Here is a 131506-nt window from a genome sequence, read left to right as displayed (position 1 = left end):
GAATCAGCTGGTAACATCGCAGGATCGTGAGAAGTGGGGCGATTGCCTTGGGAGGCCTTCATACAGCAGTGGATTGACCATGGCTGATGATGGAACTACATTCACGCTCACTGCAGTATAGACTACACTCGCTACAGTACGTATTGCTTCATAGAGTACGCTTACTACAGTATAGCACTTACTACAATATAGAGTACACTCCCTGCAGGAGTCGACTTTTAACAGTATAGTTTACACTCACTGCAGTTAGACTCACTAGAATAGAGAGCACACTACAAACAAGTGCGGTCCCGTACTGTGAATAAGGGCCATTGCCCGAAACGCCGCCAATTATATATAAACAAATCGGTGTAAGGCCATACAAAAAAACAAAGATCCCCCGTACAGCCTGAACAGACTGTGTGGGCAATTTCTGTTAGCGAGCACCTATGAAGGCTGGCACAGCACACGATTAGGCGGGTGGCCAACACCACACCCGGCCGCCTTTGTATCCCCAGTGGCGATGTTTACACACCACACCAGGTACTCATTTGAGGCCGAGTCGACCTAGCGGAGGCCCAAGGACCGCTTCAGATAATCGTCACTGGTTGTTTCCCGTGAGCGAGAATCGAACTCGGGTAGCCGGGTTCATAGCGCAGCGCGCTAACCGCTACACTACCGCTCCCCTCCAAACACACACACACAGAGACACACACACAGACACACACACAGAAACACACACACAGAGACGCACACACAGACACACAGAAACACACAGAGACACACAGATACACACACACACAGACAGACACAGAGACACACACAGAGACACACACACAGAGACGCACACAGAGAGACACACACACAGACACACACACAGACACACACACAGAGACACACACACACAAAGACACACAGAGAGACACACAGAGAGACACACACAGATACACACACAGAGACACACAGAGACACACACACAGACGCACACAGAGACACACACACAGAGACACACACACAGACATACACAGAGACACGCAGACACACGCACACACAGAGACAAAACAAAGACACACACACACAGAGACACACAGAAAGGCGTTACAGCAGACACCGGCGGAGCGTGTTAAGAGGCTGTCGCGTGCTTGTGCGCCAGGTAGGGGGAGGCTGCTGAGTTTGCTCTGCCCAATAAGAGAGAAGTGGCGTGGCCTCGTGGAGGAGGATGGAGGAGGAGTTACTGTGACTCCCAGGCTGTCGCAGTCAGAGGTTTTGTGTGTGTGTGGAGGTGTGATTGTGTGTGCGGTGGGGGGACCAAGAGTGTAGGAACTTAGCGCTACGGACACAGACGACCCGAGTTCGACTCCCGCTCGCTCACGGCCACCGCGACCACCAGTGACGATTTATCTGAAGCGGTGCCGGGATTCTCCTAGGTCGACTCAGCCCTCAAATGAGTACCCGGCGCGGTGTGTAAACATCGCCACTGCGGATACGAAGACAGCCCGGACGTGCCGCTGGCCACCCCAACCCTTTGTGTGCCGTGCTGGGTTTTTATTTTTGTACAGGTGCTCGCCAACAGCACTTGCCACGAAAGTCTGTCAAGGCTATCCGGGGGACCTTTATCGGTTGTGTGTGCGCTGAGCTGGTGGGGGGGGGGCGTCAAGTGGAGGCGGCGGTGGCGGCGGCTGTCGATTTGGAGTTCTCGAAACTTTGATCGTCAACTTCCGAACTCCTGCCACGCGTGGTCTCTCTCTCTCTGCCTCATCATCATCCTGGCCACGGCCACCGACCTCGACGAGGATTGTGCTACGGAGCACGAAAGCTCCTAATTCGGCAGTAACGACTAAGAGGGACTTTGTAGTAACAAGACGAATGTGCGTGTGTGTGCTTAGGGAGGTAGTGCAGTGTGGCTCGAGTTGACGGTGTGAGTGTATTTGTTTTAACAGGGTGGGGGGGGGGTATTTATACTGACGGGAAAACCCGTGTCTTTTTATTTATATATATCGTGTGCTGTGCATAGAACCTGGGCCAGAGATTTAAATCAGGGCTCTCAGTTGACACGCATACACACACAGCGCACCATGATCATCATCATCGCATAGGTACATACAGCACAGCTCACAGGCAAAGCGCACCCGGGTAGCCTACGTAGTGCTGTCGGGGCAAAGTGCTGTTAGCGAGCACCTATCACAACACACGGGAGACGTCACAACACACGGGAGACGTCACAACACACGGGAGACGTCACAACACACAGGGGACGTCACACACACACGCTCCCGCGAGAGGCTCTATCCAAGAGTGGGAGACCCATCTCTAAAGAAGACAGCACCAGTCACCATCCTCAACCATGAAGAAGAGGAAATTCAGATTCCAGGTGACATTCGACTTGGACGAGTTGACGTGCGTGCCCTTCGTGAACGGAGTCCTCTTCTGCAAGCTCCGTCTCTCCGACGGAGGCAGTTTCACGGCGCAGTCCAGCAGGTGAGCCGGTGTCTGTGTGTGGTGGTGGTTGTGGTCGGGGGAGTGGTGGTGGTGGTTGTGGTCGGGGGAGTGATGGTGGTTGTGGTCGGGGGAGTGGTGGTGGTTGTGGTCGGGGGAGTGGTGGTTGTGGTCGGGGGAGTGATGGTGGTGGTTGTGGTCGGGGGAGTGATGGTGGTTGTGGTCGGGGAAGTGGTGGTGGTGGTTGTGGTCGGGGGAGTGGTGGTGGTGGTGGTTGTGGTCGGGGGAGTGGTGGTGGTTGTGGTCGGGGGAGTGGTGGTGGTTGTGGTCGGGGGAGTGGTGGTGGTGGTTGTGGTCGGGGGAGTGGTGGTGGTTGTGGTTGGGGGAGCGGTGGCGTAGCTGCGCTACCAACCTGGCGACCCGAGTTCGATCCCCGCTCACGGCCAACGCTGGTGACGATTATCTGAACCGGTCGTGGGCCTCCCCTAGGTCGACTCAGCCTCAAATTAGTGGCTGGTGGAATGTGTAGACATCACCACGAGGGAGACAAAGGCGGCCGGGCGTGGTGTTGGCCACCCACCCCGTCGTGTGCCGTGCCGGCCTTCATAGGTGCTCGCTTACAGCACCTGCCCCAACAGTATGTTAAGGCTACATGGGGAATCTTTGTCTTGTGGAGGGGTGGCGCAGCGGTTAGCGCACTTCGCTACGAACCCGGCTACCCGAGTTCGACTCTTGCGCATGGTCACAAACTTGTCCCGGGCCTCCGTCAAAGTCGCCTCGACCTCACGCGGGTGCCTGGGACCTCACGCGGGTGCCTGGGACCTCACGCGGGTGCCTGGGACCTCACGCGGGTCCCTGGGACCTCACGCGGGTCCCTGGGACCTCACGCGGGTGCCTGGGACCTCACGCGGGTGCCTGGGACCTCACGCGGGTGCCTGGGACCTCACGCGGGTGCCTGGGACCTCACGCGGGTGCCTGGGACCTCACGCGGGTGCCTGGGACCTCACGCGGGTGCCTGGGACCTCACGCGGGTGCCTGGGACCTCACGCGGGTGCCTGGGACCTCACGTGGGTGCCTGGGGCGGTGTGTAAACATAACAACCGGCGAGTCAAAGGCGGCCAGGCGTGGTGTTGGCCACCCGTGTCCAGTTCCGGCCTTCATAGTAAGCGGCACCCAGGTATGCATTGCCGCCACCCATCCTAGGGCTGTCCAGGCTGAACTCGGCTTAGCTCACCAGCTGTGTCGAGACAGGGCGCAGTGCTGTGCGAATGTAGAGGGACTGCAAATGGATTTCACGAGGCATTATTATATCCAGCGCTGTATATAATAGGCGACTTTTCGGGCAGTCACCCTTCTGCATAGGACACACTTCATGTATTTATGAAGGAAGGGCCATTGCCCGAAACGTCGCCTATTGTATGTTTTTTTCTACATCGAGCTTGCAACTGTGATTCGCAACTACGATTTAATAATCGTGCATGGGCAATCGTCTAATTTGCAACTGCGATTTTTTTTAAACTGTCGCTGTTATTTTTTGTTGTTCTCCAAAACAATTGGATGAGTTTGTTGCGCCGTGGAGTTCACGCGCGAGCGAGTTAACAACATGTGGTCGAGGTCACGAATTGAGTGTTTCATGGGTCGACCCGTGTCATTTCCTCTCAACATTTCCACCGTCGAGGCCCCCCCCCCCCCAGCTTTGGGCTGGAGAGTCACGCACCAGATATTGGGTTCATCCACCGCCTCGTATCGCGTGCCCCCATCTAACCCCTTACCCGTGTCGCTTCTCTTATCGCTGTCTCTCCACCGTGCGCACGGGTTCAGTTGACTCATGCGAATGTGGGATTCGCAAGGCTGATGTTATCGGCCCATCCATTTCGATGTCACAACCGTGACAATCATGAAACATCACACAAACTCATCACCACCACCACCAGTGCTGCCAACAACATCTCAACTTCATCCCTTTGATGATGCGCGAGAGTTAGCTGAGCATGTCCCGTGACTTTCGGGAAACACGCCACGACCCGCAACCCCCTCGTGTTTCCCACGGTACAACTCTTCGCATCGATCCCTGCCGGTCGTGGTCCGCTAAAACAGGTGACGTTTCGGGCAAGGGGCCTTCGTCAAAGTACCCAATTATAGAGGCCAGGGCGACGGTGTTACAAGAGTTGGATACTTCATTTTACACCACGGGGTCTCATATACAAATTACGGGTTTCCTTTCGATTTAAAGCTTTCGTGACTGCAGGGATTCATCTTCTCGGTTCTTTCGGTAAAGTCACGTAGAATGGGGATAAAATAATAAAAATAAAAAATAAAAATTCTCACGACGTTTCGGAGGCAACACAAGCTTCCGTCTTCAGGTGGGACAGTCACAGCAAGGTCTCTGATCAAGTGTTACAGGTTTCCCTCGCTTTATTCGTTTCGCGGCTATGCGGATAACCCATTTCTACCCAACATCACTTGCGGTTTGAATTCACTCAGATGCGGCTATGCGGTCGGACGTGGGACATTGCTTGCGTACTGTGTGTACTGTGTGTGTACTGTGTGTGTACTGTATGTACTGTGTATTTACTGTGTATGTACTGTGTGTGTACTGTTTGTACTGTGTGTGTACTGTGTGTGTACTGTATGTACTGTGTATGTACTGTGTATGTGCTGTGTATGTACTGTGTGTGCACTGTGTGTACTGTGTGTGTACTGTGTATGTACTGTGTGTGTATTGTGTGTGTACTGTGTATGTACTGTGTGTGTACTGTGTGTGTACTGTGTGTACTGTGTGTGTACTGTATGTACTGTGTATGTACTGTGTGTGTACTGTGTGTGTACTGTGTGTACTGTGTATGTACTGTGTGTACTGTGTATGTACTGTGTGTAGTGTGTGTACTGTGTGTTTACTGTGTGTGTACTGCGTATGTACTGTGTGTACTGTGTGTGTACTGTGTGTGTAGTGTGTGTACTGTGTGTGTACTGTGTGTGTACTGTGTATGTACTGTGTGTGTACTGTGTATGTACTGTGTGTACTGTATATTTACTGTGTGTGTACTGTGTGTGTACTGTGTGTGTACTGTATGTGTACTGTGTGTACTGTGTGTGTACTGTGTGTACTGTGTGTACTGTGTGTGTACTGTGCGTACCGTGTTTACTGTGTGTGTACTGTGTATGTACTGTGTGTGTACTGTGTGTGTACTGTCTGTGTACTGTATGTGTACTGTGCGTACCGTGTGTGTACTGTGTATGTACCGTGTGTGTACTGTGTATGTACTGTGTGTGTACTGTGTGGGTACTGTGTGGGTACTGTGTATGTATTGAGTGTGTACTGTGTGTGTACTGTGTGTGTACTGTGTATTTACTGTGTGTGTACTGTGTGTGTACTGTGTATGTACTGTGTGTGTACTGTGTATGTACTGTGTGTGTACTGTGTGTACTGTGTGTGTCCTGTGCGTACCGTGTGTGTACTGTGTGTGTATTGTGTATGTACTGTGTGTGTACTGTGTGTACTCTGTGTGTGTACTGTATGTGTACTGTGTGTACTGTGTGTGTACTGTGTATGTACTGTGTCTACTGTGTGTGTACTGTGTATGTACTGTGTCTGTACTGTGTGTACTCTGTGTGTACTGTATGTGTACTGTGTATGTACTGTGTGTACTCTGTGTGTACTGTATGTGTACTGTGTGTACTGTGTGTGTACTGTGTATGTACTGTGTGTACTGTGTGTGTACTGTGTATGTACTGTGTGTGTACTGTGTGTACTCTGTGTGTACTGTATGTGTACTGTGCATACCGTGTGTGTACTGTGTATGTACTGTGTGTGTACTGTGTATGTACTGTGCGTACCGTGTGTGTACTGTGTGGGTACTGTGTGTACTGTGTATGTACTGTGTGTGTTCTGTGTGTGTACTGTGCGTACCGTGTGTGTACCGTGTGTGTACTGTGTGCGTACTGTGTGTGTACTGTGTGTGTACTGTGCGCAACGTGTGTGTAGTGTGTGTACTGTGCGCAACGTGTGTGTACTGTGCGTACCATGTGTATACTGTGTGTGTACTGTGCGTACCGTGTGTGTACTGTGTGTACTCTGTATGTACTGCGTGTGTACTGGTTGCGTACTGTGCGTACCGTGTGTGTACTGTGCGTACCGTGTGTGTACTGTGCGTACTGTGTGTGTACTGTGTGCGTTTTCTGTATGTAGTATGTGTACTGTCTGCGTACTGTGTGTGTACTGTGTGCGTACTGTGCATACCGTGTGTGTACTGTGTGTGTACTGTGTGTACTGTGTCTTTACTGTGTATGTATTGTGTGTGTACTGTGTATGTACTGGGTGTGTACTGTGTATTTACTGTGTGTGTATTGTGTGTACTGTGTATGTACTGTCTGTGTACTGTGTGTGTACTGTGTGTACTGTGTGTGTACTGTGTATGTACTGTGTGTGTACTGTGTGTACTCTGTGTGTACTGTATGTGTACTGTGCATACCGTGTGTGTACTGTGTATGTACTGTGTGTGTACTGTGTATGTACTGTGCGTACCGTGTGTGTACTGTGTGGGTACTGTGTGTACTGTGTATGTACTGTGTGTGTTCTGTGTGTGTACTGTGCGTACCGTGTGTGTACCGTGTGTGTACTGTGTGCGTACTGTGTGTGTACTGTGTGTGTACTGTGCGCAACGTGTGTGTAGTGTGTGTACTGTGCGCAACGTGTGTGTACTGTGCGTACCATGTGTATACTGTGTGTGTACTGTGCGTACCGTGTGTGTACTGTGTGTACTCTGTATGTACTGCGTGTGTACTGGTTGCGTACTGTGCGTACCGTGTGTGTACTGTGCGTACCGTGTGTGTACTGTGCGTACTGTGTGTGTACTGTGTGCGTTTTCTGTATGTAGTATGTGTACTGTCTGCGTACTGTGTGTGTACTGTGTGCGTACTGTGCATACCGTGTGTGTACTGTGTGTGTACTGTGTGTACTGTGTCTTTACTGTGTATGTATTGTGTGTGTACTGTGTATGTACTGGGTGTGTACTGTGTATTTACTGTGTGTGTATTGTGTGTACTGTGTATGTACTGTCTGTGTACTGTGTGTGTACTGTGTGTACTGTGTATGTACTGTGTGTGTACTGTGTGTGTATTGTCTGTGTACTGTGTGTGTACTGTGTATGTACTGTGTGTGTACTGTGTGTGTATTGTTTGTGTACGGTGTATGTACTGTGTGTGTACTGTGTATGTATTGTGTGTACTGTGTGTACTGTGTATGTACTGTGTATGTACTGTGTGTGTACTGTACATACCGTGTGTGTACTGTGTATGTACTGTGTGTGTACTGTGTATGTACTGTGCGTACCGTGTGTGTACTGTGTGTGTACTGTGTGGGTACTGTGTGTACTGTGTATGTACTGTGTGTGTTCTGTGTGTGTACTGTGCGTACCGTGTGTGTACTGTGTGTACTGTGTGCGTACTGTGTGTGTACTGTGTGTGTACTGTGCGTAACGTGTGTGTACTGTGTGTGTACTGTGTGCAACGTGTGTGTACTGTGCGTACCATGTGTATACTGTGTATGTACTGTGCGTACCGTGTGTGTACTGTGTGTAATCTGTATGTACTGCGTGTGTACTGGTTGCGTACTGTGCGTACCGTGTGTGTACTGTGCGTGTACTGTGTGCGTACTCTGTATGTAGTGTGTGTACTGTCTGCGTACTGTGTGTGTACTGTGTGCGTACTGTGCATATCGTGTGTGTACTGTGTGTGTACTGTGTGTACTGTGTATTTACTGTGTATGTATTGTGTGTGTACTGTGTATGTACTGGGTGTGTACTGTGTATGTACTGTGTGTGTATTGTGTGTACTGTGTGTGTACTGTGTGTACTGTGTATGTACTGTGTGTGTACTGTGTGTGTATTGTGTGTCTACTGTGTATGTACTGTGTGTATTGTTTGTGTACGGTGTATGTACTGTGTGTGTACTGTGTATGTATTGTGTGTACTGTGTATGTACTGTGTATGTACTGTGTGTGTACTGTGTATGTACTGTGTGTGTACTGTGTATGTACTGTGTGTGTACTGTGTGTGTACGGTGTATGTACTGTGTGTGTACTGTGTATGTACTGTGTGTGTACTGTGTGTGTATTGTGTATGTACTGTGTGTGTACTGTGTGTGTACTGTGTATGTACTGTGTGTGTACTGTGTATGTACTGTGTGTTTACTGTGTATGTACTGTGTATGTACTTTGTGTGTACTGTGTGTGTACTGTGTATTTACTGTGTATGTATTGTGTGTACTGTGTATGTACTGGGTGTGTACTGTGTATTTACTGTGTGTGTACTGTGTGTGTACTGTGTATGTACTGTGTGTGTATTGTGTGTACTGTGTATGGACTGTGTGTGTACTTTGTGTGTACTGTGTGTACTGTGTATGTACTGTGTGTGTACTGTGTGTATTGTGTGTGTACTGTGTGTGTACTGTGTATGTACTGTGTGTGTATTGTGTGTGTATTGTTTGTGTACGGTGTATGTACTGTGTGTGTACTGTGTGTGTACTGTGTATGTATTGTGTGTACTGTGTGTGTACTGTGTATGTACTGTGTATGTACTGTGTGTGTACTGTGTATGTACTGTATGTGTACTGTGTGTGTACTTTGTGTGTACTGTGTATGTACTGTGTATCTACTGTGTTTGTGTACTGTGTATGTACTGTGTGTGTACGGTGTATGTACTGTGTGCACTGTGTGTGTACTGTGTGCGTACTGTGCATATCGTGTGTGTACTGTGTGTGTACTGTGTGTACTGTGTATTTACTGTGTATGTATTGTGTGTGTACTGTGTATGTACTGGGTGTGTACTGTGTATGTACTGTGTGTGTATTGTGTGTACTGTGTGTGTACTGTGTGTACTGTGTATGTACTGTGTGTGTACTGTGTGTGTATTGTGTGTCTACTGTGTATGTACTGTGTGTATTGTTTGTGTACGGTGTATGTACTGTGTGTGTACTGTGTATGTATTGTGTGTACTGTGTATGTACTGTGTATGTACTGTGTGTGTACTGTGTATGTACTGTGTGTGTACTGTGTATGTACTGTGTGTGTACTGTGTGTGTACGGTGTATGTACTGTGTGTGTACTGTGTATGTACTGTGTGTGTACTGTGTGTGTATTGTGTATGTACTGTGTGTGTACTGTGTGTGTACTGTGTATGTACTGTGTGTGTACTGTGTATGTACTGTGTGTTTACTGTGTATGTACTGTGTATGTACTTTGTGTGTACTGTGTGTGTACTGTGTATTTACTGTGTATGTATTGTGTGTACTGTGTATGTACTGGGTGTGTACTGTGTATTTACTGTGTGTGTACTGTGTGTGTACTGTGTATGTACTGTGTGTGTATTGTGTGTACTGTGTATGGACTGTGTGTGTACTTTGTGTGTACTGTGTGTACTGTGTATGTACTGTGTGTGTACTGTGTGTATTGTGTGTGTACTGTGTGTGTACTGTGTATGTACTGTGTGTGTATTGTGTGTGTATTGTTTGTGTACGGTGTATGTACTGTGTGTGTACTGTGTGTGTACTGTGTATGTATTGTGTGTACTGTGTGTGTACTGTGTATGTACTGTGTATGTACTGTGTGTGTACTGTGTATGTACTGTATGTGTACTGTGTGTGTACTTTGTGTGTACTGTGTATGTACTGTGTATCTACTGTGTTTGTGTACTGTGTATGTACTGTGTGTGTACGGTGTATGTACTGTGTGCACTGTGTGTGTACTGTGTGTGTACTGTGTGTACTGTGTATGTATTGTGTGTGTACTGTGTGTGTACTGTGTATGTATTGTGTGTACTGTGTGTGTACTGTGTATGTACTGTGTGTGTACTGTGTGTGTACTGTGTGTGTATTGTGTGTACTGTGTGTGTATTGTATGTACTGTGTGTGTACTGTGTATGTACTGTGTGTGTACTGTGTGTACTGTGTGTGTACTGTGTGTGTGTGTACTGTGTGTGTGTGTACTGTGTGTGTACTGTGCGTGTACTGTGTGCGTACTCTGTATGTAGTGTGTGTACTGTCTGCGTACTGTGTGTGTACTGTGTGCGTACTGTGCATACCGTGTGTGTACTGTGTGCGTACTGTGTGTACTGTGTATTTACTGTGTATGTATTGTGTGTGTACTGTGTATGTACTGGGTGTGTACTGTGTATTTACTGTGTTTGTACTGTGTGTGTACTGTGTATGTACTGTGTGTATTGTGTGTACCGTGTGTACTGTGTATGTACTGTGTGTGTACTGTGTGTGTATTGTGTGTGTACTGTGTGTGTACTGTGTATGTACTGTGTGTGTATTGTTTGTGTACGGTGTATGTACTGTGTGTGTACTGTGTATGTATTGTGTGTACTGTGTATGTACTGTGTATGTACTGTGTGTGTACTGTGTATGTACTGTGTGTGTACTGTGTATGTACTGTGTGTGTACTGTGTATGTACTGTATGTACTGTGTGTACTGTGTGTGTACTGTGTGTGTACGGTGTATGTACTGTGTGTGTACTGTGTATGTACTGTGTGTGTACTGTGTGTGTATTGTGTATGTACTGTGTGTGTACTGTGTATGTACTGTGTGTGTACTGTGTGTGTACTGTGTATGTACTGTGTGTACTGTGTATGTATTGTGTGTGTACTGTGTGTGTACTGTGTGTACTGTGTATTTACTGTGTATGTATTGTGCGTACTGTGTATGTACTGGGTGTGTACTGTGTATTTACTGTGTATGTACTGTGTGTGTACTGTGTATGTACTGTGTGTGTATTGTGTGTACTGTGTATGGACTGTGTGTGTACTGTGTGTGTACTGTGTGTACTGTGTATGTACTGTGTGTGTACTGTGTGTATTGTGTGTGTACTGTGTATGTACTGTGTGTGTATTGTTTGTGTACGGTGTATGTACTGTGTGTGTACTGTGTATGTATTGTGTGTACTGTGTGTGTACTGTGTATGTACTGTGTGTGTACTGTGTGTGTACTGTGTTTGTACTGTGTGTGTACTGTGGGTGTACTGTGTATGTACTGTGTATGTACTGTGTTTGTGTACGGTGTATGTACTGTGTGTACTGTGTGTGTACTGTGTGTGTACTGTGTGTACTGTGTATGTATTGTGTGTGTACTGTGTGTGTACTGTGTATGTATTGTGTGTACTGTGTGTGTACTGTGTATGTACTGTGTGTGTACTGTGTATGTACTGTATGTGTACTGTGTGTGTACTTTGTGTGTACTGTGTATGTACTGTGTATCTACTGTGTTTGTGTACTGTGTATGTACTGTGTGTGTACGGTGTATGTACTGTGTGCACTGTGTGTGTACTGTGTGTGTACTGTGTGTACTGTGTATGTATTGTGTGTGTACTGTGTGTGTACTGTGTATGTATTGTGTGTACTGTGTGTGTACTGTGTATGTACTGTGTGTGTACTGTGTGTGTATTGTGTGTACTGTGTGTGTATTGTGTGTACTGTGTATGTACTGTGTGTGTACTGTGTGTACTGTATGTGTACTGTGTGTACTGTGTGTGTACTGTGTGTGTGTACTGTGTGTGTGTGTACTGTGTGTGTACTGTGCGTGTACTGTGTGCGTACTCTGTATGTAGTGTGTGTACTGTCTGCGTACTGTGTGTGTACTGTGTGCGTACTGTGCATACCGTGTGTGTACTGTGTGCGTACTGTGTGTACTGTGTATTTACTGTGTATGTATTGTGTGTGTACTGTGTATGTACTGGGTGTGTACTGTGTATTTACTGTGTTTGTACTGTGTGTGTACTGTGTGTGTACTGTGTATGTACTGTGTGTGTATTGTGTGTACCGTGTGTACTGTGTATGTACTGTGTGTGTACTGTGTGTGTATTGTGTGTGTACTGTGTGTGTACTGTGTATGTACTGTGTGTGTATTGTTTGTGTACGGTGTATGTACTGTGTGTGTACTGTGTATGTATTGTGTGTACTGTGTATGTACTGTGTATGTACTGTGTGTGTACTGTGTATGTACTGTGTGTGTACTGTGTATGTACTGTGTGTGTACTGTGTATGTACTGTATGTACTGTGTGTGTGTACTGTGTGTGTACTGTGTGTGTACGGTGTATGTACTGTGTGTGTACTGTGTGTGTACTGTGTATGTACTGTGTGTGTACTGTGTGTGTATTGTGTATGTACTGTGTGTGTACTGTGTATGTACTGTGTGTGTACTGTGTGTGTACTGTGTATGTACTGTGTGTACTGTGTATGTATTGTGTGTGTACTGTGTGTGTACTGTGTGTACTGTGTATTTACTGTGTATGTATTGTGCGTACTGTGTATGTACTGGGTGTGTACTGTGTATTTACTGTGTGTGTACTGTGTGTGTACTGTGTATGTACTGTGTGTGTATTGTGTGTACTGTGTATGGACTGTGTGTGTACTGTGTGTGTACTGTGTGTACTGTGTATGTACTGTGTGTGTACTGTGTGTATTGTGTGTGTACTGTGTGTGTACTGTGTATGTACTGTGTGTGTATTGTTTGTGTACGGTGTATGTACTGTGTGTGTACTGTGTATGTATTGTGTGTACTGTGTGTGTACTGTGTATGTACTGTGTGTGTACTGTGTGTGTACTGTGTATGTACTGTGTGTGTACTGTGGGTGTACTGTGTATGTACTGTGTATGTACTGTGTTTGTGTACGGTGTATGTACTGTGTGTACTGTGTGTGTACTGTGTGTGTACTGTGTGTACTGTGTATGTATTGTGTGTGTACTGTGTGTGTACTGTGTATGTATTGTGTGTACTGTGTGTGTACTGTGTATGTACTGTGTGTGTACTGTGTGTGTACTGTGTGTACTGTGTGTGTATTGTGTGTACTGTGTGTGTACTGTGTATGTACTGTGTGTGTACTGTGTGTACTGTGTGTGTACTGTGTGTACTGTGTGTGTACTGTGTGTGTGTACTGTGTGTGTGTACTGTGTGTGTACTGTGTGTGTACGGTGTGTGTACTGTGTGTGTACTGTGTGTGTGTGTGTACTGTGTGTGTCCTGTGTGTGCTACTCGCCAGGCAGCTGTATCCGTATCCTCACGCTGTAATCAGGACGCACGGGCCATTGCTGGAGACGTCTTTGAAACGTCAAGTACCTGCTGCAGTTTCTACACCTTGCCGCTGTGGCAATGCTTAACAAAGGCGGCCGGTGCTGGCTACCCAGCCCATCGTGTACCGTTCCAGCCTTGGTGCTAGCTAAGAGCACTTGCTCCGAGTCTGTTAAAGCTATACGGGTATTGACAAGTGTCTATGCAGTATATTATATACCTATTTGGTGTTTTGACATCTTAGCGGACCTATTGTATTGCCAGAAAGGTTAAAACCTATTCTTATTTTTCATACTTTGATACTGGCAAAAAGGTCCCATCTAATGTTATTATTACATATTTGACATTGCCAAAATAGCATCGCAACGATGGGAATGCCTTCATCCAACAGTGGATTGACCATGACTGCGGCTGCGGCTGCTGCTTAGCTTTAAACACTTCCTAGGTGGGGGCACGGTGAGCAGAAAGGAAGGGGGGGGGAGCCTTGAGTGGCCTCATTGTGAACGAGCGAGGAGCCTTGCGGTGCCAAGAAACCCGAGCCCGAGTTGCGGGTCCCCGTTCCGCAGGCGCAGGGGGAGGAGGCCGCTCGCTGCGCTCCCACCAACAGCAGCGGCCAGACACCAAGATGTTGGCATCGGTAGACTTCTGGGGCAAGCGCTGTTTACCGAGCACCTATGAAGGCCGACAGGGCGCGCGAGGGAGATGGGTGGCCAGCACTACGCGCCTATACAATGCGAAATAAGTTAAACATACACACATGCCCGGCCGCCTTTGTCTCCCCAGTGCTGATGTTTACACATTGCACCAGGTACTCATTTGAGGCTGAGTAGACACACCGCACCACAAAGGCAAGGGTCCCCCGTGTAGCCTTAACAGATTTTTGGGGCAAGTGCTGTTAGCGTAGCTACGGCACACAAGGGGGGGGGGGGGGGGGTGACCAGCACCACGCCATTGCACGAGGTCCAGGACTCATTTCAGGCTGAGTCGACCTAGGGAAGGCACGGGACCGATTTCAGATAATCGTCGATGGGTGTTGTTGGTGGCCGCGAGCGGGAGTCGAACTCGGGTCGCCGGGTTTGTAGCACAGCGCTCCCTACTGCTCCTCGCCGTCATCGCCATCGCACGTGGATCTCACGTGGCGACGTTCACAGAGCACCGAGAGCACCGAGAGCGATGGGGGGCACTGCCCTGAAGCGGGGGGTGAGGCGAAGAAGGTGGGGGGGGGTCACTGCCCTGGAAGCGGGGGGGGGGCGAGGAGGAAGGTGGGGGGGGTCACTGCCCTGGAAGCGGGGGGGGGGGCGAGGAGGAAGGTGGGGGGGGGTCACTGCCCTGGAAGCGGGGGCGGGGGGCGAGGAAGGTGGGGGGGGGGTCACTGCCCTGAAGCGGGGGGTGAGGCGAGGAGGAAGGTGGGGGGGGGGTCACTGCCCTGGAAGCGGGGGGGGGGCGAGGAAGGTGGGGGGGGGGTCACTGCCCTGAAGCGGGGGGGGGGGCGAGGAGGAAGGTGGGGGGGTCACTGCCCTGAAGCGGGGGGGGGGGCGAGGAGGAAGGTGGGGGGGGGGGTCACTGCCCTGAAGCGGGGGGGGGGCGAGGAGGAAGGTGGGGGGGGGTCACTGCCCTGGAAGCGGGGGGGGGGCGAGGAAGGTGGAGGGGGTCACTGCCCTGGACGCGGGGGGGGGGGGTCGAGGAGGAAGGTGGGGGGGGTCACTGCCCTGGAAGCGGGGGGGGGGGGGTCACTGCCCTGGAAGCGGGGGGGGGCTCTGTCGAGTGAGAGGTCACGTGGGCAACGCATTCCTCACGGCCGGCTGCGGGGGGTGATGGCCGAGCGGGAGCAAGGGGCGAGAGAGAGATTCGCTCGCTGCAGGTGAACCATTAATGGACAGCGGCAAGAGCCCCGCTTCTCACTCTCACTTCTTGTTGGGATGTCCGCTGCCGCGGTTATAAATAAATAAATAATGGACCCCAAAGTGCTGAGCGGCCAGCAACAATCAGCGCCGTTGAAGGTGTTACTGATCGGGGTGGAACGCGTCTCTCAAATCGAGCGAGGCCTATTGCTGTAAGAGCTTCTTAGGAGGCGAAGAGACTGCGATGGTGATGATAATGGGATGAAGGATGTACAGAGTGGCTGCACAGTGCGAGGGAAGGAGCAGAATGAGAAGTGTTGTGACCTGCAGTGTGGTGAGTGGCTGGGTGAATGTGTGGGTCAATGGGTGAGGTTCAGTGTGTGAGTAGGTGAGTGATGGGTGTGGGTGTCTGTGTGTGTGAGTGAATGGGCGGGTGAATGGTTGAGTGGGTGAGTCAATATGAGAGTGTGTGGGTAGGTGAGTCAGTGAGTGGGTGGCTGAATGGTTCAGTGAGTGTGAGTGAATGGGTTAATGGGTGAGTGAGTGGGTGTTTGTGAGTGGATGAACGAGTGGGTGGGTTAGTAGTTGGGTGTGTGAGTGAGTGGGTGTATGGGTGGGTGGGTGTGTGAGTAGGGGGAGCGGTAGTGTAGCGGTTAGCGCGCTTCGCTACAAACTTTGCGAGCCGAATCGATTTACGCTCACGACCAACACCAGTGAAGATTATCTGAACTGGTCCTGGGCCTCCCCTAGGTCGACTTAACCTCAAATGAGTACCTGGTGCGGTGTATAAACATCATCACTAGAGACGGCCGGGCGTGGTGCCAGCTACCCACCATCTATTGTTACGTGCCGGCCTTCAAAGGTGCTCACTAACAGCACTTTCCCCAACAGCCTGTTAAGGCTATACTGTAAACTTTGTTGGGTGGGTGAGTGTGTTGTTCTGGGAACACGGTGTTGAGGAGACGAGATGGTGGGTGGGTGTGTGAGTGGGTGTGTGAGTGGGTGAGTGGATGAGTGGGTGAGTGAGTGGGTGAGTGGATGAGTGGGTGAGTGAGTGGGTGGGTGAGTGTGTTGTTGTGGGAACACGGTGTGGAGGAGACGAGATGGTGGGTGGGTGTGTGAGTGGGTGTGTGAGTGGGTGAGTGGATGAGTGGGTGAGTGAGTGAGTGAGTGGATGAGTGGGTGAGTGAGTGGGTGGATGAGTGTGTTGTTGTGGGAACACGGTGTGGAGGAGACGAGATGGTGGGTGGGTGTGTGAGTGGGTGAGTGAGTGGGTGAGTGGATGAGTGGGTGAGTGAGTGCGTGGGTGAGTGTGTTGTTGTGGGAACACGGTGTGGAGGATACGAGATGGTGAGTGTGTGAGTGGGTGAGTGGGTGGGTGGGTGAGTGTGTTGTGGGAACACGGTGTGGAGGAGACGAGATGGTGGGTGGGTGAGTGTGTGAGTGGGTGAGTGGGTGGGTGGGTGAGTGTGTTGTTGTTGCAACAGGGTGTGGAGGAGACGAGATGGTGGGTGGGTGAGTGTGTGAGTGGGTGAGTGGGTGGGTGGGTGGGTGAGTGTGTGAGTGGGTGGGTGGGTGAGTGTGTGAGTGGGTGAGTGGGTGGGTGGGTGAGTGTGTTGTGGGAACACGGTGTGGAGGAGACGAGATGGTGGGTGGGTGAGTGTGTGAGTGGGTGAGTGGGTGGGTGGGTGAGTGTGTTGTGGGAACACGGTGTGGAGGAGACGAGATGGTGGGTGGGTGAGTGTGTGAGTGGGTGAGTGGGTGGGTGGGTGAGTGTGTGAGTGGGTGGGTGGGTGGGTGAGTGTGTTGTTGTGGCAACACGGTGTGGAGGAGACGAGATGGTGGGTGGGTGAGTGTGTGAGTGTGTGAGTGGGTGGGTGGGTGAGTGTGTTGTGGGAACACGGTGTGGAGGAGACGAGATGGTGGGTGGGTGAGTGTGTGAGTGTGTGAGTGGGTGGGTGGGTGAGTTGTGGGAACACGGTGTGGAGGAGACGAGATGGTGGGTGGGTGAGTGTGTGAGTGGGTGGGTGGGTGAGTGTGTGAGTGTGTGAGTGGGTGGGTGGGTGAGTGTGTTGTGGGAACACGGTGTGGAGGAGACGAGATGGTGGGTGGGTGAGTGTGTGAGTGTGTGAGTGGGTGGGTGGGTGGGTGAGTTGTGGGAACACGGTGTGGAGGAGACGAGATGGTGGGTGGGTGAGTGTGTTGTGGGTGAGTGGGTGGGTGGGTGAGTGTGTTGTGGGAACACGGTGTGGACGAGGCGAGCGAGTCAACCGGGTCGACCGTCGCGTGTCATCGGCTGCTGCTTGGCGTGGCTCTGGGCGGGCTGCAAAAAAAACACACCTGGCACAGCACTGTGAAGGCCACACACCTTGGACCTAGGCATTGAGGCACCTTGGCGTGACCGTACAACTGATGGCAGTGGGCAGGGCCGCTTCCCAACCCAGAGCCAAAACCATCAATCGCCATGCCGGCCATGCGTGGGCATTGTTGTTGTAGCAGCCAAGGTAAAGCGCTGGCGTTGCCGAGTCTCGGAAGTCGAAGCCAACAATCGTGGTAACTTCAAACGCGCCGCGCGACTTCCTGCTGCTCAGATGATCACTGAGGCATTGCTGCTCATCTCCCGCTTACAGCCCTGGACCAGTGCGGAGGGGGACGATGAATTCCACATTTCGATGACGGGGGGGAGTCTATCCGCAGGGTAATCCGCTGTTTATTTTTCCACAAAGTGGTACTAATTTTAGTGACCCCCGTCGGAGGGAGAGATGATGAGCTAGGTCAACGCTCACGTCCGGGCCACGTGGCCGGTACTTCCTGAGCACGCACTGTCGTCTCGTTTCAGATGTAAGTGCACACGCACAGCCCGTTTGTAAATCCACTGCTGGATGAGGGCCTCCTCCCAGTGCCGTGCGGGTCGTGGATGGGGGTGTTATGTGACCATACTTCACCACACTGGTGGTCAGTGCGGTTGGGGGAGGGGGGTTGTTAAGCCCAAACCCGGTTCAGATATCACTCGCCACTGATGTTAGCCGTGGTCAGGAATTTTAATTTAAATGTTGAATAATATTAAAAATGCATGATGTATGGGCGTATTTAGTTCCACCCTTGCATAACAGGTGTGAACAGGTGAGCCGAGGCGCGCTGCCAGTCTGTGTTATACATGATGACGATGCCATCATCATCATCAATCACCACGTGTGACCACCACCATCGCTACCGTCATCACCAGTGCCGCCACTGTATCGATATTCTTACCAGTGATGGACATGGATGATAATGGCGGTGGTGATAATGGTGATGATGATTCAGGCCTAAGGAATGAAAAGGTTCCATGTATACATATACTTCATGCCTTTATGTGCGCCTCACAAAGACAAAGATCCTCAGTGTGGCATTAGTAGACTTTTGGGGTGAGTGCTGTTTACCGAGCACCTATGAAGGCCGACACGGCGCACGAGGGAGTGGGTGGCCGGCACCACGCACCTCCGATTAGCACGGTTGGCAACGTATAATGCGAAAGAAGTTCAACATACATACATTTTCGGCCGCCTTTGTCTCCCAAGTGCTGATGTTTACACATTGGAGCAGGTATTTATTTGAGGCCGAGTGGACACACTGCACCACAAAGACTAGTGTGCCCCGTATGGGGCAAGTTAGCGAGCAGCACCTATGAAGGCTGGTACGGCACAAGAGGGTGTGGGTTGCCAACACCACGCCCGACCGCCTTTGTCTTCCCAGTGACGATGTTTACACACCGCACCAGGTACTCATTTGAGGCTGAGTCGACCGAGCGGTGGCCCAAGGACCGGTCCAGATAATCGTCATCGGTGTTTGCCGTGAGCCAGAATCGAACCCGGGTCGCCAGGTCCGTAGCGCAGCGTGCGTAACTGCTACACTACCGCACCATACAACACACACACATACACGCGCGTAGCGACACGCTGACGAAACACGGGGGACACAGAGCATGCGTTGCCAAAGGGGAATTCTTCCCCGCGTCGCTCCGCGCTCAGAGACGAGCTCCCCTGGGGCCCGGCTCGCATTGGAATCTGTGCCGTCCTGTTCGTGAGGAGCAGTCTCTCCGAGGCCCACATTCCTACGGGGCACCCTCCCAGATCCGCGCGTTCGCTCCATGAGTGCCACGAGCAGGGATCACGATCGTAGATAGTAGTAGTAGTAATAATTATTATTTTAAGTTTCAAGGCGCATTTCATCCGGAGATCCCAGCGCGCCGTGTATGGGCGGCAGGAAATAAAAGTGAACCAGGGCAAACGGCCAGAATGCCGGGGGGGGGGGGGGGGGGGTAAAGGTCAGTTTGAAGAGGTGAGTTTTCAAGACAGAATCTACATTATACCTCTCGTGACCGATTGCCCCATCAGCGAGGGTAGAGCGTTCTTGCACCGTCCTGGAGCTGGGCTGGCAACAGCGTGACCTGCCCGGTGACAGAGCCTCGACCTCGACGGTCCTTCGAGTAGAAGGAGATCCGAGGATCTAGCGGACCCTCGGTTGGATGAGCGATACAAACACGGATCAGTTCCTGCAGCCATAGTGGGCCGAACCCATGGAGATCTTTGCAGCTCAGCAGCAGCAGCAGCAGCAGGAGGATCTCAGAGTCCACTCGAAGCTCGCCTGGGAGCCAGCGGTGTGAGGTCCACTCGTGGAACGGTGGCGCGCTCGAGCAGCAGCTGGGTGCTCGACGAGCACCTCGCTCGTAATCCCAAACAGGAATGCGTTGCAGGAATCGAGAGGGAAGAACTCAAAAGCGTGCGCCAGGTCTCTCTCCATCTCTCTCTCTAAGTCAGTAGGTGACAGGAAACAGCGCTGCCTGGCAATGTTTCTATGGTGGAAGAGCGAAGTTGTAATCACCCTGGGAGTTGAGATGACTGCAGAGGGGGCGTCAATGAGCATGGTCTCGGCGTTGTTGGCGTTCGGTCAAAATAAAATGTCACTGCAACCCAGGGTTTCACGAATGTTGATGATGTAAAGGAGAGGCCACGGCAGCAGCTTCCCTGCAGGATCTTAGACGAGTAAGGGAGGTTGGAGATTGCACGTGAGTTGTTGGGAAGCTGAGGAATCGAGACCCGACTTTTTCAAACGTGATGTCGAAGTTGTTCGGGACAGTGGAAGAAGTGCACATTTATTCCTTGCTCAGAAGACGACTGGCGGTAGAGAACGAGGTCCGGGAATAATTCTTCATCGCAACACAGGAGGAGGACTTTGCCGGTGAGATGTCGGTGGAGTGGGCACGGAGTTGCAATTCTCTGTGAGGCTTGCGCATCCCTGGCACTGCTCACTCACCGCACTGCTGGTGGAAGGGGCCTCTTCACCCAGAGGGAGCTCTAGAACAGGGGTCCCCAACCTCCGGGCCGCGGACTGGTACCTGTCCGTGGCCTGTTAGGAACCGGGCCGCACAGCAGCAGGTGAGCGGTGAGTCCGTGCGTGGCCCGCCCCCATTATTTTATTTTTTACCACTTCCGTCCGCGCCTCTTTCTCGCACTGCGCACTTGTCTCAGTCACAGTGTTGGTAAGCCCACAAGCTCTAACCCCCTAGTAGCCACAATGAGTACAAAACAAACGTCGCCGGAGAGCTTCTTTGAAAAGGAGGAAATACCCAATGATGAACCCCCCCCGGTCTGTGAAAAAAATTGTCTTCTACGAAACCGGTCCCTGGTGCCACAAAGGTTGGGGACCGCTGCTCTAGAGGGCCCGTCTTAGAGGGTGTTTGGCCTCCCCTTCCACCGCCGCTGGCCGGGACGTCATGAAAGAGGTTGGAGTGGAGATTTTACCTTTGGGGGAGATAAAGGCGCAGCCCTGCAATGGCTTGTTCACGCCATTGCTGGTGGAAGGGAGGCTCTAGAGAGCTCAACTAGAGGGTACTTTGGTCTACTCTTCCACACTGGCCAGTACGTCCTGGAAGAAGTGGGAATATCCCCACTTCAACCCACTACACGCGACCAGCCCGATCATAGACTGTGGTGCTCGAAATCAGTCTGACGGGTGGAGAGAGGCGGTTGGGGTGATTTAAGATTCAGAGAGAAGCGAAGTATATACACGTATGCCTCGTACATATATGCATACTGTACGTCAATCTCACGTTTGTTTGGCAAGCGCTGGAGTGGCATGTTGCACACTTAAACAGGTGTGTTGTCAGTTCCCAGCAAAGCAAAGGTTGCATTGTTTAATACAAACACAAAAAAAACACTCACGCCGCCTTGCCCTGGAGTGTGATATCTGAAATAAAATCCGGTGTGAGCACAACTCCAGTCCCGTGTGTCCACATGTAACTAAAACGTGTTTTCGTCCGTCAGCCGAGAGACGTCTGGCCAGCGTGGAAGAGTAGACCAAGTACTCCACAGCTCCTTCTAGCGGGGAGGCCCTTCCTCTGCCAGCGGTGGCTTGGGACAGCTGCACGATGTCGCGTTGCGTGTGGGCCTCGATTCCCGCTCACGGCCCCCAACACCAGTGACGATTATCTGAATCGGTTCCTGGGCCTCCCCTAGGTGGCTGTAGCCCAGAGACGACGCTGTAGGCTGACCACCGTTGCCCCGGCGAGGGTTTGCCGTGCGTCCGCCAGGGGCCGGCTCGCCGAGTCGTCATCACCGAGTCGTCGTCATCACCGAGTCGTCGTCGTTGTCGCTCCGCGCCACAGAACTCGCGCCGTGGGCCGTGCCCCGTCCAGCGAGGGATGCGTCACGCCGAGTGGAGTGCCGGGGTTCAGCCGCCCCGCCTCGACTCTCGTGCCTCCAGCCACTTTCGTTCTGTGCGCGTGAAAGACCGGGGCCCGTTGCTTTCGTTGAAGGGAAAAGCGAGATTGATTATTATTATTTTTTATAAATAGATTCAAACTAGGGAGGGGCGTTCGGAGTGATTCAGCTGAGCTGGGAGCCTCGGGTGCTTTTAGATGCTGGGGCATCTAAGCCAAGTGCTGCTGTGGGGGAGGTGGTGGGGGGGGGGGGTCCCTGCAGGTGAGGAGATCCCTGCAGGTGAGGAGATCCCTGCAGGTGAGGAGATCCCTGCAGGTCAGGAGATCCTTGCAGGTCAGGAGATCCCTGCAGGTGAGGAGATCCCTGCAGGTGAGGAGATCCCTGCAGGTGAGAAGATCCCTGCAGGTGAGGAGATCCCTGCAGGTGAGTAGATCCCTGTAGGTCAGGAGATCCCTGCAGGTGAGGAGATCCCTGCAGGTCAGGAGATCCCTGAAGGTGAAGAGATCCCTGCGGGTCAGGAGATCCCTGCAGGTCAGGAGATCCCTGCAGGTGAGGAGATCCCTGCAGGTCAGGAGATCCCTGCAGGTGAAGAGATCCCTGCAGGTCAGGAGATCCCTGCAGGTGAGGAGATCCCTGCAGGTGAGGAGATCCCTGGAGGTCAGGAGATCCCTGCAGGTGAGGAGATCCCTGCAGGTGAGGAGATCCCTGGAGGTGAGGAGATCCCTGCAGGTGAGGAGATCCCTGGAGGTGAGGAGATCCCTGCAGGTGAGGAGATCCCTGCAGGCCAGGAGATCCCTGCAGGTGAGAAGATCCCTGCAGGTGAGGAGATCCCTGCAGGTGAGGAGATCCCAGCGACAGCTCGTTCGCTGCTCGTTGTGGAGATTCACAGTTCAAATCCGGCGGCCACCCCGGTTAATACTGCGGTGTGTATTAACTGCAATGCTAATATGTGCCGTCTGTATCACTCACAACAGACGTTAAAGATCCCCGTGGCATCATTCGGCAGGAGTTGGGCCATTGTGTGGCATTGGCGTCCGCGTCGAAATGAGTACAAATTCGAAAATGTACACCGCAAATGACTCAATTGGCATCACACACAGCAGCAGCACCAACCATGGCCCCACTGCTGGCAGGAGACACATGCCCCAGATCACAAATGAGACTCATCCTGGCCTCTTGAGTTCTCACCTGGTTCAATGAAATCAACTTGACACTTCTCGATGGACACGGAAGGGCTGGCGGGGCTGGTGCGTGCACGGTTAACGACGCCACACAGCGTGCCGATAACTGCGATGCAGAGCATATAGAGTCATATATCGCAATATACAACTATACATAATACGAATGATGGGGGGCGGGAGGCGGGGGGGGGTGAGATATATTTATCTTTGCATGTGTACAGATAAAAATAAAACGCAAAACCCTACAGATGTGGCTGTGAGAGATGGCATCGAGTTCAAGATGTCAGAGAGTGACGTGGCAGCTCGCCTGGCCTTGACGACACTGAGACTAAATAGGGGCCTGGAAGTGGCCGATGTTTACCCTCCAACTCCTGTGCCACCACCCTTCGCCCGCACCGCACGGCCTTGAGAAGGCGTGCCACGTGTCTCCGTTGACGAATCTCTCACGGAATGTACAGGGTGGCGGCCCAAAAGTCAGGACACACAGGGTTATTTCATTAATGTCAACACTGAGATGAAGAAAAAAACCCATCTTAATTTATGTTTATTCGTTAATTAATATTTAATCTATTGTCGTTATTCATTTATCTCCTTCTGTGGGGGGGGGGGGGGTCGCCTCAAATTCGTCGTTTACAAAACTCGACCAAGAATCCGGAGTGAATTGAGACGGCGACACGTCATCGACAGACGTTCAAAGATGACACCTGTAGCCTTTAATTTGGAAATGAGAACGAATGAGAACGCAGTGGATGAATGTGAATGGAAGTCCGTTTGAACGTTTGTTAAAATAAATGAAATCACCCGATGTGATTTGTTGCTATATCCTCAGACGTGACGTGAGCCCTTCGGCCCACCAATACAATCAGAGATGTATGGACTCTACGTTGAACTTCTTTCGCACCGTACGTAGCAAAAACCGCGCGAATCATCTAGAGTCCAGGGATGGGTAACCTTTTGTCTGCCAAGGGCCATTTGGATATTTATAACATCATTCGCGGGCCATACAAAATTATCAACTTAAAAATTAGCCTGTTATATTTGGTCAAACATTTAATGAACTCATCCCTAATGTGATGGCTGGAACTGCTTCTCTTTGGTGAGGCATGTGATGATGTTAGCTGGTATTGACGATGTTGCTACTCGCAACTGCTTTTCCAGGTTTGCTCCTAGATTTATTGAATTTCGAGTCCCGCCTGCGGTTGCCTTGGCAGGGCCACACCAAATGATTTCGCGGGGCCTCGTACGGCCCGCGGGCCGGACGTTCTCCACCCCTGCTCTAGACTCTAGAGTGGCGAAGCGCCCTTTGGTCTAACGCGCCCTAAGCAGAGCGCCTGGTGGCGGCAGCGTTGGGCAGCCACGAACGCGCTCTGGCAGAGACGGCCTCGGGAGAGGTTCAGAGAACCCACGGGTTCGATTACCGGTCGCGGTGTCGAAATCTTCGGCGCTGTGGAGGCAACGGCGGACGGGGCGTGGTGCTGGCCACATCACCTCCTCGACACGACTATCGCAACTCCCCCCCCCCCACCCCTCTTCGTCTTCATCCGCCTGTAGCCCGTACCCCGTGTGCATTTAGGGCTCCGTGGGTGGGGCGAGTGCGGGCCGGTAGAGTCGGGTTGGCAGTGCACATGGTTGCCGTGGGAGGGAGGGAGCCTTTGTTCCTTGGAACTTTAGAGAGACTTCTTTCGCTCGGAAAACCAACAAATGCCTCGTGTTCCTAAGCACCACACACACACAACACGGACACACGAATCCCTAACACACACACACACATTTACCCCCCAACAAAGACAACGATCCCCCGTGTAGCCTTAACAGACTATTGGGCCAAGTGCTGTGTGCGAGTAGCACCTATGAAGGCCAACAACCACGCCCGGCCGCCTTTGTCTCCCCCAGTGGCGATGTGTTTACACACCGCATCAGGTACCCATTGGAGGCTGAGTCGACATAGGTGAGGCCTAGGACCGGTTCAGATAATCGTCGCTGGTGTTGAACTCGGTTCGCCGGGTTCGTAGCGCAGCGCGCTAATCGCTACACTACCACTCCCCCCACATCCCCCAACGCGCACAACTACCCCTATCACCCCACACAGAAAAAAGATCCCCCGTATAGCCTCAACAGACTGTTGGGGCAAGTGCTGTTAGCGAGCACCTACGGATTTATAGGAGCAGCCAAATCATCTAAGCGCGAGTTGATTCTCAACGTGGAGGAGGAGGGCAAAATCCGTAGGAAATCACAGAACAATGCAGACACGCTTCCTTGCAAAAGGTTTCAGTTTGGTGTTTTAACATCTTAACACAAACTGTTTTATTGCCACAAAAGCTCAAACCAATGTAGCCCTACAATTGATTGGGAGAGGCCTTCATCCAGCAGTGGATTGACAATGTCTGTCAACAACGATGATAGCGACGATGATCTGAAATCACCCAACACCCGCGGTGGTTGCGTTAGACAGCTCCCCGCTAATCTCTGTCACACGCAGCGCGCATTCCGAGCCGAGCTCAACGCACATTTCGCGGCGGTGCAGGCTGAAGCGGCGTGACGCCATGTCCCTCTGTAATCCGCCGCACAATGCCGCGCGAGGAATTTGTTTCTCTCCGATAATCCACGGGGCCCGATGTTGTCCGAGCGACCCGGGCCGGCTGGTGGAACGAGCGGCTCCGCCACGCAAAGGGTCAGCGGGTTCAAGTCCTGGTTGCGTGCCTGGGTTGACGCGACCCATCATCTCCCTCCCAGCCGGGGTGGGGATAAACCGGGAACAAATTTGCGAGGAAGATCAACAACGGTGCCTCTTTTACGGGGAGGCTCGTCCCTGTCATAGGAATGTGGAATTTCCACCACTGGACCTGCAATGGCTGTAAACGGGAGATGTCCACCGATGCATCAATGGTTATTTGAGCAGCGAGTCACCAATATTCACAATAATTAACACGAATTATCTACGATGATTTTCTCTTCGTTTGTAAGTCCACTGCTGAATGAGCGCCTTCTCACACCGGATGCTGATGGCGTAAGTAGGGGGAGGTGGTGGTGGTGATGTGACCACGGTCTCCGGTCACTGCCGTTGAGGTTCTATTCTCCCATTTGTGCATCATCATCATCGTCGTCGTCGAGTATCACCGCATCTGCTGTTGCTGCTGCCATGGTTTGTGCAGTGGACACAAACTCACACTGAGGCACAGCCTCAACACACAACCATAGACACCCCCCCCCCTGCTATGGCAATGGGACAATCCGCGCGGCTGGGTCCAGGGTCTGCGTATTGCCACCACAGGCTCTTCCACTTGTGCAGAGTCGTTGGGGGGGGGGGGGGGGAGGTGTCTATGGTGCACATTTTTTTCCTATATAGCAGCCAAATATTCTAAACGCGTGATGTTGATTATTAACGTGGATGGGAAAACCGGAGAAAATCCACGGGGAGACCGTGCAACATGGCAGGCGTCAGCCACACACGAAAGTGGATGACCCAACTTTAAACCGCAAGAGAGATACTGAACGAAACGCCTCGGTCAAGACGCGGAGATGTTTTGGCTGAGATGCAGAGACGTCTCGGTGAAGACGTCTCCGCGTCTTGGTGAAGACGTCTCCGCGTCTTGGTGAAGACGTCTCCGCGTCTTGGTGAAGACGTCTCGGCTGAGACGCGGAGACGTCTCCGCTGAAGCGGAATGGAGTTCGGGTTTCTATCCCCATTGTAAACACGAGCGGACGAGGAGGACCCTGCGTGCAACAAGTTAAACCAACAGACAATGATGAGCAAACATAAGAAGAGGCTTCACCCTTTCTGAAAATTAAACTGGAGGTGTTAAGATGTTCAAACACCACATGGATACCTAACCTAATTCAGGGCGTCAATTCTGCATCAACCACACGTACCTGCGGCAAACCAGGCACACAGACACGCTCTGTACACGCGTCGTCTTTGACACTTTTGACCCACACCAGAGACAGTCTTCTTTATGGCCCTGTCTCACCAGCGCTAGACCAGAGAACGAACAAAAAGGCGAGCGGCACAATGCGCGTACGGATTACGGTGTTACAACCGTAACCGCGGCGCCCGAGATCCAAGAGGCGTTCTTACAGAGGCAGGGCAGGGCTCACGATGTCAATAGGCAGACGATGCCTCCTTCACAGAGCCGTCTCTGCGCATGCAAGGCACGTGCCTGGCTCGGCCCAGCGGCGACACGGCCTTCTGGGAGTGACTCAATTTGAGCGACATTGGATTCAATACAAGAAAACCTCTGGACGCACACTGCCTCATCAGCAGAAGTCACGCTTCTTGCTTGAATCCCCTCCTGTGAGTGGCCCATCGTAGAGGCAAGGATCCCCTCTTTACGCTACAGGCCGGGAGCGCCCAGGCAATGGGAATGTTACGAGGTTATCGCTTCCCAAACGCGCGAGTCGGTAAGAACGTTGGGTGTAACAAATTGTGGAGAGCGGTGGTGTAGCGGTTAGCACGCTGCGCTACGAACTCGGTAACCTGAGTTCGTAGCGCAGCGTGCGCTACGAACTCGGTAACCCGAGTTTGATTCCCGCTCACGGACGACAGCAAGTCATTGCACCGTGAGAGTACAATGACGACGACGGTGATGATTATAATGATGGCGATAATTATGATAATGACGATGATAATTTATTAATAATCTCATCCTGCCCCCCACCCCTCTCCACCTTCCTTCCGCCACACCCCCCCGCCACCCCCGATTTCTCCGTGACGAGCGCAGGGAGCAGGTGGAGGAGAACTCGGTTCAGTGGCGACAGACGTTCGAGTTCCCATGCAAGATGACGGCTAACGCCACCACGGGGGTGCTGGAGCCGTGCGTGCTCCGCGTGTCCGTGCGCAAGGTGCCCGCCGCCAGCGCCCCCTCCCCCCCACCCGCCTCCCCCGATTGGTTTCACACCAGTTCCTGAGGAACTGCATGCATCTTGGTCCCGTTGCCTTCTTCAATCTGCCACCGAAATAAATTCGAGCAAACGCGGCCGAAGCGAGTTGGTGTCTTACCTCTCGTCTGATCTGAGCTTCCCTCGGGCCGCCACCCCTCACCTCAATGGTTTATCGAAGTGTCAACTTCCTGAAACGGATCTTCCGTGTGAGCCCTCATGAGACAAGGGTCGCTCTCTCGCTGTCTATCTCCGTGTGCGCCAAGGGTCAAGGGTCGCTCTCTCGATGTCTTTCTCCGTGTGAGCCCTCAAGGGACAAGGGTCGCTCTCTCGCTGTCTATCTCCGTGTGCGCCAAGGGTCAAGGGTCGCTCTCTCGATGTCTCTCTCCGTGTGAGCCCTCAAGGGACAAGGGTCGCTTTCTCGCTGTCTCTGTCCGTGTGAGCTCTCAAGGGTCGCTCTCTCGATGTCTCTCTCTGTGTGAGCCCTCAAGGGTCAAGGGTCGCTCTCTCGCTGTCTCTCTCCGTGTGAGCCTTCAAGGGTCAAAGGTCGCTCTCTCGCTGTCTCTCTCCGTGTGAGCCCTCAAGGGTCGCTCTCTCGCTGTCTCTCTCTGTGTGAGCCCTCAAGGGTCAAGGGTCGCTCTCTCGCTGTCTCTCTCTGTGTGAGCCCTCAAGGGTCAAGGGTCGCTCTCTCGCTGTGTCTCTCCGTGTGAGCCTTCAAGGGTCAAAGGTCGCTCTCTCGCTGTCTCTCTCTGTGTGAGCCCTCAAGGGTCAAGGGTCGCTCTCTCGCTGTCTCTCTCCGTGTGAGCCTTCAAGGGTCAAAGGTCGCTCTCTCGCTGTCTCTCTCCGTGTGAGCCCTCAAGGGTCGCTCTCTCGCTGTCTCTCTCTGTGTGAGCCCTCAAGGGTCAAGGGTCGCTCTCTCGCTGTCTCTCTCCGTGTGAGCCTTCAAGGGTCAAAAGTCGCTCTCTCGCTGTCTCTCTCCGTGTGAGCCCTCAAGGGTCGCTCTCTCGCTGTCTCTCTTTGTGTGAGTTCCCAAGGGACAAGGATCGCTCTCTCGCTGTCTCTCTCCGTGTGAACCCTCACGGGACAAGGGTCGCTCTCTCGCTCTCTCTCTCCGTGTGAGCCCTCAAGGGTCAAGGGTCGCTCTCTCGCTGTCTCTCTCGCTGTCTCTCTCTCTGTGTGAGCCCTCAAGGGACAAGGATCGCTCCCTCGCGCTCTCGCTCTCTCGCTCTCTCTCCGTCGTTTCTCAAACACGTCGGCGGCCGTGGCCTTCCCTCTACTCGGCCCTCTCGGTGATGTCACTCATCAGGTTCTCCTCCAAGTTGCATCCAGACGTTTCAAATTGCTTACGCGATTTAATTCGCCGTCTTCCTCGGCCGGCCCCTTGTGCTTATAAATAAATAAATATGAAGCGTATAAAAAAATGATATGGCGCAGGTGACGTTTCGGGCTATGGCCCTTCTTCGTGGAAAATTGCAGAGAGGTGCTCTACAGAAGGGTCAGGGACTAAAACGTCACCGATACACGTGATCCATCCAGTGCCACGGCGCAACTGATGAGCGTGCTGCGGTGTCGTCGCTGTCCCCGTGTGAGCGCCACACCGCCATGGGTGTCTCTCGAGTCATCTGTCCCACACCTCCATCGTCTGTCTCTGTGCCTCCCCCACCCCCGTACGCTGTAGGAGACCAAGGGTGGGAAGACCTACTCCAAGGTAAGACCTTGAGGTTGCCGTCTCTTCTGAAGTCCCGAGGTCACGTCGCTATTGTGCCGTCGATCACCCCGTGTCGGAGACTAGTCCCGGAAGTTTATACGACAGAACTACTTCCCGAACAAGCTGTGCATTCAATTGCAAGTCGTGTGAGTCAAAGAGGTCAAGCAAATTTCCTGCTCGCGTGAGCGTTGATGCATCGGTGGTCACATCCCGTTTACAGTCCAGAGCCAGCGGTGGAAATTACACATTCCTATGGCGGGATGATGGGCTGAGACAGCCCCCCCCCATCACCCCCATTCTGGAATAGAATCCGCGACATTCAAATATATGAACCAGCTTGCCTGTTATACAGGAGGTCGTGGGTTCGATATCGATCCTGACAGTTCCATATTTGGAATTTGCATGTTCTCCCCGTGGTTGCGTGGATTTTTCTCCGAATCTTCAGGTTTTTCCCCTCCACATTTCGGAACGTGGGCTTAGAGTATTTGGCTGCTACTATAAATAAGCCGCTTCGTTGAGCTATCATCCGTGGCCAGGTCGCTTCTGAAAAAGAGCCGTACAGCTCAGAGGGCCTCACCTGGCAAAATACGAAGTCTAGCTTTAGTTTTTAATCGCGAGCCGCTCGTTCTCCACCACTCGCTCGGCGTGCGTCGGAGGCGTTGACGCGGCCTCGGCGGCGGTCGCCGTCCGCAGGGGGGGGTTTAACGAACGGAGGGGGGCCGGCGGTTCGTCGGTGCGTCCGTTGCGCAGGGAAGGAAGTGTACTCGGAACAAATCGTCGGTGGGGGTTGGGGCGATGCTGCTGGTGATAAGCTGCGCCGTGCAAATGAAGGCTTCGTTGGGGGCGAGGGTAAAGTCTGTGGACAAGTCTCGCAGTTACAGTCAAGATAAGGTTGTTTTATTGTTATGACCGGAAAGGCCTCGCCGAGTCTCATGGCTCTTCCAGCAGGGTCTTGCCGAGCGTTCGCAGTAGTGTGGCGCGCGACGGTTGCTGCGTGCGGGCCCCCGATTGAGTGATTTGGCGGCGTCATTTCACGGCCGGCGCACGACGGCCCACCCTCGCGAATTGCATCGCGGGATCTCCGACGTCCGCTGTGAGGCGGACACCGCATAGTGGTACTTCCATGGATACTCGACCGCACGCCGCAGTGTTAACCGTGGCGGCCGCTGGTTTCGAACCGCGAATATCGGCGACGGAGCGATGCTCTGCCGTGTGGCTGCCCCCCCCCCCCCGCGTGTTCCCAGTCAGGTTGTGTGGCTGCCCTCCCGCGTGTTCCCGGCTGTGATGTGTGGCTGCCCCTCCGCGTGTTCCCAGGCGTGCCGCGTGGCTGCCCCTCCGCGTGTTGCCCATGCTGACCACGCGTTGTTCTGCCCCGCAGCTGGGCTTCGCTGATGTGAACCTGGCGGAGTTTGCCGGCTCGGGGAGCACGTGCCGTCGGTTCCTCCTGGAGGGTTACGACACCAAGCACACGCGCCAGGACAACTCCACGCTCAAGGTGATGCCGCCGCGGCGGTTCGGAATCCCCGCGGCCGCCCTGGTTAATGCTTGCGGCCGTGTTGACCGTAAACGTTGGGGTTGTGTTTGCTTGCTTGGTTGCTTGTAGAGTGAGCAGCTCTTTGTTGTTGTTGTTTTTGTTGTGTTTGTAGATCTAGGTTCACACGCGGAACAATGTCGCGAGAGTTTTGTAAATGAGTACCTGGTTGCGGTGTGTAAACATCGCCACTAGGGAGACAAAGGCGACCGGGCGTGGTGCTGACCACCCACTCGTGTGCCGTTCCGGCCTTCGTAGGTGCTGCTCGCTAACAGCACTTGCCCCATACGGGGTACACTTGTCCTTGTGGTGTAGTGTGTCCACTCAGCCTCAAATGAGTTCCTGATGCAGTGTGTAGACGTCAACGCCGGGCATGTATGTATGTTGAACTTATTTCGCACCGTATGTAGCCAACCGTGCTAATCGAAGGTGCTTGGAAGAACAACAAACTAGCACACAAAAAGCAGTTCTAATGACGTGGGAAGCACGTTTGATTAAGATGACAGACGTAATTATTTAAAGGGCATTAGATGATCCCAAGAGTGATGATGATTAGGATTGTAATGATGATAATGATGATGGTTATTGCAACACTTGAAATAGCAATTATGATTACAATATTGATTAGGATGTTATTGGTGATTAACAGTGAGGATGACGATGATAACAGCGATGAAGATGATGAAGATGGCAGTGATGATTATGTTGACGATGTTGACGATGGTAACAGTGAAGATGACGATGATAATTACAGTGAGGATGACGGCAATGATGACAATGACTATAACAGTGTTTGTTGATGATGATACCAGCGAAGATGATGATGACGATGATACCGTTGATGATGATGATGATGTCTTCATCCTTGACCTTCAGGTGACCATCGGGATGCACCTCCTTTCCGGTGACCCGTGTTTCAAAACGTGAGTCCCATCGTCTCCCACGACGACCGCACAGACGCAGCGGATAGAACCTGACACTGAGGCCGATGCTTCTCGCTTACAGGGGGACGGCGCCGCTAGGCCGCGCCGCTACGGCACGTGGCACGCGGCTCGCGGTCGTTCCCCGGGAAACGAACGAACACAAAAACAACGAAACGAACAAAATCGGAAAAGTGCGGCAAAGAAGCGTGGAGAGTGACGCACGCTGGTGACGACACCGAGGGATGACAGGGAGAGGAACACCATGTGGGTTTGAGAGCGTACGAAGGGCTAAATGACATTGTCGCGGAATTACCACGGCCAAGGAACGGAACGCGCCCAGGGAGGACGCCCTGCGGAGGGGGCAGAGCGGTGAAATCCGATTGTTGCATTACTGGATCGTGACGGATGGCAACAACATGGGGAGTCCTTTGTCCAGCAGTGGAATGACCATGGCTGACGACGACAATGACGATGACAAAGTGAAGCTCCACCCTGATCGAGGTGCGTCCTCGATCAGGGAGGCCGTGCCGCAGGGCGGTGACGTCCTCACTTCACTAAATATAGCAGAGTGCACACGAGCGGAGTACGGCTCTCTTATCGCGCGGGCGCTCCTGCATCGACCGCCAAGTTCACGCCGCGGGGTCCTGCCTACGCGTCCGCTGCCCCGGCGCGTTTATCGCGTCGCGCTGCTCTGTGTTGTTCGGCACGATGTCTGACGTTTCGCTCAGGAACCTTTGGCCCGTCCACCTTCCGTAATTTTACTCGCAACGGTTACCGCCGAACGGTTAGGGGTTTCCGCTGAGCCTTTTCGGCCAAGGCGATGAAGTCGCTCGCCTCCCTGCGCGTGTGACGTCATCTCGGTATGATGCCACCCTGCTGTGACGTCATTTAGCCGTGACGTCATCTCGCGGTGACGTCACCCCGGTTGTGCCGCTTGGCAGCTGGTCGCCATCGTCGCCGATTAAAACACCTCCGGGGACGAGCGCTTGCCGAAGAGCGTTGCATCCATGCGTGTGCACGATTTTAATTCCTCGTTCTTGTTTGTCCGGTGCCGTGGCTCTAGGCCGCCGGTGGCCAGCGCAGTCGGCGTCGCGGTCGAGGAGCCTCTGCAGCCGGCGCTGCGCGGCGAGTCTCCCTGCGCCAACTCCAGCGCCGCCGTCAGCGCCGCCTCCGCCGCCGGCGCCTCCTCCTCCTCCGCCCTGTCCCGCGGCTTCAGCTCGCTGAGGCTGCCGCGAGCAAGCAACCCACGCCCGTCCGTGCTGCCGCTCGGTGAGACGAGCGGCGCACCAGTGTCGCGTTACCGTCGCACCCGCGGCGCACCAGCGTCACCCCAGCGTCACCCCAGCGTCACACCAGTGTCACCCCAGCGTCACCCCAGCGTCGCACCAGCGTCACCCCAGCGTCACCCCAGCATCACGCTCGCATCACGCCAGCATTACGCCAGCGTCCCACTCGCATCGCACATTCCAAAAAAGCGGAACTCGTGAATGGTGATTCGCACAGGGTAAAGGCGCAGCCCCTGCAATCGCTCACTCGCGTCACTGCTCGGGCCTCCGCTGGAACAGCGACCCTCGAGAGGGTACTTGGTCTGCTGTTTCACGCTGGGCAGATGAAAGTACGCGATGAAGCGTGCAGAGCCGCGCGCTGGGAATGACCCTGGACATCAGAGAGAGGAAGATGAGGATTAGGGAACGCACGCATACACGCACCCCGGCCGGCCCGCCAGCCGCGCGTTGGCCATACAGAGGAACGTGGAGTGGGCTTGGGCAGGATGCGTCGAGCGTCGCCGGGGCTCGGAGGAGGAGCGATGGGAGGAGCTACAACGACGGTGAGCGAGACTCTTGAAGTTGATCTCAGATTCGAACGGGGGGTGGGGAGCGAGTGGAGCGTTTTGGGGTGGCCGCGGTCTTCTCGTTCACGCCTGCGGGGAACGGCTTGCGGCAGCTGCAGCGGCAACAGCTGTACTACCAGGTGTAGCAGCAGCTATTGCAGCAGCTGTAGCAGTAGCGGTAACAGCTGTAACAGCTGTAGCAGCTGTAACAGCTGTAGCAGCTGCAGCAGTGGCGGCAGCAGCTGTAGCAGCTGGAGCATAAACAGCTGTAGCAGCGGCTGTAGCAGCGGTGGCAGCAACAGCTGTAGCACCTGTAGCAAGAGCAGTGGCGGCAGCAGCAGCTATGCCGCCCGGAGACACACTTTATTATTTCCTGGACGGGCAAAAATGTGACGAAACCGCAACTTACAAAACATTCCAGAGCGGGGACGCGTTTAGAAACAATACTGGGGGGGGGGGGGGGGGGCTTGACGGATCGCCCGAAAAAAAAGGTAAAACCTCGCACGGAATGAACGAGTAGACGTGAGTCCTCTCGCACGCGTTCTAGCCCCAGCCATAGGAATGTGGAAATTCCACCACTGACTCAGGGCCGCTTAGCGGAGGCGCAGGGGGACACCGCAACTTGGCCGTGACCTCGTCGAGAAACGAATACACAAACGAACACATCGTCGCCACCACCATCGTCGTCGTCACCACCGTCATCATCACCACCACCACCATCGTCATCATCATCACCACCAATGTCATCATCACCACCATCACCATCGTCATCATCATCACCATCGTCATCATCACCACCTCATCATCACCACCATCACCACCACCATCACCACCACCGCCACCACCATCATAACAAGCACCATCATCATCATCACCCTCATCTGCTCTTCAAGCAGGGGACGGTGTTCCAGTGCCCCGGGGGGGAGGTGCTTAGGGGGCGGTGTGTGTGGCAACGTCCGTGGTGGTGACCCTGGCCGGCTTGGAGCGGCGACGTCGCCACGCCAAATACCGGCAGCCTTCACCGCCCCCCCTCCTGCTCACTCACCGCCACCCCCACCATCTCTCCCGCCTCTTAACCCTCTAACCCACTCACCCACTCACCCCTGCCCCTACCATCTCTCCCTCCCCTTAACCGTCTAACCCACTTACCTACTCACCTGCTCACCCACTCACCCCCAACATCTCTCCCTCCTCTAACCCACTAACCCACCCACCCCGCCGCCCTCCCCCGTTTCCGGAGCGCGCCCACAATGCCGCGCGTCCCTCTGGTCGGACTTCATTCCAGCCACTGTTGTTTGCCTCTTCTGAGAGAATGGGCACTCTTTATTGAGGCACTCCCTCGCCTCGTGGTGAGCTCACACGTGGCGAGGAACCCTTCGGGTCCCCCCTTGGATCAGTGGTTCTCAGTAGGATCAGTGGTTCTCAGTAGGATGAGTGGTTCTCGGTAGGATCAGTGGTTCTCCCTAGGAACCAATGTTCGTAAATATTCAGACACTGACGTCCGTGCCCCTTCCGAATGCCCAGGCTCGCGATCCGGGGTGCGCGCCGGGAGACGGAATGGAACCGGCGCGGTTCAAACGACGGTGTCCGAGTTTCTCAAAATGCTGCCTGCATGCCTCCTCCGCCCGCCGCGACGATCGGAACGCACGGCGCGGGGCCCGTCGCGATCGCGCCGTCCGTTATGGCGAAGTCTCGCCGAGTGTTTTGATGACAATCCCCGACACAAATGTTCGTGGATGTAATTGACGCACAGGTGCAGGTGTTGGACTGCGAGAGGGTGGCACAATATCTCTTGTTGAATCTCACCGCTCGCACTCTCCCTCGCACCCTCTCTCTGTCACCCTCTGTCACCCACTCCCTCTCACTCTCTCTCTCTCCCTCTCTCTCCCTCTCGCCATGGCCACAGCCCTTGTGAACTCGTCGCAGTCTCCACTGCCAAGCCCCGAGGACGGCTACTTCACGCTGCCATCCCGCGGCCCCAGCCACTGCAGCCGTCAGCTGTCGCGTGTGTCCAGTGAGCGGTCGCGTGTGTCCGGTGAGCGTGTCATGACTCGTGGTGTGACTCGTGGTGTGACTCGTGTCGTCACTCTTATCGTGGCCACACATGACGCTGCTGGGATAAAAAAAACTACCGGCAAAATCAGCGCGATTGGGATCACATGCCGTGGCGTCGTCACGCACTCCCGCGAACACTGGGCAGGACCCTCCTGAAAAAGAGTCTTGAGACTCTGTGAGCGAGGCTCTCCTGGGTAAACGAGCTGCATCAGCGCTGCGTTGCTCGCTGGATATTTCCCCGAACGCTGCTGGGCCGGCGCTACTACAAGCGTACAAAGAATCTCTCTCCGTTATAATACTTTATTATTGTACCTCCTCCATTCCTCTAATTCTATGAACAACAGCTTTGTGGGAATCTAGGGCACAGCGAGGACAGAATTAGGATCTAATAATGTGGCGTGCCGACGCAAGTTCCCGATAACAGCTTTACAGACCGTCCCGGCTGCCAATATAAACGTAGCTGTTTTTATTTTACCAGGTAAGGCCCCACTGTAGAATATAAACTTAGCTGTTTTTATTTCACCAGGTAAGGCCTCACTGAGCTATGTAGCTCTTTGTCAGAAGCGACGTGGCTATCACAAATGATAGCTCAACGAAAGTGGAATTATCATCGAGTGGAAATTTATATATTCTAAACGTGTGTTTAAAAATGCGGAAAGAAAAAAACGGAGAAAGATCCACGTGACCACAGGGAGAATACGCAAATTCCAAATATACAGCAGGCGTCAATAGTCGGGATCGAACCCACAACCTTCTGTACACCAGGCGAGGTAGTTAACACTTCCCCCTCCGCTCCTCGGTGCTCCGTTCACGCGGACGGCACGGCCCCCCCCTGGCAGCGGGGGTCACGCCACGCATCGCGCAATCGACACCAGCGGGGGAGATTGATTTAGGAAAATTTGGGCCAAGTGTTTGGAGAACAGCTGCGAGCTTTACACCGCCATGGAGTGGCACGGTCTCTGCACATCCGGTAACGCGACGCCCGCCCGCCCGCTGGAGTCCCGAGGTCGCCACTCACGGCCGACCCTCCTCCAGTGTGGCTCTGGCGAGCCCCGGAGTGCAGCTCGTGCCTGGGTTCGTCACCCGTCCCCACCACAGACCCGACCCTCGCGCGCTTCTGAGTCAGCAGCAGGCCTGCGTAGATGCTGCGTGGTACAGTGCCCTGTCTTACACTGCATTTACGTAGCACCTAAATTCAACGGCGCTTTGCAGCAATTGTGAAATTGTATATAAGACAATAGTGGTCGAATAAGCAGTGGGGTTATTAAAAGTGGTGAAGTTATGGTGACAAGTTAGGAGGACAGGTGGGAGTGGTAAAGGAGGGGTTGTGAGAGGGGTTAGGGTTAGGGTGGTGATAGGGATAGTGATAGGGGTTGGGGTAGTGATAGGGGTTGGGGTAGTGATAGGGGTTGGGGTAGTGATAGGGGTTGGGGTAGTGATAGGGGTTGGGGTAGTGATAGGGGTTGGGTAGTGATAGGGGTTGGGGTAGTTATAGGGGTTGGGGTAGTGATAGGGGTTGGGGTAATGATAGGGGTTGGGGTAATGATAGGGGTTGAGGTAGTGGTAGGGATAGTGGTGGGATAGTGGGAGGGGGAGTGATAATGATGGGGCCTGGTCATAGCTGGGGGCGGGAGCGGGGAGTCGCAGTGTCAGGATGATGCTGGGCTAGGGTAGAAGAGATGGGGGTTGTTCTAAGGGAGGATCGGAAGCTGCAGCTTGTTGTTGTTGTTGGTGGAGACGGAACGAGTTCAACGCAATGCCGGTACAGTCCCACTTCTCGGCAAAAATCGATTCCCGCCACCCGACGCACGGACGCCGATTCCCGAACTGTCCGGTTCAAACCGTTCCGGGACCTCCCCTAGGTCGATTCGGCCCTAATGAGCAAAGTACCTGGTGAGGTGTGTAAAACATCAGCACTGGGGAGACAAAGGCTGCCACGTGTGGTGCTGACCTCACCACCGACTCGTGCGCTGTGCCAGACTTGATAGGACTTTGTGGTTGTCTGTACTTTGGATAGACTTGCGCCAGCCATAGCAACGTGGAATTTCCACCACCGGCCCCGCAGGCCTGTAACCAGGCACCAAAGCCTCGATTCGCCCTCGGGCGGGGGAGGTGACCCCGACCGTGAGCCGCAGAACGGCACCTCACGGCTCGCTGGGCCCTTCCCGCTCTCCCCGCCCGCAGGCTACAGCACGGAGCACTCGGGCTCCTCCAGCACCTCTGACCTCATGCCGGGTCCCGCGTCGCCGCTGCACAAGGCGGCGGCCATCACGGCGTCCGCGTCGACCCCGTGGATCGCGAGCCAGCCGCACGGCGCCGCACCGCCGCGGGGCCGGAACCGGCTGCCCCCACGGCCTCCTCCGCCCGCAAGGTGCCCCGGCAGCATCCACGCCGTGCCGCCACGCCGGGCCCTCTGGCGCCGCCGGCGCCACGGCCGTCGTGGCGTTTCTGACACGGGGCTCGTGGTGTAAAAAAATAAATAAAATTTCCCGACCAAAATGTTTGCGGAGCGCGGTAGTTCACGTGCAGCAGGTGCAGGATGGATTTGTGAGTGGTGGCGGAGGTGGCAACGGTGGTGGTGGCAGTGGCTGAGGGAGGCCTTCACCCATCAGTGGATTGATCATGGCTGACGACGACGGCGATGATTTAAATGCAGACATTAAAGACAAGCACTCGTTGATGGAATCTGACAAACATCTTAACGCTGGGCCCTCTTGAAAATGATTCATGAGAGTCGGGGTTTTTCCTGGGTAAAGTGGATTATTAGTACAGTTCAGTTGAAGTGCAACCTTGCACAAGGGCCGGGTTCGTAGTGCAGCGCGCGAACCGCTACACTGCCATAATACAGGTTTTTTGGGTTTTGTTTATGTGACAACCCTGACTAATTAGCTGTGTCGGGTGGTGGCGGGTTTAACGACGCATTTATGTATTTACGCGATCTAACCCAAAAAAACCTGTATCATGAATGATATTGGTCGCGAAAGCCGACGCGTTAACACGCTACACTACCGCTCCCCACACTGATGCACACACACGTGTCAGCAACACTGTAAGTCTGGACCTTCAAAAGGAAAAGTAAAAAATAGCCCACGTTTCAGGCAATGACCCTAATTCACGTGCCACGAAGAAGGGCCGTGGCCCAAAACGTTGCCCGGCCCACGGCTGTACTGACGAAGGCGTTGCCAAGGTAGAGGAGTCCTCCTCTTGAGGGAAATTGTGCAGCAGTGCCACCCGGTGGCCATCCGTGGTAATTGCCCCTCTCTGCGAGTCCAGCCGCCAGAGCCCACGCGTGCCGGTGTTGAGCAGGTGCCGTGCGCGATGTGTGTCTGTGTGTGTGTGTGGCAGACTCTCAACATAACCAAAGAGTATGGTGGATTCCTTCTAGTCACGAAAGCTTCAAATCAAGATTGTGTGTGTAGCGGTCAGCGCTGCGCTGCGCTACGAACCTAGCGACCCGGGTTCGATTCCCGCTCACGGCCAAACACCGGTGACGATTATCTGAACCGGTCCCGGGCCTCCCCTAGGTCGACTCGGCCTCAATCGAGTACCTGGTGCGGTGGATAAAAACATTGCCACTGGGGAGACAAAGGCGGCCGGGCGTGGTGTTGGCCACCCACCCCCTCGTGTACCGTTCCGGCCTTCATAGGTGCTCGCAAACAGCACTTGCCCCTACAGTCTGTTAAGGCTACACGGGGGATCTTTGTCTTTTGTGAGTGTAGGGGAAGCGACAACGTCGCAATTATCGCCCTGCGCTACGAACCCGGCGACCCCAATTCGATTCCCACTCACGGCCACTGACACCAACGCCGGTGACGATTATATAAACAGCTGCCTGGGCCTCCCCTAGGTCGACTCAGCCTCAAATGAGTATCCAGTGCGGTGTGTAAAAACATCGCCACTGGGGAGACAAAGGCGGCCGGGCGCGGTGGGCAGCGCGATCTTCCGGGTTCGAGAACCGCCGGCCTGAGTGTCACCGTGTGTGTCACTGTGTGTGTTACCGTGTGTCACCATGTGTCACCGTGTGTCACCGTGTGTCCGTGTGTGTCACCGTGTGTGTCACCGTGTGTGTCACTGTGTGTGTCACCGTGTGTGTCACCGTGTGTCCGTGTGTGTCACCGTGTGTGTCACCATGTGTCACCGTGTGTGTCACTGTGTGTGTTACCGTGTGTCACCGTGTGAGTCACCATGTGTCACCGTGTGTGTCACTGTGTGTGTCACCATGTGTCACCATGTGTCACCGTGTGTGTCACTGTGTGTGTCACCGTGTGTCACCGTGTGTGTCCGTGTGTCACCATGTGTCACCGTGTGTCACCGTGTGTGTCACTGTGTGTGTCACCATGTGTGTCACCGTGTGTCACTGTGTGTGTCACCGTGTGTCCGTCAGCGTGCGCAGGCGTCCGCCGGAGGCGTCGGAGAGGCCTGAGTCGCGGGTGGACGAGACGAGGGTGGACGCGATGGACGTGGTGGACCAGATCCTGCAGATGCAGGACTTCACGGCCAAGAGCACCAACGAAGGTCTTTCTCGTGCCCTTTTTGTCCTCAACCTTTTTGTATTTGTAGATTTTCGTCTCTTTCTCCAATTGCCGTCGATGAATTTGTACATTTTTTTGCGGGGGTGGAGGGGGGGCGGAGGGGGTGGGGTGGGTTAAGCCCACGTAATGATCACACACCATATTCGTGTCGTCACGTCCCCTCCGCCGCCCGACACGGCCGAGAAAATTTGCCACTCGGCCGCTATCGCCGTGACCGCCGTGAGCGTCAGGGTCGGGGTCATCCACTTGTGTCCTGCTTCGCTCCCCACAGAGGACGGCTTGACTCTCTTCGTCGGCCGAGACGGGACGTGGGAACTGCGCGGCCACCAGATCGCAAACGGGTAACCCGCATCACGTGCACACGTGCGGCAGATAACATACACACGTGCAACCATGCGACATACACACGTGTAACATGTAACGTGCACAAGTGTAACATGTAACATAAACACGCGTGACATACATATACACTGCATACTGTACTGGCACCGTGTGCGTTGCATGTGTGTGTGTGGCCTTGAAAATAAAAATATAATACTGTATACGACGGGCCATAGCCCCAAATGTCGCCTACTAATTCTGTTAACAGCAACCCAGAAAATATTTGCTCACCTGGCAAACTGCATCCAGTATATCCTCTCGCTGTGGATACTAAAGTCACTCACCACCTACTCCACTCACTCATGCACTCACTCACCCACTCACTTACCCACTCACTCAACCACTGACACGCTCACCCACTGACACACTCACCCATTGATATACTCACTTACCCACTCATTCAACCACCAACACACTCACTCGCCCACTCCCCACCCACTTACTCACCCACTGACACAAGCACTCACGGACTCCACTTCTTCCTCCGCACCGCTGCACTCTGGAATTCCCTTCCATCGTCTCTGTTCCCCCCAAGCTCTCATAACAAACCCCTCGCTCAGTTCAAGAGACGTGTTTGACTCTCATCTACAACAGCTTTGACAGCACTGTTTATCGCTGGCCGCTTGGTGCTTTAGGCCTTTGGACCGGCACCAAGCAACTGTGTAAAAAACACACAAAACCCCGATTGCGACACCAGGATCAATCTTCCCATCACGCATTGCACATCCTGTGACATCACCGCAGTGCCAGCACGTAACGATGGCTGGCGGTCCCCGTGCGCCGTCTCGCCTGTCAGGATCTCGCCAGAGCCGTACGAGCCGGTCGTGATCAGCCGGAACGGAGACGCGCGCTGAGCCTCTGGGCGGCGGCGCCGGCGGCGGCGGCGGCGGCCGCGAGGGCTCCTCATGGGCACGTCGGACGCCACCCACGGACCCCGTGGGCCCCCGGGGGTAGAGGGCAGCGCCACGTCCGCTTCTCAGCCGCCCGCGCGCGGCTCACTGGACGTCCAAGGGCGCGTCGCCGGACGCGAGCGCGGCGGGACGCTGGGCCTCGGGGAGGGCAGAGACGTCAGCAGAAGCGTCACAGCCCCGTCTCCTTTCACTGAGCCAGTGGTGGAAATTCCGCATCCCTATGGTGGGAGCCACACCATGCACGAAGTATCCACTGTTTGGTTGCCCACAAAGATGTATTCACTTTAATGAACCCTTAGGGGATAATGAGGTTATGAGTCGAGCCCCCCAAAATTTGAATGTCCACCGTTCTGGCAGTGGGTCGGGACTCCTCGTTGCGTCGACTCCAATGGACTTGCCGTTATTGTCCAGCTGCAGTGATTATCAGCAGCACAGATCTCTGTAAAATAAAACTATAGGTCAGGTAAGCATTTTCCAACGGCACATCTGAGCCGAGCCAGCCAAGGTACAGTTGGTTTTTCCCCACTGGCTGTTTGCTGAGCCGAACAGCGAGCCAAAACGTGACACCACTGCTTGCCTCACAATACGACGTCTGAATCTGGCTCGGGGCCAAGCAGGGCCAGGGGTGTGGCTAACGACGCGTTGGATGCATGCGACGTCACAGTAGTCAAGCAAGTGTGACGTGTAACCACGCCGTCTACGAGCGGCTCGACCCGTTCACGACACGAGAAGTCGGTGGCACGGCTCGGCTCGGCTTCTACAGTGGATAAACTACCGGGCGCCTCTTGAACCGTGCACCAGGCTGGCTCGGCATGGCCCCGGCACGGCCCCGGCCCCGGCACGGCTCGGCTGTGCAGCGGAAAAGCCATGTGGGATTTATTCGGTCGAAGCCGGGCTCCAGCCAGCTGGAATATAATTTACCATTTCATCTCGATAACTGTAAACGGTAATTTTTTAAAAAATGTGAGTGTAACAAGAGGTTTAGGTCACTTTTTTTAACGAAACAACAATTGAGCTGCTTTGACTTGATATGGGCCGTAGGGGCTTTTTCAAGCCAACAGCGAAAATTTAGCGTTTTTGTTTTGAGGCGTTTTAAGTTTCACCGTTGCCTACCGATTGTGCCGAGTGTTGACAAGGTTACCGCTCGGCGTTTATATATAAAAACAAAGGTCGCCGTAGAGCTTGCAACAGGCTGTTGGGGAGCGGCAGTGTCGTTGGTAGCGCATAGTGCTACACACACACACAAACAATTTGCCTTTGCTACTGCAAGTGCCAAGGTGCCAATGTCCTGTAGAAGGCCTCCACAGGGGGAGAATGCCTTCTCCGAAGCCAATGAATGCACTTTCCCTGTCGTGCCAAGAATCCAGAATTTCGATCAATTAGCTGGGAGCCCAGAGAGAGACCAAACCTGCCCGGACCGCGCCCGACCTCGTCATGTTCTCAGAAGCTAAGCAGGGATTTTGAGCCTGGTTAGTACTTGGATGGGAGACCATCACCAGGGCCTTGCCAGCCGCTTTGGTGTGGGGTGTGCGTTGGCAGTGCCGAGTGTCCCCCTCGTAGGCGTGAGTTGTCTCCAGGCTCTCCAGGATTCCTCCCACATGAAGCCGAACACTCCTTGGTCACCGTTGCATTGGCCAAGCATACCATTGCAGGACGCTCCTGGTGAAGAGTCTTGAGACTCACCGCGTCATTTCCCTGGGTAATTATTGGCCATGTTTTTTTTACTTGCACAGGAGAGCTCCTCTTACCCGTGGTGATGTGGGGTACCGTTATCGCGTGTCCTGTTATTCGCGATTTTACTCCCCGCTCGTTTGTGGCACAAAGTAATCACGGACAATCGGACGGCTATGGCCACGGACTTATCCCGTCTTGTCTTCAGCAGTGGAGACCAAGCGTACACAGGTCGCGCACCCGTTTATTTTCAGCGTCAGCAGTGGAAAAAAAAAGCAGTGCACACACCGCTGCAGTCGCTACATAGCGACCGTACTTGTACGTATATCGCGGTGATTGGGTGATAAATATGTTGTTTATCGCTCCGCGGTAGTGGGGCATTCCGTGTGGGAACGTTGATTTGTAAGCGCACGTTCAGCACGCGCGTCGCATACGGACAGCGTCGGTGCGTTAGTCTTGTTTACAGCGACGTCCCCGAGCCCTCTGCCGGTCCTACTTGCTGTGCTGCGTACAGCGGCGTCCGGTAGACGGGTGCCAGCGAAGTTCGTGTCCCATCGGGAGGCCACGCGCGGTGGCCGTTCTGGAGCGGGTCAAGCCCACCCCGTCCCCCCACGTGGGCCGCGTGCGGGAAGAGTAGGCCAAAGCACCTTCTGTGCGGAGCGACTCTCCCTCGGGAGCTTGCCTCCAGGAGTTGTGGAGACGACGGCCCTTCCGCCAGCAGTGGCGCGAGCGGGAAATTGCAGGGCAGCGCCTCTGCCGTTTTGGCGAAGACGGTGACGTTCCAGCGACTTTGCGGACCTCAACGCCGCCGACGACGGTGGTGGTGGTGACGACGACGACGACGACAGTAGTTGTTTATTTTTTTAACGCTTTCTAAGCGGCGCTCTCTCAGCCTCGTCTACCATCCCCTGTGCGGGCACAGGGGTGGAGATCGCGAGAGAGTTGTCGGAGGGTGGCGGAGTTTGGGGAATGTTCTAGACACGAGAAGAAGAAGAAGAAGAAGAAAAAGAAGAAGAAAGAAGGCAAACGCTTGCTCTTCTGCTGGTTCAGAAATGATGTTTACACAACGTTAGAGGGGGGTGAGGGGTTAGTGGGGGAGTAGTTACTAGTGGGGAGGGCTCAATGTGTTGAGACTCAGACACAGGGAAGGAGGATTTATATGGACACCGTCGCGTTGCGCTGCGACACCCTCGTATCCCCGTGTTACCGATCGCAGAACTCGGCGGGAGCAATATCGATCAACCGGGGCCCACACGCGAGCGATGAGTCGCGTGCAACCAAATTGCGCGCGACTCATAGGTGGACGCGTGTCTGCAACCGGTTGCAGGGAGCAGCGGCGCAAACCGGTCGCTGCCGCTCTCACGGTCGAGGTGGACGCGGCTGTGAAGCGTCTGCCTGGCTTGGCGATTCGTAGCGATGCGACGCATCGGCGAGCGGATTTGGCCGGGCAGCTTCGTCGGCTCGGCTGTGGACGCGGCTCTGGAGGGCATGGAATCGAATAACCCGAGCGGCAACTTGTAATCTGTCCACCTTAGAGGGAGCGTCTGTCTCGCTCGCTCTTCTGGTCATGTCGCGCCTTGGCCGGCGCGAAGTCCGACGTTTCACGCCCTCCGGATGCTTGCCGGCACAACGCCGCACAGGCGCAGTCGTGAACGATGATATTGACGCGTGTCGCTGTGGTAAGACAAGGTGGCACGCGGCTGGTAGCCACAGGCAAAGCGACGGGGGTATACTGGATGTGGTGTGCCGGGTGCGGATATACTTTTGTTCGGGTCGGTGACCCCGCCCTCTGTTCATTTAAACTACTGATATCCTAAACAGATGCTGTATATGGGAATAGGTTATGGGATTGTCATATGCGATATTAAACTCTGATAGTACTGTCGATAGGTGGTGTTTGTATTGTGTTACATGGCCACTGCTTCGTTGTCACGGAATGTTGGGCCACCCTTGATATTCCTGAAATAAAATAACTTACAAATCGACTGGTGTCCTGGTAAGACTTGATAACCCGCAAAACCTCGCTGCCCCAGAACGCAGTGTCGAGGTACGGAGGTTTTTGCGTGGATTGAGTGGATGAAATGTGCTGTTACATTCTGCCACTTTCGGTGGTGGGGAGATGATGCCACTAAGCTCTTTCAACGCGGAGCGCAAAGAGTTCCAATGAAGCGAGCATGGTTACTCTTCGACAAAAGACACCGAGCGGCGTGGCGAAGTGTGGGCCGAACACAACCTCTCACGGCCCTCGTCCAGCAGTGGATGGAACAAGCGGGCCGCGCGCACGTTTGGCGTCAGTTCGCGCTCCCCCTTACCCACCCCGCCAACCTTGGTTCCTGCGACACCGTGGGCGAGACGGAGGCCCCCTGTCCTGAGTCGGCGTCTGTGAGACTCACCGAGGCCGCGTCTCGTTCGCGAGAAACCTCCTCGTACACGCGTCGATACTCGCGGGACATCGCTCGCTCTCAGACCCCGTGCTCTCTGACTGACGACAACGATTGGCGACGTTTCGAGCAGTGGCCATTATCAGGAGAAGCTAGCCGCCGAAATTCGCGCGGCAGACGTCGTTTTCTTGTTAAGGCCACGCGTGCGCGTCGCGTTTGTTGTTGTTGTTGACGAATGGTGCCGAGTTGCTGTTGTTGTTGGCTGTGCTTGTGCGCCACTGCCCCTGCAGCAGCAGCAGCATCGCGAAACAATTTGTTTAGTCAAATGTGTTTTTTTGTCGAATGTTAACCGTATATATACTGTGTTGATACGAGTGAAAACTGTGATGAAAACGTAAAACGTCGTGTTGTAGCTGAAAGTTTGACGAAGCGGGTGTTGGGAGCAGAGGCAAGTTTGAATTGTTTTGGTCTCTGTCGTCATAATTCAAACAAAGTGTCACACACACATCGTGCATTTAAATTGTGTAAAGATAACAAAAAAACTGGTACACTGGACCAGAATGATCAAAATCTATATATTTCTCACCGGCTTTCCAATCAGAAATTGGGTCAATAGTCAACTCCACGTGACAGGCAACGTCTCATTCTCGCCCCACGCCTCCGACGGGCATTTCAAATGGGGGAAGGCGCAGCCCTGCAAGTGGCGTGCTCACGCCACTGCTGGGAGAAGGTGGCTCCACCAGCGGGAGCTCTGCGGAGCCCCTTTAGCTCAGCGCCTGGGTCAGAGCAGAAATCGCTGCCACGCAAGGCAGCAAGTCCCATCTTTAGTCCCGAAGTGCCCAAATATTTGTGGCCAATAATATTGTTTTTTGTTTGTTACCGGTAGCGCTTGGGAATTTGAACCTGGTTGGAAAAGTGTAAGGACATCTAACGAAAATATCCTTTATTCTCTAAGGAAAAGACCTAAGATTAATAGAGAATTGGTATTGAGAGCAAACAGGAGAGCGGAGTTAGACAAGGCTGTGATTTGTGCTCTACCGCTCTCGCGAGATGATTCTGAGAGAGGCAAGTGCGTGGAGTAGAGCCAGGGGTGGGAAACGTCCGCCAGGCGGGCCGTATGAGGCCCGCGAAATCATTTGGTGTGGCCCTGCCAAGGCAACCGCAGGCGGGACTCGAAATTCAATAAATCTAGGGAGCAAACCTGGAAAAGCAGTTGCGAGTAGCAACATCGTCAATACCAGCTAACATCACCACACGCCTCGCCAAAGAGAAGCAGTTCCAGCCATCGCATTAGGGGTGAGTTCATTAAATGTTTGACCAAATATAACAGGCTCATTTTTAAGTTGTATGGCCCGCGAATGATGTTATAAATATCCAAATGGCCCTTGGCAGAAAAAAGGTTCCCCATTTTTGGAGTAGAGGGTTGTTGTGGTCAATATATAACAATATGATGATGCATCAATAGCAGCACATGAGAGCGATTTGCAACAACAACAGTGGGTTAAAATAATGTGAGAAAGTCAAAATAAAGGATGCTCAGCACCCTGATACAAAGATATCACTCCCCACTGATGTTCGCCGCTGCCTGGATTAAAACTTAAGTTACTAGGCTCAATAGTGCAGTGTTCACCCCGTTATTGTCACTTAGCACACATAACACACACGTATTCTTCCAATCACGATTAATTGCTTCCCAACTAACCCCCCCTTTCTTCTGTAATGAGCAATTTAAATTATAATCATATTGTAAATAAGTAATCGTGGTGATTAATGATCGGGGGGGGGGGGGGGGCACGTGTGCACTGTGCATTGGTTCGGGAAGTCATTGTGCTCAGCTAATCGCGGAGCCCGTGTGCGATCATTGACAAACGACGGGATTTATAATTGATCGCGCGATAATCGATGGGGCAATAAGATTGTGTTGACCGTGGAGAATGCAGACTCCCCCCGCTCTGCGTTTAACCCACTTTGGCCCTGGCTGCACTTGCAACACGATTCTGAGCATCACGTAGGTAAACAATGTGGCACAGTGACACAAAGCTGCGTCAGTCCTCTTCAAAGTGTGACCACCATCGCGGCGCTGCTTCAGGAGACTTTGTGTATACGCCTCGCACACGGCGTATTTAAATCAAGTATTGTCACGACGTCGAGTTGAAGGTTCGAGTTTGGTGAAGTTTGTGAAGCTTTGGAAGGTGAAGGCTAAACCTACAGGTAAGCCCTCAAATGCAAAACTTATTCCTGAAGGTGGGCTAGTTATATTGTGGGCTGTTAATATGTTGAAATAACAGACACGTGATTTAACATATGAATAGCGGAGTGAAATACAAATTACGTGATGGTGTTATTTAAGTAATAGTTAAGAACTAATGGCATTGGGGAAGAGGTTATTAATAAGTTACTAAAGCCCTACACTAACGAGTCTTGTCTAACCAACTCTACACAACTTAAATTTTGACTTAAAACTTTCGTGACTGCAGGAATTAATATTATATGGTTCTTTTGGTAAAGTCACGCAGATAGAAAAATAATAAAAATAAAGTGAATACATATAATAAAAATAAAATAACAATAATAAAAAACACGAATGTAGACTACAGCCAGGTTCTTAATCGGAGTGTACTGGCAGTCTATAATGCAGACTGTAGCCTGGTTATTAAGTTTGGTGAGTGTACTGGCAGTCTATAATGCAGACTGTAGCCTGGTTATTAAGTTTGGTGAGTGTACTGGCAGTCTATAATGCAGACTGTAGCCTGGTTATTACGTTTGGTGAGGGTACTGGCAATCTATAATGCAGATTGTAGCCTGGTTTCATACTCTTTGTTTTTTTCGGTAAAGTCACTTTACCGAAAAAACCAAAGAGTATGAATCCTTGCAGTCACGAAAGCTTCAAATCTAGAATGTAGCCTGGTTATTAAGTTTGGTGAGTGTACTGGCAGTCTATAATGTAGACTGTAGCCTGATATTAAAGTGGCTGACGTCATGGCTGGGAAAGCTGATCTGTTGGGGCACACCAGTCCGATGAGTCACCCACCACCCACTCACCAGTCGAGGTTATTTCTGCTGCTGCAGCAGCAGCTACAGGAAGGGTTGTACGCAGGGGCAGCTGTTGCAGGTGATGAGCGACAGAGCGGAAGGTGGGGTCCACTCAAAACCCCCATGACGTTGTTGCACGTTGCGTGGAAATTTTATTGCGACATTTTTTTGCCACGGTGTCAATGTCACCTGGCGGTGTCTGATGGCCCCAACTGCTGATTAAATGCCCTTTGTTTAGACCAAGGTAGTCGGCAACCCAAAATAACGAGAAGAGACATTTTTTGGTTCGACTTGGGTAAGTTGAAAAAAAAACTCAATCTCAATATTTCACGAGGTCGGCTTCAAAGTGCCGCAGGTTTCCGACCCCTGATTGAGACCCGGACACAAACGGGGGGGAACGTCAAGCGAGCGGCAGCAAACTGCACTTTAGAAGTTGTAATAGATGTGATGAGAGTAAATTAACGCGTTTCTGGAGCAGGGCGAGGTTGTTTATTGTAAGGGCTTGGGGGTTGGGGAAAGAGGCCACGATCAGACGGATGAAATTGCACAGGGGACGTACGCATGAGAAGGAGCTCCGATGCCCCAACGCGTCTCATTGTGAGCAGCAGGAATTCACTTTCATCGCGAGCTTGTTTTTTTTTACACCACAAGGAAGACAGAGATCCATTATCCATTTTACAAGCGCGGTCGAATCGTGTTATAATATTTTGGTGATATAACGTGGCACGAGCCCAAATAACGAAAGCGTGTGATGTATGATAACAACAAGATACATCTGACTTTAGGTAACCTCCTGAACCGCGTGTGTGAGCGCGCCCGTGTATATAATTATATATTATATCAATTCCTGTCTTTGATCAGTCACTGCAACCGAGTCCAGCACCTGCTAAATTCATAACCCAACACCTGGTGTTGGGTGCACCAATCTCATGTAAAATTGATGCTCATTTAACGGAGAAAATTCGCGAACAATGTTGATCGTCACGCGCGCTTTGTGCGGGTCGCTACACGGTGACTGCCCTCGTCGTAAACTGCTCGCAGTCGTCACGCCAGAGTGGCGCCATCTGCCACGTGTGTTTGAGTGGCCCAAAAATCAGGACGCATGGGGTCATTTGATTTATTTTAACACTGGCATTAAAACATTTTAATTACTCTTAAAGTAAGTAGTTGTTGCGTATCTACTATCGTTATTAATATATGTTTTTCTTATTCATGGGGGAGGGGGGGGGGTCACCTTATATCCGTCGTTTGCGAAATTCGTCCAAGAAGAACCCTGCAATTAATCGAGACAACAAAACACACTTTGATGAATGTTCACAGATCACACCATGGATCGTCTCCTGATTTGCCCTGCAGCACCACGATCCACTTCCTCAAGAATTGTCAGTGCCAACACTATACGCGGTGGCCTGTGCAGAATATTGGGGAAAAGACCCCCGTATAGGTTGGACAAAGAGACGCGACGAAGAAGGCCGGTAGAGATTACAGGGCTGCCCATGAGGCAACGCATAATTCGGGCTCCTGCCAGAATTGGCAGCTGTCGTTTTGGGTTGGCTATCTGCCCGTCTGCACTGGCACATCCGAGCCAGTGCGAGGCCCTCACCGGTACGGGTGGTTTTCCACTGGTATGATTGCCGTACGCCACGATGAGCGAGCTGGCTTCACAAGACATCTGAATCTGTGTCGGGGCCAAGCAGGGCCAGGGAAGGTGCTAAATGACTCGCTCGTGCTGTGTGGCGTCGTGAGGAAGCGGCGTGTATCGATTGTTGTCCTTCCCCCGCACCTCCGATTAGCACGGTTTGGCTACGTACGGTGCGAAAGAAGTCGAACATATGCATACTTACGCCGCGGCATCGTCCACACGCGGTCTCGTTCTTTGCGTGTGACGTCGGCGGCACGGCTCGGATTTTGCAGTGGAAACCCCCCCCCCCCACCCACCCACGCCCTTCTAAACCGCTCGGTGATGTAACTGTGGAGCGAGCAGGTGGGGGGCCGGGGGGGGGGGCATGATCGCTGTCTCCCATGGGACAACGCGGCGCTGCTTTACAATGGACGCGATACCGGCGCGCTCACGCCAGCGCGGCATTTTCGTCAATTGGGTGGCTCGGGCGCCGCCGGTTGCGAACGCGATGATCTCGCGCTCTGCGGCTGTCCGGTTATTTTTGTTTTCTTGCTTCGCACGCTGATTTGGGTAAAACGGGCCCCGCGGGGTGGCTGGGGGTGGGGGGGAAGACAATACGGACAAACACAATGGCTCGCCACCATTTGACCATTTTGACGGTGTGCGTTTTGCAAGGTGCTTGCGCGAATTTCCACCGTAAACATCACGTTCATGTTCGCGGCGCGGGCCGAGGGGGGTCACAGTATCGGGGTAATAATGGAACGCTCGGGGTCTTAACTGACCGGTCGACAAAATTATTTGTTTTAAATATATATTTTTGTAAAAAGCCAAGTCACGGTGCAGTTTTAGAAACGAGCGGCGATCGTGTTTGGTTTAACACGTAGGCTTTCGCGATCTGTATAACGGCGATCATATGTTAATGCAAATAGCCTTTTGTTTAGGATTCGCATATCTGCAATAAACCTGGCCAGCACTGCTGTTGAGGACCGCTGCACTGCGTATCAGCAGTTGCCAGAGTTTTGCGGTGTGCGTCAGATGTAACTGGTCATTGTACGCGCAGATCTCTTTGTCAATCCACTGCTGGATTTTTTTTGTTCCCCTAAATGTGCCCGATCTCATAAAATCTCTACAAGCTAAGCAGTGTTGAGCCTGGTTAGCGCTCCGATGGTTCACTGCCGCCAGGGCTTGCCAGGTGCTGTAGGCGTGGTGGCTGCAAGGTGTGGCCAGGAGATGACAGCGCTGAGTGCCACCCCCTCGTGTACAGCAGCGTGGTGCTGGGGTTTCTCTCGGTCCTCCGGTTATCTCCCGCACACGAAGCCAAACTCCAAATTCAACGCAATTAGCCAAACATGCCATTGGAGCAGGACCCTCCTGAGAAAGTGAGGCTTTCCCGGCTCGGTAATTGAAGCCGGTGCTTCCGGCAAGCAGTACAGCGATGTCGAACACTGCAGCGACATGACACTCCATGTCCTTGTCCTGAGTTTGAGGCCACAAAGCAGAGGGCCCTCTTGATGGAGACCAGCACTACCACCGCTTGCCTCCACAACCCGAGTGTACCCTGGGAATCTCCCCCCCAATCCCATGAATCATGGCCAAGCCCAAGCCCCATCCGATTGGTAACGTCGCGTCCTCACGGTAGCCAGTTGCTGCTAATTCCACAGTGATTTTCCTACGGCGAGACTTGCCCCTGCCATATAACTGCGACAGAGACGAGAACCCATTTTAGCATTCATAACCGCTGGCTTTATATTCTTTACCCTTCCCCAATTTTATTCCGATTTCGCTGTCGGCGTTTATCAGATGAGGCATCCATTAATAGAGCAGAGCAACCCTCTGTGTTGGAGAGCGGCCCGTTGAAGTGGATGTGGTGGAGCTACCTCTTACATCCTTCATAGTAATCCTCTGGTCCACATAGTACGGGGAAGTGCTGCCTCACCCACTGCATATGAGAGTAATGTTCGTAGAATGACAGTTAAACCAATACGGTATTTCGTTGCCAAATCTGGAATTTAGCCAAATAAAGCACAGAGTCAGATTTAATGTGATGTGGTGTTTTTTTTTGCGTGCAGTCATTGGTGACCGGTCTGATACCGTCAACTCGCCACACTCGAGAACTCAGTTTTATCACGGGCAGTGGCTGAACCCTGGATTCGAACGCAGCCTCTCAACGGTATCGGCTCGCCACCTTCACCTCCTGAGCCCCCTGCCCCCCCCACCCCTCAAAATTTGACTCGAGTCACCGCCATCCATATCCCTCCTTCGTTTATGATGTAAACCGCACGTTCCATTCGCCGTCATCTCGTACCAACCCCGCCTCCCTCCCCACCGGTGGGGTCGGCAGCTTCGTGTTTCTGCGAGAAACGGAGATTGCTTAGGGGGTTGACGTCCTCGGTCAAACAAAAAAAGCGTTGACACCGGATCGGCGGCGCCAACGCGCGCCCAGAATAATTCGCGTGGCACTCCGCCGCACTCGTCCGAGTGCGCTGACACACAGCAGCGGGGAGGTCGTTTTTATTTTATTTTGGGGTGGGGAGGGGGGAATTTCTGGAGGTGATCATCAACGGGAGTGGCGCGCCACGGGCTATTTCTGCCGAGTTCCCTTACCAGTTGCGCCCTCGCCCTCCGACTAAAGCGGGCGTTGGCAGCAAGCGCCGAAGAGAAACGCGACTCGCTGGCGATAATTTTAAACTCGGCGCGGGAAGGGAACGACAACGGGGGGGAGAGAGAGAGAGATGTCTGCTTAGACGAGACGGGGGGGGGGGAGGTTGCGATCGGTGTTCATGGTAAGCGCTTGAGTCGGATCTGCGGGCCCGCGAGGATCGAGGAGGATCGAGGGAGGATCGGACAAGGTTTTGCGGAACGTCGAGAAGCAGCAATGTCGGTAAGGGTCGCGCGCGCCACTCGTCGTCGCGAGCATCATTCTCATCGTTTTCGTTACAGGTGGGGGGGGGGGGGGGGGGGTTAACGGGGAGCGGTGGCGCAGCGGTTTGCGCACTGCGCTGTTCAGTTCGGCGACCCGAGTTCAATTCTCAACCTTTGGCTAAAGGTCAGGGGCAGGTGATGCCTGAACCGGTGCTGAGCCCCCAATGTATCAGCCAAGTCGAGTGAAGTCGGTGAATCGTGGTCAATGCGTACACGGCCGACTCCCCGTGCTTGGTCGTACACAGTGCACCGCAGTGTCTGGTAACGTTACCGGATTGTCTCGGTCTGCGCCTTCACTAGGACTCGATGATTTAATCTCGTTACAGTCTGTCAGGCTGCAGTCGCGGGTGATGGCGGTTGTAGTGATGGTGGTGGTGATAGTGGTGATGATGATGATAGTGATGGTGGTGGTGATGATGGTGGTGGTGATGGTGGTGGTGATGATAGTGGTGTTAAATCTTGACTTAAAGCTTTCGTGACTGCAGGAATTCATATTATTGGGTCTTTCGGTAAAGTCACGTAGATATGTTCAAAGGAAATAATCAAGAATAACAGAAAAACTACGAAGCTTCGATCGCAACGCAAGCGGTCGTCCTGAAGACGCTTGCGTTGCGATCGAAACGTCGTAGTTTTTCTGTTATTTTTTTTATTATTTTCTTTGAACATATCTAGGTGACTTTACCGAAAAACCCAAGAATATGGATAGTGGTGTTGATGATGATAGTGATGGTGGTGATGATAGAGATGGTAAAGGTGATGGTAAAGGTGATGTTTTTGGTGAGCAATCGCAGCGGTCATTATCGCGCTAGATTATTTTAATCATGATCACCGTTGACTCGAAACAAAGCCATTTTGTTGATGAATATTTCCACCGCTGATTTTGTTAATCAAAACAAATGAACGCTGATGTCGTCACACATTCACGCGGTGAAGTATGGCAACTCCATGACCCGCACGGTGTTTTAGAGAAAGATTAAATGCCGCTGTGAATTTTTGACAAAAAAAAGTCGTGTGTTAAGGGGGTCGGTGGCGCGGTCTAGCGGCAGTGCGTTTTTCGAATTTGAAGATAAAAAATAACAAACTGGACCATGACGCCGGCAAAAAACGACCTCTTCACGCAAGTATTAACCGGAGCGGCCTGCTGGATTCGAACCGCGAGACTCTGCAATAAAAGCGACTCTGGTGAACCCAGCGCAGGCCGTGACTGTGCAACACAGCCGCGCCTTCCTTCGTGAGAATCGCCCTGCGCTATGGGAATCCCGCGATCTCCAATTGCACTGATTTATCATTGCTTTTTTATAATTAAAAAAGATTCCGCATGCTTGTTGTTACACGGTAACCGCCTCTGATGAAGGAATTTCATGAATTTCATACTGCTGCCAAAGAAGTTCAACGTACACCCATACATAAAACATTATCCATGCCGCTGGTTTCCTGGCATGGCTGCTGTCACCGAAGCTAGCTGGGTAACTGGCTACACAGTATTTTCCGTGTCGCGAATAAACATTGAGTTTGAAATGACGGAAGATGAATTTGGGAAGACGTTTAACGATTGATAGCGACACCGAAGAGGCCACTGAAGTTAGCAGGGTAACTGGCTACACGGAATTTTAGGTGTCGTTTAATAAACATTGAGTTTGAAACGGCGCAAGAGGAAGTTGGGAAGACGTTTAAAGATAGATAGCGGCACCGAAGAGGTGGGATGTAACGAATACAGAAGGCTGACCACGGCTCAACATTTCAATTTGTGCTCCTAATGAATGCCATTCTTTCGCCAGAATATTATTTACATCCTAGAGAACACTAAAACAAAAACATCTCACGATACATATTATCAGGTCATTTTTATGATTACATGAAAAGGCGGACGCACTCTGAGGTCTCCCAGAACCGGAAGATCGTGGGAAGGGTACGATCACGATGACAGCTGTCCGATTCATACCCCTACTCAGTGCCTAGCTTATTACAGACCAACTCAGACCTTATTGGTCACCCCGTGCCCTTATATATCTCAACATTTATCCTATACACTACACTATACACTACACTATACACTACGCTATACACTACGCTATAACATACCTGTCAACCCCTTACCAGTGCCTACCTTATTACACACCAATTCAGACCTTATTGGTCACCCCGTGCCCTTATATATCTCAACGTTCATCCTACAAAATCCCATCACAAGAAACACAAGCAGACAACTTTTTTTTGCCCGTATTGAAACGTCTGTAAACTCAATTTCCCTGTACAAGAATACGGCGTAAACCGTATGGGTTGACAGCTAGGCTGTTTATTTTCATTTACAGAGCAACAACGCGTAGCCCGCCTCATATTTGTATTGTTATTATTGTTGTTTAACCCTCATCACCCACTGCTCTGGCTGCATGGCTCTGTCCAAAGACAAAGATCCCCCGTATAGCCCTAACAGACTGTCGGGGCAAGTGCGCAGCGTAGCGTAGCGCTAACCGCTACACCACTGCTCCGCTACACACCCCCATCACCCACCCACACGTGTGTCAGTGTGTGTGTGTTAGTGTGTGTGTGTCAGTGTGTGTGTGTCAGTGTGTGTCAGTGTGTGTGCCTGGAGCGGTCGTGTAGCGGTTAGCGCTACGCTGCGCTACGAACCTGGCGACCCGGGTTCGATTCCCGCTCACGGCCAACACCGGCAACGATTATCTGAGCCTCAAATGAGTACCTGGTGCGATGTGTAAACATCGCCCCTGGGGAGACAAAGGCGGCCGGGCGTGGTGTTGGCCCCACACCCCCTCCTATGCCGTGCCGGCCTTCATAGGTGCTCGCTAACGGCACTTGCCCCAACAGTCTGCTGAGGCTACACGGGGGGGGATCTTTGTCTTTGGAGTCCCTCTGGTGACGTTCCGTTGCTAGCCGGTGGGCTGTGCTTGAGGCAGGAGTAGGGGGGGGGAGGGGGCGTGGAGGAGGATGGAGGAAGGAGGCCCCCCCCCTACCCCCACGGTCACCCCCCCCACCTTCCCATTCGCATTCCGCCGGGGTTCCGCTGCTGCAGCGGGCGCGCGCTGAGGATCTGCCCGCCACCGCCAGCATGGAGAACGACAACAAGGTGGAGGGAGGTGGGGTGGGAGCTGTGTGCTCGTTGCGTCTCCTTCGCGGTGTTCACTCGATGTGGTGTGCCGGTTGGTAAAACATTTACAGCGGCGGTGTTCGCAGGGGGTGCCGGGGGAGGGGGGAGACGTTCCGGTACTGTGCAAGTTGAAGCTCTCCGTGGGTCATGACGATTGTTTGCAATGTTTATGAATTTAAATGACCAGTGTGTGGTGTGTCCATCTGCGGCGTGTGATGTCTTTAAGGCCAGGGGCTTCATTTATCACTAGTTTATGTTTTACCGGGTCTCCAGGAACTAGTAGTCGGGACGACCGTAGAGAGGGGAAGGATACTGGATGTGGTGTGCCGGATGATAAAACATTTTCCGGGTGTGTATCGATGGTGTGCTTGTGTCTCCTGCGTTATGTAAACAACAGGGAGCGGGGATTCATTGATCACTCGATATATTCCTGGTTCGCCGGTACAGACTGCAATGTAGGCACGTGACGATACCAGCGAGGGCGATACTGGATGTGGTTCGGCCGGGTGTGCAGGATATATTTTCCGTGTTGCCAATCATGGACAGACCTGCTTGGCATCTCTGAATAAAACCTTATATATACACACAGGATGCACGTTATTTTCCCTGTGTCCAATGCGAATTTATGTACTGCGGACACAAAGGCAGAAACTATTGAGATAGGATATTGAAATGATGGTTGTTATTATTAAACATTGTATTGGGGGTGTAGTCATCTACTCACGGTTACACACCACAGTGTACACAAAGACAAAGACCCCCTTGTAGCCTTAACAAACTGTTGGGGGCAAGTGCTGTTAGCGAGCACCTATGAAGGCCGGCACGGCACACGAGGGGGTGGGTGACCAACACCACGCCCAGCCGCCTTTGTCTCTCTAGTGGCGATGTTTACACATCGCACCAGATATTGATTTGAGGCTGAGTCGACCTAGGGGAGGCCCAGGACCGGGTCAGATAATAGTCACTGGTGTTGACCCTGAGCGGGAATCGCACCCGGGTGGCCAGGTTCGTAGGACAGAGCGCTAATCGCTTACACTACCGCTCCTCACGTAATGCACACACACAGAGACACACACACAGACACACACACACAGAGACACACACACACAGAGACACGCACACAGAGACACACACACAGAGACACACACAGAGAGACACACACGTCTGTCAAAACACTGTGCTCTAAAGACAAAGAACCCCCGTATAGTCTTTACCAGACTATTGGGGCCGTGAGCGGGAATCGCCCCTACTATACATCTGTTAAAAAATAGCTTCATATCAGATTTCTCCAGAATAAAAGATTCTGAACTCGGGTTGTAACGCATTGCGTTAATCACTGCGCAACCGCTCTCCTTTATAAACACGGTAAACACACGCATCTTTATAATAATTATTAGACTGAACACGGGTGAGATTTTCAGTTTTATTTCATCACAAATGATGATGTCTTGTAATGGCTATCAACCAGCATCTATCCACTGCTGAATGACGGCCTCCCAAAGCCGAATGGCTACATATTAGAACGGTTGGCAACGTACGGTGCAAAAGAAGTCCACCACACATACATGCTACACAATAATAGTAACTGACAGACCTTTGGGCGAAGGTGTTTTTACGTTAGCCATGACGAGGAATCGAACTCATGTCGCCGGGTTCTTAGCGCAGTGCGCTAACCACTGCGCCACCGCTCCATCCTATTTCCCGTTCAAATGAGCATCGATTGAGGCATTGGTGCTCATATGCTTATAGCCCTGAGCCAGCGGTGTACATTCCACATTCGTGTGGCAGGGGCAAGTCTCTCCATAACACATGCACCGTTGAGTGCCCCTCAACGTGGTACCAATTTTATCGACCCCCCCCCCCGCCGCCCAGAGTAGGGGGAGGGATGATGGGCTGCGCCAACCCATCCCAATCCCGTTCACTTGAAGCTCACAACCACATCGGGTCGGTTGCGAGCCGCTCGCGAGCCCCACCACCACCACCGAACCCAACGAGGCTACGACAACACCCTGCCACTGCCACTACAACAACAGCAGCAGCAGCAGCCACCAACAGCAGCGTCCTCGCAACGCCGTTGGGACTTTGCCTGTTGCCCCGGGTGCTGGCGGCGTTTTGCTCGAGAGAGAGAGGGGGGCTCTGGGCACCGGGGCCGGCCTCTTGGAGAGAGTCGGCCCTGCTGGGTGAGATACAAACGGGGGGGGGAGGGGGGGTGAGGTTCGTCTGTGAAGGAATACACATTCGTCGATAACGACACAACTGTGTGTGGTCTTACAACTAAAAACACGGATACGTGACGTTTCGGGCAGTGGCCCTGATTGATAGCACATTGAGAATGTGGGGGGGGTTGTCGCTCGAAGTTAATGGGGCATCTGTAAATGGATCGCTCCGTCAACGTTATGACTACCAGTGGGAAACAAAAAACTTATGAGAAACGTGCGATCGGAAAGGGCCGTTTCCCGAAACGTCGCCCGTTATATACCTATTTTTAAGGCAGTGCAATGAGTAGGAAACTACTTTGAACTTTGTCTGTAATGTGGAACATGCGTGGAGTGCGTGCACTGAATGTGTGCTCCCGATCCACACATGCAGTACACGTACGTGCAAGTGCATGTACTACGCAGCACCACACTAATCCCACCCACTGTGCCAATGAGACTTAATGTTCGTCGCATGATAGTCAAAGTTAAACATTTTTATTTATCGAATTCAAGTAAATAACCAAATGAATGCGTTTAGTATGTTTTGTGCAGTCACTGGTCACCGGGCTGATACCATCAACTCACTACGCTTGAGAACCCAGGTTAACCACAGTCCAGTCTATGCCAGGCTATGGGTCTCTATAAGTAAGTATATGGGTCTCTATGTGGAAGTCTATGGGTCTCTATGTGTAATGCACTGGGTCTCTATGTGTAATGCACTGGGTCTTAATGTGGAAGTCTATGGGTCTCTGTGTAATGCACTGGGTCTCTATGTGTAAGTCTATGGGTCTCTATGTGTAAGTCTATGGGTCTCTATGTGTAATGCACTGGGTCTCTATGTGTAATGCACTGGGTCTCTATGTGTAATGCACTGGGTCTCTATGTGGAAGTCTATGGGTCTCTATGTGGAAGTCTATGGGTCTCTATGTGTAATCCACGGGGTCTCTATGTGTAATCCACTGGGTCTCATTGTGGAAGTCTATGGGTCTCTGTGTAAATTATTGGTGGCTGAGCTGGGACCATCAACTCGCTGCACTTTAGAACACGGTGTAATCATGGGCAGTGGCCGTAACCCGAATTCGAACCCAGGTCCTCAGCATTGTCGGCTCAGCGCCTGTGACCTCTGAACCACACCCTGGCCTCCAAAGACAAAACAATGTCTGTCGCTGTTGCTTGGGTGATACCAAAAAGTAAATGTTTAAACGTCCTGGCAGGTATCGTTCAAACAACGCAGGTGAAGCGACGCGGCACATTGCTAGGGTGAGTGTGGACGCGTCTTTTAGGTGGTCACGTAGCCCAGGGGTCGGCAGCCTGTGGCCCTGGAGCCGCATGCGGCTTCTTTAAGGACGACTGCTTCGTGACGTTGTTCATTAAGGGACCGCCGTCTCATAATGTCGTGCACCGCGGCTCTTGAAATATTGAGTTTTTTTGTTATTGAATTCGAAAAAATGGCTCCTCTTGTTATTTTGGTTACAGACCCCCTGGTCTAGCTGAAGCCCTGAGGGCTGTCCCCCCCCCTCCTCTACCCCCCCCCCCCCCCAGGTCTCTAAGCGACTGGTCGAGTGTGATGGTGTCAGCCTGGAACTCCCCATTGCTGGGCAGGCCTCCCCCATCCTCCCTCATTTCTTCTATTCCCTTATGTGTTGCTATTCAGTTGTGGCCTCTGTGATGTCCTCTCTCCATTATTTCTCCCGCTGCCTCCCTTCCCTTCTGTCCGCTCCAGAGTTGATTTTTTCTCTCGTCAGTGGTTCTGACGACGTGCGTCCCTGCCACAGTTGCGCTCGATTTTCCTTTGCTTCAACAGCAGCAGCAGCATCATCATCAGTGCGACTCCCCTTGTTCTTTTTCTTGAGGTCTTCATTCCTTAACCCTGTGTCTTCGATCCACTCTGGAAATATTCATTCCCGGAGATGTTTGGTAAAATTGTAACTCATCCTAAGCCAAGGCCATCTCCCCCTCGTGCCATGACTCAGCGTGGCCTCCTTACACAGATAGGACCTTCACATCTCTCCCATGGCCATGCGTTTGCGTGGGTGGATGACAACTACCCTATGGCGTGAGGGCTTTTTGACCATACTTCACCACCCTGGTAGGGGGCCAGGACCGGTTAATATATCACGATCCACTCGAGCACGCTGGCCATGCCTCAGAATTGAACTCGGGTGAACTTTTATTCTGTTTCTCCGCATCAAACTACAATATATATTTTAGTCTCATCGTCATCATCAGACTATCTATCCACTACTGCCAGCCGATGTGGTGGAGGCAGTTAGCCTCAATAGGCTCCACAGCCTTGACTTATTGTTACTGAATTTACTTCATTAGCCAGGAGAGCCACACTGAATCCTGACACTCTTGTTCAGGAGGGCGCTGCTGCATTGGGCTTGTATTTGTAAGATGCTTTTTAGCCAATTAATTATTAATTGTGTTAATTATATCACGTGGGAGGAAACCGGAGCAGCCGCAGAATACCCACGTCTTGCGCAAGGGGGCAACGCTCTATCCCCGTACTGATGGAATAAACAGACAACGATTTAGTCCACTTGCTGTACTGCTTTCTCCTGGCGAGCCCAGGGTATGGCACTTCCTGGACACCCACGGGAAGGGAGTTTCACAGCCCGTCTGGGCGGTGATCCACCAACCCCCGCTGCCACTGCTGCCTCCACAGCATCGCCACCACCGCCCAGCTACACACACTGTACAGTACACTGTCTTTGCAAGTCATTTTCTATATTCGTAACTGGTCGTGTTTTGGCCTCGGTTGGCCAACATACTAAAAATAAACTTTATTTTATGTGGAGATACACGGCGTGGAGATGTTTATTTATTTATTAACTCCAGTGTTTTCCCGGTGGGAGATTCTCCACCGGCTGCCTCCTCGTTAATAACTGCAAATTCAAATCCCCCCCCCCACCCCCCAAAAGAGTAATTATGTAATTAACATTTGATTTCTGCTGGCGAGTGGCGTGTTTTCCAGCGGGAAATAAAATACCTGGGACTTTAAGGTCATTGTTTTTTTCCCCTGTAAACTGGCACACAATGCGGTCTGCTGCCTGGCAAATCGGGAGATGGACGTTGGCGAGCCCTGCCGTGGTCAACGTCTCGCTCCCTAATCGGTGCTTCATCAGCATTCGCTTTTATAATTCGTGCAAACTGCCGTGTCTGTACGTACATATGTCGAACTTCTTTCGCACCGAACGTGGCCATTGGAGATGCGCGGTGGGAAGGACAACGAACGCGACGCACGAAGCAGTTTTAAAGAAATGAGCGTTTCAATAATCTGGGTTATTTAAAAGTGCATGGCTCCCGGACGGCCGCAGAAGCGCATCCGAAAGCGCCATGCGATGCGGGAACCACCGTCCTTATTCGAGTTCTTGTCAGACAAGCGGAGAGCGAGCGTCGCACCGATCCACAAGGGGGATCATTGCTACCCTTCTAAGCATTACCATTTGCACGCGGCAGAGCAAGGGAGAGGCTCTGGAACATGACAGGAAGTGTTAGTAGCGGTCAGCCCCGATGGACGCCCGTACTTTGTTGGGGGCAAGGGATCAGGTAAATTTGTGAAATTCCCAAACCCCATTGGGCTGTGAAGGTGGCAGTACAGCAAGTAGGTTGAAAAGGGGCCACCCCCCCCCCCCCCTCCAAATTTGAAAGCTTATGCCGTAAATGACTCGTTTGGAATCTGCACGAAGCAATCATTGCCCTCCCGTGGTCGACCAGGGCCGGATTGAGGCTAAGGCTGATGAAAGGGAAGGGCCTAAGTATGTATATGGCAAAAAACGTTATGCAGTCATCAAACATTTATGTATTCAGCCGTGTAAAATTAACAAGTGTATTCGACTCAAGGTACATTCATTAAGCATAAATCATTTGCTGCACTAATTTCTTAAAGCAAATGTTTTTTTCCCCGAGCTTTAGCCACTGTGGCAAAGTGCACGCATCACGTCGCCGTAATTCAACAACAGCTCAAAAAATTATCCGCTGGCCGCGCTGCCGCCGCTCGGCTCTTACAGAACGGGAGGCATCGAAAGCACGGCCTCACAAACCTTACGAGGGCCCGAGGCCTGGCTTATCCTGTGGGTGGCCCTAATCCGGCCCTGGTCCTGACCCCGGTGCCCCTATGCCTCAGACGGACTCGCAGGCCGGGCGTGCCAGCGTGCGCTCCCGCACGTTCAAGAGCCGCATCCTGCAGCGCTTCCGCGACAAGTGGAAGCTGCTGGGGCTGTTTGAGATCGAGCTGTCGCACGAGTTCTACTGGCTCACCTGTTGCCTCAAGAGCGGCCTCTCGGCCGCGCTGCAGCACGGCCGTGCCAGCCCGCCGCCAGTACGCTCCACGCACGCACGCGCCACGCACGCCCCGCTGCTCTCATTGCTGGGCATTGCCCGCTGGAACAAGTGTGATGTACAGGGTGGCCCAAAAGTCCAGGACGCATACGGGTTATTATACAAGGTGGCTCAACAGTCAGGACACATAGGGTTCTTATACAGGTGGCCGAAAGTCAGGACACATTGGGTTATTGTTACAGGGTGGCTCAAAAGTCAGGACATAGGGTTATCATGCAGGGTGGACCAAAAATTAGGACACATTGGGTTATTGTTACAGGGTGGCCCAAAAGCCAGGACACAAAGGGTTATTATAGAGGGTGGCCTAACAATTAGGATGCATAGGCTTATGATACACACGTAATCTTTGAACATTTATCAATTATGTTTAATCTCATTTCATTCGAGGTTCTTCTTGGTCAAGTTTTGTAAATGAGGGATTTGAGGTCACTCCAAAGAAAGACGAAAAATACGTATGAATAATGATAATACATCAAATATTAACTTCACGAATAAACAATTCAAATATTAATGCCAGTGTTAACATTAATTAAATAACCCGATGTGTCCTGACTTTTGGGCCACCCCGTGTGTATAAAAAGAAAAAACCCTTACCCCCAAGTTTAGCCCAATTGTGCCACCGGTGTCACGTCACAAGATAAAGGATCCATTTGGATATCTCTCGGGGCCTTGCGTTTCGAGAGCGGCCCACGGCAGCAGATACCACAGAGCAACATTTGTCGGGATGCCTTCAACTGACCTGGGCAGCGATTTCCCACCCAGCTCTGTCATGCGAGAGTCAAGCTCCGTCGCGTTGACGGTCAACGCGTGCGTTTTTGAAACTCTCAGAGCTGGCATTTAGACGACTTGAGTGGTGAACGAAGAGCGCAAAGGGCACGGTTTGTGTGGTGTGTGTGTAGGTGCTTGCTAACAGCACTTGACCCTAAAGTCTGTGACGGCTATACGGGGGAATCTGTGTCTTTGTGGACAGGTGGAGCTGCGGGACGCTGATTACGAGGCGGTTTTGACTCAGACGCACCAGGTAGGTAAACGCCACTCGGAAGCACCCCATCACGCGCGTTCACCACTCCCCTTGGTGCCGGTGAAAGGGCCTCCACTTAAGGGAGCTCTCGAGGCTTGAGTGAAGACGACTACCTGGGCTCGCTCGCCACTATAGGGAGCGCTCGAGGAAGTTCGAGAGAGCACCCTCCGGAGGGTTTTTTTGGTCTTTTCTTCCACGCCGGCCAGACAGCCTGGAAAACTTTGGAGTCCCCACACTTTATCCCACCACGCAAAACCTGCCGCCGCCACAGTTCCGCCTGCATGGTCCCCCCCCGTTCCGCTTTCCCACCCTGCAGGACTTTGTGCTGGAGACATTTGCGGGACCCGTGTTCGCCTCGTTCCGCCAGCTGCTGGGCCTGAGGGAGGACGACTACGTGGGCTCCCTCGCCAGCCCGGGCTGCTACCTGCAGTTCATCAGCAACTCCAAGAGCAAGGCCGACTTCTTCCTCACGTCAGTGCAAGTTCAGAAGGCCAAACGGCCCGGCCCGTGGAACATACCGTTGCTGTGACAACCAGAGGGCCAGCACCCCCATAAACTCGCATGGAGACCCAGAGACTTGCACGTAAAATCAGACTCATAACAGAGACCCATAGAGTCCCATAGATACCCATAAATACACGGAGAGATTTGTACATCTGTTTAGCGTCAAATTGTATACGATTGGCAAAGCGGTTCGCGCACTGCGCTACGAACACGGCGACCTGACTTCGATTCCCGGCCACGGCTACTGTCAGTGGCGAGCGATACCTGAACCGGTTCTGGGCTCCCGCATTCACCAACTCCGCGCTAACCAGCGTGATGAAGTATGGTCGAACAACCCCGCCGCCTCTACCACAACATAGCAAATGTTATTTAAAAATTTGCTAACTATATTTGGTCGACCGTGGAGATGGAGGGATGATGAATTAAATTCGCGTGCAGGTCCTTGGTGGATTACATTATTCCAAAGCAGGATCGAGAAAGGCGGCTTGGTAAGGCCACCATCCAGCAGTGGATTGATCATGGCTGCTGCTGCTGATGCTGATAAGGAGGATGACGATTACGAATCTGTTCGCGATTTCCCTTCGCAGGAACGACAAGAGGTTTTTCCTTAAAACTCAGAACAGGCGGGAGTACCGATTTCTCCTGCGCCACCTGCGCGAGTACGTGCAGCACTTTGAGAAGTACCCTCACACGCTGCTCGTCAAGATCCTGGGTGAGGGGCGCTGCGGGCACCGTGGGCGTGCGCTCCCGTGACGCTGGGCACAGGTGGCGCCGTGGTCCTCGTGCTGCGCGGCCACCTGAATTCGATTCCTGGACACTGCTCACATCGCTCAAAACATCAACGTGATTTCTCCGCTGCTCGCGGCGAGCATCGAGCCATCGGCGCTCGTCTCCCCTTCGCAGCCCTGCAGAGCCAGAGGTTGAAATTCCTCATTCCTGTGATGGGGGCGAGTTTATCCGTTGTACGCTCATCGTACAACCACTGTTAACTTGCCCCACGAAGTGGTGCTTATTTTATCGACCCCGGAGGGAGGGAAGATGAGCCGAGTCATCTCGCCCCAAAGCAGGATTTGATCCGGCAGCCTTTCGCTTGCGAGCAGCACGCCCTACCGCTGGAGCCGCGTGCCCGGCTAGGTTGACGATACGCGAGCTGCGTAGCTCTCCGTCGCGTGCTGTCGGGTTTGCACGCGCGTGCTGTTCGGCACGGTGTCCGACGCCTCGGTCGATGAAGAAGCTCTTGCCTAGTGGGGGGAAATGTCGCGCGCGGTGCCGAGCACGACGCATCGCGGCACAACCCGGGCAACGCGTGGGAGGGCCACGCGGCGGCATCACTCAATTTCATCACTGGAATTGTCTCTTACATACAATTACTGTCATATTATAACATGCCGTCATTGCACGTTTTTATCTCTCGACAGGACTGCACAGAATATCTCTCTCCAACGAGCCAAAGGTATTGTTTGTGAGCGACGGCTGTGCTTCTGCAGTGATAGCCCCCCCCCTACGCACGTTTTCCTATGCTCAATGGCGTCGTTTCGGATGAGAATCGCTCGCTCACGATTTCTGAAAATGAATGCACAAGTGATGCAAGGACGCCGCGCTTAGTCTGATAGCGCTGACTGTGCAAGTGAGACGGTAGAGGCACGAGAGTGCACGGCATGTCCGATTCTGTTCGGTGCGATCCTGCGTACAGCCTCTGCTCGTAGTTGTGTTGAATTCCACTTTGCAGCCTTAATTATAAGTTGTTCTGTGGTTCCCTGTAGTTTGTTCTATGGGAGACGGAGCGTTCTGCAGCCAAGCTCAGCGTTTGTGGGATCTTCTTTGTTTTAAATCACGTCTTATAAATCACCTATTAGTACTACAGGCTTTCCCTGTAAGTAAAAATTTTAAATCACAATTTTGTTATCCGATTGGATTACTCTATCATTATTAGTATTCGCTTTGATCATAGCTCATCATTTTATTGGAATTTGGATATTGTTATTATCAGCTTTCTGTTCCGCTTAGATTGTAGATATACTTGTGAGTGTAGTTACATTTTTACGTACAACGCTTTCGGATACTTCAACATGACGGGCGCATATAAAATCTAGGTTATAATTATTGTTGAAGCGATGATACAGGGCGATCCAATTATAGATGTCCCACTGATTTCCAATGGACCCTCCCCATCTCACATTCTCCTAATGTGCTCAGGGCCATTGCTTGAAACGTCGCCTATTCCATAATGAGCCGCCAGGCTGATCCGTATACGGATATCCAACAGATTTCTATGACCCCCACCCCGTGACCATCGTCTCAGCAGCTGTTTGGCTCCGTGTCCTGCGGTTGGGAGGAAAGAGTCGCGGAGAAATTTGGAACTCACGGATCGAGTAGTGGCGGTGGTTGTCGTCGTCGTCATCGGTAGCCACGGTCAATCCACTGCTGGATGGAGCAGCCCTCTTGCACGTGCAATACGTTACGGAGCAAGGGTGTGAATAGATTTAATAAGTGAGCAGTGTCGAGAGAGGTGCCAAGGCGTTGCTTTCCCTGTTGTTCATGATTCTAGCGGGGTATCTATAGCCGGATCGCCCTGTGTTGTAAATGCACATCGCGCGCACGCACGCACGTGTGAACATTTCACATTTTTATTGCAAACGGCCCGAACACTTGAAGTGCAAACTGGCGCATTTTGAACGTTACGTTCCGCGTCCTGTCCCATTTTATTCCCAGAAATACTTCATTGTGATGCAGAGTGTGTTTTATCCGGACGAGAGAATCGCAGTCAGGTAACGACAGTTCTCTCGCGGGAGCAGCGCACGGAGCGCTCTCGCGTGCCCACAGCCCCACTCACACGCGTCACAAAGGATACAGATCCCCCGTGTAGCCTTAACAGGCTGTTGGGGCAAGTGCTGTTAGCGAGCACCTATGAAGGGTGCCAAGGCACACGAAGGGGGTGGGCGACCAGCGCCATGCCCAGCCGCCTTTGTCTTCCCAGTGGCGATGTTTACACCTGACCAGGTACTCATTTGAGGCTGAGTCGACCTCACTCGCACACAGCCCCACTAACACACGCGCACAGTCTCGCTCGCACGCACGCACGCAGCACCACTCACTCGCACACAGCCCTACTAACACATACGCACACACACAGGAATTAGAATATAATGAATTAATCATTTTTTGTTTTCCTGTGACATCATAATAATTCCCCCTCGCATTGGAATGATGCACTACCACAGGGCCGTGAGACCGACGGGTTGTGTAATTTTAATTATTTATGTTTGTGCACCGTTTTCGATTTCATCTGCAATGCTGTTGTTTTTACCCTCGTTTCTATTTGCTTCGTCGTTGTTGCCGCACCTGTGTAGGCTATTTCTATCATTGCCTCTGTCACGATGGTGACCCAGGTCACTCTTAGCAAATGAGACTCCCACCCCGGTGACGAAAAACAATCCTGAAACGTGATCTCATCGGTCCATGTCCCTGAGCGGACGTCCCCTCCGGGACGCCCTTCCGTTCCTCGGGCCCCGTGATGTCTCCACTCGGCGCATATTCCCCCGCCGCAGGTACGACATCAAGGGCTGCGAGCTGGGCCGCTGGACTCAGCCTGCGCCGGAGGGGAGCCCTGTCATCGTGGTGCTCAAGGACAACAACTTCGGAGCGAGTTCCGTCCGACTCGGTACTGCTGCCATTCACTCTCTCATCTCCTTCCACATCCCCTCCTCTCGGCTTTTTCGCTCCCAATCCTCTCTCTCGCTCTGTCCCTCCTTCTCCCTGTGCCCAATCCCCTTTTCGCTCCTTCTCCCTCCTTGCACCCCTCCACTGGAATCAACTGCACCCTGTACCTTGAGCAGCATTGGCCATAGACTCAACACTGCACCATCGTCTCAGCACTGCACCATAGACTCAGCACTGCACCATAGACTCAACACTGCAACATAGACTCAACATTGTGCCATCTTCTCAGCACTGCACCATAGACTCAGCACTGCACCATAGACTCAACACTACAACATAGACTCAACATTGTACCATAGACTCAGCACTGCACCATAGACTCAACATTGTACCATAGACTCAACACTGCACCATAGACTCGACACTGCACCATAGACTCAACATTGTACCATAGACTCAACATTGTACCATAGACTTAATATTGTACCATAGACTCAGCACTGCCCATAGACTCAACACAGCCCATAGACCCAACGCTGCACCATAGACTCCACACTGCCCCCATAAACTCGACACTGCCCATTGACGTACATTTCCCATAGAATCAACACTTCTCCTGTACTTGAAGCAGTCTCCTCCATAACCTCCTTCTGTTCCTCTCTTAAAGCCTCACCTCTTCTCTCTTGACCATTCTCTTCCTCTTCCACTCCTTCCCGTCCCTCCCCCTAACCTTTCGTGACCCATAAGTACCCCTCTATCGCTGTGACTCATCCCTCAATCCTTGTAGCATGTCCCTGACAACTGCATCGTTCCATTCTGTGTCAGCGCTGTGTAAGCTAGGTCAAGTGCCTTGAGCGAAGACGGCGCTCTATGTAAATATTAATTCGATGAGCTTGCGGCAGAATCACGTCGCCACTGTTTTTGGCTGGCGAGTTTATTTTCACCGCTGGACGGGCGCTGGTCGTGGTGGCAACGATGCTGCTGCACGTGGTCAGCCTGTGATCCAGCACGTGGTCAGCCTGTGATCCAGCACGTGGTCAGCCTGTGATCCAGCACGTGGTCAGCCTGTGATCCAGCACGTGGTCAGCCTGTGATCCAGCAGCGCTGTGGAAGGAGGATTGGTGGATCGCACAGAGATGTTGCGAAACTCCCTTCTTTACCGTGGCTGAGCGTCGAAGAGGATGCCATACTCTGGCTGTGCCAGGAGAAGCCTGTATAGTGAAGTGTGGTCTCCAACCCGTTCCATCTGTGTGTTGGGATAGACTGTTGCACCCCCGCATGCGTGGGTTTTCCGAGAGGAGGCCGATGTTGCTGTGTTATCCCAATTGAGTAATTTGCAGGATTTGTTGCAGCAGTGGGATGTTTGGTCAAATACCAATTACATTGTGCACCTCCGATTTTAGCACGGTTGGCTACATATGGTGCGAAAGAAGTTCAACATACATACATTGCATGATTAAATTTTTTTTAGCCTTGGGAGGAAACCGGAAAACCTAGAGGGAAGCCCATGCAGAACAGGGGGATAGCTTAAAAACGGTCGAGTCGGGACTCAGAACCCAGGAGCTTTTGGCCGTGAGGCTTGAATGTTACCACTGCACTTGCCCCCCTGCTGCCACTAATCTCAGACTGTAAAGCAAATATTTGATTTAAGAGCTTTGGTGAACCTTGCATGCCTGCCACCAACTGCATGCATTCCAGAAACCCGAACATTAAGCAAGCAATTCCAACCTGGCAGAAACCCCCTGGCCTGTAAGGGTCTAATCTGTCTTTGTGGGTTGCATATTGACAGATAAGCAATGGTTTCTCATGCTACCTAGGCATAGGCATGTTACCTTCACAGTGGCACCCCTTGTGTCAAGTGAGGATGGTTTACAAATGTCGGCTGTCTTCTTATTCCTCTTCCTGGCATCTTCCTGCTCCTCTTCCTCCACTCGCTCCTCTGTCCTGGGCCATCATCTCTATGCCCGCTCCACACTCCTTCATGTCCTAGCTCACCGCTTCGAATGACGATTCCCCCAGGTGTACCTAAACTAAACTATTTTATTTTTATTTTGACCAGGTAAGGCCCTTTGAGCTTATACAGCTCTTTTTCAGAAGCGACCTGCCCACAAATGATAGCTCAACGAAGTGGCTTATCACGTGGAAATGTATAGCAGCCACATACTCTAAAATACTATCTCTCCATCTCCACCCTGGTTGCTTCCATGTTCATCACTCGACGTCTTCGCACGCGGCCTTCCTCTCTCTCTCTCTCTACAACATGTCCCTGCCATCTCCACGTGCAGTCCACAGTCCTTCACATCCTGGCTCGGCACTGCGAACGGTGGCAGATCCAAGGGGAGAGGGAGATGTGGGCGAGTGCTCTCCCCCCTGCCCAATTTGAGACCCTGACAATTGGGATACTATTAATAATTAGCAGAGAAAAATAGGTGATTAAAAAATATGTTATTAATTTAGGGCCCTGTTTTAAAAAAAACTTGAAAGTCAGGGATCAACCCCGACTTGGAATGTTTCTAGATCCACCTCTGACTTTGAACGTCCTCTTTACAATTTACAAAAAATAATAAAATAGTTTCAATTTGTACCGCGCTGTCGCTGCCACTGCGACATTATTCACTCCTCGCTCTCAAAGAGACTGAGAGAGGACGACTCGGAGGCGCGAGGAGGAACCACAGACGAGCGGAAAAGGGCAGCAGCCAGATGGTGAGCTGGCACCAAATTCCTCACACCTCCAAGCTCTGCGGTCCTCTATATATGAAGGTGTTCTCGGCCAGTTAACGAGTGTTCACACGTGGGAGGAAACCAGAGCACCCGGAGAAAACCCATGCGTGCGAGGGAGCAACGCTCTATCCCGTACGCGTGGAACAGGCGGAGTCTGCATTTTCTTTCTGCAGCTGCCTCTGGGTGTCTGTGCTGGCGCCTCCACATTCCCTGCCTCTCCCTCCCCGCGTGGGCTTCATCTCTCTCTCTCGCGTGTTCTCTCTCCGCGTCCGTGCCGCGCAGGCCCCGAGCAGCCATGGTTCCTGCGGCAGCTGGAGCTGGACACGGCGTTCCTGCGTGGGCTGAGCGTGCTCGACTACAGCCTACTGCTCGCCAGCCAGGACCTGCACAGCGACGAGCAGATGCAGAACCACTCATTCGCCAACCTCATCATCCGCACAAAGAGGTGCTCCCACACCAGTCCCTTGCGGTTTCAGAAAGTCTATCCTGGTGTTAGTCCCCACGCCCCCCCACATCCCCCTGCCACCCCACACCCCCGTACCACATGCATCTGGATATGTTTTGTCGCCGATTTAAAATGTTCTGGCTTCATGCTCAACTTATAATGTGGGTAGAGGTGCGTGGGCAGTGGACGGAGTAGTGGTGGAGTGGGGATGATCATGTAAAAGTGGGCGAGCCTGATTGAGCAAAGGGGCTGCCAGTTCGACCGTGTGTCCCGGTTGAGTCTCCCAGAAATTTGGTAGGCCTTAGCGATACCGAAGGCGCCGGGACTTATCTTTTGTCGGGAGGCCATTCCACTAACGCTCGTCTTGGCCGTGGCTGCGGTTTCGCCCCACAGGTCGGTCGCGCTACGCACGTCGGACAACGGCGGTCTCACGCGAGCACCGATTCCCGGCAGCGTCCAGGACCAGGATACGGGTGAAATCCACGAGGGTGGAGACAGCGACGACGGTGACGGTGGCGGTAACAGCATAGACGATGGCGGCAGCCCGGGCGCCAATAGACCGGGCGCCAACAGAACCGGCGCCGACTCGGAAAACGTGGTGGGCTTCCCGTACGACAAGTCGGTGAGCGTGGAGACGTTCGCCCGGCAGAACCGGCGGCTGCTGCCGGCATGCCGCAATGCGCTGCACGTGCTGGATGGGCCGTGCACGCGCTACTACGTGGGCATCATCGACATCTTCACGGTGTTCAGCGTGCGCAAGCGCCTCGAGGCCGCGTGGAAGAGCGTGCGTCACTGCGGCACCAGCTTCTCCACCGTGAGCCCCGACCACTACGCGGCGCGGCTCGGCGCGTGGGCGCGCAGCCACGCGGAGTGACGCTGCCGCCGCTGCCTCCACCGCCGATATTGCCGAGTGGCCGTGCTATTGCTGAGTGACGCCCCCGCAGCCATCGTGCTGAGTGACAGCCGAGTGATAGCTGAGTGACTCTGCTATTGCCGAGTAACTCCGTTATTGCCGAGTGACTCTGAGTCACCCTGTTTTCGCCGAGTGACCCCTGCCGTCATGGCAGATATTGCTGAGTCACTCTGCTGTTGCTGAGTGCTGAATGACGCTGCTATTGCTCAGTGATTCTGCTATTGTTGAGTGACTGCTATTTCTGAGTGGTGAATTAATGTTCACGTTAGAAGCTGCCGAGTCACACGTGGTTGTGTTTTTGGAAATTGACATCTCACGAGCAGCGGCCGCAGTGGCAGCTGCTTGTGGTGCACTGCTTTTGTCAGAAACACCACTGAAAGCGCGTGCTCACCTTGGTAGGCCCAGGCTTGGTGCAGCTGACCTTGCGTTTAAAACGTTTGTGTTCGGCTGAACTCACTTAACCAGACCTAGCGTGGGCCAAAATAGACAAATACAGACCGGAGAGCAATGTGTTTCCAAACCATGATCCTAGTCCTCAGCTGCTCTTGGCCTCTGCCATATATTTGTGAAGTTTATCCAGTCACAGGTGAACAATAATAGTTTTTCTGCGTACTACCTCAACCGACGTCAGGATTGTTTACGTATCTACAGCGGAGCAGAGTGGTTTCTCGCAGGTATGTAGTGCCCTGATTCAACACTGAGATCTGCTTTTGCTGTCATCATCATCATCAGCCACGATCATCAATCCACTGCTGGATAAAAGCCTCCCCAAGTCGTCAGCTCTCACGGTCCTGCGATGTAACAATCTGCGCAGCATCTGTGCACGGGCCGCTATCTTAAATGATAAACTTCAGAAATGTTGACAGATGTCGTTTACAGTGCTTTACTTAAAGATTGCCACGATGCTAAAAGTTAAAATGCCACAGCTCAACTGCTGTATTTTAATTTTGTGCATGATCGACGTGGCAATATATGCATATCGTTAAGTTATTGGTTAGAAACACGTTTATAATAAATATAAATTTCTGATGATGCCCATAATAAAGGATTTCCATCCGTCAAATTATTGATTTCCCAAAATGCCGTACGGCCATGTGAACTGAGTGGACTATGTCATGGAGTACCGCTTACACCGCGTTTCCATGAGATACGGGGCTCTAGTACTCACAATGGAATACGATTTCCTAGTCAAATCTGGTTGGCCGTGAATTTGGGCTACAGCCCAAATATTCTGGGGTTGATTTCGACACACGGAGTAGCCTGAATTCCCTCCGTTAGAGTTTGGGCAGAGCAAAAACGCATCGCTAAACACGTTACAATTACAAACGTCGTAGGCGGCAGGAACGTTCAACTTTTAACATTTTTATCTGTCATTGAACAGTTTTCAGCAATGCAGTCTCGACCTTTTACTTGCAAGTGTTGCTGGGAAAGTTTTACTCGGAAAGTATTTCTGGGAAAAATCTGTCCAACTTGCGCAGTAATTCAGGTAACTCGGGGAGTTGAGGAAATACCACTTTATTTTACCGACTGGAGTTGCCCCTCATCAACCCGAGTTCGGAGGTAAAGCAGGCCAACTAAAGCCCACTCGAGTCGACTTGAGTTGTCTGTCAATGGAAACAAGGTATTGTAACTTGCACGCATGCTTTGTGCCAAGCAGGCAGTTTATGATGATGGCATGAATTTGGACGAAAGTCACATGGGGGCACTTCATCCACGTGTCGGCACAAACGCGGTGTCTGCCGACATTTCTCTCCGCTTACTGGGAAATCCTTCTTCGGGAACTATCAATCGAAAAACCAGAAAAAAACAATACAGGGCTACACATAAAAACCGATGCACCATTACATACCAGCTAATTAACCCACGAGGTTGGAAGTTTTTATTTCACCAAAGATTTACAGAAGCTCCTCTTTCACCAACGGACGAGTTCATTGCATGAGCTTTCACCTCAGAACATTTATTTTAAGAACCCGTACACATCACGTTACTTGGTGTGTATTACATCCATTAATGAAGTAAACGGAATAGGAAGGGATTTGGATTCCCCCCCCCCCCATTAAATCTGTAGTCTATGGGCCAGAACATAAATTAGTACCACACCTTGTAAGGCATGCGCTTTCGAGCCGCACCGATTTACTTTACACGGCTAACACGAGAGAAATTGCCCGATAACCTCCTCCTCCGCCGCACGCCCGTTTCAAATGGCTGTCGCCGTGATTCCCCGTTGGCGGCCAGGCCACATCAAGATGTTGTTGTGGCCTGACCGGCAACCTGCGGCTCCTTTGGCTTCCCCCGTTTTGGGTAGTCGTTTAAAAAAAAAAATCTGACTGAAATAAAAAAACATAATTTGACGTTAAGATAATTTATTAAATACGGCAGGGAATGCGGTCAAGATGAAGCGTCTTGTTGACAACGAAATGTACAACAGTTAAACTGTGTTAAACAATAATTCGGGGGTGGGGGGGGACACACACTAAACAGACAGTTTATTCCATCACCTATTTTGTTTATTTAAAAGTCAAAATGTGATTTGTGATATGCTGTATACATGCTGCCGTGCTTGTGTACAAGTAGCTCTGCGCGTGATGCGGCTCACGAACTATTTTTTTGCACAAGACAAAATAAACAATGGCTCTTTCTAGATTTGAAGTTTTCGTGACTGCAATGATCCATACTCTTTGGTTCTTTCGGTAAAGTCACGTAGGTAGAAATAAAAAAGTTAATCAAATCACGACTTTTCAGAAGCAACACAAGCTTCCGTCATCAAGAAGTAATTTGCAAAGTAATTGCAAAGTAATTTGCAAATTACTTCTTGCTGTGACTATCCAACCTGATGACGGAGGCTTGTGTTGTTTCCGAAACGTCGTGATTTGATTAACTTTGTTTAATTTTTTACCTACGTGACTTTACCGAAAGAACCAAAGAGTAACAATGGCTCTTCTCGAGAGGTTGACGACCCCTGCACTAAAGCGATGCCACTCCACGTGGTGCCGATTTATTTCTGCTCCCGGCCTCAATTGCCTCCTCCTCCTTCTGCGGTGTCGCACTTTCACGGCCAAGGCTGCCACCAAGTGGAAGCGCGATGCCGACCCCAATCGTAGGACTCATTAGTTTTTTGTGGCCTTGCGGTGAGAACGAATAATGGGACCTCCCACTCCTTCCCACGTGCGCTGTTATCGCTGTGAATATCTGAACGCTTTATATTTTCGCCGTGCAATTAAAATGGAATGTCATTTGATAATTGTCGCATTGTCAGTTAATGTGTTTTTTTTAATGCACCGTTTTATCCGGAATATGAGACGTTCCGGAAAGACGCACCCCAAACTTGTAGCTGGGTGACAATAAAGTTATAGATGCCATTCGGGTCACAACAAAACAACAATCGCCACTAAGTGGCGGCGATGTAACCGTTGTCATTCATGGCTTTAACCCACACCTACCTGATTACATACCTTATTGATCACCCCGTGTCCTTATAAATCTCAACGTTCATCCTACAAAGTCCCATCACAAGGGAGAAACACAAACAAATTGACAACACTTTTATTTTGCCCGTATCTAAACTCAATTTCCCCCGCACAAGAATACGGGGTAAACCGTCTTAGTTCACAGGTCACCTTGCCACCTACAATCTCGATTTAACGTGTGCGGACGAGCGGTGGCAGCTGGAGAGAGCGCTCGCCGCTTGCTACGTTTCCGATTGCGGTCGCGCGCGCGCGCGGCGTGGGGGCGGGTGGGGGGGTCCGTTTGTGTTTTGAAGACTTCGAGGACGAGGCTCGCTCCGTTATTGGCCGAAGCGCGGGCGCGTGACGCGAGCGGCGCGTTCCCATTGGACGGACGGGTCGTCGTCCCTCCCTCCCCACCCCCCTCAACTCGTATATAACTTTGCGGGGGGGGGGGTGCTGCGAGGGGGTGGGGGCTGCGAGGGGGAGCTGCGAGGAGAGGGCCTGCGAGAGGGTGGGCCTGCGAGGGGGGGGGCCTGGGGGAGGGCCTGCGAGGGGGGGGAGGGCCTGCGAGGGGGGGGAGGGCCTGCGAGGGGGGGGAGGGCCTGCGAGGGGGGGGGGGCCTGCGAGGGGGGGGCCTGCGAGGGGGGGGGCCTGGGGGAGGGCCTGCGAGGGGGGGGGAGGGCCTGCGAGGGGGGGGGCCTGCGAGGGGGGGGGGGCCTGCGAGGGGCCTGGGGGAGGGCCTGCGAGGGGGGGGGAGGGCCTGCGAGGGGGGGGGCAGCGAGGGGCCTGGGGGAGGGCCTGCGAGGGGGGGGGAGGGCCTGCGAGGGGGGGGAGGGTCTGCGAGGGGGGGCCTACGATGGGGGGGATGCGAGGGGGAGCTGCGAGGGGAGGGGGTTACGAGGGGGAGGGGCCTGCGAGGGGAGGGGGTTGCGAGGGGGAGGGGCCTGCGAGGGGGAGGGGGCTGCGAGGGGGGAAGCGACCGCCGCTCAACTTCGGCCGGGTACGAAGGCGACCGCGACGAGTCGACGGCGACTCCCCCCAACGCGCGCCCACACCGCGATGTCGGCCTCATTAGAACCCCGCGATAACTCCGCCGCGGCGTCGTGAGGTGAGGGGGGTGGTTTCGGCAACGTTCGACGTGCAAAGGCCAAGGGAGAGGCCGCGTCGCTTCTGCTTCGATCTCCGGGCGCGGCAGTCGCGACGCGAGTGCGAAGTTCTTGTAGAGGCGCTTCGCTCGCTGCTCCCCACCCCCCTTCTCCTCCCGCCCGCAACTGTGTCCACGTGAGAGTGAGTACAGACCCAAGTGTGTACACCGCGGGTAGACGTACGCCGGTGGGGTAAGGTGTGGGAACCCTTTACCCAACCACCACCACCTCTTGTAAGACGTCTGTCGAACCAGCGTGGAAGAGTAGGCCAAGGGCCATTCGACGAGAGCGGCTTCGAGTGGAGGACCCCTGTGAGCGGGCAATCGCACGGCCCCGCGCCTTTGCCATCACGATAATAAACTTCGCTTTTTATTTTTTTTTTTAAATTACAAAATCTTAATTAAAATGGTTACAGTCTTTAAGCGCTCGCACGCAAGAATCTGTCGCGCCTAGCGGTAGTCGTTGGGAGCGGTAACGCCGACGGCGTTTGCGAGGGCTCTAACTTTATTGACCACCACCCCCCCACCCCCAAGTGCTCTTGGGTCAGTAAAGTCTCCACCGTCTCGCTACAAAGAGAAAAAGATCGCCCCCCACCTCCTCCTCCTCTTCTCTCCATTTAGCCTGAAGACTCTTCTTGTTGGCGCCGAGTGCTGTTGGCGAGTCGCGAATACTCTGAAGGACGCGGCGGCACAACACGAGGGCGGGTCGCATGTTGCCTTCCTTCGTGGTCGATGTGCTTTGTCGTCGTCGTTGTTGTTGTTGAGGCCGACTCAACCTGTTGGGGAGGGCCCGCTTTCAAGACGATCGTCTCTGGCGTTGGTGGCCGTGAGCGGGAATCCGTGCGCTCCGGGTTCGCGGTGGGTGCAGTGCCGCTAACCGCTACACCACCACCACCACCGGTTCAGCCTCAACAACAACAACAACCGCCATTCACTAAGTGGCGGGAACGTCACCACGGCGATTGTGCCATGCTAGGTGCACTTTGAGTCCACGAAAAACAAAAGATCCCCGCCCCCTATAGACTAACAGACTGTTGGGGCACACGAGGGGGGTGGGTGGCCAGCAACGCACGCCCGACCGCCTTTGTATCCCCTAGTGGCGATGTTTTTACACACCGCACCGGGTACTCAATTTGAGGCTGAGTCGACTTAGGGGAGGTCCAGGACCGGTTTCAGATATTCGTCACCGGTGTTGGCCGTGGGCGGAAATCGAACTCGGGTCGCCAGGGTTGCAGCGCAGCTACAACTACCGCTTTGAGGCCACAACAACCGCTTTGAGGCCACAACAACATCCGCTATGAAGTTAAGGTGACGTCCTCACGGCGCTTGTGCCAGGCCATGTGCACGTTCAGGCCACGTGAAGTGGTCGAACGCCCGCTGGCAAGGAGGTCACGGGGCGCAGACCCAGGTGCCATGTGTAGACTGACTGAGATGACTGGCCGATGTGCCACCTGTGCCCCATGCTGTGCCAACCCCTTTGAGGCCGCGAACACACGGACACAGGCACCTAGCCCGATTATAAGACGCACCCCGCGCCTTTACAATGGGGGTAACAGAGTGCGACTTATACACGGGAGCGTGCCAGCGTGCTGTCGTTGAGAAGCCGGTTCAGTGTTAATGCCCTGTGCTGTTCAGTGTTTACCAGTGTCATCGCTGGAATTATTTGTCGATGAAGCGGACGAGGAGGGATAAACCTCGTGCTACTGTTAGATGTCTGAACGTCACATTGGCGGAGTTGCGGTGTGAAGGCTTAGATAGAGGTGCAACCCCGCAAGTGCCGCCGCACACCACCGCTGGCAGAAGGGCGCTTGATACGGAAGCCCCCTTCTTCTTGGAGGAGGTATTTTGACCAATTCTTCGACGTTGGCCAGAGGTCTTGGAAGAAAATAGTGGGAGTTACCCACGCTTTACGACTAACAGTGGTGCACCCATATACAATGATACTGCTGCTGGGTTGACCAAGGGAGCACGCTTTAAAACACGCGCTTGCGATGGATTTACTTTTGGCTTTGTGAAAATATGGCCACTTTTTCAAACCGGTGTCGTGGATTTTCACCGCGTCCCCTAGATGGCGACATAACTACAACATGCAGGTTAAAGTGGGTACAAGTGTAGAACGCGTGACCACCACCGCTCTTTGTCAGCTGATCAATGCCTTGTGGCAGAAGAGGCCGTGCAAACACAACGGTATTCCTTGAACGTGAGACTTGTAGTCGCCATGGTTTCAAAGCTGTTTGGATATATGCATTTTAAAGTCTGTCTCTTATCGTCATCATCAGCCACAATTTATCAACTGCTAATTGAAGACTTCCCCCAAGTCGTCACAATCTCTCATGGTCCAGCGATGCAACAGTGCTCCTGCTAATGAGCTGATTTCACCGCTCCATCTCTGCCGATGGACGTCCTCTTGGGCGAGTTCCCTATCACCACATGCCACGGAGTTAGTCTCGACCACCACCCATCATTCCGTTTAGCGACGTGCCCAATCCAAACCCCACTTTTTTAACAGGCAATAGGATGTATCTCGATTGTGTATATAGCCTAATTCATGGATTCCTCTTTGTCTTATTGTAATTCTAAGCTTATCAACATAGCTGACAACTCCCCCACCATACAAAAGAAACACTTTAAGCGTGCATCTCTAATGCGCCTTTGTGCAGTTTTCAGCCTTTGTTCCATACTCTGACCCATGTGTTTCTGACCCATATATTACTCGGCCAGATGTTTCTGACCCATGTTACAGCAGGTAATTGAGAAAGTGGTTGTATGGGGAAGGTAATTATTAGATTTTCTTATGTTAGTATCTGATGCATTGCGTGGACAGAGCTAAATGGGAGGCCATGATCGCCAACGCCTTTGAGAAACGACGTGGCACAAAGAGCCAAGTTAGAGGGGTGGGGCTGTGAAAGATGCACTGTGTTTGCGAGCGCCTATTCAAGCGGACTAAAGTAGTTTACAATATGGTCAATATTTTGGCTTGCATGGCCACAGTCGCACTGTGGCTGGGTCTTTAATGTTAAAATTTACGAGGGAGGTGTACGCATCGGCCAGTTGATGTTCTGATGCAGTTCATGGTTATGGCGTGGGTTGTATGGAGACGGAGTCTTCTTAGGAGGTAACACATTTATTTAACAATAACATTAACACACGGAGTCCCTAACACGAAGGGGTAATGGCCCCTTCTACCCGACGACCTGAAGAGGTATAGCCTCCGGGCTAACGTGCCCTCGTCACTGGGACCACCTATCTTAGCCCTCCGGCTAACGGGACCTAGGGGAGGCTGACCCGACCCAGCCAAGGTCCTCGGGTCTCGACCACTGGCCCACTCAGACCCGGCCCTGATAAGGACGTCGGATCCGGGGATCTTCAGGGTCCTAGTCTTCAGGCAAGCTCTTCGATCTTCGGCTTGACGCTGACTGCCGGAGCCGCTCTGGGGTCTGGCTTTTATTGGGCTCCCAGGGTCACTCCGTCCCTGGCCACGCCCACTCTCTGGAACCTTCTGGAGGGACCTAGATTGTTACGTAATCCCCCAGCCCCGACTGGGGATTTGGGGTGTCCACCTCCGGTTGCTAACCGCCCTCCAGATTGCCTGACCCACCAGTCCTACTTGGTACAGGACGAAACCGCTATTGCCCCCTGTTGGGCCCTGGCTGGAGCTACATATTTCGAGTAGTGGTGACGGCGTATTACGCCTGACAATTACCACAGTTACACCACCAGTGTCTTCGGGGAATGTCAGAGCCAGGAGGTGCGACGTTTGGGTCTCGAACGAGTTGTTTCTTTTGAACTTCCGCCTTGTTCCACTCTGTTCGCCAGAGTTTTTTTTCCCCGGATCTGGGTGAGATTCTGGGATATTTACAGCGTGACACCAGAAGGGGGAATCGAGAATTGAGCCGGCAGCCAGTTACATTGTTGAGGTATTGGCTGATGATGGGTAGGTGGTTGTCATTGGAAAGAAAACGTGGATGCTCCTTTGCAGTTTTCCAGAACAGGGAGCCAGGGGATTTTTGTCGGTCTCAAGTGTTCTGGTTACGATGCGCATCGCGTTATTCAATCATGCATCTAGCGGTTTTGTGTACGATCGCCCGGACCAGGCTGGAGTGCAGTCACTCTGCCACCGAGTAGTTAAGTGAGAGGGGGGCTCCATTTCGTATCATTTCAGCTGGGCCGCCCCATGGGATTAAGGGATGGGACGTGACGTTGTTGCCCGGGAGGTGGCCGCGGATTACGAGGCGGACGACCGAGCGCCCTGTGCTGCGTTCCCAACGTTGAGTGGTGCTCATTACACAGCCCTTCAGGGCGCCCAGCAATTAACACTACCCAGTCGCGTTTTAGAATTCGAATATCTCTCGCTAACATCGTCCGAATCAACGGTTGATGGTCAGACGGTGACGCGAAACGTGAATAACATTTCGATGTACCATCACCACTGTCGTCATCGGCAGCCGTGATCAATCCGCTGCTGGATGAATGCCTCCCTGAGCTGTCGCCATGGTGGTGGGGCGATCTGTCTCGCTCCCGCACATGAGCGGATTTCATCGCTGCGTCTCAGCGGCAGACATCCTCTTGGGCGGGTTTCACTGGACATCTGTGAAAAAGAGCTGTATAGCTCATTGGATTTCTCCAGTGTAAATAAATATTCTGATAGGCCATGTGAATAAAACCATATATACGTATGTTGTTGATCTCAAACTAGTGGCACATCTTGGTTTGTATCATGAGGACAAATCATAAACCACACCGATGTGGCAGGATATTTGTGCAATATATATGCAAAGCGATCAAATACCCTCTCGTGGGGCTCTCTAGAGCTCCCTCTAGTGGGGGCCCTTCTGCCGTCCGTGGCGTTAGCAAGCAATTGCAGGACTGCTTTGCCTTGAGCTGTCATGTTTACAAAACACTTTTAATTCCCACTGTTAATTGCAACGTCGTGGTCTGTGAAGATGCACTGTGGTGGCTATTGTGGAGACTAATTGCCGCGTTATTGTTTTTCATGGCGAAGAGCCTCGAGTGTAAACAACGTTGCCCGTTTGGGGAGTTTTTATTTTGCACACAGATTTGGAGGCGAATTGTGTACCTTTCCTAATACGGTGCGTCTCTCTCTCTGTCCTGCAGCATGCTTCAAGACAACTGTAGCGTGTCCGCTTTGAGGAGGTAAGACGTCGTCGATGTTTATGGTCATAACAGCATGGAACGCAATTGCGGCGGGTCATGCGTGGGGTATCGGGACTGTACTGATGACCTTGAAAGGTTGCTGTGTGCAGCAGCAGCAGGCAAAAATGAAACGGATGAACGTGTAGGTCCATACCTGAGCTGCGCTGTCTCCGGGCTGTCCTGTCTGACTGCCACAGGTGAATCAGTGCGCTGAGCTGGCACCGCTGAGATGCTGGGTTTGAATCTGCACAGCCGCCTGTGATTAAACCAGGGGTCCGTTGAAAAAAAGACAAATCGAGTACAAGATTCACTTTGGTAACCATTTAAATCAAGGACCCGTATTTCACAGAGAGGGTGTTCGCCTGTAAATAACTGGCACTTCGCCAGCATTATTGTAAGAAAGACTGACTGCTGATGAGACGCTGAATGTCGAAACCAGTCCAGAGTTTTGCTCGTATTCACTCTTGTTTTAATGCATCGCGCGTGGTCCCAACGCTGCCAAACTTTGCGTTGATAATTCCGCGTTCACGCAATCACTGAAACAAAGCGCGGTGCGGAAATACGCCGATCGCAAGCCGATCCACGTCAAAAAAACGCACAGCAAAGAACCGATTTTTTAAGCCCCACGCCACAAACGTGGAGACGAACACGCACTTTTTCCACTGGGCATCCCGCACTCACTCTCTCCATGAAACCCATCTGCTCGACCGCGGGGGCCCAGCTGCTGCGTTCCCAGCGACCGTTGGAGTTTTTTTTCTCCCCCCCTCTCTTCTTTTCATACATCTGCTTTCACGAGGGTCTCAAATTGACAGCGCCACTTCCCGCCCCACTGCGTAGGGCCCTTGCGGCGGGTGGGGTGGTGGAGGCGGAGCCCGGCTGGAAAGTACTACGTCGCGCTCTAGCACGGCAAACTCTGTTTTCACAGCTGCCGATAGGTTCTCGGGGCAGGGGCGTGAACTTGTCGCGAGCGCAGGTGATTACTTTGAAATGTTTTCCGCTGGGACGAGTGGTGGCGGCAGCGGCAGCGGCGGGCGCAGTCTGTAATGTCAGCGTTATGTACTTTAGCACTCGCACGGGACTTTGTGGTTTACGGAGCTGTGAAAACAACGCGGGGTTGTTTTGGAAGTGGTCCCACGACGGCATTAGATGCTCGGTTAAAGCGGCCGGCGCGGGGTGCGGCGAGCCGAGTTGAGCGACGACGAGCTCGGTCCGATTGGAACGCCGGAGCCGGTTTCATCTTTCGCCGCCACGTGTTCGCCAAAGACACCCAACTGATTTGACCGAGGCCTCGCAAAGAGAGAAGTGAGCATCGTGGCTTTTTTGAGAGCGAGCGAGAGATCGAGCGGTCATGCAGGCGGGAGGGAATGCGCTGGGGCTGTCTGGGCTGGAAGAGCAACATTGTTGCTTGCGATACAGGTACGCACCCGCTGAAAAGAGATCCGCGAGGCCTTGTAACGCGAGTGTGCAAAAAGCCAGGGAGGTCGGGTACTGTTACGCCCTTTGTTTGGCGCGCCGGAACGAGCGAGCAAGGCGATGATACAGTTTTTGTGTGCGCTAGTGTTACGCCGAATTCGTTTTGTCAAAACGCGTGTGTTTTTAAGTTAGTTGAGTTACTCTGCTCTCGTTTCCTCCCTTCCCCCTCTTTCTCTTTACCCTCCCCTGCTCTCTCTCTCGCCCCCCTGGACCACACAGCGGGGGGAACACTGTGGGTTGTTCTGTGCGTGGCGGTCAATTGTTAACGGTGCACTCCGGTCGTGTTGTTGAATATTGTAAAAACGGGTTGTTTTGATCCCTTTTGAGGCTTTGTTAGGGTGACGTGCAATTCAGACTTGGGTGAAGTTGGCCAGAAAGGTGATGTGTGTGGTCGGGGGTTGGGGCGTTCGAGTTTGTATCATGAGAGTTGTGAATGCACGTATGAATATATTGTTTAGTCTTAAGTCGGAAATATAAAATGTAAACCAGGCCACATTCTTCACTTGCAGCAGTTTCATTTGCGCTACTGGCCAGGGGGGGGGGGGGGATAGGAAATGTGTAGACCCTCATAGCAGTACCGTCACACGACTGCTCACACCGAGATGATATGTGCCATGAAATTAGCTTTAAAACATAGTCTGTGTGTGTTTTTGCTGAGAAGCCCGCTGTACATTTTAATGTTTTGTCCGTGAAATTAACTCTGCTGTCTTGCACCGCTGTCCAATTGTGGTCTACATAAACTTGCGCCATGTTGACATTTCCTCTTAATTATTAAGGTCGTCGCTGTGTACACAGGTCAACCATGTATGGCGCTCGCTTAGCTGCCCGTGACTCTCCGTCAAGACGGGTCTGCGTTTGTTATGATATTTATAAGAATTGGTTTTACCCTTTCTGGCAATAAAACAGGAGGTGTTAAGATGTTCAAATCACCAAATAGAAACATTTAGCAAGGAATCATGTCTGCATTAACCACACATACTTGTGGTGAACATGCAAACAATAAATATGCTCTGGTAGTGTATGATGCATTGTCTTTCAAACTGATTGGTCGACACCACAGACAGCCTTTTAGAGCCTCGTCTCCAACAGCGTTAGACCATAGAACGACAAAAGGCGAATAGCACAAAGACAATATAATAATAGGGTTTTCCCCTTTTTTCTGGCGTCATCTGGTCGAGCACCAATTGGGTCGAGGCTCAAAAGAAAGCCATCCCTTGGTGTGGACCAATCATTTTCAAGGACAATGCATATATTATCATAGTGTGTTTTTTGTTTGCATTTTGACTGCAAGTATTGTGGTTAATGCAGACATGAATCCTCGTAAAAAGGTTTCAGTTTTGTTGCCAGAAAAAAAAGGGGAAAAACCCTATTATTACATTTTGGTACTGGCAAAGGTGGTCTAATGATGAAGCACAAAGACAATGCCACTGTCAGGGCATTTATAGCTGGGGTGAGCAGCTACATCATGGGGCCTTTTTTGTTTGCATGTTCACAAGTTTGTGTGGTTAATGCAGACTTGATTCCTTGCAAAAGATTTCTGTTTGGTGTTGTAACATCTTAACACATACTGTTTTATTGCCGGAAAGGGTAAACCCAATTGTTATATTTTGATACTGGCAAGAAAGGGTCCCATGATTATGATGTCTCTGTTGTAGAAGGAACTTTTGAGATGAGGTTGACCCAGACGTGCGAAGTCTAGGGTTCTGTTTAAAATTGGCCCAGTTTTGGTAACCATTGGATACGTAAACGTTCCACGAAATAATTTCCAAATTGCCGAAACGACGTCGATTATTTGGCTTCGGAATGATTGGTGGATGTTCGTGCGTAAACAACCCGGGCAGTTCTCGAATGAGGACCATCAGTAAGTAGTGCACCACAAGTTTTGCTTGTTGATCTCGCTAACGCCGAGGAGGAGAGCGAACAGGGCAGCATGCTAGCTCGGGGCCTGCAGGCGTGTGTTTGTTTTAGGCAGAGTTACTACCCAGGGAAACCAATTCAAGTTTTAGTTTTCATATTGGTGGCGCTGCCCGTACTCCCAATAATAAATCCAATTCATGGAGAAAACTGCGCACTCAGTCACTGCCCTCTTTGGCTTTTGCCGAAGGATTCGGGTGAAAACAAGGAGTGCCCCTGGCCTGTCTCTAAGCTCTTCGCGAGAGACGTCTCAAAAGTGGGGAAACTGGATTTCGCAATTGTAAACTGTGCGCAAGCCGGATGAATAAAATGTAACTTTGACCTCACCGCAGGCGTTTGTCCTGTTTAATAACAGAAGCGGCGAGGCTCTCCTTATTTTCATTTCAAATGTTGGCCGTTGCCCAACCTTGTTGGAGTTCCCCAATTGGTCTCAAATTTCAAGAGCTTGACCATACGAAAGGTGGAATGGTGGCGAAGTGGTTAGTGCGTTGCGCTTTGAACCCGGCGGTCTGACTTCAATTTACAGCCGTAGCGAACACCATAGGCGAGCAATATTTGGATCGGTCCTGGGTTTCCCTTTTACCAACCCGCACTGACCATCGTGGTGAAGTATGGTCAAACAACTCCCATATCTCGAACACGGCGCAAGGAGGCCTTCATCCAGCAGTGGATTGACTGCAAACTAACGAGCGAAGGAAATGTTTCTTTGGTGTCATTCACTGTTTTCGTGGTGTAAACATCTCACCAGCACTGGGGGAGACAAAGGTGGTCGGGCATGGTGTTGGCCTTGTGCGGGCCTGGCTGGCTTTTGTAGGTGCTTGCTATAACAACACTTGCTCCAACAATCCGTTATTGGGAGATCTTTGTCTTTGTGGTGGATTTTCGATCATCATATATGCTGGTTCCTGTGGTGTCCTGTGTGTCTTATAGGGCAAGGGTTTACCTTAACGTGCCGTGATGCAGTGTTTTCCAGTGCTGTTTTGAAATGTGCGCAATCCGTTTACCTTCTTACAAATGCCCAAGCTTGCCAGATGTGACTCATTCTAGCTCAGACAAACCACAGATCCACATCCTTGACATTAGTAGAGAGATTGAAATATATGATACCTCAGTGGTTCAATATGTATCATGATCTTTCAATACAGCCATAATGAATACGATGCTGGATGAAGGCCTCTTCAAGCCATCACTATCTGTGACGGTCCTGCGATATATGAATCCACCCAGCACCTGCACCGGAATTGATTTAATCATGATAGCAGTGGATTGATCGTGACTGCTGATGATGACGAATATTAATAATTGACATGAGTGTTTCATAAATATTACATGGTGCAGCTATTCTTACGGCCTCTATGGTTTCCATTGCTATGAGCATCTCCTGTTGCAGCGTCTGAAACCATTCCTTAAATATATAATAAACAAGCAACGCCGCTCTTTGCTCGTGTAATATAGTCAACACGTTGCCTGTCAGTCTCCTAGAAGCATCAACTTCGTAAAAACACAGTACATTAGGAACTGGTGGAGACGCTGCTTCGGCGGTGTAATGGTGAGCACGCTCGACGCGCAATCCGAAGGTTGAAGGTTCGATCATCTCTGTATCGGCTCGGTGGCTGTTGGAACAATGTTGCATGTTTCATAAAATCGCCCTGTCGCCTCTGTCCACCCAGCGGTATAAAATCAGTGTTCTACAGTTGGGCTACGATCGGCAGGTTGCATGTGATGGGCTAAAATGTGGGTACTACCACCTGTTTCCTCCGAGACGTACTGGTTAGCCTGGAAGAGTAGGCCAACGCATGCCCCTAGATCTCCCTCTTAGTGGAGACGCTTCCCGTGTTTGCCGAGCTGCAGCTCGGCCTTTTCCTAACTCATGCGCACGGGGCGTTTCACCTGCCTCGCTCTTCACTGCGATTCCCATTTAGCTGCTTGTTAAAAATGAACTGAATTTTGTTTTGGTGCCCTAGTTTTAAAAAATAATATAAAAATATATTCTACTCGTACGAAATGAGAAAAAAATATATTCTGTCTCGCTTCCTGCCTGGATTCCTGTCTGCCTTGCTGGCATGCAGGTGAACGTGCGCGGTGGTGACAAAGTCACTGCGCGTATCTGCGTATGTGATGATGACGTCACCCGCAGCACTGAGAAACGGTTGGTGCATTGCGCTGATGTCATCACGCCTCCCGTCATCCACCCTGGATGTGGATCCCATGCAAATGTATAGCATACACTATCATACTATCATACTTTAATAGAAAAAAAGTTTTGCTGGCTGGCTGGAGGGACGGACGGACGGACGGATGGTCACGTGCAGGCTGCTAGTTTTCTTGAAGAACGCACTCGGGGACGATGGCGTACTTGATGACTCGTGAGATGGGCGAGGACACCCTTAGGGGATAGCCACTGTAGTAGGTCTCTGCACATGACCGGGCTTGCTGCAGCCAGAAGCTGTGGCATCTTAATACGCACTGGAACATGCCAACTTGAAACCGGAGTGGAAACCTCGCATCCATCTGCGAGACGGTGGCACGACGGTTCACCTACGCACTATGATTTTGCATTTTCTTTCATCTTCACGGTGAGGTTGCCATTACATTGGAAGCGTTTGTGTCACACTGGTATTTTTGTGGGGGAATTAATGATATTACATTCACCGCGTGGGTTTACTGCGGTTCGTGGTGCCGCCATAGCTCTCCGTCGCGTTTTCGGGTTGGGCCGCTGGCGTCCGGCGTTCCGCTCCCCCCATGGGGTGGCAGCTCCTCGTGGCGCTTAGTTGGAGTTCCCGGCACGCGGAGCGAAACGTCAGACATCGTGCCGAACAACACGCAGTACAACCCGAACACGCATCATACTGTTTTCTTAATTATGAGGTTCTTTTTTAAAATCAATTGTCAGATGTGACCGTGCTTAAATGCCACGACACACCCAAAAAAAAATCTATTTCTCGTTGATTTTCCAGAGGCCTCGCTTACATTTCCTTAGCGAAGTGGGGATTTGCTTTTGGGTCTTGCTGTCAATACTTTGAAAACAGCAAAAAAAAGTCACCCTCTTTTTACAAATTCCAGTTGCCATGACATTCGTTTACATCACTAAACCAGGAATAGCTCTGTCCCATCAATTCTAAATACCACTTCCTCCCATACGGCCAAATTCACAGAGCTGTTGGCTGTCACGATGACGGGGGGTGCGAGTGGATGTTACAAATCTGCTCACCTGCCCTTGGTTTTTCCCTGCATGGATGTTTTAAATGTCATTATTCTTCACGAGGGTGATGGCGTAGGTAACTGTTGGTTCACGGTATGACACGGGAATAGGAAAATAAGATGAATAATCCCTGCATTTGACGGAGGGCCTGGGCAGGACCTGGCAGCTAAGAAGGGGGTGATGGGCAATGGTCAAGCATAGCGACGGACCTGCAGCCGAAGGAGTTGATCACGTCCAACAGGAGACGGACCTTGGAACTCGGTGTATGTGCATGGGCTACGTGGACGATGATGTGGCAGGATCGCAAGAGCCGATGACGGCTTTTCCTGGCCTGCATTCAGCATTGGGATTGTTTATTGAGACCGGGACTACATTCTAGCTGATTGCAGGGTGGGGGCGGTCCCCGGGTACTGATCGGCAGCTTGACATTAACCCACCAGCAGTGGATTGCCCTCGGCTGATGATGATGGTGAGAATTGATGATGGTTACCGCACCGTGGTGGTTGATAAGATCTGTGAACGAAGCACATTCTGGATGCGTGCGGCAGGACATCTCTGTCAGCAGGTCATGAATACTTCAGTGGACACGCGTCACACACAAGAACGCCGTATGCTTATAATGTGTAAATTAACAAGTAGAGAAGTGCACCTTCGACGAAAAATGTGGCACATTTCCCAATGTAAAAGTTTTTGATCCATTAAGTTTGAGCTGTCTAATTACTACATTTGGTGGTTAGAATTGTTTTTTTTACTTACTGGTGAGCCGAAAAATTTGCAATTGGCACGTTCAATACTTCTACACGGGACAGTTGTCAAATGGTGGAGGGTCTTATGACATATGTTTGGCCAGTTTATTACGTGGCCCAACCCAAATATCAATTAATTGATTGTAACATTGTCAGACAAAACCCACGTCTTAAAATTGCCATCTTGTTTTGCGAGACTTTTTAACGTACCCCACTGGTACTCTTTAATCACCACCTGCTGATCCTCCCTATTCCTCCTCCTCCCCTTCCCCCCTCTCCTCTGCTGTTCCCCGTAGGATGGAGGCGTCCTGCCTGGAGTTGGCGCTGGAGGGCGAGCGCCTGTGCAAGGCGGGCGACTTCTGGGCGGGCGTCTCGTTCTTCGAGGCGGCCGTGCAAGTGGGCACGGAGGACCTGCGCACGCTCAGCGCCATCTACAGCCAGCTGGGCAATGCCTACTTCTACCTGGGAGAGCTGGGGAAGGCGCTTGAGTACCACCGACACGACCTCACGCTCGCACGGTACGTCTGCTGACAGTCACCATAATCATTCCTTGCCAGTGATGGCAGCGATGTGTGCTCAGGGGCTCGATGCCAATGTCAAGGTCTGCTGCTTGCCACGACGAGAGGGCTTCAGCAGAGAGTTTGTGTAGTTTGCACTGCTCCTCCGTTCAAAGCGCGCAGACAACAGTGGTTTACTCTGTGGGTTGCAAGGCTACAATCGTACGACTGTGGCTGGGTCTTCAGTTTTCCATTCATGAAGGAGACATGCGCATCGACCTGTTGATGTTCTGACGCGATTGCTGGTTACGCCACTCGTGTCTTCGAGGAATGCCGAAGCCAGGAGATGCGATGTCTGGGTCTCGAATGAGGCGTTTATTTTGGACGTACGTGTTTTTCCACTCCGTTCACCAGCATTTTTTCTGGGTCTGGGTGAGATTCTAGGATGATGTCAGTGTGACCGTGGAAAGGGGTCGGGGGTGTGGTGACATTGTTGCGGCCTTGGACAGTGGATTGGTTGTTGTTCTTGGCAAGAAAACGTGTCAACTCCCTTGCAGTTTGGGTGATGTCTCTGTGGATATTTGGCGGCAGAACATTCGCCAGAAAGGGGAGCCAGGGGATTGGTGGCGGTCTCAAGTGTTCTGGTTGTGATGCGCATCGCGTTATCCAATTGTGTTTCAAGCGTTTTTTGTGTACGAGCGCCTGGAGCAGGCTGGAGCGCAATACTCTGCGACCCGATAATAATGATTCCGTGCATTTGGCTTGAGCTCTTGCTTTTGATCAATGTTTGATCACTGGGTTGATGATGGCATTAGTCGTGAAGGTTGCCATCTTCCACTCCACACAATAATCCGGCTCATTAACCACCTCAATGTAAAATTGTATTTGTGGCTCTACATCAGCATCAGTCATACGAAGAAGTACATTTGGTATTGGCGCCATCATTCTTGTAATTTGCAAGGCAATCATCGGGAAGGAAGGCGCCGCTGTGTTTCACAGGCTGCAGTAGTTTCACAGTCGTGTGCGATGTTGCTGCTGTGCGTGATCTCAATCGAGTAGTTTGCAGCGTAATGTTTCAAAAGTTGGAAAATTTGCGGACCATGACGTCGGCACACAATGGCCTACCCGTTACAAATAACGTCACCGAATCTTTGTGAGCGGAGCAGAAGACGCTTGTTTTCCAGTTAGTACGCACGACTGCAGTAATACCCAGGGTGGCCTGCCGGATTCGAACCGGCAACAAGCGGTGAAGACCCAACAGCTGGGCCGTGTCGTACTCACCGGTATCCTGCCCCTCACGTACAGTTCAAAGTGGACTGGGCCAAACATCGCGCTACAACTCGCTCCTCATAAGAGTCTTGAGAGTGTTTGTGCGCCTGCTGTATTGACTATTTGCATACGGGGAGGAAACTGGAGTGCACGTTCGATTGTACTTGAAAATTCACAACTCTCACAATCCTACTACAGTTAACCTTCTTGCTCTTCCGCCTTCTAAAACCATCCTGTTGATTTTCTGACAAAGTTTTCCGTGGATTGTTTCCGCCGTGTTGTGAGGTTCAACCACGGCGGCCGTGTTTTAAATCCGCATCTTTAGCGGCCGTTTTTTTCCCTTTTCCACAAAATGGTCCAGCGCTGCCGCGCTCAAAGTCGTCCATCGCACTTGACGCGATGCGCAGATTAGAAACGCGGGACGGAATGCAGTGAAGCAGAGTGACGCACGAATCTCCGTACAACAACACCCAGAGGAAGCTAAATTAACAATACGCAATTTAATTATGCCGGGGGAAAATCTGGATATTGTGCTTGCCGCTCTTCAGGATTTTCTAAACAGATTTTCGCGCTACCAACGTGCGTTTGTGATAATTGCGTTAATTAGAAGAGCGCATCTCTGCCCCGACGGCTGCGAGCTAGCATTTGCAAATCCCCACAGTCGACGCTTCTGTCTGACCCCAGCGATTAAGTTCACGACGGCTCAATTCATTCGCGCCCTGGCAAAACAGAGACGGTTTTGTCAGCGCCGGATAGATTCCGCGGATGGCGTCGAGGAAACGCGCGTGAGCGCCGTCAATTCCGTTTCTTGTTGTCGTAACGAGAAGGCCCCCGCCGATAACGAATGCCGCTGACATTACCATCGCCCCCCCCCCGGGGCAGTTATTCCGCGACACTGCAAAGGCGTAAATTAATCTCAGTTTGCATTAATGACATCCACTGATGACTATTATTATTATTATTAGATATTTCACCGAAGTGCCGGGTGCGTGCCGCGGAGCCGGCGTGTCGAGACGTGCGCAGATTCGCGACCGCCAGCCCCTGGGGCTACATGCAGACCTCCTCCCCCCGTTGTCCTCCACGGGTGGCGGTGTTAATTAATCCAATTACGGCCTTGCGAAACACGTGCCCGAGCGCGCACACAGTTACGTCGCTGTGGGGCGCAGAGAGTGGCAGCAGACGGCTTGCCAGTGACCGCGGTGTTTGTTGTCTGTGCCGGTTGGCCGCTGCTCGGGGTTTGCAGCGTGGTCTGCGGAGAGGGTTTGTGGCGTAAAATATATTCCGTCGTGCGTTTGTCTTGGAATGGGAAATGTCTTGCGTTTTTCGTCTCTCTGCCATGAGCTAAAAACATCCATTGTAACCGGTATTCGCCAAACATCCCCAAACTGAAATATGACCTTCCAATGACTCAATTGGGATGAGACACAGCAAGATCGCAAACCTAACTGCAAAAACTTGGCAGGACCCTCTTGGGAAAAAAAAAAAACCTCAACTTTCTTGAGGCTCAGTGGGGCTTTCCTGGAGGTAATGGTGAAAAACTTATCCATGACACACTCGCTATGTTGACGTACCCTATAAAGGACTGTGTTTGAATGTGTTCCTTGTTGCATGCAGTGTTTACTGCTCGATTCATTACATTCACCGGGCGGGCCACCTGTTCACGGCACAAGACTCGTCCACTCGTGCGCGTAATCCCAATGGGACCAACTCCAAAAATGCTCTGCTTTCTGTGATCGTGACCCTGCGGATGAGATTCTGTGTGAGTGGCCGATAAAGCATTTAACTCGATTCATCAGCAGATTATCTGGCTGGGTGGCATCGTGGCGGCAAGATTGACTTACGGTTAAAAGATAATAAGTTCGAATCGCGGTTGGGGGGTCAACTCTGCACTTAACGCTGGAATGAAGTCACAATTATGGATGTGGATAGACTACCGCAGGCTTATAAGCTCCACCCAAGGCTCATATGATTGTGGGGAATCTAGTGCTGCACATTAGAACGTCGCATAGGAGATGCGACGTTCTAATGCACTAATGGACAATTAAGAATAGCTAAACGGTGCCGACTGCGGTCACCGATCGCAAACCATGGAACAATGAGTAACACCACTGCCCTCTTTGATCATTCGGTATTTGAAATAGGGGGTCCACTTGGTTGAAATTTTTTTTATTTGAAGAATTATCCACAAATTGCTCTGTTGAAATGTCACATACAGCAGCAGCAATCATCGCCCCCGGTTCAGATGATCGTTACTGGTGTTGACCGAGAGCAGGGATTGAACCCAGTTCGCCGGGTTTTGTAGCGCAGTGCGCCACCCGCTACACTGACCGTGACTTGCTCGCCCATTTAATCGCTCGTCTTCGACGGGGCCACTCTTGCGAATTAGACTGTCCTGATTTCTCTGAGTTCTCTAGCTTGGCTTGAACAAAAAATAATGGGGAATTTTAACACGTAGGCTTTTGCGACCAATATCATCCATAATAGAAGGTTTTTTTTTAGTCAGATCGTGTAAATATGTAAATGTGTCGTTAAACCCGCCATCACCCGACACAGTCCGGTAGTAAGGGTTGTCACGTAAACAAAACATGCCAATTCGTCACGAGTACAGCACACCGGTGTGTTGGAGAGCTAAGCCACCTGGGTTCTCCAATACACCGGTGCGCTGTGCTAGTTCACGTGACAAACCTGACTATTTGGCTGTGTCGGGTGGTGGCGGGTTTAACGGCACATTTATATATTTTGGCGATCTAACCAAAAAAGACAATTATGAATAATGGGCAAGCTCGCAGCCTGCAGCGAAAGCGCACACGCGGTAACCACAGGCGGATGGCGCGGAGTGCAGGACGGTGGCGGACCAGGTCGGCGAGGCAAAGGCGAGCGGGAATCTGGGGAACACACTCAAGGCGCTGGGGCGATACGACGAGGCGGCCGCCTGCTGCCAGCGACAGCTCGACATTTCGCGCGAGTCCGGCGACAAGGTGAGAGGCCCGCGATGCTGCTACGCTACCTCGGGGGTGCCACGACTCCAAAGTCAAGTTGGTTATTTTCAAGATCTCGCCTCGTGGGTTTTTATCCGTTCGACGGTTAAACCGAAGCCACCGGGAGGTTAGAGGCGAAGCCCTTCCGTGAGTACCGCGTACTCGACGGAATGGAACAATTATAATGGTCAATACAGCAGGCTCCATAGCTCATTCGATTCCTCCAGTATAAATAAATATTCTGATTCTGGGTGTCGCCGTTGGTCAACTCCCTGGACAATGGTGGAGTTCTTCATTTTCCAATATTCCTGACAATGCCCATATTATATATGGATGAAAAAAGGAACATGTATACTGTTGCATCATTGTCATTGCATGGTCATAGTAAAGGCACCTACAGTGAAGGGGAAAAAAGTATTTGATCCCCTGCTGATTTTGTACGTTTGCCCACTGACAAAGAAATGATCAGTCTATAATTTTAATGGTAGGTTTATTTGAACAGTGAGAGACAGAATAAAAACAAAAAAATACGGAAAAACTAATGTCAAAAATGTTATAAATTGATTTGCATTTTAATGAGGGAAATAAGTATTTGACCCCTCTGCAAAACATGACTTAGTACTTGGTGGCAAAACCCTTGTTGGCAATCACAGAGGTCAGACGTTTCTTGTAGTTGGCCACCAGCTTTGCACACATCTCAGGAGGGATTTTGTCCCACTCCTCTTTGCAGATCTTCTCCTAGTCATTAAGGTTTTGAGGCTGACGTTTGGAAACTTGAAACTTCAGCTCCCTCCACAGATTTTCTATGGGATTAAGGTCTGGAGACTGGCTAGGCCACTTCAGGACCTTAATGCGCTTCTTCTTGAGCCACTCCTTTGTTGCCTTGGCCGTGTGTTTTGGGTCATTGTCATGCTGGAATACCCATCCACGACCCATTTTCAATGCCCTGGCTGAAGGAAGGAGGTTCTCACCCATGATTTGACGGTACATGGGCCCGTCCATCGTCTCTTTGATGCTGTGAAGTTGTCCTGTCCCCTTAGCAGAAAAACACCCCCAAAGCATTTTTCCACCTCCATATGTGACGGTGGGGATGGTGTTCTTGGGGTCATAGGCAGCATTCCTCCTCCAAACACGGCGAGTTGAGTTGATGCCAAAGAGCTCCATTTTGGTCTCATCTAACCACAACACTTTCACCCAGTTGTCCTCTGAATCATTCAGATGTTCATTGGCAAACCTCAGACGGGCATGTATATGTGCTTTCTTGAGCAGGGGGACCTTGCGGGCACTGCAGGATTTCAGTCCTTCACGGCGTAGTGTGTTACCAATTGTTTTCTTGGTGACTATGGTCCCAGCTGCCTTGAGATCATTGACAAGATCCTCCCGTGTAGTTCTGGGCTGATTCCTCACCATTCTCATGATCATTGCAACTCCACGAGGTGAGATCTTGCATGGAGCCCCAGGCCGAGGGAGATTTACAGTTCTTTTGTGTTTCTGCCATTTGCGAATAATCGCACCAACTGTTGTCACCTTCTCACCAAGCTGCTTGGCAATGGTCTTGTAGCCCATTCCAGCCTTGTGTAGGTCTACAATCTTGTCCCTGACATCCTTGGAGAGCTCTTTGGTCTTGGCCATGGTGGAGAGTTTGGAATCTGATTGATTGATTGATTGCTTCTGTGGACAGGTGTCTTTTATACAGGTAACAAACTGAGATTAGGAGCACACCCTTTAAGAGTGTGCTCCTAATCTCAGCTCGTTACCTGTATAAAAGACACCTGGGAGCCAGAAATATTTCTGATTGAGAGGGGGCCAAATACTTATTTCCCTCATTAAAATGCAAATCACTTCATGACATTTTTGACATGCGTTTTTCTGGATTTTGTTGTTATTCTTTCTCTCACTGTTCAAATAAACCTACCATTAAAATTATAGACTGATCATTTCTTTGTCAGTGGGCAAACGTACAAAATCAGCAGGGGATCAAATACTTTTTTCCCTCACTGTATGTCGTAAAGAAGAGGGGATCCTGAGTAGCCTGTAATCATGAACAGATTAGAATGACTACCGGCAACCACCACGGGCACGAGCGACGGTCTCGCACAGCTGAGCGGAAGGCCGTCCACGCGTTTGTCTCCACAGGTCGGGGAAGCCAAGGCGCTGTATAACCTGGGGAACGTGTACCACACGCGGGGCAAGCAGGCGGACGCCGTGGGGGCGCACGAGCCCGGGGAGCTCTGCGACGAGGCCAGGAACGCCCTCCTCGCCGCCGCACAGTGCTACGAGTGAGTGCGGGGGCGCCCCCGGAGACGGGCGGCGTGTTTCACCGTACTTTTTACCATGCCCCCCCCGGTCAGCGTCTGCGTGGGCCATGAAGGGGGCGGACGGCTTGCTGGGTTCGTAGTGCAGTGTGATTTCCACTGCACCACGGCTAGCCCAGGACCAATGTGGTTATTACTGTCCACTGATGTTAGCCGCGGCCGGGAATCGAACCCGGGTTTCTGGCTTTTGTAGCGTAGTTTGGTAACAACTGTGCCACTGCTGGCCCAAGACCAGTGTGGTTATTACTCGTCACCGATGTTAGCCATGGCAGGGAATCGAACTGAGGAAGCCAGGTTTTGCAGCATTGCTCAACTCCGTTCACCATTTCCTGCGTATAATATGCGGACAGCCTGCAGGTAGACAAGCGCCTTGTCAGCTCGTGGGGTTTCCCAGCTCTCATAGCGGTCACGCAGAGCTTAACGTAGCTGCCTCCATATGGCGATCGACAATGACACCGCAACCCCTCCCCCGCTTGCAGCGTGAGTGACGGGCTTGCCTCGCACGAACACGGCGCTCGCCGCATAAACTCTGCCGTCGCGAATGTGCCACAGCGTGTGCTTTTTAGCTAAACCCCTTGTCATTTAGCGAGCAATTTCGCGATGGCCGCTCATAAAAGGAGGCTGTTTTTCATGTCCGTGCGAGTACGCAGCATCGGCCCGGTTATTGATTTTACCGCTGAAACGTTTTTGGATCGTGGCTAAACTGCTGGCGTCTGGGGTTTTGCGCTGCAGTGCCAGATTTATGACACTGGTGGTCAGCGCGAGTGCTCTTAGCCGATGAAGGGCGCCCCAGTAGAGGCGCAGAGGGAGAGTGTTCGTGCGGGCGGCGTGCGTAGCGGAAGATCCCGCAAGGGTGGCGTGCGATTGAAACAAAAAGCAAATTGAGCAAACACGAAGAAAGTCGAATAACATTGCCACTAAATTACGAGTAACGATTTGCCTAATGATAACCAGAGCACGGCGGACGGGAACGTTAATGGATTGTACCGTAGCGTAATTTCAAGTGGGAGAAAGTGGATGGGTGAGTGATTATCAATTGTTTACACATGCACATACTCGACATGCGTGTCTGCTGCTATGCGTGCTTGCTTGCAAGCGGCGGGAAGGTCGTTCTGAGAGTAGAATCTCGTCACCCCACGCCTGTTATTTTTTTCAGTGGCATGCCCGGATACCATTTGTGTAACTTAGCCCTGAGTCGCCACGTGCGGCCCCTCTTGTCAATTCACTGCTGGATGAGGGCCCTCCCCCACACCGTGTCGCTCGTCGGGGTTTATTTTGACCATACTTCACCACGCTGGTCAGTGTGGGCCGGTGAAGGTGGGCAGCCTTGATGTTGGAGTGGAGTACAACCATTTGCCAGAATATACTGCAGTGATGAAATTGATAATACTCCAGCAAGATAAGCGAGCTCATGTAATGGAGGGGAGGGGGGGCTGAATTTAAAATATATTATGCTGCATTGACAGAAGCTAAAACGGTTAATAGCATTTTCTTTAATAAATAATAGCACGTAACGATCGCAAGCTCTGGCAATCTTTGATTAAAATCATTGTGTGAAACTTCAGCGCGGTTGTACAAAGAAACCCACCACGCCGGTCTATGGCTCCGTCCTTGAGAGTAAGCGGAGCGCAATGGGCAGTGTTGTTGACACGGAGCGTGCCGGCTCTCCGGTTGTCTGTGCATGTGCACCGCTGCCAACGCAGCAGCGGCACGCATCTCGTTGTTGTTGTTCACTGCAGTACGAACCCCGCTGCCATTGAACCCCGCTGCCTTTGAACTTCACTGCGGTTGAACCTTAATTCGTGAGATTTAATGGTGTTATACGTATTCACAGTCACAGTGACGTGGATTGTTAATTGCTTTCATTGTATTCCTTGACGTGTTTGATGCCTACTAGTTACATAGATGGGGGGCTCCATACATTCACATAATGCATTAATGGAATCATGTAATTTAGATACAAACTACCATTCGCCCTGAGGTGTGTAAGTTAGATACCACATGTAATGAAATGATGTGCACTATTTAAGTCTCACTTAATTTAGTTGCTAGCCATCCGGACCGGTGGCTCAGCGGTGGAGCAAGCGGCTCGCGATCGCAAGGTTTGCCACTTCCAATCTTCATTGACTCAGCCCATCATCTCTCCGGGGTCTATAAAATGTCTCACATTGTGGGGAAGTCAAAAGCGGTTTTCCGATGTCAAGGCTGAGTAGATACTCGCTTCCGCCATAGGAATGTGGAATTTCCACCACTGACTTTGCAGGGCTGGAAACAGCAGACAAGCTCCAATGCAGGAGGTCACCAACTTGTTTATTGACACGCTGCCCATCGCCATCGGTGCCCTACGCCGCTGCCCTTTTCCGCTACCCATCGCCGCTGCTGCCCATGGTCGTTGCCCCTTCACCGCTGCCCTTCACCGCTACCCATCGCCGCTGCTGCCCATGGTCGCTGCCAATCACCGCTGCCCTTCGCCGCTTCCCATCGCCGCTGCTGCCCATGGTCGCTGCCCTTCACCGCTGGCCATTGCCGTCGCTGCCCATCGTCGCCGCTGCCCATCGCCACTGCCCTTTGCTCTTGACAAGTGTTGTCCCTGCGGTTGCAGCGCGAACCTGGAGATCGTGCGCGTGCTGAACGACCGCGCGGCGCTGGGCAGGGCTTTCGGCAACCTCGGCAACACCCAGTACCTCCTCGGCAACTATGACGAGGCTGTGGAATTTCACCAGGAGGTGAGACTGCGAGCCCTTCACAATTGTCTGTCTGTCTCCGTCTGTGTCCGTCTGCCCTGGCTGGGAGAGTTCTTTATTGACGGTCAAGTGTAGCACTTGCAATCATTATTTATTTCTTACGTCTGCCAAAAAAAGCGGCTTCTGTGTTCACCATAAATTAATCGCCCCCTTTTCCCCCTTTTATGACTACTGCCATGTTGCTTCTTGCAATTTTCCTGTGAACTTCACTCACTGATTCCACCAATGCTTCCGTTCCGCGAGAGAGCGGGTGAATTGGTGAGTGAGTGAATGAGTAAACGAGCAGGTGAGTGGGCGATTGAGTGGGTGATTGGGTGCATGAGCGGATGAGTTAGTGAGTGGATGAGTGATTGAGTGGGTGGGTGATGAAGTGGGTGGGTGAGCGAGCGTGTGAGTGGGTGAGTGAGTGACTTCCTTTCTCTCCTTGCCTTGCTGCTCGCTCCCTCCCGTTCCTCGCGTGTGGTTCTGCGCTCTGAGACGCTTGTTACCTTACGGGCGCGTTACCCACCCACGCACACCGCTGCCGTCGCCGTCGTGTGGCGCGTGGAAAACGAACACGGGGGTCTCCCTGTTGCCCTCCGCAACAGAGGCTGAAAATCGCCAAGGAGTTTGGGGACAAAGCGGCGGAGAAGAGGGCCTACACCAACCTGGGGAACACGTACGTGCGCCTGGAAGACTTTCCGCAAGCCGTCGAGTACTACAAGTGAGCGGCCTTCCCTCCCGACGATGCGTAAAGCGTCGTGGATTTGCGATGACTGTTGCAGACTGATAATGTGTGACGGGGTTGTAATGGCATTATAATTTTTTTTGCCCATTGTTAAGAGTGGTGTTGAGTGATCGTGTCGGGGCACTGGAATGATATGTTCCCTTTGTGTAGAGTGATAGCATCAGGGCACTAGCATTTTATTGATATTGTACAGAGTGATATTGTGTGATCGTGTCAGGCAGGGCATTAGAATGATAATGTGTATATTATACCAGAGATGCAGAGGAGGAAAGTGCCATGATCAAATTATGAACCAATAAAACATTTATTTCCTATTAATTGGTAATTGATGACAATGTAATGTGCACAATGCTAATACCTATGCCTGAGCAATGACCCCAACTTTGCTTAAATCCTGGGGTTAAATCAGGTGGTTTGATGACGTTTTTGATGTTGATGTATTTTGTGGTCTATATTGACCAAAGAAATGGTTTATTTCTCGTCATCATCATCAGCCGTGATCAATCCACTGCTGGATGTAAGCCCCACGAAGCTCCCCCCCATATCTCATCCTATTGCCTGTTGAGAAAAGTAAGTGGGCTTGGGCAGGACACATCGCTGGAAGGAATGACGGCCGATGGTTCAGACTCATGACAGCGTGCCAGCCGGGGAAGGGGCGGGGGGGGTTACACACACGCCCAGGAGGACATCCAGAGACGGAGCGATAACATCAGCTTGCGTGCAGATGCTCGATCAGTTTAATGCGTAGGCTTTCGGGACCGATATCCATAATAGAGGTTTATTTTTTAAAATATTCTGGCTGTCGCCTGATGATGCTGGTTGTAATCACCGGCAAAACGTCGTGATCTAACCCAAACCACCCCCCCCCCCCGTTAAGGTGCTAGATCAATCGTTGCATCTCGAGACCCTGGGCGATGGCAGAGCGGCTTGCCGAGGCCTTCATCCAGACGACGGCGGTGCAAACGAACGTCGTTGCTCTATGCTGCTCGTCTTGCCACTCGGGTCTCTGACGATTGCTCGTGGTGTGCGGTGGTGGTGGTGGTGGTGACGGTGGTGGTGGTGGTGGCAGGAAAGCGCTGCAGCTGGCGCGACAGCTGCGGGAACGAGCGGCCGAGGCACAGGCGTGCTACAGCCTGGGCAACACCTACACGCTGCTCAGGGACTTCCCACTCGCCATCCAGTTCTTCCTCAAGCACCTGGCCATCGCGCAGGACCTCAGCGACAGGTGCGCACACGTGCGACGGGGCAGGCATTCATTGTTTGTTAACTCCTTTCAACTAAGGTTGACTTGTGTATTTGTAACGGAGGGAGGGGGGGGGGCGGGTGGCTCACGATAACTCGCGAGCGATAACTTGTGAGGCCCCTTGTTTTAACAGAATTCCACTGAGCAGTTGTGTTGCTGTTAGCGACTTGCCCGAGACAAAACCTGACACATTGATCACAGCATTGTCCAAACCGTGGAGATGAAAACCAAAGAGAAAAGGATTCACAATACCAGTGCAATGATAATAATTGTTATTTCAACTTGTAACACGCTACCATTGTACAGTAGAGAGAGAACAACTCAGAGGTGCGAGGAGGAGCCACAGATGAGCAGGAAAGGCAGCAACATGGTGAGGAGGCACTACCAACAATTGCCGTAGCTCTCCGATCATTTTTATATAAAGGTGTTATCGGCCAATTAACGAGTGTTTACTATATGCTAGTGCACGCCGCCCTCACCCTGCCGATGTCTGTATTCCGATTGTGCTGCCAGCATCATATCATGAGATGTAGTATCCACCATCTCTCGCAGAGTAGTGCAACCCTTCGGAGTCGGATACAACAGAGCTACCTCTGAGATAACCTTCAGGCTTCCCGTGGTCCAGACAGTAAGGGGCAGCACTTTCCCACTTGATCCACCACTGAGAATAACGACCATTGCGTAACGGCCAAGCCAACGTGCAGATTCTCAGAGTTGGAATGTAGACAAATTAAGTGCAGAGCCAAATTTTTACATGATATGTTTTTTTTTGCATTCATCGCCGATGGCGCTGTGACCATCAACTCGCACGTGAGCACCCGGTTTGAAGCCTCGGATTCAAACCCAGAGTATCAGAGGTGCCCACATCAGGCACTGTGACCTCCGTACCACCCCGTCAACCTCTTGCAAAAGCACTTATGAGACGTCCAGCAAGACGGCAGGAGGAGGAGGTGGAGAACGGAGGAGGGTTAGGGTTGCGATGTTTCACTGATAACCATAACTAAAACGACTCGAGTAGATCACGCTGCCTCCTCCCAGTTCGAAGTGAATCGCTGAGGGAGCCGGTGTCGCAGCTTGGCTCGCTGAGCGTGGCCATTAGGGTGAAGGTCTGATAATTATTACTTGCGTGGCGCGTGGACTCCACTAAACCAGACGGGGCTCTTTTCTAAAAAATACGGGTCGGATCATTTGACTCTGCGCTATTCAACGTCAGAGTTTACGTTTTTTTTTTAACCTTGAATGCATTAGCTCTTGCGCCGTCTGTCCGTCCGTCTGTAACTTGGGATGGCCATGGTAACTTGGGTAAAGATGACCCGATGTAAATAACTTATTTGTGCAAAGTTGTGTTGCTGTAAGGGAATTACCCGGGAGATAATCGGCCAAATTGATAAAAGGGTTGGGCCACAACTTGTCGGTAAAAATCTGGCACTAAAAGGGGAGGGGTCAGAATTATTAGGCTAGGCAATGACACCATTAGCCACGATAACTCTCATAAACAAAAACTGCGTTCCGAGCATGTTGGACAGCAATACAGAATTGATGCGTTTGCATGATTTTTTTTCTTCTTTGACCCATCGCAACGCGACGTCCAGCAATTGTAGGGCGGCAGGTTGGCGCAGTGGTAGCACCCGTGTCTCACAGCAAGAAGAAGGGCCCTGAGTTTGATTCCCGACTTGGGAGTCTTTGTGTGCCGTTTGGCACGTTCTGCACCTGTTTTTTATGGGTTTCCTCCAGGTTCTCCGGTTTCCTCCTCCCACAGCTAAACAAACAAACAAACGTTGTCACGGGTATTGGACAAACATCCCAATGGAGCAGGACCCTTCCTATGTAAATAATAAACGGTTAATATTGTATGTATGTGCGTTTGTACGCATGTGGAACTTCTTTCACGCCATACATAACCAACTGTGCTCTCGTTGTCTTCAAAAACGACGCGCGGTAATTTCGCTTGGAAATGTCAACGCTGCCGAGTAAAAAGACGCCGGGCCCCTTGAAATCATCGACACTGCCGTTTTGTCTTCTCGCCTCGAAAGGCCGACGAGTAAAAAAGCAAACCAGCCCCCGTCCCCGGCCGCCTTTGATGTCGGTAAAGATAGCTCCGTCGAGGCCTCGCGGCAAATCAAATTGGGCGAGTGTCTGGAACTCGACGCCACTGTAATAATTTGATCTACTCCGCGCTTGTTTGCTGGAAAAGGCAAATCGTATTTCCAGGAAATTGCTTTTTTTCATTTAATACCATTAGTTGCCGAGTCAGTCGCGCCGCGTGGAAAGTATCTTACTCGCCAGCTAAGAGCGGCTGTGCAGACAAGTGGCAGATAGTGAAACATATGCATAAGATGAACATACACATGCGCAATCCACTGCTGGATGAGGGTCTACGCGTGGGTGCGGCGTTGGGCCATCTTCATCCTCAAAGCGTTTACAAAATTAAATCTGCTGCTAAATATCTTCGAGATCATTTAATCTGCCAGAAGCTCCTCCTCCTCTTCCCAGTTGCTGCTCACAGTCCCTCCCATGTGGGACCCAAAAGTGGTTTATATTCCTTCTGTGTGGCGGCTGATAATCTCTGGGATAACAGAGCTAGAACATCTGGGATCAAAACCTCACCTTCCTCGTCCCACTCTACATCAGATTTCATCGTGCGTGCACGTGCAATTGATCGCTCTGCTTTACAGGCCTTCAGGTTATAAATGTTTGTTTGATTTTGTATGGGGTGTAATCTGTTATCCTTGTGTTCTTTGTGCTGGTTTTACCATGTTGATCCACGACTTTGCCACTCGGTATTTGACCCTATGCAGTTGTTTGTGGATTGTTTTGTTCGAGCTTTCTTTTTGCTGTAACCAGGTTTCTGTAACCAGATCCCCAAAGAAAATGAGTGTTTATTATTGTCCAGTGCGTTTTGCCCGTGCCGCAATAAACCTAGCCTAACCCCCACGCAGTGCGGGTCACCGTTGGGTTATTTGACCTCAGCACGCTGGTCAGTACGGGTCGGTGAAGGTGGGGAGGGTGAACACGGGAGCATAGCAAGTGTGGTACAACGGTGGATTGTGTTGCATTGCCCACAAATGTAGTCGTCTTTGGGAGCCTGGCACACGTGTGGGCGCACATCCAACCGCTGTCCAGGCTCAAACCGTGCTTGGCTTCTGAGATACTGATAAGATCGGACGTTTCCCACGCGGTCCGATCATAGGCGAAAATTAATTGACGTCTTTTTAAAATGCGTCAAATATCAATGCGATTTCCTGCTCAAATGAGCCACATTGATGGGCCAAATCAACCGCCGACGCCCCCCTCTAACTTGGATTTGAAGTCACGACCTTGCGATTGCGAGCCGCTCGCCTACCGCTCGCCCCACCTCCGAGCCACCAGGCCACAATAACCAACTAGCAGCAGCGTCGGTCACTTTATAATTTTGGTTTTAGAAACAGGGCGAGATGCGTTTGTCAAACGGATGTCAACTCGGGGGGGAAAAACTTCGCCCGATTCACCACTCCTCGTGCCGCTGACGAATGCCTCCCCATGTCACTTTCTCACAGCCAAGGGCATTTTCATCATCAATCCCGGATGACCGATTCATTCTGTTGCCATGTTCCGTTACATTAAATCCTTGTGCTGCTCGGCAGTGCCATTAGGCAATTTCATTAACTGTCGCTGCAAAGTCGGTGGGCGGTGTCACAGCAGCCTGTGTCAACATCAAGATTAATCTTCTATCGTCCGTCCACGGCGTATTTAGGTCATTTTTTGCACAGGTCTTGAGGAGCCGTTTCACATAAGTACAGTGCCAAGGGTAAGGGTCTAAGAAAATGTCATTTGAAGGACTCTTGAGATTCGAGACCCATAGACTCACCACAGAGATCCACAGCCTCAGAGAGACGCATATATTCGAATAATTATTAGCATGGTTGTGGAGCATACAAATAATAAAAATAAATCAGCAGACAATACATCTTCCCATTTCCGTCTCTCCAAATTCCAAAACAAAGCAATTTTTTTTACACATCCCATCAGCCGCACAGCCTTCCGGGAGTGCATACTGTCACGGATGTGTGAAGGAGACTTTGCTTATTCGAGTAGTTATATGTTGCACAACGACGATAAAGATTTTTGTGAGTTGTGTCTTGTTACATTTTGTGTCGAACTCGGACGCACATCGTTAAGAGAGGGTCACTTCCTGTAAGATGGGCAGTTCGCCAGCATTGATCCATATTCTTGGTTCTTTCGGTAAATATAAAACAATGAAATTCTCACGACGTTTCGGCTGCAACACAGGGAATCATCATCAGGTGTGAAATTCACAGCAAGAAAATTTGAAAAAAGTGGTGTTTTTTTTTAACGTTAGCACCACGGAGAGCGATTTGGCAGTTATTCAGGTGGACGAGTCCATCTATGTTCGGAAAAGAGGGGTGGAGGGGGGAGACGAAAATAATGGATGCGGTCTGAAAGCCACCGTAAGTGTGAACAATCAATTAAAACCCGAAATGGTTTATCAAATCCTTTCAATGATTGCTAAGCCAGAATCCATCTTCTCGGTTGAAATTGTCTCTGTGTTTGTATATGTGGATAGCCTCATGAACGAATCTCTCATGGTAGCTTGACTGAAAGTATGCGCTCGCAGAAGGCCAAGCGGCTGATGGTATGTCTAAGAAATACTCGCAGAGCAGAAGGGCTATGGAGATGCCTCTGGTGCAGGGCAGGAGGAGTAGGGAGAGACCGAGGCTGAGATGGGAGGATGCGGTGGAGCGAGAGGCGAGGACAGCCGGATGTGACCAGAGAAGAGGCGCAGAAGGAGAAGATCACTGAGGGAGAAAATGCGAGCAGCCGACCCCATGGGGATACGGGATTCTCGGCGTTGGCGAGGAATCGTGGAGAATGGGCCCCGGTCTCGTTAGAACCGTTGTGAATTGTGAAGCCATGTCGTTTGCCCTTCCGTGCCAGTCGGTCGTTTGCAATTGCGAGGGGAGGGCTGCGTCCCCGAGTCCTTGAGCAGAGGGCATCGCTAAATCTGTGAACCCCACGGATTCTGATCACCGCCGGTTGAGAGCCCCTGCAAAGAGCTGGGGAGAGTGGGCGGCGCTGTCTCAGCGAAAATCCCGGCCACCGCTTCATTCCAATCATGTTCCTTACCTGAGGAAACTGACGCACCAGCATCTTTGCTAGCATAGACCCAGATCCCCCGTGTAGCCCGCGCAGGCTGTCCGGGGCAAGTGCACTTGGCGAAGTGGTACCTATTCAGGCCGGAACGGCGCGTGAGGGAGCGGTGTGGCCGGTTATCACGTCCGGCCGCCTTTGTGTCCCCGGAAAGTCAGTCACGTGTCTGTCCCTCCACGTTAACATATTGATAAGGGTGTTCTTTTACACATCCCATCAGCCGCACGACCTTCTGGCAGTGCATATTTCCACCAGCATTGGTTCAGTACAAGCAAACTGGACCGGTTTTGACGCGTGGCGTCTCGTCAGCTGTCAGGCTCGCTCGAACCAATGTCGTCCACCCAGCAGTTTAAACAAGGTACAACTAATATTATATTCTTAGTTCTTTCGGTAAAGTCACGTTGAAGGGAAACAAAAAAATAATAAAATATATATAAAACAATACAAATTTATGCAAACCAACACACCTGAAGATGACCGTTTGTGTTATGGTCGAAACGTCGTGATAATTTTTATTGTTTTATATATATTTTATTATTTTGTTGTTTCCCTTCAACGTGACTTTACCGAAAGAACTAAGAATATGAATTACTGCAGTCACGAAAGCTTTAAATCAAAATTTAAGGTACAACTAAGTTGATCGGCAGGTCTCAAATGTGGTGGGGTAAAGTATGGGTGCGCTCACTTTTGACCAAATACCCTGAAGAGGGGCCCCATGGAGCTCCGTCTATATTTGAGACTCTTCCGTCAGCGGTGGCCTGAGCGAGGACTTTGCAGGGTTGCGGCTCTGCCTGTTACAAACGCGTGCAGTACTCATCGCCGTGCCTGCGCGTTCGCGCGCCGCGGCCGCTGCGTTGTTTTGGCGCGAGTTGTTTTGGCGGCGGCTCAGCTGTTGCCGCTTCCACCTTCTCCCCCCGGTGTTTGTTTCCTGCGATGCCTTCACCCTCCAGCCGTGCGAAGCCTCCCGTGGGGTGGCCAGCTTGAACAGCGCGGCCTCCCCCCGTCGCGTCGTCGCGTGAGGACGCGAGTGGCCTCCTCGAGGAAGGAAGTGAGTGAGCGAGCGCGCGATCGAGCGGCCCCGCTGATGTCCCCCCCCCCCCCCCCCCGCTTTTGTGCGTTGCGTTTGCCGTCAGGGTGGGCGAGGGTCGTGCGTGCTGGAGCCTGGGCAATGCGTACGCGTCCCTGGGAAACCACCAGCAAGCGCTGTCCTTCGTCACAAAGCACCTGGCCATATCCAAGGAGGTACGCAGCGCCGGTGTTCCCCTCGTGACCCCTTGCGACCCCTCGTGACCCCTTGCGACTCCTCGTGACCCCTCGCGGCCCCCTCGCGGCCCCTCGCGGCCCCTCATGGCCTCTTGTGGGTTCCGTGCGTACGGGGTTACCACTGCACCGGTTGTCATGATGCGATATCGGTTATCAAGATATACAAAGATTATCGCAATGTCAGTAGTGCCTTTTATATTTTGCGTGTTTATTGTCTTGTGTGTGTGTGTGTGTACGCTGTGGTGTACTTCTAAATTATTCGCCTGCACTTCTCACTACATAAGCCTGCCACAAATCTTCTAATGATTGCAACTTTACATTCCAAGAAAGTATAATTATTACATTATATTTCATATCTACACAATTGGAAAGATGGTGATGACTTTGGGACGCTTTTATCTAGCAGTGGATTGACCGTGTTTGATGACGATGGCAAGTAGGGGCACGGCCCACGAACGCAGACGGACGAATAGAGAATAGGTGCACGCAGAGGTTGGCAAGGAGTTAAACTCACGGGTGAGTGGAGTGAAGCGGAGGACGATGCGTTTGTCACAATTTGCGCGATTTGCGCAGAGCCACGGAGGCGCGGTCCGGCCCGTTTAGCTCCCCGCAAAGTAATTGTGACGTTGAAGCATCGCGTTGCCTTTACACGCGTGCACGTTTCGGCTCGCTCCGTCCGTCTCTTCGTCCGTCCGTCTCTCCGTCCTTCTGACCCCTCCGTCCCTCCGTTCGAGCATCTCTCTGTCCGTCTCGCCGTTCGTCTCTCCGTTCGTCCGACCTTCCGTCCGTCCCAGGACGTGGGGGAGCCACTCGGCCAAGCGTGCAGTGACACCCGCCGCCCTCCCTGCCACCCGCGACGTGTGGACATACGGCGGTGCCTCCTGGCCCACGGCTTGTTTACAACGTGTCTAATGACGGGATGTCATGAAGAAATAAATTATTGCGACGGTTGGGTAGCACACCTCACGGCATTGGGATCTCTACGGATCATATGCGCCTTCAAAATAATTGTTATTATATTATTTCGGCAACAAGTTCCTTGATTTGATTCCCGACTCGGACATGCTTCTGCGCGGAGTGTGTATGTTCTCCCTCCTGATCTCTGGGTTTTCTGGTTTCCTTCCATAGCTAAAAAAACCCTAACTTATCGGCCAAAACCACATACCATTGCATAACAATTAAACAGCCATTTACTAATTTGGGATTGCACATAGCAACATCGCACCTGACTTTGAAAACGTCCTGAGTGGTGATGTTTACACACCGCACCAGGTACTCTTTAGAGGCTGAGTCGATCTAAGGGCGGCCCAGGACCAGTTCAGATAATCATCTCTGGTGTTGGTGACCATGAGCAGGAATCGAACTTGGGTCGCCTGGTTCGTAGTCCAGCGTGCCAACCTTTACACTACCGCTAGACGAGATAAACGCACGCTAACAAGCAGACTAAACTCTCATCGCTTCCACCCGGCCGGGCTAATCACTTATTGACACCGAAGTTGAGGCCGGGCGTAGTGGGAAGAAATGGCGATCTGTCAAGCCGCCAAAGAGATGAATCGCGCTCGCGGCTCAGCGGTCAGCTGCGACGGCTCGCCCCGTGCACTGCGGGGGGCGACGCGCGTATCGGTCGTCGGGACTGCGTGGAGAGAATATCCCCCCCCACATCCCCCCCCCCGGGAGTGGCAGAGTGGTGTGAGGTGCAGCTGGAAGGGGGGGTGGGGGAGGGGTAGCTTGGGTAACGGGGAGGGAGATTGGCAACGTCCGCGCGCCGCGTTTCTGGGATGACACGTGAAGAGGGGACGGTGTGTTCCCCAACCCTGCCACGGATATTTAAAAAAAAAAACCCCACACGCGTCACTCTGAAACATTCAAAGTATGGCTAATTGCGACGTTGTTGCCGTGTTCTTGACGCATCAAAGAGCCTTGCATTCTCAGAATGTACGGTGTGTGTGCGTGCGTGTGTGCTGCATGGCGTCGGTCGATAACGCTCGCGGTAAACAAGCTCGCGTGCTGCACACGATTATGATTGTTGTCATTTTGTTGCCGAATGGGGAAAATGTTGCCCCTGTGGCCGCAAGGCTCAGCGTTAGCCTGTGTAAACCTCACGATCGTCGTGCTTCTCAGCAGCTAGCGCAGCACGGCTGGATTCTGTTTCACGAATTTCGGGAAGCACCTGCTTGTCCTGTACGTTGGAAGTGTCGTGTAGCCTGTGCCCGAGTATGCGGGAGCATTGCATATAGGAGCCGGAGTGATACTCACAGTTTTGGCATTTAAGGCGATGTAGTAAGTTTATGAGGCTGTGACCAAATAGTCCAGAATGTACCCGATTGCGTCCGATCTCGAAAGCTAAGCAGGATTTGAGTCTGGATAATGGTTGGAAGGGCGATGAATATGTACGACAGGTTGTTATAGGCTGCGGGCCACGTAGGTGGACAGTGCAGCGCGATACATTGTTGTACCGTGTCTGAAGCTTGCTGCATTCACCGAGTGGTAAAGTATGCTCAAATAACCAACCATGACCAGTGCGGCGTGGGGAGGCCTCTCATCCAGCGGTGAATAGAAAATAGCTGACGGTGGTGATGGTGAAGCAGCAGTGCAGATGACAGTGCCTCCAGCGATCCAGACATGGCTTTGCTCACAACTTGCTCATGCAGAGCTGCACAAATTCAATAATGTCCTGCTCTTAATTGGAACGGACAAAGTGCCCCGGGCTGTGAACCGGCTCGTGATTTCAAATACACGGACACACGGACCCACGCGCACGCACAAACGCACAGAAACGCACACCACGTGCACGCACAGACGCACGCACAATGTACGAATGCACAGACGCACGCATACAAAACGGACACGCACAAATGCACAAAGTCACACCAGCCACAGCCGTGGCACTGGACAGACGCCGGATTTACTCTGGAACGGAAAGTGGCGAGTCTGTCTGCTGCCGCTCATGTTGTTCAGCGATGAGCGCCGGCGAACGCGAACCGTGACTCGCCATGCCGCGGTGCCACACCAATGCTGGGCAGACGAACCCCCAATCTGGTAAAGCTGGGTTCTTTTGATTTTCGTTGAAATCACATTTCTTGTGATTAGTTTTCACCTAAGTTATCCTGGAAATCGAGGGGAAGACCTCAGGCCAGATGGTGGGATACGGTTAGGTTGGATCAGATCTTGGAGGTCGCTGTGTGTCACCTGTGCAGCAGCTGCCGGTTCTGGCAGAAGGGTAGAAAGCGCTTGGCGATGAGGGGCGATGGCATCACCGGCTGTGGCCACGATGACGTCTCGATCCTGACCACGAGACTATAAATCCATTCGGAACTCTGGCAGCGTGGCTCAACCCTTCGTGCCAGCGGACGGCCGGCGAACGACGTGACCTCTGGGCGTCCTTAAACTTGTCAACGTCGCTGCCGAGATCACGACGGCGCCGGCCGGCGAGGTGATGAGCCGACCATTGCCCGCCACGCGGAGTGATGAGCGTCCCTGGCGCCGGCGCTGCGTGTGGCGGGCAGGTGGGCGACTGTAACGGCGAGCTGACGGCGCGACTCAACCTCGCTGACCTGCAGTCGACGCTCGGCATGGCGCAGGCGTCCGAGCAGGTGGAGCGAGCGTCGCCCGATGATGACCACGACTCCGCGTCGGACTCTGAAGGTGAGCGGCGTAGTTTGCCTTGTGTATACACGCGGGCCTCCCTGTCACTCTCATATCGCTACGACAACCTCAGGTTCTTGTACCCGTGAATCTCACTCGCTGATTTTTCCGGCTGTGTTGAGGGCTCAGTCTCTCATCCACACTGTTCAACCAGCACCACCACCACACTGTTCAATCACCACCACCACCACACTGTGTTCAACAACCACCACCACACTGTGTTCAACCACCACCACCACACTGTGTTCAACCACCACCACCACACTGTGTTCAACCACCACCACCACACTGTGTTCAACCACCACCACCACCACCACCACACTGTGTTCAACCACCACCACCACACTGTGTTCAACCACCACCACCACACTGTGTTCAACCACCACCACCACACTGTGTTCAACCACCACCACCACCACCACCACACTGTGTTCAACCACCACCACCACACTGTGTTCAACCACCACCACACTGTTCAACCACCACCACTGTGTTCAACCACCACCACCACCACACTGTTCAACCACCACCACTGTGTTCAACCACCACCACCACCACACTGTGTTCAACCACCACCACCACACTGTGTTCAACCACCACCACCACACTGTGTTCAACCACCACCACCACACTGTGTTCAACCACCACCACCACCACACTGTGTTCAACCACCACCACCACACTGTGTTCAACCACCACCACACTGTGTTCAACCACCACCACCACACTGTGTTCAACCACCACCACTGTGTTCAACCACCACCACCACACTGTGTTCAACCACCACCACCACACTGTGTTCAACCACCACCACCACACTGTGTTCAACCACCACCACCACACTGTGTTCAACCACCACCACACTGTTCAACCACCACCACTGTGTTCAACCACCACCACCACCACACTGTGTTCAACCACCACCACTGTGTTCAACCACCACCACCACCACCACTGTGTTCAACCACCACCACCACACTGTGTTCAACCACCACCGCACTGTGTTCAACAACACACTCACTCACTCGCCTACTGACCCACTCACTCACCCACTCACTCATAAACTTACCCACCCACTCGCCACACTACAGGTCACCTCACTTGTCTTTCTGCTTCTTCCCTCGCATTGCTCCACTTGGGAATTCCTTCCAATTTTTATTTCCCAAGCACGGCGATGCGCATTTTGAAGAAATTATTCTTGACGTCGATGACAGTCCCTGGGAAATGGACATCCCGCATGGGCGTGGGGAGGCCATCACCTAGCAGTGGATTGGCAGATGGGCTGCACGTGTAACATTGTGTGTGTGTGTTCAAATGATCCCTGACCGGATATACAAGTGTGTCCATGCGAGGGAGATGAAGCCCCGTCCGTATTCTTAGTCACAGCTCGGTTCAGGCTTGGACCTGGCTGAAGTGAGCCTTGGTTCAAAGCCACACATCACTTAAGCCAACTCCATAAACACAGTCCCAGCCACGCTGAGGATTTCCGGGGAGCTGAGCCTGAGCCAAGCCACGGCCGAGCCGCTCACTCGCGCGTCTTTGGAAGCGGCCGAGCCGCTCAAGCCTGAGCTGAGCCCGAGCGTTAAGAGGCCGAGCCAGATTTCGAGCCTTGACCACTAACACGCGCCCGAGGATCGTAAGAGCGACGCTCCGGGCGACTGAGAGGTGAACGTCACGACGCTTGTTTTGGCAGGCGAAAAGACGAGGCCGAGGAGGCGATTGAGTATGGAGAACATGGAGCTCATGCACTTGACCCCGGGAAAGGTCGGCAAGGTACGGGGCGGCGACGCGAACGGTATAATTTTTAGAGTCGCCAATTATCCCCGAAACGATATCAAGAAAATGTAATTCTCTCCGACGTGTGTTCGGTTTTCACCACGTGTTGTTCAGCGCGATGTCTGATGTTTCAATCCACGTGCCGAGAGCTTCTGCAGGAAATTAACTGAGCAGTTCTATGCTCTCCCAGGGCATTTGAGTTCAACGCAGCTCTTAGAGGAGCTCCTGGAACGTGGAGCAAAACGGGGTCACCGATTAGGAGTCTGCTGGGAACGTTGTTTGGAGCCCAAGTCTTACTTTACGCCATTTCCAATTCAAGCTTGAAATCTCTGACAATAAATTACGAAAACATGGAGCAGATTTAGGGTGGCTCTGGTACTAATATGTTACAGACATGGGTATATGTCAAATACAATTGCAAGCGACGTTACCGTACAGCAGAATCGACAGCTAACTCTCAATTTGTGATTTGGATGGAAGATTAACCAGAACATTTTTTTTAAGCCATGAAATTCCAGGTGTTTGGCGAATTAATAATCATTTAGAATTCACGCATTCACTGACAGGGAGAGATAGAAAATTTCAGAGGCGCGGGAAATCACCAAGAAGCGGGAAGTAAGCAAGAAACTTGTGCCAAATATTGCCCAAGCTCTGTGGTCCTATGTCGGGATGTTTCACCAACTCCATTGATGAGTTGTTTATACACGTGGGAGAAAACTGGAGTGTCCGGAGAAAACCCACGGGTGTGACGGGAGGGGGGGATAACACTCAATCTTCCGTACAAGATGGAAATTAACCCACTTGCTGTACTACCATCATACCCTGGCCAGCCAGGAGATGGCGACTTGGAGGCCCACGGGTGGGGAGGAGGGAGCTTCGCGAATTCGCCTGCCGAATTGCAGGCGCGTGCCCCGGAGAATGAATGCAATAACTCAACTCCTCTCTCGCGACCGCAGCCTCTGAATGGCGACATGGGCTCCCTGGCCATGGGTGGAGCGGTGGTTTCGGCGCAGCAGAATTCCGTCTCCACGTCGGCGTTGCCGGCGACGTCCAGGCCCTCTGGGAAGTCCCTTTTGCCGTCGCGGCTGCGCGGCAAGAAGCAGCGCGATGGCGTGGAGATGGAGCAGCGAACGACGTCGGTGGATTCGCGTGACGTCGCGCTGCAGGTGTCCACCAGGGTGAGTGGTGCCCGGCCGGCAGACGGCTCACCGCATAGTGCTCCACACAGAGAGCTCGCCGCAGAGGGCTCACCGCATAGGGGTCACCACGGAGGGCTCACGACAGGAGGGCTCACCGCAGAACCGTGGAGTTGTTGTGGCTCGGTGACGCGGCCCAGCAGCAACACATTTGCCATTCTTTGCAGAGGTTCGCAGTTCGGTCCCGGCAGGCCACCCTGGTTAATACTACGGGCGTGTTAACTATACAATAATACACATCCGTCAGCTTCGCAGTGGGCGTTAAAGATCCCCGTGATGCCATTTCGAAAACAGCGGGGACCATTGTCTGCCGGCGACACAGTCCAAATTTGCCAACTGTGAAAAATGACGTCACAAATTACTCATTTGGGATCACACACAGCAATAGTGCAGAAGCAGGTCTCTTTTTTGTATTTTCACAAAACATTTTTTTTATCCCAATCGTGCTGCTGGCATAATGAATTCCATTAAGAATTATGGAACGTGTTGCGCATGACGCTTCCCTAATGACTTGGCGTTCAACAGATGACTCGCTGAAAGAATCCTTTCTGCGGCGCCACGCGCAAATCAAAATAAGTTGTGGTCCATCAGTGACCCGATGGGCTCTGCAGACCAACATTATTACCCAGGTTTACGCGCGCAAACTCCGGACCGGTTTTTGCCTTGTGAACCTCAACAGGATTCACCAGATGTTGTTGGCAAGGGAATTCCATATAAACTATGGGAGCCTGCTAATTGCAATAAGAACCATCGCACACGCCCCTTGTGCAGTGCATACAACAAAAACAGGCGTTGGAGGGCATCCGAGCTCCACTTTTGACTGTATTCTTTTTTCCATTGTTTCACCGATTTTACCCGATTGCTCTATCGGCACCGTGATATCCGCGATCGGGCATCACAGAGCCACCTCTGAGATCCCGTCTTCACGTGACCTCTGCTCAACACACGGTAGAGAGCAGCACTTCCCCACCCACTCTACGTATATTTAATTCTCGGAGTTGGAATATAGCCAAATTAAATGTAGAACCACATTTAACATGATGGATTTTTTTGTGCAGTCATTGGTGACGGGGCTTACACCATCAACTCGCTGATGACAATAATTTTTGTTGTTCATATATATACAGCACCCTCTACTGCAGCAGCGTGCTTTATATCCAATCCGTGGCTTACATTGCAGGTCTAATCTCAACACATTTGAAAGCGCACCCCCCAGTGGCAGCCGTCCCTGTGCGGCACAAGGTTACTCGGCACCTGGCCTGCGAGTGGGCATGTGTGTGCTGTCTGTAGGGGGCGGTGATTGTTGGCTGCTGCGTGCAATCCCAAGAGAACCTGGTCTAATCACAACTCGGTCTATGAATGTGGCCCTGAGCTGTCCTTACTTTTTAGTATTATTACACTTGTTTACCCAGGAAGGCCTCACTGAGCCTCGCAGATATTTTTCAGGGGGGTCCCACCAATTGTTCGCAGAAGGGAGCAATCATGCCGTGTATGATCCCAATTGGGTGATTTGCAGGTCATTTTAAGCGTCGGGATGTTTATATTTTTTGGCCAACACCGATTTACAACGTACGTTAATTTTAGCAGTGGGTGAAAACCGGAGAAGCCGGTGGAAAGCCACGCTGAACAGGGGGAGATAACCACCTCAAGACTCCACACAGAACAGGCACCCATGCCGGGACTCAAAACCCAGGCCTCCTATCGCTTTGAGGCGCGAGCGTCATGACTGCACCACCACCACCATCATCCTGCCGCCGGTAGAGTGGGCGCGGCGTGTTTGGAAGTCAGGCGGGGCCGTGTGACCCGCAGGCGATCCTTAGGGTGTCACGAGCGATAATTTCCCCGCATCATATCGGGCGCTCGGGCGGTTGAATCCGTGCTCTGATTAGCCAAATTTGCACCGCATATTGATTGCACCGGGATGCCAAAGATAAATGTGCGACCTCACCAGGGTGCAAATGCAATTCTGGCCGCAGGGTATGTTGAAGGCTACCTGCCAACAATTTTCGTTTTTAATATATATAAAGTTTAATTAAACTCGGCAAGTAGCCCTAAATAATAAAGCAATAAAGCTGTTTATAAGTGAATGCATTCGATTTGCAGATGAAAGGCCGTTCTGATGGGTCAGCAGCCTACTTGCTGTACTAGAAGAAGAACATTTCCTGGAGGAATTCGATTATCTTTAAAATATGTTTTTCACAGATGTCCCGTAGACAGGTGGGACTCTTGCAACTGATCATTGCTCTGCTGCTTCCCAACAGTGCTCGCTCGTGTGGAGCGAGTGTCGCTGCGTAACTTCACGTTAATTTATTTTGTGTAAATGGGTGAGAACTCCAAAGACCGGGATGGAGTCTCACTTGCAAGAGTCACCTGATTCACCAGAAAGACAAAAACAACAAAGCTGTTTGCCACTTACTGGCTACTCTATTTTAAATGCATATTCATTCTGACATTCGCAGTGCACGCATATAATTGTTCAGGTGCATGCACTCAGAGCATCTATGGGTCTATACGGGTCTCTTAGTAAGTCTATAGGTCGCTGTGTGAATCAATGCGCGTTACAATGTGGATATGTATGACGTTTAAACGCGACCGCATCTCAAAGCGCCATACGTAAGGAGTTGGCTCACGGATGGCTGCGGGAAGGGAATGAGTTCCAGGTTGTGGGGGGGGTAATGCCTTGATATTAGAGTTAGGGGGGGGGGCAGCTGTACCAGGTACGGTGTCACTGTTAGGAGCCTTCTCACACCCTGCTGTACTGCAGGCCTGGCCCCCCTGCCACGTTTAAATCACCTCTAATTGGAGCTCACATGAAATTAACAGCAATCGCAATCTGTGTAAGGAGGCCTGGGGGCTCGCGGGCCACACGTCTGACTTGGTGTTGACTGTTTTGTTAATGATATGCTAATTGGATTATGCCAATTCCTTATACCCGGTTCAATGACCGCCAATCCACAGTTTTAACCGCGCAATTCCGCACGCCGCTTGGAATCGGCGCTCGTCTAATTCTAATTATGCATTGTGAGCAAATGATAAGTTACGGTTACCGCGCCAGCAGGGAGCGGTTCGGTATAAACCGGTGAATTAAATTCTGCATCTATTTATGCACTTGCCCCCCCCCCCCCACTCCTAAGCGGGAGCGCTAAAATGGTACAACCTCTACGATAACACTGGAGGTGACAAAGACTTTGACGCATTATCATAACAACACTCACATTTCGGGGGACTAATTATCACGTAGCATATTTCCCTAGTTAAAAAAACAAATATATATAAAAATACATCGCCGCACCGTTTATACCGGGCTGCGCCAAAGCCGCCGTGCGCAAAGATACGCAGGGGCTGTCCGGCGAGTGATGTCGTGGATTTAGAGCGGAGCCGTTGCCTTGAGGAAAGGGCACTTCTCGTGCGCCGAGGCGCGGCTTTGCTTTCAGGTGCTACTTGAAAGAGCTCAATTTTTTTTTTTTTTAGACATTCTTTTATCCGCCCTCGAATCGGACCGTTGCCGATTGGCGGCGCCGCACGACCCGTACCGCGAGAAGACGCTCGCTTGGCGTCGTCGCCGGGATCCCTTTGTAGCGGAGAGCAGAGCGGAGCAGTGCCGGGTGGGAGCCGGGGGGGGGTTGTCACGTAAAGCGCGGCGGAGGGCGATCGCAAACGAGAGAGGGAAGCGGTTGAAAGCGACGGCAGTAGCAGCGGCGGCGAGGAGCGTCGTACGAACGTGTGCCTCGTGTCCCGTGGGGTGCGGCGGTCGGGATGAACCTTGCATGCGCTCGTCTGCGAGAGATCTCGATCGCTCGGTGAAGCAGAGGTCGACCTCTTTGTTAAGTTGTTTGTGAGGACGCTTGCACTCTTGTAACGACACGTTCCACGTTGCTAATGGTTCAGTAGCCAATCGCTTGCTGGTGCTGCCTCAAATTCAGATTGTTCAGTGTTAATTGGGTCAACGCGATAACGAGCATCGCAAGATTTTAATTATAAATAGTTCGTCAGGGGTGCTCTTATTGCTGTCCCGCCCACTTGAAAGGTAAGTGGTATTTAAGGATTTAAAATGTTTGCAACTCGATATGTGCGCATGCATTAGAATGTTTGGGGCTGAGCATTGGCACAGTGGTTAGCACACTGCGCTCTGAACCTAACAACTCGAGTTAGATTTTCTGCCACCGTTAACATCGGTGATGAATGGCATCTGAACCAATCCTAGGTCCTGTCTTCACCAAGCCGCTCCGCCCGGCGCGATGAAGGTTGGGCAGACAATTGCCATGACCTACACGGCATGGGGAAGTCTCCTTCATCCAGCAGTGGATTGACAAAGGAATGTGATTTTTATAACGATCTTCTTGGGTTGTTAACGCAGCCGTGGCTAATCCGGCCTTGCAGGCGTGAACTCAGCGAGGACACGGTGGATTTATTCCGCGGGTAAGCGCGCTTCCACCGGGGTTGGGGAGGGCATTTTGGGTGTGTGCGTGCGTGCGAAAGGCAGGAACGCATGAGCGTGTCAAGCGAGCGCACGAATGTGTGAGTGAGCGAGCGTGCGAGCGTGTGAGTGAGCGAGCGAGCGTGCGTGAGTGTGCAAAAATCTGAGTGAGTGGGTGAGCACGTGAGCAAGCGAGTGAGCGATCGAACGAGAGAACACGTGAGTACTCGAGCGAAGGAGCGAGTGTGTGAGTGGGAAGGAATCTTGAGTGAGTGAGGAGTGAAGCGAGTGGGTGAGCACGTGAGCGAGCACGTGAGCAAGCGAGTGAGCGATCGAAGGAGAGAGTGGATGAGTACTCGAGCTCGCGAGCGAGTGAGGGAGCGACCGCGCCTGCTCGCCCGCCCCCAGGTGGACCCTGACCTCGTGGACGACGACGGGTTCTTCGACCTGCTCAGCCGCTTCCAGGGAAACCGCATGGATGACCAGCGCTGTTCGCTGGGGCCCGACCACAACGGCGGCGAGGGAGCCGGGGCTCGCGGGCCCTCCACACCACCACAGGCCGACCGGCGAGCCGGTGAGTGTGCGCTGTGTGTTGATCGGTGAGCCGGTGAGTGTGCGCTGTGTGTTGATCGGTGAGCTGGTGAGTGTGCGCTGTGTGTTGATCGGTGAGCTGGTGTGTGCTGTGTGTTGATCGGTGAGCTGGTGATTGTGAGCTGCGTGTTGATCGGTGAGCTGGTGAGTGTGTGCTGTGTGTTGATCGGTAAGCTGGTGATTGTGAGCTGTGTTGATTGGTGAGCTGGTGAGTGTGTGCTGTGTGTTGATCGGTGAGCTGGTGAGTGTGCTGTGTGTTGATCGGTGAGCTGGTAAGGGTGTGCTGTGTGTTGATCGGTGAGCTGGTGAGTGTGTGCTGTGTGTTGATTGGTGAGCTGGTGAGTGTGTGCTTGTGTTGATGGGTGAGCCGGTGAGTCTGAGTTGTGTTAATTGGTGAGTGTGGGCTTGTGTTGATGGGTGAGCCGGTGAGTGAGTTGTGTTTATTGGCGAGTGTGGGCTTGTGTTGATGGGTGAGCCGGTGAGTGAGTTGTGTTAATTGGCGAGTGTGGGCTTGTGTTGATGGGTGAGTCTGAGTTGTGTTTATTGGCGAGTGTGGGCTTGTGTTGATGGGTGAGCTGGTGAGTGAGTTGTGTTTATTGGCGAGTGTGGGCTTGTGTTGATGGGTGAGCCGGTGAGTGAGTTGTGTTTATTGGTGAGTGTGGGCTTGTGTTGATGGGTGAGCCGGTGAGTCTGAGTTGTGTTAATTGGTGAGTGTGGGCTTGTGTTGATGGGTGAGCCGGTGAGTCTGAGTTGTGTTTATTGGCGAGTGTGGGCTTGTGTTGATGGGTGAGCCGGTGAGTGAGTTGTGTTTATTGGCGAGTGTGGGCTTGTGTTGATGGGTGAGCCGGTGAGTGAGTTGTGTTTATTGGCGAGTGTGGGCTTGTGTTGATGGGTGAGCCGGTGAGTCTGAGTTGTGTTAATTGGTGAGTGTGGGCTTGTGTTGATGGGTGAGTCTGAGTTGTGTTAATTGGTGAGTGTGGGCTTGTGTTGATGGGTGAGCCGGTGAGTCTGAGTTGTGTTAATTGGCGAGTGTGGGCTTCTGTTGATGGGTGAGTCTGAGTTGTGTTAATTGGTGAGTGTGGGCTTGTGTTGATGGGTGAGCCGGTGAGTCTGAGTTGTGTTAATTGGTGAGTGTGGGCTTGTGTTGATGGGTGAGCCGGTGAGTCTGAGTTGTGTTAATTGGTGAGTGTGGGCTTGTGTTGATGGGTGAGTCTGAGTTGTGTTAATTGGTGAGTGTGGGCTTGTGTTGATGGGTGAGCCGGTGAGTGTGGGCCATGTGTTGCCTAAATGCTCGCACCACTGCTGGTGCAAGAGCCTCCTCTCGAAGGAGCTCGACCGAACCCCACATCAGATATTTGGCCTACTACTCCGCCAGACACCTTGGAAGAGGAGGAGGGAGTACCCATGGTTTACCCCACCACACACGACCTTCAGCCTGTGATCCACCCATTTACATTGCTGGGTGGACAGAGGCGGTGGGGATTTAAGAAACTTGCACCGTTGTTTCAGCTACCGCGCCAGTAAATGGAATCGAACCGGCAACCTCTGGATTGCAAGCCCAGTGTGAAAGCCATCACTCCACGGCAGCGTCCAGTATTGCATAAACTATTAATAGGTCACCCTGTGTGATCGCATAGTTTATAGTTATTGTGGATCGTTACCTGGGTAACAATCGAGGGATCTGTCTGTACGCCCATCCTTCCCTCCGTCTGCCGCGGTGCCATCTACCGCTACCGCCACCACCGCCACCACCGCCGCCGTCACGCGACAGGCGCGCGCGCCCTCGTCGCGTCGCCGCAGACGGAGGAGTTCCTCGACCTCCTCGCGTGCTCCCAGAGCCGCCGCATCGACGACCAGCGCGCCAGCGTGTCCGACCTGCCGGGCCTGCGCCTCACGCCCAACAACAGCGGCGCCGTCTCGGGGCGCCTCGCCGCGGCCGCCGCCGCCGCCGCCGCCGCTCCTGTCGCCCCGCGCGGCATGGACGGCGCCGCCGCCGCGGCCGCGGCCGCCGCCAGGGCCGGGGCTCTGGCCGCCGCCGCCGCCGCCAGCTCTCACGAGCACGAGGACGAGGACTTCTTCGACATGCTCGTGCGCTGCCAGGTGGGGCTGTTGGCGCCGTGGTCGTGCGGCCGCGCGCGATTCAAATTATTTGTGCATTTGCCGTGCGCGCCGTTCGCGTAGCCGCGAGGTCATCGTTAAGGAAGGTGCTGCTGTGTTTCACCGACTGTGGTAGTTTCACGGGCGATGTTGCCGTTTCCTCATTGAGTAATCTGTGGGTAATCTTCCAAATTTGGACCACGATGCCGGCACACGATGGCCTACTTTTTATCGATTAATGCCACGGGATTTTTTTTTTTTTACATCAATTCACCCGGCAGCATTAACCAGGGCAGCCGCAGGGGGGTCTCGAGCCGTGAACCTCCGGAGCGAGCGGCGAGCGCGCTCCCGCTCGCCGCGTGCCGTCGTTCCGTCGGCGCGACGCGGCTGATCGGCCGGGACCCCGGCTCTCTCTTGCCGCCCCGCAGAGCTCGCGCATGGACGACCAGCGGTGCGTGGCGCCGGCACCGATGCCGCGCGGCCCCACGGTCCCGGACGAGGACTTCATCAGCCTCATCCAGAGGGTGCAGGCGCGACGGCTCGACGAGCAGAGGGTGGCGCCGCCGCCAGACCTCCGCGAGTAGCGGGGGCCACGGCACGACGGGGCGCCGTGCAAAAAAAAGGAAACGCGCGCGATTTTCAGAACGTCGGTGCTGCCGCCCACTGCACTTCTTTACTCTTGATCATCTGGAAAGTCCCTTGTGCGACGGAAAGCGCGTTGTTCTACGAGCGTCGCCGATTTGTTTTTAACTCGCACACGGAGCGCGCCGCGGTGCGCGCACGGAGGACCCCACGCCCTGACGCTTAAAACGCCTTCCCAGATTCTACCGCCTCGTGCGGTCAGCCCCCCGCAATTAGGTGTGAAGTTGCCACGCGGCGTTTTTTAAAGTAATATTTTCGGTCATCTAATCTTCGTTGACAGGTAATCGGGAGAGGTGCAGCCCTGCAATTTGTTGCTCTCGCCACTGCTGGCGGAGGGGCCTCCGCTATGAGGGATCTGTGAAGATCACCACTCGAGGGGATTTTGCCTGCTCTTCCACACAACGGCCAGACATTTTGGAACAGTTGGGAGTAGCCGTACTCTACCCCACCTACGTGACCTGTCAATCGATAGCTGTCGTTCATGGTTAAAATGTTCTTTTTAAACTAACACATTTTTAGCACGTGTTTTTTCACCTCACCATTAACCTCTTAAAGAGAGAGGTGTAGGTTCTTGTGAGTGAGCAGCGTGTCTGTCCGCTGAGTCGATGCGCTTGAAGCTGGTTAGGTGGCCGGAGAGGTGAATTGGAGAAGCCGCACATCAACGCTGGACCATGACAGTCATTCCCTCCGCAAAGTGAATTCCTGTGCCGAGCTCAATGAGGGGGGAGATGCGTGCGTGTTACTGACGTGCGACGATTCATGCCAGTCCCAGAAATGGCCCCGAACAACGCGGATGCTGCTCCTGCTGCACTTGTGAGCGTTCAGTCCCTCTTGACTGGCACGTTTGAGCGATGCTGCATACTGAAATCCACCTCTTAAGCATTCAACAAAAATTGGCATATTGTTGAATGCCGATTTTGCCAATTTTCGGTGTAGATTTTCCGTCCAACGAAACACCCTCATTGGTTGTTTTGTAAAACTTCAGAACTGCAATGTGGAGTAGGCAAACCAATGTACGCTTGGTGGGGACCTGTGCAGGATGGGGTTGGGGCCAGTTACAGAGAGGGACGGGCATTGCTGTGGTCTCCACGAGTGCGGTGACCCAAGGGGAAGACCTAAGATCAGGTCGTGGGCAATATTGCCCAGGCGGATCTTGGAGGATATCTCTGCAGCAGCTGTGGGACCTGGCAGAGGGGAGAGAGCAAGGAGGAGGAGGTGCGGTGGTGGTGGTGGGGAGAGGTGGTGTAGCGGTTAACGCGCTGTGCTACAAACCCGGCGACCCGAGTTCTATTACCGTTCACGGCGAACACCAGTGACCATTAAACTGGTCATGGATCTCCCCTAGGTCGACTCAGCCTCAAATGAGGACCTGGTGAGCTGTGTCAACATCGCCAATGGGGAGACAAAGGCGGCCAGGCGTGGTGTTGGCCACCCACCCCTTCGTGTGCCGTGCCGGCCTCGGCAGGTGCTCGCCAACCGCACTTGCCCCAACAGTCTGTTAAGGCTATAGGCGAGGGGATCTTTGTCTTTGGTGGCAGCCGCTCCGAGCACGATGACTTTTTGAACGATAATTATTCTAGATCGGCTTGGCGCGTTTGCATATAGTTTCAGTTCCGCTCGGTGTACGACAAAGCTGAGCGAGTTTTTATTTTATTTCAGAATTTCTTAAGAGAAAAAAAAATGCTAAACAAATTGATGTGAAAGGATGGGGGGGGAGGGTCACTTTTAATGGTAATTGTGGACTGTTTGGGCCTTGATTGACCCACGATGCACTACTGAATAAGAATCTCTCACCACAGGTGCTGCGTATTTGATGACCGCACCGTTATTTTTGTACGGACGTGTATTTCTTAAGTTTTTTTTATTCATTTCAAACGACATGACAGACATTTTAGTCGTCGTAGTTTCTCATTTCTGCCCGTATGTACGATTCCCCTGCTGTGAACTTTACCGTAACTTGTAGACTGAAGTATTTAGCCGTGTAAATAGCATTTTTAAAATGTCAGAACCGCTTCGCGTTTCTGTATTTCCTGTACAGAATCGGGTCTGTTTCGTTTGTAGGATTCTAGTTTGGCCGGAATTCACGTGAATGTTTTTTTTGTTTTTCTCCACGCACGTTACTTTCGAAAAAAAAATACTGCCGCGGTGTTCTCGTTCTGCCGCCTTCACGGTACCGTTAGGTGACTAAAAAAAGCATTTCTGTTTTGACATTTCAGATGTTTTGCATTAAAGAAAACAAAAACGTTAACAAAAAAACACGACTCCTGCATGATACAAAAAAATAATAGGTTTTACACTTTCTGGTAATAAAACAGGTGTTAAGATGTTCAAACACCAAATATAAATCTTTTGCAAGGATTCAAGTCTGCATTAACCACACAGTACTTGTGGTGAACATGCAAACAAACAATACTCTGATAAATCTCCTGCTCTGTCAATCACGAATCATTACCCGTTGTCAATCTACTGCTGGATGGGGGCCGGGGTTGGGAAGGCCGCCTCCCCCACGCTGTGTCAAGCCACGGGTGGTGGGGGTTGTTTGACCATACTTCACGCGGATCAGCAGGGTGGAAATGAGGCTCGGAACGACCCGGAACGTCCGCGGTGGGAGTGAAAATCTGAAGCCCCCCCCCACTATGTCGTTCCAATTCCTGTCAACCCATACGGTTTACCCCGTATTGTACAGGGAAATTTATTTTCCAGGTCCATACGGCGTACAGCCGTTTCAATAGGGGCTTTCTAGGATGAGCGTTAAGATTTATAAGGGCACGGGGTGACCAATCAGAGGTCTGAATTGGTCTGTAATAAGGTAGGGCACTGATAAGAGTTTGACAGGTATGTTATACACTACACTACTATACACTGCACTGTACACTACACTACTATACACTACACTGCACTATACACTACACTGCTATACCATCGCTGTCAACCCATACGGTTTACCCCGTATTCTTGAACAGGGAAATTGAGTTTTCAGGTTCATGCGGCATACAGCCGTTTCAATGCGGGCAAAACAAATGCTTTGTCTCTTTGTACTTCTCCATTGTGATGGGACTTTGTAGGATGAACGTTGAGATGTATAAGGGCACCGGGTGACCAATAATGTCTGAATTGATCTAATTATGTAGGACACTAATGGATTGACAGGTAATGTAGTAGTAGTGTATACACTATACACTACACTATACACTACTACATACCTGTAATAGTGTATAGTGTAGTGTATATAGTAGGACAAGAGCTGGTGGGGAGGGGGGGGGGGCTAGGGAGTTATCCCTTAGTCACTTTCCCCCGTGATTCATTCCCCCGTGATTCATTCCTCCTCTCCAGCCCTGGTAACCAAGAAGATTTCCAAAATCTTAAACACAAGATCCAGGTTCGTTTCAACACAGTGCACAAAATCCGTGATTTAATCCCATCTGTAAACAGCCACTTCCGCACCCTCGTCTAGGAGGCCGCTCTCCTAACACTTACATGCTAATCTCTCACATTAACATCATGATAATTTATCACATTAACAGCCACTTCCGCACCCTCGTCGAGGAGGCTGCTCTCCTATCTTACAGTTACATGCTAATTTCTCACAATTAACATAATGCTAATTTCTCACGTTAACATGCTAATTTCTCACGTTAACATAATTCCTCATTAACATCATGCTAAATTCTCACGTTAACATGATTTCTCACGTTAGCATCATGCTAATTTCTCACGTTAACATGCTAATTTCTCACATCATACTAATTTCTCACGTTAACATGCTTATTTCTCGCGATAAAATCATGCTAATTTCTCACATTAACATCATGCTAATTTCCCACTTTAACAACATGCTAATTTCTCACATTAACATCACTAGCCCCGGCCACTTCTTTATCAACCTTGAGCTACACCCATTTAAAACAGTCTGCCTCAGCAGCAGACCATCGCTTTCTCAACCTGATGACAGACGCTGGTGTTGCGCCCGAAACGTGATTTATTTTATTTTATACCTACGTGATTGTTAGCCGTGGCCGGAAATTAAACTTAGACAATGGTCGAATGTAAAATGCTGTTAATCGGTGCGTCAGGAGGGTCCTGACGTGGAGTAGCTGACCACGTGGAAGAGAAACCGGGGTGAAAACACGTTCAAGGGTACGAGTCAGCAACAACCACCCCTGCTGTGTTTTTTAGTTTATTTATTTTGGTATAGCCCTGTGAGCCATTCGGCTCTTGAATCGGGTGCAACCACAACACACAAAAACATGAACAAGAAAAACATCTTAAAGTGACTGTGCAAACAGAAAATCCATGTAAAAACAGCAAAATATTCCTGAAAAAAGCACCGTACACCAACGCTGTGTGCAAAAAATTCCAGTGGGATGCAAGTCAACAACCACAAGAAAACTTAGATTAAGGCCATCAGTCTAACTCCGTACTACAACAAAACAAACATGTCCAAACCAAAAAAACTTTTCGAAATCACCAAAAAATAAAGCCATAATTGCAACGTAACAGTGATCACAGGGACTGTGACCGAATTTTTACAATAAACTACATAAATAACATGTAACACCAAATCCAAGAGCCATAGCTGGCTGCATGAGTTACTCTACAACAACAGAAGCATCAGTTGGAGTATCAAATTTTTCAATGCACCTTTAAGATCAGCACGCTAAATCAAAATACAGATAATACTTTGCAGCGTCATCCGGAGCGAAACATTTTATTTTATTTTACGCCAATGAATAGCAGTGGCAGCTAGGGGTGTACAACTCCTCTAGAGCAGTTTTGAGAGAAGATCTCATTGGTAGCGATTCAAGTTGCAGTTTATTGGCAATAGCATTCCAGACCCTGGGGGCATCAATAGCAAAGGCCCTTCCTCCAGTTTTTGTATGGCAATAGGGAATGTGAGGCTGGTAAATGAACGAAGACCTGAGGTCAAATTTGTTCTTTGAAACAGAGAGGAGATCCAGCAGGTAGTCTGCGAATTTTTTTGTAAGTACATCGTAAATAAATCAGATCTGGTGCACAAGCCGTCGAACATTAAGATATGTTAAGTTTGACCCAATGTAGAGATCACAGTGGTGAGTCCTATATGGGCAGTTCAATGTAAATCTTAAGGCCGAGTGATAGATGGAATCAAGCTTCTTCAGTACAGTACTTGGGCTTATTTATACACGATGTCACAGTAGTCAAGTAGAAGCAGTATGGTAGCTTGTATCAATTCCAAACGGAACATTGGGGGGAAGCAGTGCTTCTGTTGATACAGAAAACCAATATTTTTGTCTTTTTACCAATATAATCAATGTGATCTTCAAAATTCAGTTTTTAATCCAGGATGACCCCAAGATACTTATAGATCTTGACTTGCTCTATTTGATAATTTAAGGAATGTAATTGGGGAAAAATAACTTCCTGCTTTAGTCCTGGTGAGAAGTATTGCACCTTGGTTTTGGAGGTATTCAGGACTAGTTTAAGAGCAACTAGGTGATGTTGTAGTTTGTTGAAATCACCCTGTAGCTGAGCAATCACGTCATCCGGAGAGCAGCCAGCAGTAATCAGTATCGTGTTATCTGCAAAAAGATTTACCTTGGAATGATCCAGGTCAGTGCCCAAGTCATTGACATAAAGAGAGAACAAAAGGGGCCGAGGATGGAACCCTGTGAAACCCCTTTTGTTATCTTAACACTGTTTGACCTCCAACCATCTGTGAATACAGTTTGGGTGCGAGAAAAGAGGTAATTTTGTAACCATTTTACTGCGTTTTCGGAAAAATCGAGGCAAATCAGTTTCCTAAGCAGGGTGTTGTGGTCTACTGTATCAAAAGCTTTGGACAGGTCTAGAAAAAGACAGGCACAGTACTGATTATTATCAAGGCTACTGTAAATGTGATTCAGAGAGTCTAATGCAGCAGATGTGGTGCTGTATTTTTTTCGGAACCCAGATTGTTTTAGATGTAGTAGATTGTTGGTGGACAGGAAATTGCTAATTTGGTAGGTCAATAATTTTTCAAAAATCTTCATCAATGGGGACAAAATTGAGATAGGTCGGTAGCTATTTGGATCATCTTTAGGGCCTCCTTTGTGAAGTGGATGGACATAGGAATGTTTCCATTCTAGAGGAACTGATGCTTCTTTGATGGACAGGTTGAAAATATTGGCTATAGGTTTGTATATTAGTGACCAACAGTTAGTAGAGCAAAGACGGGAATACTATCTGCTCTGGTAGAGGAGGACCCTTTGAGGTAGGACAGTTGTTTCAGAACATTACTTTCGTGGATTGGCTGGAAACTAAATTCGTTTAATGTTTGGACAGGGGTGTAGGAATTTGCATGGGCAGGGGTGACTCCCAATACATTATCAAAAAGATTACCAGCTTCAGAAAAATGAAGGTTAAAATTGTCAACTATTTTTTGGGGATCTGAAAAATATTCCCCATTTCAGTTAAGCTCAACGGGCAGATTGTCTGTTTTGGATGCCTTTTCGATACATTTGATTGTTTTACAGAAAATCCTGGCATTTCCATGTGATTCCAGGAGAGTGGAGGAAAAGTAGGCATTTTTTGCATGCCGTATTTTTTTGACGCATCTATTCCTTAAAATCCTGTATTCTACCCAGTCATTGACCAAATTTTCTGAGCACATGCCCAAGCCTTGTCCCTAGTTTTCATGAGCTTTGTAATCAAAGGATCAAACCATGGTGGGCGGTAAATCTAACCAACGGAGCATGTTTGTTAAGAATTTGGAGAAACGTGTACCTGAAGGTCTCCCAAGCCGTAGTCAGGTTGGGGATATCACAGACCTTGTCAATATCCCAGTGAAGCACATCATTAGTAAATGCCTGAGTGCTGAAGTGTCTCATAGAGTGCTTCTCAACCAATTTATGGGGGGCTTTGGGTCTGGCTGATGATCTCACCCCAAAAATGAAGGAGTGATCACTAAGGTTATTACCCAGAACACCAGCCAGTGTGAAATTATGAGGGGCATTTGTCAATAGGACGTCAAGCAGAGATGACTGTCCCGGATTTTTTAGGTTGAAACAGATAAAATTAATCTGCAAAATTTGTGGCCACGGCCAGCGGGTTTAGCCAATTCCAATTTAGATCACCCACTAAAACTATTTCACCTTTAGGGAGGCCCCCAAAAAGCTCTCTCAGTGCAGATGCAGCTTCAACATCCTCATTAGGCGGTCGATAGCAGCACACTACCAATATCTGTTGATTATTTGGGAGAGTTATTTTGAGAGCCAGACCTTCAAAGCAATTTTTTTTAAACAAGGAGTGAGCTAGTGAACATGCAATAGTATTACGAACATAGATGGCAATTCCACCTCCTTTAGATTCTCGGTCAAGCCGAAAAAGGTTGTAGTTGTCAATCGCAATCTGCAAGTCATTGACGGCAGGAGAAATGTTTTTGTTAGGCAAAAAATGTCTAGGTCAAGATTTGCCACTTCTAGTTTTAGTTGACTTAATTTAATCACAAGCCCTCTGATGTTGACATGTAGAACACTAACACCTTTCCTGCCAGAAAAATATACAGAATTATATGAGTTCTTTTCATTTGGGCCAGGATGAAGCTCAATACCACCCAGAAATAAGAAAAGTAGAATTAATATTTGCACAAGTATTTTCTGTGAAAGGATGAAGAGCGGCGAACCTTGGACGAATAGCAGCAGCTCGCAGGTGGTGTTATTTTTAAGAGCAGAATGAAGTTTGGAAGGGGTGCTGGTGGAGTAATGGGACAAAGATAGGGTTTAAAAGGATACAATGATGGAGTGTAGAAGTGTCTAAGAGCTATTTCATTTGCAGGTAGAGTGGCAAATCGAGCAACAAGTATGGACGCAAAGTAACGAGGGTAGCTGTTTGTAGAGTTGAGTGTGGCGCTAGATATGGCCGGGAGGGACAGCAGTAGGATACACAGCAGGAGAATTGCCGTCTCTAAAATATCCGGGGTAAACACAGATTAACACATAAGCGCAAAAGAAAAATATATATATATACTTGTAGGCCGAGCGCGAGAAAACGTCTTGCCGCACTCGTCACACATGCACGGCTTCTCGCCCCCCATGTGCTAGGGTTGAACAGCGCCCCCCCAGACAGGGACAGCAGATTTTTGGCTGTTGTGGGCTCGGCTGAACCGCTTGCACCGCCTCCTTTCCCCGCCGCAGGATGGTGCTCGAGCTAGCCCTCCTTGAGCTCAGCCCACGACTGGAATGTCGTTTCTTGGCCTCTCGTGTCTCTGCTGCCCGACCAGACGGCTTTACTGAAGCCCACACAGGGGACTCTTCATTCACCACCCTTGGCCGTCTTGACGATCTCCGGGAAGTTTTCCAGGAACACAGCTTGGGGTCCGTAGCAATGTTGCCTTGGCAGGAACACAGCTTGGGGTCTGTGGCAATGTTGCCTTGGCAGGAACACAGCTTGGGGTCCGTAGCAATGTTGTCTTAGCAGGAACACAGCTTGGGGTCCGTAGCAATGTTGCCTTGGCAGGAACACAGCTTGGGGTCCGTAGCAATGTTGCCTTGGCAGGAACACAGCTTGGGGTCTGTGGCAATGTTGCCTTGGCAGGAACACAGCTTGGGGTCCGTAGCAATGTTGTCTTAGCAGGAACACAGCTTGGGGTCCGTAGCAATGTTGCCTTGGCAGGAACACAGCTTGGGGTCCGTGGCAATGTTGCCTTGGCAGGAACACAGCTTGGGGTCCGTAGCAATGTTGTCTTGGCAGGAACACAGCTTGGGGTCCGTAGCAATGTTGCCTTGGCAGGAACACAGCTTGGGGTCCGTGGCAATGTTGCCTTGGCAGGAACACAGCTTGGGGTCCGTAGCAATGTTGTCTTGGCAGGAACACAGCTTGGGGTCCGTAGCAATGTTGCCTTGGCAGGAACACAGCTTGGGGTCCGTGGCAATGTTGCCTTGGCAGGAACACAGCTTGGGGTCCGTGGCAATGTTGCCTTGGCAGGAATACAGCTTGGGGTCCGTGGCAATGTTGCCTTGGCAGGAACACAGCTTGGGGTCCGTAGCAATGTTGCCTTGGCAGGAATACAGCTTGGGGTCCGTGGCAATGTTGCCTTGGCAGGAATACAGCTTGGGGTCCGTGGCAATGTTGCCTTGGCAGGAATACAGCTTGGGGTCCGTGGCAATGTTGCCTTGGCAGGAACACAGCTTGGGGTCCGTGGCAATGTTGCCTTGGCAGGAACACAGGTTGGGGTCCGTGACAATGTTGCCTTGGCAGGAACACAGCTTGGGGTCCGTGGCAATGTTGCCTTGGCAGGAACACAGCTTAGGGTCCGTGGCAATGTTGCCTTGGCAGGAACACAGCTTGGGGTCCGTGGCAATGTTGCCTTGGCAGGAACACAGCTTGGGGTCCGTGGCAATGTTGCCTTGGCAGGAACACAGCTTGGGGTCCGTGG

The 131506-nt window shown here is 51.8% G+C and overlaps 3 protein-coding genes across 14 annotated transcripts; all 3 read left to right on the top strand.

The window, feature by feature from the left end:
* Positions 1-1129: 1129 nt before the first annotated feature.
* On the top strand, positions 1130-45604 carry EEIG1 (estrogen-induced osteoclastogenesis regulator 1). Of its 2 annotated transcripts, none has more exons than XM_032972978.2 (11): positions 1130-2457; positions 27920-28040; positions 29755-29784; positions 31163-31279; positions 32192-32238; positions 33302-33507; positions 35976-36083; positions 38309-38495; positions 40509-40639; positions 40928-40997; positions 41834-45604. In XM_032972978.2, the coding sequence occupies exons 1-11, from the start codon at positions 2324-2326 to the stop codon at positions 41889-41891; spliced, it is 1209 nt and encodes a 402-aa protein (XP_032828869.1). In that variant the 5' UTR covers positions 1130-2323; the 3' UTR covers positions 41892-45604. The 2 variants fall into 2 exon arrangements, with proteins under 2 accessions (XP_032828869.1, XP_032828867.1); XM_032972976.2 differs by having other exon boundaries at positions 1131-2457; positions 35976-36104.
* Positions 45605-53394: 7790 nt separating this feature from the next.
* Positions 53395-75729, top strand: PIP5KL1 (phosphatidylinositol-4-phosphate 5-kinase like 1). Of its 2 annotated transcripts, none has more exons than XM_032972971.2 (10): positions 53395-53535; positions 63010-63204; positions 64195-64245; positions 64562-64716; positions 65337-65461; positions 66168-66202; positions 67462-67517; positions 68298-68410; positions 71413-71575; positions 71969-75729. In XM_032972971.2, the coding sequence occupies exons 1-10, from the start codon at positions 53530-53532 to the stop codon at positions 72447-72449; spliced, it is 1380 nt and encodes a 459-aa protein (XP_032828862.1). In that variant the 5' UTR covers positions 53395-53529; the 3' UTR covers positions 72450-75729. The 2 variants fall into 2 exon arrangements, with proteins under 2 accessions (XP_032828862.1, XP_032828861.1); XM_032972970.2 differs by lacking the exon at positions 53395-53535 and adding an exon at positions 56555-56661.
* A 1152-nt stretch (positions 75730-76881) lies between these two features.
* Positions 76882-124460, top strand: LOC116953247 (G-protein-signaling modulator 2-like). 10 transcript variants are annotated; one of them, XM_076074775.1, is made up of 16 exons: positions 76896-77221; positions 77700-77936; positions 82194-82232; positions 89864-90085; positions 94176-94311; positions 96448-96590; positions 99229-99352; positions 99958-100073; positions 101167-101322; positions 107622-107730; positions 111258-111396; positions 113090-113169; positions 114129-114350; positions 119194-119359; positions 121148-121476; positions 121902-124460. In XM_076074775.1, the coding sequence occupies exons 3-16, from the start codon at positions 82195-82197 to the stop codon at positions 122055-122057; spliced, it is 2136 nt and encodes a 711-aa protein (XP_075930890.1). In that variant the 5' UTR covers positions 76896-77221; positions 77700-77936; position 82194; the 3' UTR covers positions 122058-124460. The 10 variants fall into 10 exon arrangements, with proteins under 10 accessions (XP_075930891.1, XP_075930888.1, XP_075930890.1 ...); XM_076074776.1 differs by lacking the exon at positions 77700-77936 and having other exon boundaries at positions 76882-76934; XM_076074773.1 differs by lacking the exon at positions 77700-77936 and having other exon boundaries at positions 76892-77042.
* The last annotated feature ends 7046 nt before the right edge of the window (positions 124461-131506 follow it).

The sequence above is a fragment of the Petromyzon marinus genome, chromosome 50 (genome assembly GCF_048934315.1).
Source record: "Petromyzon marinus isolate PM22_M1 ecotype Great Lakes invasive population chromosome 50, UKy_Petmar_22M1.pri1.0, whole genome shotgun sequence".
Lineage (NCBI taxonomy): Eukaryota > Metazoa > Chordata > Hyperoartia > Petromyzontiformes > Petromyzontidae > Petromyzon > Petromyzon marinus.
This window is presented reverse-complemented; position numbering and strand designations above follow the sequence as displayed.

Excerpts from the sequence above, each read along its gene's own strand:
- EEIG1 (XM_032972976.2), top strand. The coding sequence starts at position 2,324 with ATGAAGAAGAGGAAATTCAGATTCCAGGTGACATTCGACTTGGACGAG. Across the intron at positions 2,458-27,919 it reads TTCACGGCGCAGTCCAGCAG|GGAGCAGGTGGAGGAGAACT; the intron begins GTGAGCCGGTGT and ends TGACGAGCGCAG. Across the intron at positions 40,640-40,927 it reads GGCCAAGAGCACCAACGAAG|AGGACGGCTTGACTCTCTTC; the intron begins GTCTTTCTCGTG and ends CGCTCCCCACAG.
- PIP5KL1 (XM_032972970.2), top strand. Across the intron at positions 66,203-67,461 it reads CTCTCTCCAACGAGCCAAAG|AAATACTTCATTGTGATGCA; the intron begins GTATTGTTTGTG and ends TTTTATTCCCAG. Across the intron at positions 68,411-71,412 it reads AGCGAGTTCCGTCCGACTCG|GCCCCGAGCAGCCATGGTTC; the intron begins GTACTGCTGCCA and ends CGTGCCGCGCAG.
- LOC116953247 (XM_076074771.1), top strand. The coding sequence starts at position 87,738 with ATGATGACGTCACCCGCAGCACTGAGAAACGGTTGGTGCATTGCGCTG. Across the intron at positions 111,397-113,089 it reads CTCCGCGTCGGACTCTGAAG|GCGAAAAGACGAGGCCGAGG; the intron begins GTGAGCGGCGTA and ends TTGTTTTGGCAG. Across the intron at positions 119,360-121,147 it reads ACAGGCCGACCGGCGAGCCG|GCGCGCGCGCCCTCGTCGCG; the intron begins GTGAGTGTGCGC and ends GTCACGCGACAG.